We start from the raw sequence: 131,136 nt of genomic DNA, 5'->3' as shown, positions 1-131,136 counted from the left end.
AAGGATGTTAGATACATGGAAGTAGGTTATAGAAATGTATTTGATAGAATTAGAGAATTATTACCACTACATATTTTTTCGGGGTTGAGGGTTGGTGGTTTAGTGCACTATTCTGAAGACATTCAAGATAAAAGTTAAACTTGAGCTAAATCAACGTGACAAGGTGAAAGTAGTGCGTTTTTATTCCTTGCGCCATGAATAGTCACATTGTTATCGCAATGTTTCCAGTAGTAGTGACAAACTGCAGCCACTGGGGGGCACAAGACACAAAGCTAACACACAACCTAAACCAAAGTTTGCCCGTCTGTGAAACATCTAGTACCCCGTGAGTACCTACATACTCACCCCTCGTCTTCCCCCTCCATTTCCCATCCAGAACTAACTACTGGACAGAAAAAAACTGGTTCGAAAATGGTTATGTGGACAGGATTTATATAAGTCTGTATTCATCTGTCTCTGACCACTGTCCTCACACAAGCATTATGCATGTAAGTATAGATTTGCATTGAGTGGGCCTGAAGCTGGAGGCCAGCTGGTGTGAGATGGGCGAAAGCGATAGTGCCAGAGGCCCCTGCTCCTTTTCAGTGTTCAAATTACATCTCAACCTCAATCTGAACCTGATGTGACGACTAGGCCCTTCCCTAACATGAGCCGAGGTAGAATAGTTGTATAGAGAACCTTGTAGCCTTCACACTCTAACTTAGTGACCTGTACAGGCGGTTTACTTGTTCATCAAGCTGCCTTACACTACAGAAACAGGAGACAGGTCCCTGTCCCTATGGGCTGTTCTGGCTCGGACCGGGCTTATTTGTCAAAGGCTTAAATACTTACCTAACTAACCTCGTCCCCAGGCTCAATTGCTACCAGAGAGAGAGCGAGAGAGAGAGACAGCTGGTGGACGAGATGAATTACACTGATGCTGCCTGAGACATATACATTGCATTCACAAAACTTGTTAGGTTACAGCCTTATTCTAAAATGGATTGAATAGTTTTTCCCCTCATCAATCTACGCACAATACCCCATAATGACAAACCAAAAACAGGTTTTAAGACATTATTGCACATTAATAATAATAAATCAAATGGAAATATCACATTTACTTAAGTATTCAGACCCTTTACTCAGTACTTCGTTGAGACACCTTTGGCAGCGATTACAGCCTTGAGTCCAATCAATTGAATTTACCTCAGGTGGACTCCAACCAGTTGTAGAAACAGCTCAATAAAGGAGGATCAATGAAAACAGGATGTACCTGAGTCTCATAGGCAAAGGTTCAAATAAATATGTAAATCAATATTTTTTTTATTATTATTGTAAAAACCTGTTTTTACTTTGTCGTTGTGAGGTATTGTGTGTAGATTGATAAGAAAAAAACATATAAGGCTGTATGTTACAGAATAAGAATAAGGCTGTAAGGTAACAAAATGTGGAAAAGTGAAGGGGTCTGAATACTCTCCGAATGCAATGTAGATAGATCTATACGTAGTTCAGCTCAGATGTACTGGGAAATATATGACTTCCAAGAAATATATGACTTCCAGCCCCAGTGTGAAGATTTCATAAATCACGAGAAGGCAATGCATGCTTTATTAGAACTGTGTGTGTATAGCACCGGATAATCAACAGCTGCCTCTCGGAAGCTGCTAATCAACACCTGCCCCTCAGAACCTGCTAGTCAACAGCTGGCCCTCAGAACCTGCTAATCAACAGCTGGCCCTCAGAACCTGCTAATCAACAGCTGCCTCTCAGAACCTGCTAATCAACAGCTGCCTCTCAGAACCTGCTAATCAACAGCTGCCTCTCAGAACCTGCTAGTCAACAGCTGCCTCTCAGAACCTGCTAGTCAACAGCTGGCCCTCAGAACCTGCTAATCAACAGCTGGCCCTCAGAACCTGCTAATCAACAGCTGCCCCTCAGAACCTGCTAGTCAACAGCTGCCTCTCAGAACCTGCTAATCAACAGCTGGCCCTCAGAACCTGCTAATCAACAGCTGCCTCTCAGAACCTGCTAGTCAACAGCTGCCTCTCAGAAGCTGCTAATCAACACCTGCGCCTCAGAACCTGCCCCTCAGAACCTGCCCCTCAGAACCTGCTAGTCAACAGCTGCCCCTCAGAACCTGCTAATCAACACCTGCCCCTCAGAACCTGCTAATCAACACCTGCCCCTCAGAACCTGCTAATCAACAGCTGGCCCTCGGAACCTGCTAATCAACAGCTGCCCCTCAGAACCTGCCCTTCAGAACATGCTAATCAACAGCTGCCTCTCAGAACCTGCTAGTCAACAGCTGAAGGGATGTAAAGTGAGCGATTTGACCTCCAGGGGGAAGATTTCACTTAAATCAAGACAAGGAAATCTATGCTTTTCAGAAGTGTCTAAGACCTGCCTATCAAAACAGAAGTGCTTAAAATGAGTGACTAAAGAATAGAACAGTACGCTAATTAGTTGAGCTAGTGGGGTCGCGACCAGGGTCTGCCATTTTCAATGGCGAGCCTGGAGCAATTAGGGGTAAGTGCCTTGCTCAAGGGCACATCGGCAGATGTTTCACCTTGTCGGCTCGAGGATTCGAACCCATAACCTTTCGATTAGGGGCATAGACAGAGGAAACACGCACACACACACTCATGGGTCACGTCATCACAACATCTGAATTTCACACCTTTTCCATTCTGGGTTTGTGGCCTCTTCTAAGAAACCTAATAAAGTAGTCCTACTTTATTCTTCCTGAGCTGTGGTTGATATTGTATTATATGAGCTAGAATTGTCTGTCAGATGTTCTCTGTACAGACAAACAGAGGATGTGGGTGTTATCCTTTTTTCCTTGTGTGTGTTGATGTATGTGTGTGTGTGTGTGTGTGTGTGTGTGTGTGTGTGTGTGTGTGTGTGTGTGTGTGTGTGTGTGTGTGCGTGTGCGTGTGTGTGTGTGCGTGTGTGTGTGTGTTTTACACACCTGCTCTGGCGAGGCTAGGGAGACAGTTCTGTGCGCCCATGCTTGTGTGTACCGACGTTGATGCGCTGGCATGGTTGCTAAGGTCGATCACCGAGGGCAAGGCTTGTGACATGATTGACGTCTGGTGCTGGGACTGTGATTGGTACTGGTTGGGGTGGGTGGAGGCGGCGAGTTCAGAGGGGAGGCCGTTTTCCGACAGGAACTCGTCCAGATCCATGTACTCCAGCTGGAAGTTGTCTCCATCGTAGGGGAGAGTCTTGTTCCACAGCGTGGGCCCCAGGAAGGCTGACTGGGGGGCACTCCTCTCCTCATCCAACTTCTTCTCCTTCTCTTGCTCCTTCTCAAATCCTAAAGAGAACATGGGGGGGGGGTCACAGTAAGTACCAAGACACCAAAAAAACAACGCTCATCTATACATACAATTGTAGCGCTTTACTTCAAGGTACAGAAATTAGATTACAGAAAGAGTCAAATAAAGTGCTGCACAGTCGTATGGCTTGTATGCTAGTATTGAAAGTGCTATGCTATTATTGAAAGTGCTATGCTAGTATTGAAAGTGCTATGCTAGTATTGAAAGTGCTATGCTAGTATTGAAAGTGCTATGCTAGTATTTAAAGTGCTATGCTAGTATTGAAAGTGCTATGCTATTATTGAAAGTGCTATGCTAGTATTTAAAGTGCTATGCTAGTATTGAAAGTGCTATGCTAGTATTGAAAGTGCTATGCTAGTATTGAAAGTGCTATGCTAGTATTTAAAGTGCTATGCTAGTATTGAAAGTGCTATGCTAGTATTTAAAGTGCTATGCTAGTATTGAAAGTGCTATGCTAGTATTGAAAGTGCTATGCTAGTATTGAAAGTGCTATGCTAGTATTTAAAGTGCTATGCTAGTATTTAAAGTGCTATGCTAGTATTGAAAGTGCTATGCTAGTATTTAAAGTGCTATGCTAGTATTTAAAGTGCTATGCTAGTATTGAAAGTGCTATGCTAGTATTGAAAATGCAGCATCTATTTATTGCATCTGTTATTTGGGAGACTAAAGTATCCTCTATGGTTTGCAGCAGCTCATCTTCAGGGTTAACGGGTTTGGATAACTGGTTATGAGGAGCAAAAAAAGCTGAAATTCGGAAGTGAAACCTGCTTTGATAACGTTACTTCAATAACAATATCTATTGCTACATCACTACCTCTCAAATGATCATACTTTCAATCAATCAATCCATTGCATCAACATACATCACTGATCACTGGGCTAGCTATATAATTCAATACATTAATGTAGGAATAATAAGGAGAAGTGTGGTAGTTAATTGCTAGCTAATGAATTTGTCAAGTGTTGTCAGGTGACTAATATCAGAAAACATAGCTACTGTAGGCCTACTAGTGGAGCCGGTTTGGGCACATACAGACAGGCACACACGTATATAGTAACCTTATATGAACTATATCCATATGCCTGTATTTCGATAGGTGAGGACGCTGAAGCAAATCATTATCAATTTGATCGAAGATTTCTAAAATTAATGTTGGCGATAGGCCTTTAGAGAATAGTTCAAAATGCATTATTAACGCTATCTATCTGGAGCAAAGCGAGTCCATAGATACTAGTAGATTTTCCAATAAACTATTCAATATATAAATAAATAAATAAATAATGTAAATAAATAAAATCTCTATAAGTCTCTATAAAATTAAAAACAATTTAAAGTTTGAGATAAGTAATTATACATTCTAGAATAGAAAGGAATAGAATAGAAGAGCGTAAAACAAATATAGGCTATTTTTACCTTCATGTTGTGGTTCATGTTGTTGGAGGAGGAGGGGTAGTTTCATGGGGTTCTCCAGTAGAGACTTCAATACCCAGTGATTCGACATAGGTAGAAACCTTGGATTCCCCGGGAGATGTCTGGACACTATTTTATCCATCTCGCCTCCCTTCAGCTGTCAAAAAAAATCACTTAACTTGCTCCTGGTGGGCTAATACAAAATCCAAAACGTTCAACTGTATCAAAAAAAAAAAATCGAAATCACAGATCGATTTCGACCTCAACAACTGCCGATATAAAACCCAGTGGGAAAAGCTGGTTCCAGTGACACCTGCTATTCCAATAGCTCTGTAGTCTACAGTAGAAGGCAGAGATAGCCTAGTCCCGTTCACCCATTCATACCATGTGAAAACCGAGATATGTGACGTCAAACCCTGAGATACCGCCCATTTTATCTCTCTCTCTATTGCTCTCTCTCTCTCTCGTGTGTGTGTGTGTTTGTGTGTGTCTGTGTGTGTGTATGTGTGTGTGTGTGTGTGTGTGTGTGTGTGTGTGTGTGTGTGTGTGTGTGTGTGTGTGTGTGTGTGTGTGTGTGTGTGTGTGTGTGTGAGTGAGACACTGACAAGTCAAGACACCTTTAGTCCCCTAGCTATTAGGATATTTTATTGACGGAAGGAGGAATATAGCCTATCAACAACACTGTTTCTATATAGCCCTTGCGTTTCCAGACTAATTCGTATGGAGGTTACCTACTAGATTAGAATAGACCTAGTACTAGGCCCTACAGACTATAATTTCTCGAATTTAAATCCTGTCAAGGAGAGTTCAGAGAAACCGGCAAAGTAGGGCTATTTATCACATGCATGTGCGCAGAGAGTAATATTCCGAATAGCATAATATCTGAGTTTGTGTGTGCACTATAATTACATTATGTAGGCCTACATTGGCCGTTGTTCAAAATAGGTACAAGGTGCGTCTGTTTTGAACCCACTGTTCTCAACATGAGAAGCGCGTCCTCATATGTGAAACACGTGACAAATTACACCAAAGTTGGGCAACCGTTTTTTCCCGACATATACATACATAGATGGACTAATTGCACAATGAGGTAAATGGAAATCGCTGTAGTCATGTTCCAAGCGAGGAGCTATGAGAACACTTTTTTTTTGTGAGAGTGATTTTTTGATAGAGTGCTTTTTCGTCTGTCGTGCATTGAGCGCACGGACCAAACCCCTTCACCCTTAGCCTAGAAAAGGGTGGATGGAATGACGGGTCACGTTAGTGGGCGCGGTTGACCTACTTTTGTCCAATAGCGGAGCGAGATATCCTGCGCTCGCTGCTCACCACCTCCTAGGGCCTAGGCGGTTCTCACATTTAACCTCATGTGCTTTCAGCGGGGTGAAAACAACTCAATCTAACACACAGCAGCCTACTGGGAAGAAAACGCTCCTGTACTCTTTGTACAAATGAAACAAGCCGTTTAGGCCTACAAAGTGAACAACTGCAGGATCTTCATCCACCCGAGTCCTGCCTTCTGCTGCCAAAATGCAGACAGTCACTCATAAAAACAAGACAAAAACACCTCTTTCAGAAAGCCAATGGTCTTTGATTGATTCTGATCCCCTCCTGTCCCTGAAATTGCAATATTAATTGGTTAATCGTATTATTAATTGCTCTATAATTTGATTCAACCTGCACTTGATTTTATGTAGCCTACTTTTGCCCTTGATTGTCCTGAAAGGCCTCTATCAATTAATGTATTATTATTATTTTTTTATTAAAAAAAAATGTAACCTTTATTTAACTAGGCAAGTCAGTTAAGAACAAATTCTTATTTACAATGACGGCCTATCGCTATAGAAACTCAATGTAGTATTTTATTTACGAAATAAGGCCAGAGGGGGTGTGGTATATGGCCAATATATTATTGTTAAAGGGTGTTATTAAGCACGACACAAAGCGGAGTGCCTGGATACAGCTCTTAGCCGTGGTATATTGGCCATTTACCACAAACCCCCAAGGCGCCTTATTGCTATTAAAAACTGGTTACCAATGTAATTAGAGCAGTTCAAATACATGTTTTGTCATACCCGTGGTATACGGTCTGATATACCATGGCTGTCAGCCAATCAGCATTCAGGACTTCAACCATCAAGTTTATAATCTTGTTTATACCATGGCCTTGTTGAATACTCCTTTCTGATTGGCTTGATGGGCATTCAAGAGTGTGCATTATTTCCCTGTAATGCACAGTATATATGCAGGTTGAATTCAATGGCTGTAGTTAATTTTTACATGTTTTGTTTGAGATGGTTTTGAAAGCAGTCGAATTTAACATATTATGGGTACTGTTGAATTTGATTTTCATAAACTAGGAAGTCTGTTTGTTTGGTTACCATGGCTACCATGGTTACTACTAGTACTGTAGCTATCTAGTAACCTTGCTAGCCACTTGAGTGGATGTTGAACACCTTTCTACTGGCAAATGAACACATATTTCTAGTGGCAAATTATAGCTATAGAATAAAAGGGATAATCAACTTAGTCAGTTCCACTCCGGCAGCGTGTTGTGGAACACACCTTCCACTTCATTCTTTATTTTCCATAGAACGCATAGCGCCCCTCATTGACTATCCCTTTATTTTTTGTTTATATGAGAATATAAAGTAGTAAGCTCTTGCCACTCTCATATCCACTAGCAGTCAAAAGTTTGGACACACCTACCCATTCAAGGGTTTTTCTTTAGTTCTACTATTTTCTACATTGTAGCATAATAGTGAAGACATCAAAACTATGAAATAACACACATGGAATCATGTAGTAACCAAAAAAGTGTTACACAAATCAAAAAATATATTTTTAATTTGAGATTCTTCAAAGTAGCTACCCCTGTGGAAGCTATAGTCCTTTGTCTGCCTATGTCTGGAAAAAGTGACATTAGAGACAATGTTAGCTCACACAAATACGTTAAACAAATCTCTATTTTCCTCTCCTAAACTCTAAACTCTGTTGACATCCTTGACAACAGAGGTTGCTAAAGCATATGTTGTGACAACCTTTGCAAGAGAAAAGTAGGACATTGCTTAGCCACACCTGCTCCCCTGGGCTAAAACACTTCCAGACATGTGCACATAGGATCCAACAGTGCTAACGATGTTTGTGCATGATGTCAATTAAATGTCTCTGAAGGAGTCAGTGACACTTGCTTGCTTACAGTGTGTGATGAGTGATGTTGCATAAAATATATAGACCTATGCTAAAAAAAAATAACATTTTGGCTACAGATGCAGTTGTATGCAGTTGGATGTATTAGGGATTTAGGTCGATTCTTTTGCGGGGGGTTGGGGGGTCATTTTGAGCACCTTCCCCTTACAAAGATCTATGCACAGCCCTGAACACTTGAAAAAGTGAGTGGGTTAGTCACTGCATGTACAATATTCTCCTGAGCGCTGGCACACAAAAGTAAAGTTGTCAGATTTTAGCTTTAGGCAGGCTAGAAATCATCTCAGACAGAAAGGGATCTGTTTGCAGTATTCACATGACTTTGTTTTAATCAAACATGAGATATTGCAACTCAGAACAATGGAATTAGAACTATTACGAATATCCTCTTTAACCTGAAGGTAATTATAGTATATCTTCCTTACACACACTCCAATCCAATATCGTGTGTGCGTGTGTGTTTGTACCAATAACAGATTGAAAATGCGATTAGCATGACCAGCAGTGACCTAAATTAGCCAGTGTGTTATGTACTGTAAGATCTTGAGCCTACTTTGCCCAACACACACACACACACACACACACACACACACACACACACACACACACACACACACACACACACACACACACACACACACACACACACACCTGGCTGAAGGCCACTGCTCACACAAGTTAGGGTTGCCAAGATTCAGTTGTATTAAAACTACTGTACCTTGACCTTTTCTGCCTCTGATGAAATTGTTTGATCTTTACCTTCTTTCACTACTTTGCGTGGTTAATCTTTCCTTAACAGAGACTATGTCAAGAAAATTAGAATGTTGTGAAAGTAGCTGTCTGGAAACAGCAGCTGTCTGGCTCTGAATGCATCCCCAATTGCACCCAATTCCCTATATTGTAACGTCTCTCGTCAGAATGAGGATCGGACCAAAGAGCAGCGGGGTAAGTGTTCATGATAATTTATTACTCAAAACACTCAAACAAAATAACAAAGAGAAAAACGAACAGTTCTGTAAGGCAAATCAACTATACAGAAAACAACTACCCACAAAACACAGATGGGGAAAAAGGCTGCCTAAGTATGATTCCCAATCAGAGACAATTATAGACGGCTGCCTCTGATTGAGAACCACACTCGGCCAAAAACAAAGAAATAGCAAACATAGAAATAAAGAAACTAGAATTCCCACCCTAGTCACACCCTGGCCTAACCAAAATATAGAATAAAAGCCTCTCTATGGCCAGGGCTTGACATATATAGGAACTACTATAGTGCACTACTTGGGCCCTGGTCAAAAGTAGTGCACTATAAAGGGAATAGGGTGCAATCTGGAACGTAACACTGACTCTCGTTTTTAGTAATTCTAATTTACCAATTCGAGGAGTCAGCCAGTCAGTCACTTCCTGTTGAACACGGAACGAGGGAGAGCTCGTTTTGGTGTTTTGGAAAGTTTGTTGTTTTGAAAGTCTATTGAAACTCTTTTGAGTTTCGATTCCGCAACACCGGTTGGCTTCAGTTGCTGGGACTGCTACTATCTGTCCAGTGATGCTGCCTACCAAGGCCGGTTCTGAGTAGCTGTTTGGCATACCAGCTAGCCTAGCTGCTAGCTAACTAGCTGCCTATCAAGCTAGCAGGGTTTTCTTGAGGGCTTGAACGCAGCCCATGATGAGGTTAGCCATTGTGGCTGGGAAGCGGATTGTCCCAAGCAGATGTTACAAGAACAAGAAAATAGCTTCAAGTGTTCAAATATTGGTGGAGTCAGTTAATAAAAGAATAGACGACCTGACCAGAGAGGCCCAGAACATGAAGAACAGTTTGCAGTTCTCCCAGGGTCCGAATGATGAGTTTAAACAGGAGAACGGCAAGATGACAGAAATCTGTAAGTCATTGAGACAGGACATCAGTTCTGTTTGTGAATCCCTGATAACAATGACAGAGAAATCACATTATCTCGAGGGACAATCAAGGCAGAACAACATTGTTGTAGATGGATTTGCAGAATCCACAAGAGACCTGAATGAAGTCTGAGGACAAAGTGAGGGAAATGATCTCGGAGAAACTGAAGATGGACCACAGGAAGATTAAGGTGGAGCGTGCCCACACCGGGACAGGTAACAGGCCCTGGCCAATAGTAGGTTCCTGAGGTTCAAGGACAAGGTAGCTGTTCTGGAAAGAGCCGAGAACTTGAGAGGAACGTACATCTTTCTCAACAAGGACTATTCTGAAGCTGTGCACCAGAAGAGGAATGAACTTATCCCAGCCATGAAAGCTGCCATAGTGTGTGGGGACATTGCTTGCATCCGCTATGACAGGCTCTTTGCCCACCCTCCCTCCCAAAAGCCTGGAAGGGATGAGAGAGCCAAGCCTATGGGTTGAAGCTTCAACCCTGCAGCACACACACACACACGCACACACACACACACACACACACACACACACACACACACACACACACACACACCAATTGATTAATGGACTGCTGAGGGTTTATCTTTTTGTCTCTTGCTTTGTTTGCTCTTTTCGATATTATGTTTATCTCTGATAAGCTACTCAGGAAAGGGCTGAAATTAGCCCATATTAATATATGTAGCCTTCGAAATAAGGTTCATGAAATCAATAACTTGCTAACATCAGAGAACATTCATATATTAACCATGTCTGAGACTGACTTCGATAATTATTTTGATGATATAAGCAGTAGCAATCCAAGGATATAACATCTATAGAAGAGACAGACATACTTAAGGGGGAGGTGTTGCTGTATATATTCAGAGCCATACCACTGTAATGCTTAGAGAAGATCTTATGTCAAGTGTTATTGAAGTGTTTTGGTTGCAGGTTCACCTGACACACCTAAATCCTTTTCTTTTGGGGTGTTGCTTTAGGCCACCGAGTGCTAACAGTCAGTATGTAAATACTACGTGTGAAATGTTTGATAGTGAATGTGATGTAAACTGAGAGGACTACTTTCTTAGGGACCTGAATATTGACTGGTTTTATTCAAGCTGTCCGCTCAAGAGAAAGCTTCTCACTGTAACCAGTGCCTGTAACCTGGTTCAGGTTATTAATCATCCTACCAGTGTGTTTACAAACATTACAAGAACAAGATCATCCACATGTATTGATCTCCTGTTAACTAATACTGTAGAACTTTGTTCTAAAGCTGTATATGTACCCATTGGATGCAGTGATCACAATATAGTGGCTATATCCAGGAAAGCCAAAGTTCCAAATGCTGGGCCTAAAATAGTGTATAAGAGACCATACATTTTGCTGTGACTCTCATGTGAACGATGTCAAAAATATTTGTTGGTCTGATGTGATTTATAAGGAGCATCCAGACACTGCACTTGTTTTATAAAATTGCTTCTTACAATTATTGATAAACATGCACCTGTTAAGAAACGGACTGTTAGAACTGTTAAGGCTCCATGGGTAAATGAGGAATTGAAAAACTGTATGGTTGAAAGAGATGGGGCAAAAGGAGTGGCTAATAAGTCTGGCTGGCTGACTTAGTGCAAATGGAGATATGATGTGACTAAACTCAACAAAAAGAAGAAGAAACTGTATTATGAAAACAAGATCAATGATATAAAGAATGATGGAAACAATTTTGGAGTACTTTAAATGAAATTATGGGCAGAAAGACAAATTCCATCTTTCATCGAATCAGATGGCTTATTCATCACAAAACCAGTTGTTGTTGCTAATTATTTTAATGATTACTTCATTGGCAAAGTGGGCAAACTTAGGCAGGAAATGCCAACAGTGAACAGTGAGCCATCATATTCATGAATAAAAACGAATAATGAAAGAAAAGCATTGTAAGTTTGAATTTTGTAAAGTTAGTGTGGAAGAGGTGGGAAAATGATTGTTATCGATCAATAATGACAAACCTCCTGGCATTGATAACTTAGATGGAAAGTTACTTAGTATGGTAGCTGACTATATAGCCACTCTTATTTGTCATATCTTTAATCTGAGGCGAGAAAAAAATATTTATCCTCAGGCCTGGAGGGAAGCCAGAGTCATTCCGCTACCCAAGAGTGGTAAAGAGGCCTTTACTGCAGACCTATCCGCTTGCTGTCAGCTCTTAGCAAACTGTTTGAAAAAATGGTGTATACAATTACAAATACAATGCTATTTCTGTCACGGCCGTCGTAAGAAGTGGACCAAAGTGCAGCGTGGTGAGTGTTTCCTTTTTATTTTAATAAAACGTCTCTCTAAGGTCAGGGCGTGACAATGTCTCTGTAAACAAATTAACAGACTTTCAGCATGATTATAGATAAGAGCACTCAACATGTACCGCACTGACACAAATGACTGATGATTGGTTGAAAGAAATTGATAATAAGAAGATTGTGGGAGCTGTACTGTTAGACTTCAGTGCAGCATTGGATATTATTGACCATAACCTGTTGTTGAAAAAACGTATGTGTTATGGCTCTTCAACCTCTGCCATATCATGGATTCAGATCTATCTAAAATAACTCAGAGGGTTTTCTTTATTGGAAGCTTCTTTAATGTCAAACATGTAAGGTGTGGTGTACCGCAGGGCAGCTTTCTAGGCCCTCTACTCTTTTCTGTTTTTACCAATGACATCCCACTGGCATTAAACAAAGCATGTGTGTCCATGTATGCTAATGATTCAACCATATACACATCAGCAACCACAGCTAATGAAGTCACTAAAACCCTTAAGAAGGGTTCTTCATTGTAATCAGAGTGCTAATATTAATACTATGCATGCTGAAAGTTGAGGAAAAACTCTTCTTGTTTTTATAAGAAACAGTTATGTATTGGAAATTCCAAATTGTTTGCATAGTCAACTTAGACACAGCACTGACACACACACTTACCTCACCAGACATGCCACCAGGGGTCTTTTCACAGTCCCTAGGGCCAGAACAAATTCAAGGAAATGTACAGTATTATACAGAGTCAATTACTCAAGCGTACAGAAAAATCTTTTTTCCATCTTATATAGCACAAGTGAACAGCAAACCTGGTTTCAAAAAACGAATAAAGCAACAACTCACGGCACAACGCCTCTCCCCATGTGACCTACTTGTTTGTCTGTACTGACATGTATGTGTAACTGATAGACACACTAAATGTTCATGTTTTTAAATGTACTGTACGTAAATTGTAAAGTATTTTTTGTCTGTAATGTATTTTTCATTAGGTGTTGGACCCCAGTAAGACTAGCTGTCGCCATTGGCATCGGGCTAATGGTGATCCTATCAAATCAAATCAAATGAGCCAGTCCATCAGCCAGTCCGTCAGCCAGCCAGTCAGCCAGTTAGCCAGTCAGTCACCCAGTCAGTCAGTCAGTCAGTCAGTCACCCAGTCAGTCAATCAGTCACCCAGTCAGTCAGTCAGTCAGTCACCCAGTGACCCAGTCACCCAGTCAGTCAGTCACCCAGTCACCCAGTCCGTCACCCAGTCAGTCAGTCAGTCAGTCACCCAGTCAGTCAGTCCGTCACCCAGTCAGTCAGTCAGTCAGTCACCCAGTCAGTCACCCAGTCAGTCAGTCAGTCAGTCACCCAGTCAGTCAATCAGTCACCCAGTCAGTCAGTCAGTCAGTCACCCAGTGACCCAGTCACCCAGTCAGTCAGTCACCCAGTCACCCAGTCCGTCACCCAGTCAGTCAGTCAGTCAGTCACCCAGTCAGTCAGTCCGTCACCCAGTCAGTCAGTCAGTCAGTCAGTCACCCAGTCAGTCACCCAGTCAGTCAGTCAGTCTGTCACCCAGTCAGCCAGCCAGTCATTCAGTCAGTCACCCACCCAGTCAGTCAGTCACCCAGTCAGTCAGTCCGTCACCCAGTCAGTCACCCACCCAGTCAGTCAGTCACCCAGTCAGTCAGTCCGTCACCCAGTCAGTCACCCACCCAGTCAGTCAGTCACCCAGTCAGTCAATCCGTCACCCAGTCAGCCAGCCAGTCATTCAGTCAGTCACCCACCCAGTCAGTCAGTCACCCAGTCAGTCAGTCCGTCACCCAGTCAGTCACCCACCCAGTCAGTCAGTCACCCAGTCAGTCAGTCCGTCACCCAGTCAGTCACCCACCCAGTCAGTCAGTCACCCAGTCAGTCAATCCGTCACCCAGTCAGTCAGTCAGTCAGTCAGTCTGTCACCCAGTCAGTCAGTCAGTCAGTCAGTCACCCAGTCAGTCACCCAGTCAGTCAGTCAGTCAGTCACCCAGTCAGTCAGTCAGTCTGTCACCCAGTCAGCCAGCCAGTCATTCAGTCAGTCACCCAGTCAGTCACCCAGTCAGTCCGTCACCCTGTCAGTCAGTCAGTCACCCAGTCAGTCACCCAGTCAGTCACCCACCCAGTCAGTCAGTCACCCAGTCAGTCAGTCAGTCACCCAGTCAGTGGGTGTGTTCGAGCAGATCACTTTTGTCAAGACTTGATCAACATTTGTCACCACCTTACATGTGATCCAAATGTTTAACATAAATAAATGAAATATCTAATTTTAGACAATATAGCTAATGTATTTATTTAGATGTTACTGTAATGTTGTGTCCCATGTTATAGCCTACAATTAGTCTTGTCTGTAATATTGTTGTCACAAACAAATTCAAATGTGCTTATTGTCTATGAAGTGTGAATAAAATGTAATACAAATTGTTGACTAGACCTGGGTTTTTCTACACTGGCAATTTTAGGGACTTGTTCTGTGTCCCTTCATGAGCAAGAACCCCAGACATGTCGGGGGTCAATACCAAGTGCATTTGACAGCTTGGCATATTGTTTACCCATTAACTTATGTGAACTGATTTACATGTATTGTCTAATCTTTTTCGTCATGTGATTGAATCAAATTCTGTTCCTGGGGCGGCAGCGTAGCCTAGTGGTTAGAGTGTTGGCCTAGTTAACCGAAAGGTTGCAAGATCGAATCCCTGAGCTGACAAGGTAAAAATATTTTGTTCTGCCCCTGAACAAGGCAGTTAACCCACTGTTCCTAGGCTGTCATTGAAAATAAGAATTTGTTCTTAACTGACTTGCCTAGTTAAATAAAAGTTTAAAAAATATATATATGTTCATCATGCTTACTGACAAAAGCAACATACAGGTTGAGAATGAGATAAATACACTGCAGACAGTAAGAATCTTTGTGGACTTCATTTAATCACATCTCTTACAATTCCATGTTGCACAAACACAAATAATAATAACAATGGCAGCAAAGCATATCCAATATACTGCAAAAACACCTCTATGTTCTCATTCTAGTAGCCTATGGTGTATTTGACAATAAAACATTTATATTTTACTGAACCATCACACAAATACAAAACAAGTCTTGTGAATGTTATAAAGAGATTGGGCTGGTATCTAATGTCCTTATCGTCAGGATATTCATTCCTTGGACAATGTTGATCGTGTTCATCTTTGTGTAGGAGAAGTGGAATTTCGATAGCATCCACTTCATTGGCAATAGCAAAGGTGAACGTCATGTCTGACATTGTTGCGCTTCCTAGAAACAGCAGAAGTTGGCCGACTTGCTGTCAGTGCATATGTACCTCTCCCGACTTTACTCGCTGGCTTCCATCTACAGACGGCTACTTTCGGCTTAACACTCAAACGTGCCCAGTCAGCCAGTCAGCTAGTCAGCCAGCCAGCCAGCCAGCCAGTCAGTCAGTAGCTGGAACACTGTCGCTATGGAACACTGTCACTACACTACACAAAAAAGTGCTATCTAGAAAATAAAGGGTTATTTGGCTGTCCCCATAGGAGAACCCTTTGAAGAACCATTTTTGGTTCCAAGTAGAACCCTTTTAGGTTCCATGTAGAACCCTTTCCACAGAGGCTTCTACCTGGAACCAAAAAGGGTTCTCTACGAGGACAGCCAAAGAACCCTTTTGGAACCCTTTTCTCTTAAGAGTGTATGGAACACTGTCACTATGGAACTATGGAGCTGTGGAGAGACGGTATCAACATCGCTGATACTGCTCGTCATCACGGCTCTATGGAACACAGAACTTTGAACGAGAGAGAGAGAACGAGAAAGAGAGAGTGTGTGTGGGTGTGTGTGTGTGTGTGTCATGTGATTGGTGTTTCCAGAGGAAGGGGATATATTTAACCACACATGCTAGAGAGGGAAAATCAATACTCCCAGCCTGGGGCACGGTCGATATTGGCTATGGACACACACACACAACACACACATGTTTGTTTTACCATCTCTTTGGGGACCAAACAATTGATTCCCATTCAAAATCCTATTTACGCTAACCCCTAGCTTTAGCCCTAACTCTTAACCTAACCCAAAAATGTCCCTTGTTTTAGTATCCTTGTGAGGACTTCATACATACTTAGTATAACATATAATATTATGCAAAACACTGGTAATGGTTGGTTAGACATGAACACAACACACTTGACATGTTGTATTAGGCTGCATTTACACAGGCAGCACAATGATGATCTTTCGCCCAATTATCGGCAAAAGATCTGATCTGATTAGTCAAAAGACGCAAAAGTGGCAAAAGATCAGAATTGGACTGCCTGTGTAAACGCAGCCTTTTATACATTTGAAATACTGTTTGATTGATCTCTTAATGGAGGGAGCAGCGCTACAGGACACAGAACAGACATGTCATCAATGTATTTTGGATAAAAATAGCAACACTGGGCTCAACTAGTGAGTAAATCAAATGCTGCAGGCTAAAGAGCAGGTTAACTAACAGCAAATAGGATGATGTTCGATAACTACCCTTGCTATTGCATGCTTTCATTCCATAACTCTTTTAAAACCTGTTAAGGATATGGCAGACATATGCCCCCTTTGGAGAGATTGGGTACCCCTAGTAAACTGAAAAAAAAATCTGTCAAAAATTGCTAATATATGCAAATAAATTACTAATTATTATTGGATAGAAAACACTCTAAAGATTCTAAAACCGTTGGAATTATGTCTGTAAGTATAGCAGAACTCACAGGGCAGGCATTCTTCCAAACTAGTTTTTGTGGCCATGAAAGTTGGAGCAACTTTGACGTCATGGCCCCCACCCTTCCCAACCAGTTATGATTCTGGGGAGACTTTCTATCTCTTCCGCTAGATGTCCTCTTTCAGTAGAGCTTTGAATCGTTCAAATCCCGCGAGACCCTATGGGAGTGAAATTAGTGCGTGCCACGAGAAAATAGGCTGTGCATAGGGGCGCGAATTGGTCCCAGCCATTCCTTTGTTCCAGCACTCAAGAGAAGGGCAGACGATGGCCGATTGAATTGAAGTTTGTTTTGTGTGTCTAAAACATCATAAAGCTTGCTTCTGCACTTAGTTTGACCTGTTTAGTCGACATATAATATGTAATTTTGAAGTTTTGATGCGCAACTTTTCCGGACCAGAGGACGTTTTGGGTGCATTTCAGCTGATGTTATTAGCAGTAGCTAATACAAAGACGCAAGACTTGAAACCAAACTATGTATTGGGTAAGTATGAAGCCTTCCAGAACATTCTGAACGAAGACCATCGAAGGTAAGGGAATATTTATGCTTAAATCTGTGTTTCTGTTGACTCCAACATTACGTAGAAATGTAGCTTGGAACTGAGCGCCGTCTCAGCATATTGAATAGTGTGCGATTTCTGTAACGTTAAAAATAAATCTAACAAAGCGGTTGCATAAAGAAGCAGTGTATCTTTCTAAATATATGTAGAACATGTATATTTAGTCAAAGTTTATGATGTCTATTTACGTTATCTTGCCGCGCTACCTAGATTTCCTGCGGGCATTTTTGAGTAATTTCTGAAAGTGAACTCACTGTAAATGGACATTTATGGATATAAATGGCATATTATTGAAAAAAAAAAATGTACTGTGTAACATGTCATATTACTGTCATCTGATGAAGATTTTCAAAAGGTTAGTGAAAGATTTATTTTTTAATCCTGCGTTTGTTGATTGCATGTTTTGGCTATTCAAATGAGCTGTGTCTGGTGGTGGTTTTACATATATATGTGCTATGTTTTCGCCGTAAAACATTTTAGAAATCTGACTTGCTGGCTAGATGAACAAGGTTTATCTTTCATTTGAGCTATTGGACTTGTTAATGTGTGGAGGTTAAATATTTTTAAGAATATTTTTGCGTTCCATGCGCCACCGTTTCAGCTGAACGTGGGAGGGTTGATTCCCAATTGGGAACCAATATCGTAGACAGGTTAAAAACATAATGTGTTACATTATTACAACCTAAAGACACCTGGCAACAATCTGTCCAACTCTTATCTGACCAATGGACAAGATGCAAGCCAACTCTTCTTCTCAATCCTTTGCCTCTCCGCCATAACAGTTCTGGTGAAGGAAGTGAAAAGTAAAAATATAGCATGTTAGGCCGAGCTTTCAGCAGTAGATTCTGGTATATTTTGACTCAGAAGACAATTCCGATTTCGGAATGTGGACCTCTCGGAATGGCATTCCAAGGTGCAGCTCAGGGAGCAAACAGAAAAACTGGAGTTTCCTCCAACCTGTTTTGCTTCGGAAAATAAAATTAGACATTGTGAAGCTGGCTTCTAAGGTTGAAAAATACGGAGGGTTGTGAAATTGTTTGTAAAGACTTATGTGGAAGTTGATAGAGAGATGAAGAGAGAGAGAGGGCTTGGTCACTGTTCCTCATAGAGGTAATAGAAATAAATAGCAGCACACACATAGAATAGAGAAGGAGGAGAGGCAACTCCAGTAACTCTTGAGAAACCCACAGCGATATAATAAGAGTCATGAATCAACTCCATCGAACCGGGAAGCTAGCCTTGTGCAATTCATTTTAACACAATTAATTAACTGTCTATACACTGCTCAGCCCAATTACGGATAGGTTTTAATGTAAAAAAATATATATAAAGTTTAAACTGCATATTCACCAGAACAGCTAACGTACACTGCCATTTAATGAAACATTATGTGTAGCTACTTATATGATTTTAAAGACAGTATTTTGTTGGGGCTCCTAAAGGGTTTCAGGTAGTTGTCTCTGTATCCACCTCTAGGGTTCTACTGAATCTCTATTTGTAGAGGAAGACTGGTGTTGTTTCACCAATGCCTGGTGTTTTTTCTTCTCTTGGGGAAGAGCAACGCGACAGAACGTTCAGATAGAAATGTTATATACAGAGCTGCCTGCGAGGCCTCTCTATTATCCAACTCCAAGACATACAATATCTAGTCTATTCAATACACGTTTATCTGAAGATTCTGCAATGTTATATCCTTTGGAACTGTCCCAGGTCTAAGTCTTGGTGTGGTCGGGGTTGGGGGTGGCTGTGTTGTCTTCCTGTCCATCGGCTGATACCTCCCCCTCTCTCTCGGACAGCCCCAACCCCAGAGCCAGGCTGCAGGTCACCGGATGGGTCCACGATGTCGTCTGCGTCACATGACTGGTACGAGACAAAAAAAAGACAGAGCAACACATCACTCTCAGGTCCTCACCCCTGAACCCCTGATCCCCCTTCAATTGAATGGATCAACTTCCTTAACGTTTATGTGCTTCTAACCCTAAATTACCAGAACATGTGGTCACCTCATTACTTACTAGCCTTTCATTTAGTCATCAAGCACAAAACAACACACTCAGGGATTCCCTGCACATATTTCATTTAGTCATCAACAACAATAAGACACACCCTGGGACTCCCTGCACATATTTCATTCAGTCATCAACAACAATAAGACACACCCTGGGACTCCCTGCACATCTTTAATTTACTCGACAGCCAGCATGGCTAAGACTGCGTGTAAGACTGCGATCAAAGCAGATATGTTGGGTTGAGTCTATTCTGTGGTTTACAGGAGTCGCCGCTCAACGGCAGCCTTTGACTGTTTTTGTCCGTATAGTCGGAAGTACTGGAAGTTTTAATTAATGGAATAGAAAAAGGGATGTGGGACTTTGTGGAAACTTGGCACAACATTGAGAGGTCGGTTCTGTAAGCGTGGGGCTCAGTGGCGGACTGGCAGATGATGTGGGCTTGTTGGTGTAACTGAGTCAGGCAACTCCAATACCTTGACTTTGTTGCCCTTAAGCCATTTTGCCACAACGTTGGAAGTATGGCTTGGGGTCATTGTCCATTTGGAAGACTCATTTGCAACCAAGCTTTAACTTCCTGACTGATGTCTTGAGATGTTTCTTTAATATATCCACAGAATTTTCCTCCCTCATGACGCCATCTATTTTGTGAAGTGCACCAGATCCTCTTGCAGCAAAGAACACCCACAACATGATGCTGCCACCCCCATGCTTCACGGTTGGGACGGTGTTCTCGGCTTGCAAGCCTCCCCCTTTTTCCTCCAAACATAACCGCTCCAGGGTTATGACCTTATAAACAAGCCCACATCATCTGCCAGTCCACCACTGAGCCCCACACTTACAGAACCAGACCTTCCGACTACAAAGACAAAAACAGTCAAAGGCTGCCATTGACTTACTTGATGAAGTATTTGACTCCTTCTGCAGTGTAGGCCTCTTCCCATCCATATGGAAGATCTAGAAAAAGAGAGAAAGAGACAGAGAGCGACAGAGAGAGAGAGAGAGAGAGAGAGAAATAACCTGACACTCTCAGCACACAGGGGTACAAATACCTACCTGGAGGTGACAGTATTTCCTCCCAAATATGACACATCTATGACAAAACAACCAACAAAAATGGGTCACAACTCCTGCAGCTCTGTCGTACGCTGGGTCTGTACATAGTCAATGGTAGGCTTCGAGGGGACTCCTATGGTAGTTACACCTACAGCTCATTGTTTGGCAGTAGTACTGTAGATTACTTCATCACTGACCTCAACCCAGAGTCTCTCAGAGCATTCACAGTCAGTCCACTGACTCCCCTATCAGATCATAGCAAAATCACAATCTACCTGAACCGAGCAATACTCAATCATGAGGCATCAAAGCCAAAGGAACTGCACAATATTATGAAATACTATAGATGGAAGGAAAGTAGTGCAAAGCTGAAAAGTCAAATATCCTGTTTAGGCTTTCTACTGCCATAGTTACACCTTCACTATTACAGTGAAATGTTTTGTCCAGGAAGGTGTCTAAAAGGGATTGAATTTGTTGTTGCCAATATGTTTTTTGGTAAGTTTATGCTATCAAATCAACATAGTTAAAGCAGACAACCTATGAAAATTAACAAAAATGACAAATAGTTTGAAGAAGAATGCAAAAACCTAGGAACGAAATTGAGAAACCTATCCAACCAAAAACATTGAGATCCAGAAAACCTGAGCCTACGCCTTCACTAAGGTGAATCACTAAAACAATACAGAAATACACTACGGAAAAAGAAGGAACAGCACGTCAGAATCAGCTCAATTTAACTGAAGAATCCATAGAATCAAACCACTTCTGGGAAAATTGGAACACACTGAACAAACAACAACACGAAGTGTTGTCTATACAAAACTGAGATGTGTGGATAAACCTTTTTAGCTCTAAAACAAATAACAAACAGCAAAAACATATACATGATCAATTACAAATCTAAAAATCAGCAATTAAAGACTTAAAGAACCCATTGGATTCTCCAATTACATTGAATGAACTACAGGATGAAATACAAATCCTCCAACCCAACAAGGCATGTGGTGTTGATGGTATACTATATGAAATGATCAAATATACAGAACAAAAACTCCAATTGGCTATACTTAAACTCTTTAATATCATCTTCAGCTCTGGCATCTTCCCCAATATTTGGAACCAAGGACTGATAACCCTAATCCACAAAAGTGGAGACAAATTTGACCCCAATAACTATTAAAGCAACATCTCAAGACATCAGTCAGGAAGTTAAAGCTTGGTTGCAAATGGGTCTTCCACATGGACAATGACCCCAAGCATACTTCCAAAGTTGTGGCAAAATGGCTTAAGGACAACAAAGTCAAGGTATTGGAGTTGTCTGACTCAGTTACACCAGCTCTGTCTGGAGGAATGGGCCAAAATACACCCAACTTATTGTGGGAAGCTTGTGGAAGGCTACCCGAAACGTTTGACCCAAGTTAAACAATTTAAAGGCAATGTTACCAAATACTAATTGAGTGTATGTAAACTTCTGACCCACTGGGAATGTGATGAAAGAAATAAAAGCTGAAATAAATCATTCTCGCTACTAATAATCTGACATTTCACATTCTTAAAATAAAGTGGTGATCCTAACTGACCTAAGACAAGTCATTTTTACTGGGATTAAATGTCAGGAATTGTGAAAAACTGAGTTTAAATATATTTGGCTACGGTGTATGTAAACTTCCGACATCAACTGTATCAATGAATTGGCGCGGGCACTAGAACAGTCTGCAGCACCCAGCCTCACCCTACAAGAATCTCACACGTCTACTGTTTGCTGATGATCTGGTGCTTCTATCCCCAACCAAGGAGGGCCTACAGCAGCACCTAGATCTTTTGCACAGATTCTGTCAGACCTGGGCCATGATTGGTAAATTTCAGTTAGACTAAAATAATGGTGTTCCAAAAAAGGTCCAGTTGTCAGGACCACAAATACAAATTCCATCTAGACACCGTTGCCCTACGGCACGCAAAAAACTATACATACCTCGGCCTAAACATCAGCGCCACAGGTAACTTCCACAAAGTTGTGAATGATCTAAGAGACAAGGCAAAAAAAGCCTTCTATGCAATCAAAAGGAACATAAAATTTGACATACCAATTAGGATCTGGCTAAAAATACTGTGTTGGTCCGCTTACCAACCAATAATTCACAAAATGGGACAAACACCAAATTGAGACTCTGCATGCAGAATTCTGCAAAAATATCCTACAGTAGGCGTACAATGTAAAACGCCAAATAACGTATGCAGAGCAGAATTAGGCCGATACTCGCTAACTATAAAAATCCAGGAAAGTGCTGTCATATTCTAGAACCCTCTAAAAGGAAGTGATTCCCAAACCTTCCATAACAAAGCCATCACCTACAGAAAGATGAAGAAGAGTGCCCTAAGCAAGCTGGTCCTGGGGAAATGTTCACATACACAAACAGACCCCACAGAGCCCCAGGACAGCAACACAATTAGACCCAACCAAATCATGAGAAAACAAAAAGATAATTACTTGACACATTGAAAATAATTAACAAAAAAACAGAGCAAACTAGAATGCTGTTTGGCCCTAAACAGACTGTCACCGTGGCAGAATACCTGACCACTGTGACTGACCCTAAACAGAGACTGTCACTGTGGCAGAATACCTGGCCACTGTGAGTAACCCAAAATTAAGGAAGCTTTGACTGTGTACAGACTCAGTGAGCATACCCTGCTATTGAGAAAGGTTGCCATAGGCAGACCTGGCTCTCAAGAGAAGACAGGATATGTGCACACTGCCCACATAATGAGGTGGAAACTGAGCTGCACTTCCTAACCTCCTGCCAAATGTATGACCATATAAGAGACACATATTTCTCCTCAGATTACACAGACCCACAAAGAAAAACAAATCAAATTTTGATGAACTCCCATATATATATTGGGTGAAATACCACAGTTGGCAATCACATCAGCAAGATGTGTGACCTGGTGCCACAAAAAAAGGGCAACTAGTGAAGAACAAGCTTCGCTGTAAATACAACTCATATTTAGGTTGATTTATTTTTTCCTTTTTTTCCCCTTTAACTATTTGCACATCGTTACAACACTGTATATAGACATATGACATTTGAAATGTATTTTTCTTCTGGAACTTGTGTGAGTGTAATATTTACTGTTCACTTTTTACTGTTTATTTCACTTTTGTTTATCCAATGTAAACATACAGTACGAGTCAACATTTTTGACACACCTCACACTCATTACAGGGTTTTTCTTTATTTGTATTATTTTCTACATTGTAGAATAATAGTGAAGACATCAAAATTACAAAATAATACATATGGAATCATGTAGTAACCAAAAAAAAGAGTTAAACAAATCAAAACATATTTTATATTTGAGATTTTTCAAAGTAGCCACCCTTTGCCTTGATGACAGGCATACTCTTGGTTTTTTTGGTTACACTTTTTTGGTTACTACATGATTCCATATGTGTTATTTCATAGTTTTGATGTCTTCACTATTATTGTCATGTATTGTCATGTGTCTTTCTGTCCTTTCCTTTCACCCTGTCTCCCTCTGCTGGTCGTATTAGGTTACCTTTTCTCCCCCGCTTTCCCCCAGCTGTTCCTTGTCTCCTCTTGACTACCTCGTCACCCCTTCTCCCACCTGTTCCCCTTTTCCCTCTGATTAGTCCCCTATATCTCTCTCTGTTTTTGTTCCTGTCCTTGTCGGATTCTTGTTTGTTGTGTTTCATGCCTGAGCCAGACTATCGTCATGTTTGCTGTAACCTTGTCCTGTCCTGTCGGAATCTGCCGGTCTATCTGAGCCTACCTATGTTTGGTTATTAAAGAAGCTCTGTTTAAGTTAGTTTGCTTTTGGGTCCTCATTCACTCACCGTAACAGAAGAATCCGACCAAGAATGGACCCAGCGACTTCGGATCCTCTCCACTCAGCCGTCGAGATCCAGGGAGCGATGCTAGGCAGACACGAGCAGGAATTGTCTGCTGCTCGACATGCCGTTGAGACCCTGGCCACCCAAGTCTCCAACCTCACAGAACAGGTTCACCATCTCCGCCTCGATCCACCGGCCACTTCCAGGGCTTTCGAATCTCCGGAGCCCAGAATCAATAACCCGCCGTGTTACTCTGGGGAGCCCACTGAATGCCGCTCGTTCCTCACCCAGTGTGATATTGTGTTTTCTCTCCAGCCCAACACTTACTCCAGGAGCACTGCTCGTGTCGCCTACGTCATATCTCTCCTTATTGGACGGGCTCGTGAGTGGGGCACGGCAATCTGGGAGGCAAGGGCTGAGTGTACTAACCAGTATCAGGACTTTAAGGAGGAGATGATACGGGTTTTTGATCGATCTGTTTTTGGGGAGGAGGCTTCCAGGGCCCTGTCTTCCCTATGTCAAGGTAATCGATCCATAACAGACTACTCTATTGAGTTTCGCACTCTTGCTGCCTCCAGTGGCTGGAACGAGCCGGCTTTGCTCGCTCGTTTTCTGGAGGGTCTCCGCGCAGAGGTAAAGGATGAGATTCTCTCCCGGGAGGTCCCTTCCAGCGTGGATTCCCTGATTGAACTCGCTATTCGCATTGAGCGACGGGTTGATCTTCGTCACCGAGCTCGTGGAAAGGAGCTCGCGTTCTCCGTTGCCCCCCTCTCCGCATCACTACCATCTTCCTCTGCCGGCTCGGGAGCTGAGCCTATGCAGCTGGGAGGTATCCGCATCTCGACTAAGGAGAGGGAACGGAGAATCACCAACCGCCTCTGTCTCTATTGCGGTTCTGCTGGTCATTTTGTCACTTCATGTCGAGTAAAAGCCAGAGCTCATCAGTAAGCGGAGGGCTACTGGTGAGCGCTACTACTCCTGTCTCTCCTTCAAGATCCTGCACTACCTTGTCGGTCCATCTACGCTGGACCGGTTCGTCAGCTTCCTGCAGTGCCTTAATAGACTCTGGGGCGGAGGGCTGTTTTATGGACGAGACCTGGGCTCGGGAACATGACATTCCTCTCAGACAGTTAAGGGAGTCCACGGCCTTGTTCGCCCTGGATGGTAGTCCTCTCCCCAGGATTCAGCGTGAGACGCTACCTTTAACCCTCACTGTTTCTGGTAATCATAGCGAAACCATTTCTTTTTTGATTTTTCGTTCACCTTTTACACCTGTTGTTTTGGGCCATCCCTGGCTAGTTTGTCATAATCCTTCCATTAATTGGTCTAGTAATTCTATCCTCTCCTGGAACGTCTCTTGTCATGTGAAATGTTTAATGTCTGCTATCCCTCCTGTTTCCTCTGTCTCTTCTTCACAGGAGGAGCCTGGTGATTTGACAGGGGTGCCGGAGGAATATCACGATCTGCGCACGGTGTTCAGTCGGTCCAGGGCCACCTCTCTTCCTCCACACCGGTCGTATGATTGTAGTATTGATCTCCTTCCGGGAACCACTCCCCCCCGGGGTAGGCTATACTCTCTGTCGGCTCCCGAACGTAAGGCTCTCGAGGATTATTTGTCTGTAGCTCTTGACGCCGGTACCATAGTCCCCTCCTCCTCTCCCGCCGGAGCGGGGTTTTTTTTTGTCAAGAAGAAGGACGGGTCTCTGCGCCCCTGCATAGATTATCGAGGGCTGAATGACATAACAGTTAAGAATCGTTATCCGCTTCCTCTTATGTCTTCAGCCTTCGAGATCCTGCAGGGAGCCAGGTTTTTCACTAAGTTGGACCTTCGTAACGCTTACCATCTCGTGCGCATCAGGGAGGGGGACGAGTGGAAGACGGCGTTTAACACTCCGTTAGGGCACTTTGAATACCGGGTTCTTCCTTTCGGCCTCGCTAACGCTCCAGCTGTCTTTCAGGCATTAGTCAATGATGTCCTGAGAGACATGCTGAACATCTTTGTTTTCGTTTACCTTGACGATATCCTGATTTTTTCACCGTCACTCCAGATTCATCTTCAGCACGTTCGACGTGTCCTCCAGCGCCTTTTAGAGAATTGTCTTTTTGTGAAGGCTGAGAAGTGCACTTTTCATGCCTCCTCCGTCACATTTCTCGGTTCTGTTATTTCCGCTGAAGGCATTAAGATGGATCCCGCTAAGGTCCAAGCTGTCATTGATTGGCCCGCCCCTAAGTCACGCGTCGAGCTGCAGCGCTTTCTCGGCTTCGCAAACTTCTATCGTCGTTTCATCCGTAATTTCGGTCACGTGGCAGCTCCTCTCACAGCCCTTACTTCTGTCAAGACGTGCTTTAAGTGGTCCGTTTCCGCCCAGGGAGCTTTTGATCTCCTCAAGAATCGTTTTACATCCGCTCCTATCCTTGTTACACCTGACGTCTCTAGACAGTTCGTTGTCGAGGTTGACGCGTCAGAGGTGGGCGTGGGAGCCATTCTTTCTCAGCGCTCCCTCTCTGACGACAAGGTCCACCCATGCGCGTATTTTTCTCATCGCCTGTCGCCGTCGGAACGTAACTATGATGTGGGAAACCGCGAACTGCTCGCCATCCGGTTAGCCCTAGGCGAATGGCGACAGTGGTTGGAGGGGGCGACCGTTCCTTTTGTTGTTTGGACTGACCATAGGAACCTTGAGTACATCCGTTCTGCCAAACGACTTAATGCGCGTCAGGCGCGTTGGGCGCTGTTTTTCGCTCGTTTCGAGTTCGTGATTTCTTATCGTCCGGGCTCTAAGAACACCAAGCCTGATGCTTTATCTCGTCTCTTCAGTTCTTCAGTAGCCTCCACTGACCCCGAGGGGATTCTCCCTGAGGGGCGTGTTGTCGGGTTGACTGTCTGGGGAATTGAGAGGCAGGTAAAGCAAGCGCTCACTCACACTCCGTCGCCGCGCGCTTGTCCTAGGAACCTTCTTTTCGTTCCCGTTCCTACTCGTCTGGCCGTTCTTCAGTGGGCTCACTCTGCCAAGTTAGCCGGCCACCCTGGCGTTCGGGGTACGCTTGCTTCCATTCGCCAGCGTTTTTGGTGGCCCACCCGGGAGCATGACACGCGTCGTTTCGTGGCTGCTTGTTCGGTCTGCGCGCAGACTAAGTCCGGTAACTCCCCTCCTGCCGGCCGTCTCAGGCCGCTTCCCATTCCCTCTCGACCGTGGTCTCACATCGCCTTAGATTTTGTCACCGGACTGCCTTCGTCAGCGGGGAAGACTGTTATTCTTACGGTTGTCGATAGGTTCTCTAAGGCGGCTCATTTCATTCCCCTTGCTAAGCTTCCTTCTGCTAAAGAGACGGCACAAATCATCATCGAGAATGTTTTCAGAATTCATGGCCTTCCGTCAGACGTCGTTTCGGACAGAGGTCCGCAATTCACGTCTCAATTTTGGAGGGAGTTTTGCCGTTTGATTGGGGCTTCCGTCAGTCTCTCTTCCGGCTTTCACCCCCAGTCTAACGGTCAAGCAGAACGGGCCAATCAGACTATTGGTCGCATCTTACGCAGTCTTTCTTTTCGCAACCCTGCGTCTTGGTCAGAACAGCTCCCCTGGGCAGAATACGCCCACAACTCGCTTCCTTCGTCTGCGACCGGGCTATCTCCTTTTCAGAGTAGCCTCGGGTACCAGCCTCCGCTGTTCTCATCTCAGTTCGCCGAGTCCAGCGTCCCCTCCGCTCAGGCTTTTGTCCAACGTTGCGAGCGCACCTGGAAGAGGGTCAGGTCTGCACTTTGCCGTTATAGGACGCAGACTGTGAGGGCTGCTAATAAGCGTAGAACTAAGAGTCCTAGATATTGTCGCGGTCAGAGAGTTTGGCTCTCCACTCAGAACCTTCCCCTTAAGACGGCTTCTCGCAAGTTGACCCCGCGGTTCATTGGTCCGTTCCGTATTTCTCGGGTCATTAATCCTGTCGCAGTTCGACTTCTTCTTCCGCGATACCTTCGTCGCGTCCACCCGGTCTTCCATGTCTCCTGTATTAAGCCCGTTCTTCGCGCCCCCGCTCGTCTTCCCCCCCCCCCCCCCCATCCTTGTCGAGGGCGCACCCATCTACAGGGTCCGCAGGATTTTGGACATGCGTCCTCGGGGCCGTGGTCACCAGTACCTCGTTGATTGGGAGGGGTACGGTCCTGAGGAGAGGAGTTGGGTTCCCTCTCGGGACGTGCTGGACCGTGCGCTGATCGAGGATTTCCTCCGTTGCCGCCAGGTTTCCTCCTCGAGTGCGCCAGGAGGCGCTCGGTGAGTGGGGGGGTACTGTCATGTATTGTCATGTGTCTTTCTGTCCTTTCCTTTCACCCTGTCTCCCTCTGCTGGTCGTATTAGGTTACCTTTTCTCCCCCGCTTTCCCCCAGCTGTTCCTTGTCTCCTCTTGACTACCTCGTCACCCCTTCTCCCACCTGTTCCCCTTTTCCCTCTGATTAGTCCCCTATATCTCTCTCTGTTTTTGTTCCTGTCCTTGTCGGATTCTTGTTTGTTGTGTTTCATGCCTGAGCCAGACTATCGTCATGTTTGCTGTAACCTTGTCCTGTCCTGTCGGAATCTGCCGGTCTATCTGAGCCTACCTATGTTTGGTTATTAAAGAAGCTCTGTTTAAGTTAGTTTGCTTTTGGGTCCTCATTCACTCACCGTAACAATTATTCTACAACGTAGAAAATAGTAAAAAAGAAAGAAAAACCCTTGAATGAGTAGGTGTTCTAAAACTTTTGACTGGTAGTGTATATAAATATGTTCAAATGCCTCTCCTCTGAAGTAGTGACGTCCGTAATATGCCCAGCTCTTGGAAAAAAGTCACAAATATGTGTGTGTGTTTTTGGTTTTACAATCCTTGTGGGGACCAGAAGTCCTCCAGGACTAGTAAAACAAGGAAAATTCTGACAAGTAGGGACATTTTGGCGGTCCCCACAAAGAAAAATGCTATTTTAGGCTTAGGGGTTAGGTTTAGGGGTTAGGTTTAGGGTTAGGGAAAATAGGATTTTAGTCCACACGAGGACAGTCAAACTTTTGTCCTTTGTGTTGTTGTCTGTGCCCAATAATGTTTGTCCCATGTTTTGTGCTGCTGCCATGTTGTGTTGCTACCATGTTGTTGTTATATTATGTTGCTACCATGTTGTGTTGTCATGTGTTTCTGCCATGATATGTTGTTGTCTTAGGTCTCTCTTTATGTAGTGTTGTGGTGTCTCTCTTGTTGTTATGTGTTTTGTCCAATATATAAACTCAGCAAAAAAAAGAAACCTCCTCTCACTGTCAACTGAGTTTATTTTCAGCAAACTTAACATGTGTAAATATTTATATGAACATAACAAGATTCAACAACTGAGACATAAACTGAACAAGTTCCACAGACATGTGACTAACAGAAATGGAATAATGTGTCCCTGAACAAAGGGGGGATCAAAATCAAAAGTAACAGTCAGTATCTGGTGTGGCCACCAGCTGCATTAAGTACTGCAGTGCATCTCCTCCTCATGGACTGCATCTCCTCCTCATGGACTGCATCAGATTAGATTGGCTAGTTCTTGCTGTGAGATGTTACCCCACTCTTCCACCAAGGCACCTGCAAGTTCCCAGACATTTCTGCGGGGAATGACCTTAGCCCTCAGCCTCCAATCCAGCAGGTCGCAGACGTGGTCAATGGGATTGAGAGCCGGGATCTTCGCTGGCCATAGCAGAACACTGACATTCCTGACTTTCAGGAAATCATGCACAGAACGAGCAGTATGGCTGGTGGCATTGTCATGCTGGAGGGTCATGTCAGGATGAGCCTGTGGGAAGGGTACCACATGAGGGAGGAGGATGTCTTCCCTGTAACGCACAGCGTTGAGAATGCCTGCAATGACAACAAGCTCAGTACGATGATGCTGTGACACATCGCCCCAGACCATGACGGACCATCCGTCGTTCTGCCCCTGAACAGGCAGTTAACCCACTGTTCCCAGGCCGTCATTGAAAATAAGAATTTGTTCTTAACTGACTTGCCTGGTTAAATAAAGGTAAAATAAAAAAAATTCAAAAAAAAATCCACCTCCAAATTGATCCCGCTCCAGAGTACAGGCCTCTGTGTAATGCTCATTCCTTCGACAATAATCACCCCTGGTGAGACAAAACCGCGACTTGTCAGTGAAGCACTTTTTGCCAGTCCTGTCTGGTCCAGCAACGGTGGGTTTGTGCCCATAGGCGATGTTGTTTCCGGAGATGTCTGGTGAGGACCTGCCTTACAACAGGCCTACAAGCCCTCAGTCCAGCCTCTCTCAGCCTATTGCGGACAGTCTGAGCACTGATGGAGGGATTGTGCATTCCTGGTGTAACTCGGGCAGTTATTGTTGCCATCCTGTACCTGTCCCGCAGGTGTGATGTTCGGATGTACCGATCCTGTGTAGGTTTGTTACACATGGTCTGCCACTGTGTGAACAATCAGCTGTCCGTCCTGTCTCCCTGTAGCGCTATCTTAGGCGTCTCACAGTACGGACATTGCAATTTATTGCCCTGGTCACATCTGCAGTCCTAATGCCTCCTTGCAGCATGCCTAAGGCACGTTCACACAGATGAGCAGGGACCCTGGGCATCTTTCTTTTGTTGTTTTTCAGAGTCAGTAGAAAGGCCTCTTTAGTGTCCTTAGTTTTCATAACTGTGACCTTAATTGCCTACCGTCTGTAAGCTGTTAGTGTCTTAACAACCGTTCCACAGGTGCATGTTCATTAATTGTTTATGGTTCATTGAACAACCATGGGAAACAGTGTTTAAATCTTTACAATTAGGATCTGTGAAGTTATTTGGATTTTTACAAATTATCTTTGAAAGACAGGGTCCTGAAAAAAGGGACGTTTCTTTTTATGCTGAGTTTATATATATTTTTTAATCCCAGGCCGTCATCAGAAATAAGAATTTGTTCTTAACTGACATTCCTAGTTAAATAAAGGTTAAATAAATAAATAGCGTGACCGAGGAGGGCAGGGGATGCTGACGTTTTCATCATTCTCGTCCGGTGATGCCAAGTGTGTGTGTATTCTAGCTTATTATGTGTGACAGCTGTTCATATTCTTCTGGAGCAGCACATTAGTCAGGCCCATGCTGGGCCATGCCACCTGTGGAGGGTTAGCCAGGGTTAGCCAGAGCACGGTGAGCCACGTGAGACCACAGTGACACCAGGGTGGTGGAGGAGAGGAACTATGTAGGGCTGAAGCAGAGAGAAAGGGATGGCAATTAGGCCTAGCTGATTGGGGATTGGTAAACTGAGGAGGGGAAGGAGTGAAGTTGGAGCAGGGGGCAGAGGGACTGGGGATTGGTAAACTGAGGAGGGGAAGGAGTGAAGTTGGAGCAGGGGGCAGAGGGACTGGGGATTGGTAAACTGAGGAGGGGAAGGAGTGAAGTTGGAGCAGGGGGCAGAGGGACTGGGGATTGGTAAGGGGAGGAGGGGAAGGAGTGAAGTTGGAGCAGGGGGCAGAGGGACAGGGGATTGGTAAACCGAGGAGGGGAAGGAGTGAAGTTGGAGCAGGGGGCAGAGGGACTGGGGATTGGTAAGGGGAGCCAGAAGGGTTATTAGCTGTAATATTGAATTAAGCATTCAATGAATTATGAATTTACAGACACTTTGATTCTATCTACACACACCACAATTAACTCATTGGTCTGACCCTAGCACAATGATGCTCCATTGATAATTTCCCCTCCCTCATTTCCCTGTCCACCTATCTCTCCCTCTCCCCTTTATTTTATATCTGAATCTCCCTCTATATGATGTCCTTGCGGGGATTGTTGTAAGCAGCTTAAAACGCTTTATTTAATGCTTTTTATTTATCAGAAACACTCGGTTGAATTCAGTCCACTGCCCCAGGATGTGGGGAAAAGGACAAATTGAGGAACAAAGCTGGCATTGAGCCCTCTGTGGTTCACATGGTAAGACCCCTTCTCACTTCTCTCTCCGAGGCCAGGGCTAGGACTCAGTCTCTATTCACGAGGGACTCACGTTAGAACCAGATACAGAACCAGAAAGCCTTGGAAGTATTTCTGAAATATACACTGTGTAATGTTCCAAACTGATTATTTGGCATGTCAAGCCAAGTTCAATCAGTTCAAATCAATTCAGATCAGTTCAAGATCATTGGATACTTTATTTTCTGTGACTGATGTGTTCACTAAAACCTGAGACCAAACTGCTTATCCCCGGGCCCCGCCTGTCAACATTTAATTAACAGAGTGAAACCCAGTCTGTGAAATGGATCACTAATATACACATTGTACATTGAGGGACACAAAGAGATTTTCTGACCGATATCATGTTTTTCTGTTTCCGAGGGTGTGAACTATCGTTGGTGCCAAATATGTGCATTGTGTTTATTGTGCCATGTACAGCGATTGCGATACTTACTGTAAAATAACACTTTTTGTTCACAGTAAGCGGGACAGGATGATATTTTCGTGAAAGGTCGACTGTAACCATAGAATCAGAACTAATAGATCCACTGGATTTCTCACAATCCAGACACCGTTGCAGGTGTAGAACACAGAACACAGCACTGAATTCTGAGTGAGGATGTCAGAAGCATCAATTGATCGAACATTCCAAGTGGTACATCCAACATGGCCACCGGTGTACCCACATATGGAATGTTGTTTGGAATATACATTCTACTTGTCCAACTCTATACCCCTAACCCCTTTGGGTGGCCCCTGTGTCAAGAGACCGCAGACACTGTTACAGGTTTCAAGACGATCCATTTTCTTCAAAAGTGTGAAAATCTAGTTCCATCTACGTAAACTAGTTGCAAAGACAGGCAGATCCAGCTCAAAGTTATGCAAGCATAGCTAGTAGTTACCGAATGTCATTTTTGGTGAGTGTGGACATTTACAAATGAAAGTGACCAAGAGAAATTGTGTAAATGAACAAATTGTTGGTGCACGCTTTTCTGAAGGAAGAGCAGCATGTGTACAGGGAGCAGAGGGGAGAAGAACAGAGGAGAAAAAAGACCCTAGTAGGAAGCACAGGGAAAACATGGCAGCTGTACAGATAACTCATCCAAAGCTCTTTGACTTCTGGCAGAAAATCATTAAAAGATATCTGATGGCAAACATTTAGTTGTGAATTGCATACAAGTTTAACTTCATCACCTCATGTACGCTTCACAACAGAGACTAGATATAGAATGCTATGGACACACCAGGTCACTTTCTGGGGTACTACGATAAGCTTCATAATTTAAACTAATAAGGTCATCTTTATTATACAATAATAGGATATGTGATATTGTTAATGGTTTGCCTAAATGGTGGAACTTGGTGAAATAACGTTCAGAGAATCCATTTTTTTGCAATTTGGTGAAATAATTAGTTTTTAAGTGTATGTTTCCTAAGGATCAATGTAGCGCAAGTGTAAAAATTATCCTAAAATGGGATTATACATTGATCAACTTTTAAACCAGCATTACTTCCATTATTCATCCAAGTACAGTATATGGTATGCCATTTTGAAGCACTGTCTGTATTTTTATCCAATGTATTTAAAAAAAACACTCACATTTTGGAACAAAAGACAGAAAAGAGAGGGTTTTGGTATTTGGTTTATTTGCCAAAGCAGCAGATATTCTTCCTGGGCTCACAAAAAACACAAAATACATCAAGTAACCAAATACTGATAGATTGATAGACAAGGACAGTCACATACATTTAAAATACAACGATATACAAACAATGCAACTAAAGAATGTGTGTGTAGATTGTGTGTGTGTTAGAGTGTGATAGTGTGTCTGTGTCATTTCACAGTCTCTATTGTGCCATGGGATGTTATTTTATCAACTTCTGAAGGGATTTTTGCTGTATGCCTGAGTAATTGGAGATGGGAGTTCAATTCGATCATGGCTCTGTATAATATGGTGTGTTGCTGTGAATTCGTTTTGGACTTGGGGACTGTGAAGAGACCCCTGGTGGCATGTCTGGGTGTCTGAGCTGTACGTTATTTGATTATGTAGACAATTAAATGTTCATCACAGTAATATTTCTCATAAAAACTAGAAGGAAAGCAGTTTATTTCTCATCAACCGTCAACCAGGAACGACTGGCATGCAAGTTCTGTGTGTGCAGTTAAGGGCAAGGCGTGCTGCTCGGTTTTGCATGCTGCACTTGACCATATTAACGGACAGTAATCAAGATGGGACAAGACCAGAGACCTAACAACTAGTACAGTCCCCATCTTTACCACAATTTTGTCAATATGGGGCGGTAGGGTAGCCTAGTGGTTAGAGCATTGGACTAGTAACCGAAAGGTTGCAAGTTTGAATCCCCGAGCTGACAAGGTACAAATCTGTCGTTCTGCCCCTGAATAAGAATTTGTTCTTAACTGACTTGCCTAGTTAAATAAAGGTAAAATATGACTTGCCATGATAATTGACCATCCAGTGGCATACCTAGGAGTTTAGCTTCCTCAACTTACTCAATGGTCACACCCTTTAAGCACAACTCCAGTCGAGGTTTAGATCTTAGAGAATGTTTGGAACCAAATACAACAGTGTATATTACTAATCACCCAGTTACTGACTGTAACTTCTTATTTAGAATTTCAGTGAGCTCACTGGCTTTGGGTGCTGACATGTAGAGTGTGGAATCATCTGCATACATAGTTGTTCTAGCTTTGTGTAAGACCAGTGGAAAACTTGTAAAATATAGAGAAGAGTAATGGCCCAAGGCAACTGCTCTGAGGAACACCACACTGTACATATCTGATGTGAGAGAAGCTTCCATTGAAAAACACTCTCCGGGTTCTATTAGATAAATAACAATCTCACCATGTAATGGCAGCTGATGAGTTTTTTCAATAACAATTTATAATCACATAAAAGGCTGGATTGAAATTTAACAATACAGCTCCAACTATCATCTTATTATCCATTTATTTTAACCAATCATCTGTCATCTTACTTAGTGCAGTACAAGTTGAGTGCCCTTCTCTGTATGCGTGCTGAAACTCAATGGTTACCTTCCTTGTTATCCTAAAAATAGCATTGTATTTGGTCAAACACAATTCTCTCAATCAGTTTACTAAGAACATGTAGCAAACTGATTGGACGGGTGTTAGAGCCAGCAAAGAGTGCTTTACTATTTTTAGGCAGTCGAATAACTTTAGCTTCCTTCCACTCCTGTGGACACATATACTCCTTTAGTCTTTGGATAGAGATAGGGGTGGCAATACAATCTGCTACTATTCTCAGTAGTTTCCCATCAAGGTTGTCTATACCTGGTGGCTTATCTTTATTGATAAATAACAATCGTTTTTCCACCTCTCCCACGCCGACTTGGCCAAATTCAAAACAGTAGTTTCTCTTTCATTATTACACTGAACAAAAATATCAACACAACATGTAAAGTGTTTATCCCATGTTTCATGAGCTGAAATAAAAGATCCAGAAATGTTCCATATGCATAAAAAGCTTATTTCTCTCAAATTTTGTGCACAAATTTGTTTGCATATGTTTTTGAGCATTTCTCCTTTGCCAAGATAATCCATCCCCCTGACCGGTGTGGCATATCAACAAGCTGATTAAACAGTATGATCATTACACAGGTGCACCCTGGAGACAATAACAGGCCACTCTAAAATGTTCCGTTTTATTACAACACAATGCCACAGATGTCTCAGATGTCTCGCAGGAATGTCCATCAGAGCAGTTGACAGATAATGTAACGTTCTCTACCATAAGCTGCCTCCAACGCCGTTTTAGAGAATTTGGCAGTTTTGTCCAACCGGCCTCACAACCGCAGACAACATGTATGGCGCCGTGTGGGCGAGCGGTTTGATGATGTCATCATTGTGAACCGAGTGCTCCCTGGTAGGAGTGGGGTTATGGCATGTCACCAATTGAGCATGTTTGGGATGCTCTGGATTGACGTGTACGACAGCGCGTTCCAGTTCCCGCAAATATCCAGCAACTTCACACAGCAATTGAAGAGGAGTGGAACAACATTCCACAGGCCACAATCAACGACCTGATCAACTCTATGTGAATAAGATGTGTCGCCCTGCATGAGGCAAATGGTCGCCACACCAGATCCTGACTGGTTTTCTGATACACACCCCTACCTTTTTTTGTAAGGTATCTGTGACCAACAGATGCATATCTGTATTCCCAGTCATGTGAAATCCATAGATTAGGACCTAATTTATTTATTTCAATTGACTGATTTGTTCATATGAACTGTGACTTTGAAATTGTTGCATTTATATTGTTGTTCAGTATTGATATTTTATGCAAAAATAGGATGGTTCACTGTTTAATGTTATCATTTCACTCCTGAGATTTTCAACTTTACTAGTGAAATAGACATTGAAATGATTGGCAATGTCAAAAGGTTTTGCTATGAACGAGCCATCAACGTCAATGAACGATGTAGATGAATTGGGTTTCCTGCCCATGATATAATTTAAGGTAATCAAAAATATTTTTCCATTTTGTTTTATGTCATTTATCTTGGTTTGGTAATATACACTAAGTTTACTTTTTCCACACCGACCAGGTGAATCCAGGTGAAAGCTATGATCCCTTATTGTCACCTGTTAAATCCACTTCAATCAGTGTAGATGAAGGGCAGGAGACAGATTAAAGAAGGATTTTTAAGCCTTTAAACAATTGAGACATGGATTGTGTATGTGTGCTATTCAGAGGGTGAATGGGCAAGACAAAATATTGAAGTGCCTTTGAATGGGGTATGGTTGTAGGTGCCAGGTGCACTGTTTTGAATTTGTCAAGAATTGCATTGCCATGTTTTTCACACTCAACAGTTTCCTGCGTGTACCAAGAATGGGAAAGGGGGATACTTAGTCAGTACAAATGAATGCACTCAACTGAAATGTTTATTCTGCATTAAACCCAACCCCTTCGAATCAGAGAGGTGTGGGGGGGGGGGGGGGGGGGGGGGGCTGCCTTAAATCGACATCCACATCATCGGGACCCAGGGAACAGTGGGTTAACTGCCTTGCTCAGGGGCAGAAATACTTTTTTTTACCTTGTCAGCTCGGGGATTTGATCCAGCAACCTTTCGGTTACTGGCACAACGCTCGAGTAGTCCACCACCAAAAGGACATCCAGACAACTTTATACAACTGTGGGAAGCATTGGAGTCAACATGGGCCAGCATCCCTATGGAACGCTTTTGACACCTTGTAGAGTCCACACCCCAACAAAATGTGGCTGTTCTGAAGGCAAGAGGGGATGCAACTTAATAGTAGGAAGATCTTCCTTCTTTAATTCAGTTTAATTTCTTCTTCTTTTAGTTAAGTTTAGTAACAAAACTTCTGTGGTGGAAATTGATTTATCATAATTAATTCATCACTACCGGTGGCTCGCACATGTGACTGACCAATACCTCACGAGGCCCTCTCTCTCTCTCTCTCTCCAAGTTGAGACTTGAAACAGACACCTCGGTTGTTCCCATAACAACATTCTGGGCGTACTGCCAAGGTGAGGAACAGTGATAGTGAGGATTCCTCCATACACGATCAGTCAGTCACCTGCATGAACCTTTCGAATTAGTTATTAGAAAGTAGCACGATACATAAACATAATATTTCCGTCTCACTCTTCTCAATTTACAGTATGTCAACCAATCAGCTGTATTTTGCACAATTTTTTTTTACCTTACAATTTTTTAAATTCATCATCAATCCATGGGGCTCTAACAGTCCTCAAAGTGACTTTATTAACAGGTGTCTGCTTGGCAACAATTGGTATTAATAATTGTACAAATACGTCTAATGCTGCATCTGGATTCACTTCCTCATACACATCAGACCAACATGTCTTTTTTACATCTTCAACAAGAGTCATGAGGAAACATTTTGTATGATCTCTTATGAAATACTTTAGGCCCAAACTTTGGTACTTTGGCTTATTAAATCAAATTGTATTGGTCACATACACATGTTTAGCAGATGTTATTGTGGGTGTAGCAAAATGCTTGTGTTTCTAGCTCCAACAGTGCAGTAATATCTAACAATTTACAATAATACACACAAGTCTAAAAGTAAAAGAACGGAATTAAGAAATATATAAAAATATTAGGACGAGCAATGTCAGAGTGGCATACTGTAGACTGAAATACAGTAGAATAGAATACAGTATATACATAGATGAGTAAAGCAAAAATATGTTAACATTATTAAAGTGACTAGTGTTCCACTATTAAACTGGCCAGTGATTTCAAGTCTATGTACTCGATATAGGGCAGCAGCCTCTAAAGGTGCAGGATTACGTAACCGGTTGGAAGCCACCTAGTGATGGCTATTTAACAATATGATGGCCTTGATGCACCTGTACTGACCTCACCTCGGGTGGTTGTTGTCCTTGATAATTTTTTTGGCCTTCCTGTGACATCAGGTGCTGTAGGTGTCCTGGAGGGCACGTAGTTTGCCCCCGGTGATGCATTGGGCAGACCAACCCACCCTCTGGAGAGCCCTGCAGTTGTGGGCGGTGCAGTTGCCATACCAGGCGGTGATAAAGCCTGATAGGATGCACTCTATCGTGCATCTGTAAAGGTTTGTGAGGGTTTTAGGTGCCAAGCCAAATGTCTTCTGCCTCCTGAGGTTGAAGTGGCGCTGTAGTGCCTTCTTCACCCCATTATTTGTGTGGGTGGACCACTTCAGATCATCAGTGATGTGTATGCCGAGGAACTTGAAGCTTTCCACCTTCTCCACTGCGGTCCCATCGATATGGATAGGGGAGTGCTCCCTCTGCGGTTTCCTGAATTTCACAATCAGCTCCTTTGTTTTCTTGACGTTGAGTGAGAGGCTAAGTGACTATGCATAGATAATACACAGTAGCAGTGGAAACACAAAGGGGGTTCAGCAGTGTTATGGTTTGGGGGAAGAAGCTGTTAAGGAGCCTTTTGGTCCAAGACTTGGTGCTCCAATACCACTTGCCATGCAGTAGCAGAGAAAACAGTCTATGACTTGGGTGACTGCCTAGTATATAGGTCCTGGCTGACTACTGTTGTGTCGTCTGCAAACTGGATGATTGAGTTGGAGGTGTGCGAGGCCATACAGTCATGGGTGAACAGGGAGTACAGGAGGGGGCTGAGCACGCACCCTTGTGGGGCCAATATGTTGAGGATCAGCTTTCTTGGGAACAGGGACAATGGTGGCCATCTTGAAGCATGTGGGGACAGCAGACTGGGATAGGGAGAGATTGAATATGTCTGTAAACACTCCTGCCAGCTGGTCCGCGTATGCTCTGAGGACGCGGCTAGGGATGCCGTCTGGGCCGGCAGCCTTGCGAGGGTTAACACGTTTAAATGTCTAACTCACTTTGGCCACAGAGAAAGAGAGCCCAGAGTCCTTGGTAGCGACCCGTGTTGGTGGCACTGTGTTATTCTCAAAGTGGGCGAAGAAGGTGTTTAGCTTGTCCGGAAGCAAGACGTCGGTGTCCACGATGTGCTGGTTTTCCCTTTGTAGTCCGTGATTGTCTGTAGACCCTGCCACATACGTCTCGTGTCAGAGCCATTGAATTGCGACTCCATTTTGTCTCTATACACTTCCTGATTAACTCAGTCACCGTATCAGTGTATTCGTCAATGTTTCTCTCAGAGGCTACCCAGAACATATCACAATCCGTGTGATCAAAACAATCTTGAAGCATGGATTCCGATTGGTCAGACCAGCATTGAATAGTCCTTTGTACGGGTACTTGAGTTTCTGCTTATAGGAAGGGAGGAGCAAAATGGACCCGTGATCAGATTTGCCGAAGGAAAGGTGGGGGAGGGCCTTGTAGGCATTTATCGAAAAGCTGAGTAGCAGTGGTCTAATGTTCTCTTAGAGCGAGTGCTACAGTCAATGTGTTGGTAGAACTTCGGTAGCGTTTTCCTCAAATTTGCTTTGTTATAATCCTCAGCTACAATAAATGCGGCCTCAGGAAATGTGGTTTCCAGTTTGCACAAAGTCCAGTGTAGTTCTTTGAGGGCCGCCGTGAGGGAATATACATGACTTTAACTGAAGATAATTATCTTGGGAGGTAATACGGTTGGATTTCGATTGTGAGGTATTCTAGGTCGGTAGAACAAAAGGACTTGTGTTTCTGTATGTTATCACAATCAGACTATGAGTAGTTAATCATAAAACATACACCTCCGTCTTTCCGGAGAGTTCTTTATTCCTGTCTGCGCAATGTACTGAGAACCCAGCTGGCTGTATGGACGAAGACAGTATATCCCAAGAGAGACATGTTTATGTGAAACATAGTATGTTACAATCCCTGACATCTCTCTGAAAGGAGATTTTCGCCCTGAGCTCGTCTACTTTATTATCCAGAGACTGAACATTATCGAGTAATATACTCTGAAGCGGTGGGTGGTGTGAAAGCCTCCTGAGTTGGACTAGAAGTCCACTCCGAGTACCTCTTCTCCGCCGGCGTTGTTTTGGATCCGCCTCTGGAAACAGTTCAATTGCCCTGGGTGGTACGAACAAAGGATCCAAATTGGGAAAGTCATATTCCTGGTCGCAATGCTGGTGAGTTACCACCACTCTGATATCCAAAAGTTATTTCCGGCTGTATGTAATAATGCAAAAACATTCCTGGGCTAATAATGTAAGAAATAACACAAAAAAATACAAAATACTGCAAAGATGCTTAGGAGCTAGAAGCTGAGTTGCCCTATCTGTCGGCGTCATCTTAAACAATATTGCCACAATGTTATGGTCATTACAGCCAATGGGAACTGATATTGCTTTGGAGCAAAGCTCTGCAGCATTAGTGGAGATATGATAAATACAAGTCGATGTCACAGATACAACACTATTGGTGTCCACTCTAGTTGGTTGAGTGATAACCTGGGTCATGTTACAGGCATTAGTCAGAGTTAGAAGCTTCCTCTTGAGAGGACAGATAGTTGCTAACCAGTCAGGTCACCCAGAAAATAGACCTCTTTTAACATCACACACATTATCAAGCATTGCACACATATTAAACATATACTGACTGTTAGCACTTGGGGGCCTATAGCAGTCCCCCAGAAAAAGAGGCTTTGATGAGACAGGTGAATTTGCAACCACAACACTTCAACAACATTTGACAAGAGATCCTCTCTCATCTTTAAAGGAATACACGTCTCTGAACATATACAGACACCTCCCCCATAGGCATTCCTGTATTTTCTGTAGATAGTATATACTTGTATTGCTACTGCTGTAATATCAAAGGAATTATCTAAGTGAGTTTCAGAGATGGGCTGTATATGAATGTTATCCGATGTTAGCAAGTCATTGATTTCATTAATTATTTCTATGGCTACATATTAATGGGGGCTATTCTTCACCCTTTCCTGGGTAGCTCATTGGAGATTGAGATAATATGGAGAAAAACAAGATCATTGTTTGGCTAATAGAGTGGGCCAATCAGGCACTTGTGAGTGTCAGTTGGTGTGTGAGTGTGTGATGTTGGGCTGAAGCTTGGCTCTCTCGCTCATGCTGCTTGTCCACACAACACACACACAGTCTTTCTCTACTTTCTTGTTGTGTTGCCAAGAAAAAAGGTTGAAAAAGGTAATTACAATATTTTAGCTAACAGAGGGGGGAGTAGAGGAGAGACAGAGGGCCTAAAACATAAAGCCTTGTGTTTAGTTGTTATAAGAGTATTTAATTCTGACTATAACAGAGGTACCATGGACTGTATTAAACGGGTGCAGCAGGATCTAACATCGGAGTGTGTAAAGTTAACCTTCAAGTGCTTAATTGTAAATATGTCTGTGTTAGGATGCAGCTCTGTGACACAAAAGACGTAAAGCTGCCATGTGCCAACTCAACCACAGCTTTCACTCACAGCTTAGAGACAGAAACCATGCCGTAAATGACACCCTATGGCCTATATAGTGCACTCACTACTACTAGTCTGGTCAAATGTAGGGCAATATATAGTGAATAAGGTGTGATTTGGGACACACAGACTGGGGATGGACTAGCAGCAGGGTGGTAATACCAGTAATACCAACACAAAGCAGGAATTGTCCGACCTTAATGCTTGAACTGTACTGTGTACAGTATTTGTATTCATATTTCCTGGGTGACAGACAGGATTAGTGAATGAGTATCTATGGATTTGAATGATGTTTCATTCTCTCTGGCTATATCCAAAATGGCACCCTATTCCCTTATTAGTCCACTACTCTTTACCGGAGCCCTATGAGCCCTATGAGTAGTGCACAAAGTAGGGAATAGAGAGCAATTTGGGACACAAGCAGAGAGAATGACATACTCTGTCTGCCTCCTGCCTTTTCTGCTGAATGCAGACTGGGGTTAGGATTTGGTGTGTAAATACACTGATGGGGGTGACCCAAACACACACACACACACACACACACACATACAGTATGTAAGTATGTTTGACTACAGGGAGACAGGGAGTGGTTGTGGCTGGCATGCAAACATTCATCATGACTACTAACCACCGCAGGAGATGGAGTAACACTGCAGCGCACAGTGGACTTTCTTCATTGGCTGGTGATATCCAATACACCTATACATGAACTAGTCAACAAAGCTAATTCAACATCAAATGTGACAGACAGGGAGATAGGTGATTGACTACTACACTACTAACCAACCAGCATAGCATCAGAAAGAACCAACGCGTATTGTCTGGGATGCTACAGGACAGTCCAAAGGAGTGTCTGCAAAGCCAAATTGAACCCCAACCCTGAAATATATCACATGATATCATTAATAACAGATAGTAAAATCAAATCAAATTGAACCCTAACCCTGAAATATATCACATGATATCATTAATAACAGATAGTAAAATCAAATCAAATTGAACCCTAACCCTGAAATATATCACATGATATCATTAATAACAGATAGTAAAATCAAATCAAATTGTATTTGTCACGTGCTTCGTAAACAACATGTGTAGACTAATAGTGAACCCATTTAGAGGAAGGACTTACTGAAGTTTATTATGTACTACTTCACAATATGTTTTTTTCAACATACTGCATAGCCTAACCTTTAACCAAAGGTATACAAGGCAAATATACAGTCTCTACAGGGCCTTCAGAATGTAAACCTTTACTCTTTACAAATGTTGTTGTGTTACAGCCTGACTTTAAAATGGATTAAATGTAGATTGTTTCTCACTGGCCTACAAACAATGCTCCATAATTTAACATTTTAACAAATTCATTAAAAATGGAATGATGAAATGTCTTGCGTTTAAGAAGTATTTGTTTTGGCAACGCCTTAATAAGTTCAGGATTAAACAGTTGCTAAACAAGTCACATAATAAGTTACATGGACTCACTCTGTGTGCAATAACAGTGTTTATCATGACTTTTCAATGACTCACCTCTGTACCCCACACATACAATTATCTGTAAGTGTATGTAAGGTCCCTCAGTCGAGCAATGATTCAACCACATACACCTAGGAGAGTTTTCCAATGCCTTGCAAAGGAGGGCACCAATTGGTAGATGGGTAACAATAAATAAGCAGACATTGAATATGCCTTTGAGCATGGCGAAGTTATGCTTTCCCAAATTGTTCCTTTATGATCTAGTCAGGTCATTACATTGGTGTCAGAAGTGATCGGACCTCAGGCTCGAAGGTCGAGGGTTCGAGACCTGCTCCCTGCTGTTTCATTACATTGGTGTCAGAAGGGATCGGACCTCAGGCTCGAAGGTCGAGGGTTCGAGACCTGCTCCCTGCTGTTTCATTACATTGGTGTCAGAAGGGATCGAACCTCAGGCTCGAAGGTCGAGGGTTCGAGACCTGCTCCCTGCTGTTTCATTACATTGGTGTCAGAAGGGATCACACCTCAGGCTCGAAGGTCGAGGGTTCGAGACCTGCTCCCTGCTGTTTCATTACATTGGTGTCAGAAGGGATCGAACCTCAGGCTCGAAGGTCGAGGGTTCGAGACCTGCTCCCTGCTGTTTCATTACATTGGTGTCAGAAGGGATCGGACCTTGCATCCACAACAGTGCGTGGGCTTGGCCGGTGAGCGCGTTCCTGTAAGACGTAGAGTCGCTAGCTAGCACGAGGACGCGCTCTTTGAAAGGAGGGAGTAGTGTAACGACCCTGGGTTTATAAGCGCGGATATCGACTCTGCCGCACGAGCATGCTTTTGCGGCACAGTCGATAGCGCACCGGACATCGGGCTCGAAGGTCGAGGTCTCTGATATCCAATAGCTTTTCCCGGCTGTATGTAATAACACTTACGGTTTTCTGGTTTCCTAAGGACTTGAAGCGAAGCTGCCATCTCTGTCGGCGCTATCTTGTTAATGTCCAATGGCCGATGAGCACAGATGCGTTTTATTTATATGTTTCGTCATAGTTTCTCTTCATATGACAAGGCTTGAAAAGGATTTGGCAGTAGATTGTCGTCTTGATTCACGATGACTGCTAGCTTGCCAGCTAGATTTTGAAAGTATGATGTTGACATCATCAGTCCAATCAAAGCTACGGTAGATATGTGATTTGACGTAATTTTATCTGTGGCACTTCTAATGTAACTCTATGGCAGCACACAGGGTACTTGAATTTTCTAACTCTCCCTGTAGATTTTGCAGTGATGTGGTTGTCCCCATGAGTGACAGAACACTGAACCAATCACAGTGCAACTAGAGAACATTACCAACCCCTACGCTCCATATTTTCCACTGGCTGCCCCACCGCCACAGAAAGCACCGAGCTAGACTGCAACACCTGCATTTTGGAGCTGCCTCACTCAAGAAAGCAAAAAAAGAGACCATGTTTGTATGAGGCTTTATTAACTCAATGATTATTTTGTTTACATTGTTTGCAAATGAGTATGTGACACGTAATTAATGCCAAAATATGCAAAAAACAGGTGGGGCAACGCTCTTAGACTTACCCAGAAAGACTCACAGCTGTCATCACTGCCAAAGGTGATTGCAACATGTATCGACTCAGTAAATACTTATGTAAACAAGATATGTATTTAATTTTCAATAAATTTGCAAAAAAGTCTAAAAACATTATTTCACTTTGTCATTAGGGGGTATTGTGTGTAGATGGGTGAGAAAAACATATTTAATCCATTAAGAATTCAGGCTGTAACACAACAAAATGTGGAATAAGTCAAGGGGTATGAATACTTTCTGAAGGCACTTTACATTTACAACCATCATTAAAAATCATTTCTGCAGTTAAACATGTTTTAATACCAAACGTATTCTATAAAATATATTGTAATCTTCAAAAATTCAAATGTTAAATGAAATTGTTAAATATTTTGAATGCTTTCGCCTGTGGAATGATCAGAAAGGGTTGTTTGTTGTGATTTGATATAATCAGTCATGATCAGAATAAGGCAAATTCACTTAACGGGATCAGATTTTTATTTTATTTTGACAGTTTTTAAAGCAAAGGAAATGGTTGAATAACAGTATTATAAATATAAAATGTAACATGTAACAATGCTAAATCAATGTGATTGACTAAGTGTTTGATTAGTAGGGTTGTAAAATTCCAGAAACTTCCCTGGTTTTCCAGGATGCCTGGTTGGAGTATTCTGGATTTCATGCTTTTTTCCCAGATTCCGGGAATCCTCCAACCAGGATTTTGGGAAAACTAGGGAATTTTTATTAAAGTTCCAGGAATTTTTCAATCCTACTGATTAGTTACAAAGAGGGAGTTAGATATGAGTGTCCACCTGCACACTGTGTTTGGAATAGCAACATTTACATGTTTGTCATATAGCAGACGCACTTATCCAGAGCGACTTACAGGCAGACAGATTTTCCACCTAATCGGCTCAGGGATTCAAACCAGCGCCCTTTCGGTTACTGGCCCAACGCTCTTAAGCACTAGGCTACTTGCCAACCTATGTAGCTAATAGCGGAATGCCATTGAGCCCCCATAATGTATTGCACTTTACAGTTGTGTACTGTTATATAGAATTCCAAGAGCTAACTAAACATTTGTCTGTAAATATACATCAATTATTAACAGTTTACATAGGTTTTATGACACCTCAGGCTAACTGTGGGTGCTATTACCCTAAACCCCAACCACCCCTTTATAGCAGACAGCAAGTGTTCTGTAGAAAACATTTATTGCTGAGGATACGATATACAGTATAAACAATACTGTACATAAACAAGGACTTTGTATAAAGTGTATGATGTGGTGGTCCTGTATTCTTTAGCGGGTATAGAGCAGGGGTACTCAACTCTGACCCTACGAGATCCGGAGCCTCCTGGTTTTCTGTTCTACCTGATAATTAATTGCACCCACCTGGTGTCCCAGGTCTAAATCAGTCCCTGATTGTTTCTTTCTAATGAAAAAAATGCAGTGGAACTGGTTTGGAGGTCAGGAGTTGAGTTTGAGCAGCATAGATTGAAGAGCTTGCAACGCCAGGATTGTGGGTTCGACTCCTGAGGACACTCACACGTACAAAATGTATACAAACATGACTAAGTCGCATTGGATAAAGCTGTCTGCTAAATGGTATATATTATTATTATTATATTATGTAAGTTTGATGTAAGTATGACGCAAGTCTAAGAAAGGTTCCTAGAACTGAATAGACAGGATGAGGACTCTTTAAATTCCAAGTCAAGTCCATTCAATTACAACCTTTGCGCAAACAAAAGAGTGTGATTAGGTTGTGTGTGTGTGTGTGTGTGTGTGTGTGTGTGTGTGTGTGTGTGTGTGTGTGTGTGTGTGTGTGTGTGTGTGTGTGTGTGTGTGTGTGTGTGTGTGTGTGTGTGTGTGTGTGTGTTGAGAAGTGGTAGGTAAGTAGGTCAATCCAATATTAGTGACCCAAAATGTGTGTGTGTTTGTCCACTCAGAAAGATCACCTGGTTGAAATGTAAGGTAAGATGGTTTTCCTCAGCAGTACACAACCAAGCAACACTGAACCCAGTGAAAATGACTACGTATGACACACGTACACAAACACACACGTACACAAACATGCACACACAAACACGCACACACACACACACAAACACGCACACACACGTACACAAACACACACACACGTGCACACAAACACACACACGTGCACACAAACACACACACGCACGCACGCACGTACACAAACACACACACACGTACACAAACACACACACACGTACGTACACACACACGTACGTACACAAACACACACACACACACACACACACACACACACACACACACACACACACACACACATGTACATAAACAAACACTCCCTTAGATAAACATCTGTTGTTTTTGTAATGCTAGATCTATTGAAAATCTTGAGCCTTGCTGTCCTACGGGGAACACAACCACATCAGGGCTCATCCTTTTCGTCAACTGGAAACTGGATGGAAATAAGAAATGGAGTCGTTTCTTTATATGTGCCTAAATGTCCTGTTATCTACCGTACTTTGGTTTTTGTTTATGTATACATGTGTGTACAGACGACCTAATGTATAATAATGATACCAATAATGTATAGATAGTATTGTGTATTACAGATGAGCAAATTAAAATACTGTACCATGTTTGACAATGGCCGCTTTCAGTGTCTTCAACTGAGTGGTCCACAGTGTGGTTATTACAATTGGTATTTTGTATTGTCAACTATACTATATCATTGTGGAGTGACACTTTAACACATTTTTCTAACTGATACTTTGGGTCGTCTGTTATTGGATTGACCTACTTATCTAATCCCTCCTTAACACACAAGTTTACATAACACACCAACGATCACAATATATTTGACAAATGATCCAATGTTCTCTTAGAAGTCATCGAAAAACCACCGTTCTTCTCACAGGACCTTCTTTTGTTTCACAGAATCACTTGATATTATTACCAGCCTCAGAAGTGTAAAGTAACAGTCTGGCAGCCTTTAATCCTACCATACCTTTTCTAGTTCTCTAATCCTACAGGACCTTTTCTAGTTCTCCTCTAATCCTACCATACCTTTTCTAGTTCTCCTCTAATCCTACCATATATTTTCTAGTTCTCTAATCCTACCATACCTTTTCTAGTTCTCTAATCCTACAGGACCTTTTCTAGTTCTCCTCTAATCCTACCATACCTTTTCTAGTTCTCTAATCCTACCATACCTTTTATAGTTCTCTAATCCTACCATACCTTTTCTAGTTCTCTAATCCTACAGGACCTTTTCTAGTTCTCCTCTAATCCTACCATACCTTTTATGGTTCTCTAATCCTACCATACCTTTTATAGTTCTCTAATCCTACAGGACCTTTTCTAGTTCTCCTCTAATCCTACCATACCTTTTCTAGTTCTCTAATCCTGCCATACATTTTCTAGTTCTCCAACACTGACTCATATTATCAAGGACAGTACATTTTAATTTTTTGTATCTGACATTCATCTATGATTACCAAAAATGAAAACAGAAAGAGAGAAAGCCTACATCCCAAAATGGCACCCTATTCCATATTTAGTGCACTACTTTTGACCAGGGCCCATAGGGCTGAGTTGACACACCCCAGAGTCACAATGACGCGTCCGCCTCAGGTGAGAGCATAGAGATAGTTAGAGGATGAAACATTGTATCTGTCTCATTATGGCGTCTATGAGAGCATGGGAAGCACCATTGAGGCCAATCTCCATTTCTTCTTCTTCTGCTACTACTTCTATGAGTTGGTAAACAAACTGAAAGGGTGCATACTGCCACCTGGAGTTTGTTGTTTGAACAGGTATAAAGCCAAGATTGACAATTTACTGCCACCTGCAGTAAATTGTTTTCTCACGGGTATAATTCATTGGCTGATCCCTCCTGATGAACTGGATGGAATTATGTGATCCTTCCTAAACCCATAGGAAGTCCCAACCAGTTGACTACTTCAAAATGGTTATGTCCTCACAATGGCACTGCCCATGCTAAAACAGAATTTTGGGCACTAGAATCCTCTATCTATCTCTATGGGTGAGATTTAGATCACCTGGTTGATTGGCTGCTTCACCTCTGACTGGGAAAGGTCAAGAGGGGTCAGGGGTCAGGAGAAAGTTTTGTTGGATCAGACAAGGTTAAACTAGAGAGGAGACCGTGACCTCGGAGGTCAGTACTTCTCACCAGAGGCATCGATACAGAGAGTTGGGCCAATGTGGTTTCTGTCTGAACATTCCGAAAGCGCCACTTTCTCCTCCATAGCCGTTGCTAAGTGATAATTTATGGTTACGCATTGTGCTGTTTATTTGTGAAAGGTTTTGAAAACTATGAAGATGTCCAGTGAAAGCTGATGTGCAATTTGTTGACACCACAATACCGACTTGGATACACATTGTTCCGAATGGTAATCAGTAAAAATGTCTTAAATTCGCTGCTCTGTTTTGCTTGTTTTAGTCGGTAATTTCAGAGGGAACTATCGGAGGCACTCTCGTATTGTTACATCGCCAACATTTCAAGAATGAAGGTGCTAACATGGCATCCATTCTGAAACCGTAGTCTCTTAATATATGGCTCTACCTCCAAATGAGCTTCATTGCCATACAACACTTCTTACGTGGCCTCCAACTGCTCTTAAACGCTAGTAAAACCAAAGACATGCTTTTCAACCATTCGCTGCCCGCACCCGCACGCCTGACCAGCATCACCACCCTGGATGGTTCCGACCTAGAATATGTGGACATCTATAAGTACCTAGGTGTCTGGCTAGACTTTAAACTCTCCTTCCAGACTCATATCAAACATCTCCAATCTAAAATCAAATCTAGAGTCGGCATTCTATTCTGCAACAAAGCCTCCTTCACTCACGCCGCCAAACTTACCCTAGTAAAACTGACTTTCCTACCGATCCTCGACATCGGCGATGTCATCTACAAAATAGCTTCCAATACTCTACTCAGCAAACTGGATGCAGTTTATCACAGTGCCATCCGTTTTGTTACTAAAGCACCTTATACCACCCACCACTGCGACCTGTATGCTCTAGTCGGCTGGCCCTCGATACATATTCTTCGCCAGACCCACTGGCTCCAGGTCATCTACAAGTCCATGCTAGGTAAAGCTCCATCTTATCTCAGTTCACTGGTCACGATGGCAACACCCACCCGTAGCACGCGCTTCAGCAGGTGTATCTCACTGATCATCCCTAAAGCCAACACCTCATTTGGCCGCCTTTCGTTCCAGTTCTCTGCTGCCTGTGACTGGGACGAATTGAAAAGAATCGCTGAAGTTGGAGACTTTAATCTCCCTCACCAACTTCAAACATCTGCTATCTGAGCAGCTAACCGATCGCTGCAGCTGTACATAGTCTATCGGTAAATAGCCCACCCAATTTACCTACCTCATCCCCATACTGTTTATATTTATTTACTTTTCTGCTCTTTTGCACACCAGTATCTCTACCTGTACATGACCATCTGATAATTTATCACTCCAGTGTTTATCTGCAAAATTGTAATTATTCGCCTACCTCCTCATGCCTTTTGCACACAATGTTTATAGACTCTTTTTTTCTACTGTGTTATTGACTTGTTAATTGTTTACTCCATGTGTAACTCTGTGTTGTCTGCTCACACTGCTATGCTTTATCTTGGCCAGGTCGCAGTTGTAAATGAGAACTTGTTCTCAACTAGCCTACCTGGTTAAATAAAGGTGAAATACATTTTTTTTTTAAATAAATAAATAAAAACTTCTCACCCTGCTCACAACCTGACACCAATTAGAACTGAATTGAACAATCGGAAACAGTTTGCTCCCATATGGCTCCTGGTCCAGATGCTGAATATTGTAATTCCTGAAGAATCTTGTTAGTAATGACGACATCAGTATCTAACCCCTCTTCCTCTCAATCATCTTCTTCGCTTCTGTTTTCGTTCCCCGTGGAGTTATTATGTCCCGATGTGGAAGGTTTTCCCCCTTTTGATGTACTTGGCTTTCTCCCATCCCACTACATTCAGGGCTACAGTATGGTTAGCGACTGACTTGATCAGGTGCATGTATGAGGATGTTTTTTGTATTGACTACGGTCTTATTGTACATTTCTAGATACACTGGTACAATTCTGAAAACAATTATTTGATTCAAAACACAAATCTATAGGAAGTCGAACATTGCGAACATCATCAACACTACATTTCATGTTGAATGAAAGATCATTCTGTCCGTCCACTAGACGATGACTACAGAGAAAACACGAGTAACTACGGAACAATTAGTCTCTGGTTCATTCAACTCCACTGGACACAGAGACTGAACTTCTCAAAGTAGCTTAGCTGCTTTACGGTCTCATTCTGTTGTCTGATCCTTAGGTACAAGGATGTCCATCATTTTCTTACAGGCCACTCAACTAAAAGATGGCCATTGAGACGTGTATAGTAACTACAAAGATGGCTTGGTGTCTGTTATCCGGTTGGTTTTGGTTGGCTTAGTAACTAGATTGTTTGAGGTCTGTTGAGCTGGTTGATTTTGGTTAGCTTAGTAGCTATGGACATAATTTGGTTGGTTTGGTGTCTGTTATCCAGTTGGTTTTTGGTTGGTTTCAGAACTATGGAGGTGATTCGGTGTCTGTTGAGCTGATTGGAATTGCATGCTAGACCAGGGATAGAGACGACATGCAGGCATGCAGTGAGTCGAGATGATAGATCACTTACACTCCACCTCCAGAATGGCGCTAACAGTCCGTGTGAGTTCTTTAGCCTCCGCGGTTAGTGTGGCGGCTGTCCACTGGGACTTCTTCCCCGCCCGGGCTCCCAAGGGCTGAGAGGAGGCTCCAGCCTTCACGTCACCGGAGCTGCAGAGACACACACAGGTATAGAGTTAAACTTTCAAGTTGACATGTATTTTTACACTGTTTTAAGCATGGCTGTATTTGTCAATCTAGCAAGGGGGCAATATTTAGATTTTTTTTCATTGGCAAGATTAGCAAACTTAGGCACAGTGGTGGAAAAAGTACCCAAATGTGATACTTGAGTAAAAGTATAGATACCTTAATAGAAAGTTACTCTCGTAAAAGTTAAAGTCACCAAGTAAAATACTACTTAAGTAAAAGTATAAAAGTATTTGGTTCTAAGTATCAAATTACATGTAATTGCTGAAATGTACTTAAGTATCAAAAGTAAAAGTCTAAATGATTTCAAATTCCATATATTAAGCAAACCAGACGGCACCATTTTCTTTCGGATTGCCAGGGTCACACTCCAAAACTCAGATTATGCATAGACGCCCCACAAGACCTCAACTGGCAGCTTCATTAAATAGTATCGGCAAAACACCAGTCTCAACGTCAACAGTGAAGAGGCGACTCCGGGATGCTGGCCTTCTAGGCAGAGTTCCTCTGTCCAGTGTCTGTGTTATTTTCCCCATCTTAATCTTTTCTTTTTATTGACAAGTCTGAGAGATGGCTTTTTCTTTGCAACTCTGCCTAGAAGGCCACCATCCCGGAGTCGTTAGACTCAATGCATCTTTAGATTATTTTAAAAGGGAATAGTTTCACCATATTAAAATGAGAGTTCAGACAACGTAACAGAGTGGACCTTACCATGAAGGGCAGATGTAAATGAATTACTGATCACATTAAATAAATAACAATCTTCAGAAATGACTGTCAATGCAACAAAAATAACTAAGGCTTTACAATGATGGTTCAACTTGGAGTAATGTTGGGATTGAGTGGGTTAAAATCTTCCTAGAAGTGACAGCTTTGACAGAGGGACATTTTGGTACTTCAGCCTTTATTCATATAAAACATCTGATTGATTGAATTCTCCATCTAGTCTATAGTAAAGATCACTTCATTTAATATAACAGGCTTTTATTGGTGCACAATTTCTACTTGAAATATCAAAAGGGACCAAAAAGGAACTCATTTCGTGGAATGACTCAGAAACCATGTGGGACCCTTCACAACTGTTAATTATCATTCAGCTGAGTCTGATGCTTGATTCAGAGCTCTACTCCATCCTGTTGGATAAGTAGCAGACGAGAGGAGAACTCTACTAAATGGGTTCTGCTGTCTACAGGGTCCCTCATTACACACCTACCCACCGATATGGGTCCTGCAGAGGTGCCTGGGTCAAACGCACACATACACAGATAGATGAAGACACACACAGGAGTAAGCACACAGACACACACAGGAGTAGGCACACAGACACACATACACAGATAGATGAAGACACACACAGGAGTAGGCACACAGACACACACACACGGATAGATGAAGACACACACAGGAGTAGGCACACAGACACACACACACACGGATAGATGAAGACACACACAGGAGTAGGCACACAGCCACACACAGGAGTAGGCACACAGCCACACACAGGAGTAGGCACACAGCCACACACAGGAGTAGGCACACAGACACACACAGGAGTAGACACACACAGGAGTAGGCACACAGCCACACACAGGAGTAGGCACACAGCCACACACAGGAGTAGGCACACAGACACACACAGGAGTAGGCACACAGACACACACAGGAGTAGACACACAGACACACACAGGAGTAGACACACAGACACACACAGGAGTAGGCACACAGACACACACAGGAGTAGACACACACAGGAGTAGACACACACAGGAGTAGACACACACAGGAGCAGGCATACAGACACACACAGGAGTAGACACACAGACACACACAGGAGTAGGCACACAGACACACACAGGAGTAGGCACACAGACACACACAGGAGTAGACACACACAGGAGTAGACACACACAGGAGTAGACACACACAGGAGCAGGCACACAGACACACACAGGAGTAGACACACAGACACACACAGGAGTAGACACACAGACACACACAGGAGTAGACACACAGACACACACAGGAGTAGGCACACAGACACACACAGGAGTAGACACACACAGGAGTAGACACACACAGGAGTAGACACACACAGGAGTAGACACACACAGGAGCAGGCATACAGACACACACAGGAGTAGGCACACAGACACACACAGGAGTAGACACACACAGGAGTAGACACACACAGGAGTAGACACACACAGGAGCAGGCACACAGACACACACAGGAGCAGGCATACAGACACACACAGGAGTAGACACACACAGGAGTAGGCACACAGCCACACACAGGAGTAGACACACAGACACACACACACGGATAGATGAAGACACACACAGGAGTAGACACACACAGGAGTAGACACACACAGGAGCAGGCATACAGACACACACAGGAGTAGACACACACAGGAGTAGGCACACAGCCACACACAGGAGCAGACACACAGACACACACAGGAGTAGACACACACAGGAGTAGACACACACAGGAGCAGGCATACAGACACACACACACGGATAGATGAAGACACACACAGGAGTAGACACACACAGGAGCAGGCACACAGACACACACAGGAGCAGACACACAGACACACACAGGAGTAGACACACACAGGAGTAGACACACACAGGAGTAGACACACACAGGAGTAGACACACACAGGAGCAGGCATACAGACACACACACACGGATAGATGAAGACACACACAGGAGTAGACACACACAGGAGCAGGCACACACAGGAGCAGGCACACAGACACACACACACGGATAGATAAAGACACACACAGGAGTAGACACACACAGGAGCAGGCACACACAGGAGCAGGCACACAGACACACACACACGGATAGATGAAGACACACACAGGAGTAGACACACACAGGAGCAGGCACACACAGGAGCAGGCACACAGACACACACACACGGATAGATGAAGACACACACAGGAGTAGGCACACAGACACACACAGGAGTAGACACACACAGGAGTAGACACACACAGGAGCAGACACACACAGGAGTAGACACACACAGGAGCAGACACACACAGGAGTAGACACACACAGGAGCAGACACACACAGGAGTAGACACACACAGGAGCAGACACACAGACACACAGGGATAGATGAAGACACGCATAAACACAAAGGAAAGCTGCAGGAGATCTTAGATTGGAGATTGGAATTTGTTAGAGACTGCTAGACACACACACACTCACTCCCGCACACACTCCCGCACACACACGCGAAGAGAAGTTACAGGAGGTCTTACATACTGGGTCTTTATAGACACACAGTTTAGTAAAACTGATGGGATTATATAGAATAACATGCTGTCTCATTAACTGAAAAGGTTCAGGAAAAATGGTCTGTTAAAAAATTTAAAAAAAAGCTTTTATGCTTGTCTTTACAATTAGGAGTAAATAGACTTGGTCAGAGATCTGCTGTCTGCCAACTGTTGCTACTAGCAACAAGTTAAATGTCATATTTTTGTGCATCACTCGCTGCAATCTAATGTCACCATAACCCATTAACGGTTTCCTGTATACAATGAATGAATGAGATGCTCAGAAAGACAGCCGGCTTTTGAAAGGGAAAGGACGGAGGCAGACATTTTTATTAATGTTCACTCTATTCCTACTGAGCACCATAGACATTCTTACCTGAAGCTCTTCACAGGTCCTTGATTTTCAATGAGGAAGTCTTGGACATTCTGACCGGGAAGGAATGACAAGATTAGTATTATTTGTGAGTTGGCAGCTGTCTCCAATACTCTATTTCCTATATGGTGTGCTACTTTTGACCAGGGCCCATACATAGGGCCCAAGCATAGGGCCCAAGCATAGGGCCCAAGCATAGGGCCCATGCATAGGGCCCATACATAGGGCCCATACATGGCTCTTGTCAAAATTAGGGCACTATAAAGAGAATAGGGTGCCATTTGGGACACATACGATGAGACCACATTTCTGAACACCACAAGCCTATTTATCAGATCTGGGAATAAATACTATTTAAGATATTTCAATGACATTCACATGCATTTCAAAGTAAGTACTTGATGTTTTTTATTTTGATATTTATTTTCAAATACAGTTGGAAATTATTGGTATGTATTTAAAAAATACTCAAAGACACAGACACATTTTCTTTTTCAAATAAAAATAGAGCATCCTTAGATGTCATTTTAAGGCCGCAAAATGTGAAGACTGCAAGGGGTGTGTAAACTTTCACTAGGCACTGTACCTCCACGAAGTTGAGCAGTTTACCCATGGACACCTCAAAACCCTTTTTGGCCTCCTCGTTCTTCCTTAGTTGACACTCCAGAACGGCCACTCTCTTCTTCAGTTCCTCTGTCTCATCCTATCAGAAAGGACAACAACACAGAGATCAGGTCGTCAGCTTGCCTACATCTGGATGAGTTTTCAAGTTGAAAGATTGGCTGTATTTTCAGTAGGGCTGTCATAGCTACTCAGTTAATTTTTTGTATTTTAGTGCACAATTATTTTATTTTATCGTGACTAATCGCATTGTCTGGAAGTGTAGAAAATACACTGAAAACAAGTTGACATTGAGGTTAATGAAAGCGTGCTTTATCAATTTACCTGATTTTTTTATCTGTTACTTTGGACAAAATCAAGTTGTCAATATTCTTGTAATGCTTTTTGTATAAAGAATCTTAAATTACAGCTCAATTTGAGCAAATTCTGAATTTGCGATTAATCTTGATGAACCACAGCAAATCCTGCTATGAACACAATAAAACATGTTTTTTTACAGCCCTAATTTTCAATAGTGACATTTTCAATAAAGTGTCATTCATTGATGATAGTTTATTATTTTTTATAAACTATTGCAAACTAATCTATTGACTTTTCTGTGACTGCTTAAAGTGTGATACTACTTTGTTTGTTTATAAACACTTTTCCATTGACGTACTATACTACTGTATGTACTCTGAGTGCCAAAAGAGTGACTGGTGATGTAATCATGGTCCAGGTACTGGTCGCTAGCCAGATCAGTACAAATAACCTGACAACATTAAATGAACGTCACTGAGCTTCAACATCAATACATTAATGATGCAGCAGGAGCAGCTCTGGTCCTGAATAATACAAGTCAAATGCTGACCCACTTTTACTGAACAGGACAGAGAGAAAACCTGGAGTGGTTTCACGTACATGAGGATTGGAGATCTGGAGGGGACTCACACAGTAAGGAAGGGTGGGGAGTGACAGGAGAGAAAGGAAAAGCAAGGAGAGGAGATGATGTTAAGAATGAGGGAGAAGTTTGAACTTATTTTACTCACACAGGGAAGCAGGGAATCCTAGCAGGTAAAGGGGAAAACCAGGAGCTTTGCTTAGCACAGCACAGGGGCGAGGGAGGGACCTGGAAGATGGCGCCGACAGACATGGCAGCTTAGCTTCCAGTTTCTTAGCAACTTTGCAGAATTTAGTTTTTTTGTATGTACATTATAAGGCCAGAACTTTTTTGTTATTACATACAGCCGGAAAAAAACTTTTAGATATCGGAGCTACAGTAATTCACCAGCACTACGAACAGAAAAACAACTTTCCCGAATTGGATCTTTTGTTCGTACCCCCCAGATTATTGAACTCAGAGGCCGCTTCAAGACGCCACTGGCGGAAAAGAGGTATTCAGAATTGACTTCAAGTCCGACTCAGGAGGCGTACACACCATCCACAGCTTCCGAGTATTTTACTCGCTAATGTTCAGTCCTTGGACAATAAAGTACAAGAGCTCAGGGCGAGGGTTTCCTTCCAGAGAGACATCAGGGACTGTAACATTCTCTGTTTCACGGAATCATGGCTCTCTCCGGATATACTCTCCCCGTCCATACAGCCAACTGGGTTCTCAGTACATCACACAGACAGGAATAAAGAACTCTCCGGGAAGAAGAAAGGCGAGGGTGCATGTTTCATGATTAACAACTCATGGTGTGATTGTGATAACGTACAGGAACAGAAGTCCTTTTGATCAGGCGACCTAGAATATCTCACAAACAAATGTCGACCAAATTACCTCCCAAAATAATTATCTTCAGTTATAGTCACAGCCGTGTATATTCCCCTTCAAGTCGATACCACGACGGCCCTCAAGGAACTACATTGGACTTTGTGCAAACTGGAAACCACATATCCCGAGGCAGTATTTATTGTAGCTCAGGATCATAACAAAGCAAATTTGAGGAAAACGCTACCGAAGTTTTATCAACACATTGGTTGTAGTACTCATGCTACAAAAAATCTCGACCATTGTTACTCTCCCTTCCGGGATGGCTACAAGGCCCTCCCTTCGGCAAATCAGATCACGACTACATTCTGCTTCTCCCTTGCTATAGGCAAGGGAGAATAACATTAACGTTAACGTATACACGGACACGGTGACTGAGTTCATCAAGGAAGTGCAGAGGGAATGTTGTTCCCACTGTGACTATTAAAACCCAAACCAATGGGTTTGATGGCAGCATTCGCGCAAAACTGAAAGCGTAAACCACCTCATTTAACGGCAAGGTGACTGGGAATTTGGTAGAATACAAACAATTCAATGGCTCAGGCACGAACAATTGAAGTAGGAAGTTTACATACACCTTAGCCAAATACATTTAAACTCAGTTTTTCATAATTCCCTGTTTTAGGTCAGTTAGGATCACCACTTTATTTTAAGAATGTGAAATCTCAGAATAATAGTTGAGAGAATGATTTGATTCAGCTTTTATTTCTTTCATCACATTCCCAGTGGGTCAGAAGTTTACATACACTCAATTAGTATTTGCTAGCATTGCCTTTAAATTGTTTAACTTGGGTCAAACGTTTCGGGTAGCCTTCCACAAGCTTCCCACAATAAGTTGGGTGAATTTTGGCCCATTCCTCCTGACAGAGCTGGTGTAACTGAGTCAGGTTTGTAGGCCTCCTTGCTCGCACACGCTTTTTCAGTTCTGCCCACAAATTTTCTATAGGATTGAGGTCAGGGCTTTGAGATGGCCACTCTAATACCTTGACTTTGTTGTCCTTAAGCCATTTTACCACAACTTTGGAAGTATGCTTGGGGTCATTGTCCATTTGGAAGACCCATTTGCAACCAAGCTTTAACTTCCTGATGGATGTCTTGATGTTACTTCAATATATCCTCATGATGCCATCTATTTTGTGGAGTGCACCAGTCCCTCCTGCAGCAAAGCACCCCCACAACATGATTCTGCCACCCCCATGCTTCATGGTTGGGATGGTGTTGTTCGGCTTGCAAGCATCCCCCTTTTTCCTCCAAACATAACGATGGTCATTATGGCCAAACTGAAAGGCCGCTCATTTTTGTTTCATCAGACCAGAGGACATTTCTCCAAAAAGTACGATCTTTGTCACCATGTGCAGTAGCAAACTGTAGTATGGCTTTTTTATGGCTGTTTTGGAGCAGTGGCTTCTTCCTTGCTGAGAAGCCTTTCAGGTTATGTCGATATAGGACTCGTTTTATTGTGGATATAGATACGTTTGTACCTGTTTCCTCCAGCATCTTCACAAGGTCCTTTGCTGTTGTTCTGGGATTGATTTGCACTTTTCACACCAAAGTACGGTCATATCTAGGAGACAGAACGTGTCTACTTCCTGAGCGGTATGACAGCTGTGTGGTCCCATGGTGTTTATACTTGCGTACTATTGTTTGTACAGATGAATGTGGTACCTTCAGGCGTTTGAAAATTGCTCCCAAGGATGAACCAGACTTGTGGAAGTCTACAAAAAAAATTCTGAGGTGTTGGTTGATTTCTTTTGATTTTCCCATGATGTCAAGCAAAGAGGCACTGAGTTTGAAGGTAGGCCTTGAAATACATCCACAGGTACACCTCAAATTGACTCAAATGATGTCAATTAGCCTATCAGAAGCTTCTGAAGTCATGACATACTTTTCTGGAATTTTCCAAGACGTTTATAGGCACAGTCAACTTAGTGTATGTAAACTTCTGACCCAGTGGAATTGTGAAACAGTGAATTATATGTGAAATAATCTGTCTGTAAACAATTGTTGGAAGAATTACTTGTGTCATGCGCAAAGTAGTTGTCCTAACCGACTTGCCAAAACTATAGTTTGTTAACAAGAAATTTGTGGAGTGGTTGAAAAAAGAGTTTTAATGATTCCAACCTAAGAGTATGGAAACTTCCGACTTCAACTGTATGTGGCAGGGTCTACAGACAATCCCGGATTACAAAGGGAAAACCAGCCTCATCGCAGACATTAATGTCTTGCTTCTGGACAAGCTAAACATCTTCCTTGCCCGCTTTGAGGATAACACATTCCCACCGTCATGGTCCGCTCCCAAGGACTGTGGGCTCTCGTTCTCCGTGGCCGACGTGAGTAAGACATTTAAGTGTGTTAACCCTCACAAGACTGCAGGTCTAGACGGTATCCCTAGCCGCGTCTTCAAAGCATGCACAGACCATCTGGCTGGAGTGTTTACGGACATATTCAATCTCCCCCTATCTTAGTCTGAAGGCACCCACTTGCTTCAAGATCCCCACCCTTCTTCCTGTACCCAAGAAAGCAAAGGTAACTGAACTAAATGACTATCGACCCGTAGCACTCACTTCTGTCATCATGAAGTGCTTTGAGAGGCTTGTTAAGGATCATATCACCTCCACCTTACCTGACACCATAGCTGCACCTCAATTTGCATACCGCCCCGATAGATCCACAGATGATGCAATCGCCATTGCACCTCACACTGCCCTATCCCATCTGGACAAGAGGAATACACCATAGTACCCTCCAAGCTCATCATTAAGCTCAGGACCCTGGTTCTGAACCCCACCCTGTGCAACTGGGTCCTGGACTTCCTGATGGGCCGCCCCCAGGTGCTGAAGGTAGGAAACAACACCTCCACTGCGCTGATCCACAACACAAGGGCCCCACAAGAGTGTGTTCTCCTGGAGCGGACTTTACCTAGCAGCACTGGGGAGGGGAGGAACCTGGAGCGGACTTTACCTAGCAGCAGAGGGGAGAGGGAGGAACCTGGAGCGGACTTTACCTAGAAGCACTGGGGAGAGGGAAGAACCTGGAGCGGACTTTACCTAGCAGCACTGGGGAGATGGAGGAACCTGGAGCGGACTTTACCTAGCAGCAGAGGGGAGAGGGAGGAACCTGGAGCGGACTTTACCTAGCAGCACTGGGGAGAGGGAAGAACCTGGAGCGGACTTTACCTAGCAGCACTGGGGAGATGGAGGAACCTGGAGCGGACTTTACCTAGCAGCACTGGGGAGAGGGAGGAACCTGGAGCGGACTTTACCTCGCAGCAGAGGGGAGAGGGAAGAACCTGGAGCGGACTTTACCTAGCAGCAGAGGGGAGAGGGAGGAACCTGGAGCGGACTTTACCTAGCAGCAGAGGGGAGGGGAGGAACCTGGAACGGACTTTACCTAGCAGCAGAGGGGAGAGGGAGGAACCTGGAGCGGACTTTACCTAGCAGCACTGGGGAGAAGAGTAACCTGGAACGGACTTTACCTAGCAGCACAGGGGAGGGAGGGACCTGGAACAGACTTTACCTAGCAGCAGAGGGGAGAGGGAGGGACCTGGAGCGGACTTTACCTAGCAGCACTGGGGAGAGGGAGGAACCTGGAGCGGACTTTACCTAGCAGCACTGGGGAGAGGGAGGAACCTGGAGCGATGGGGCAGTAGCTCACGGGTCTGCGTACACACAACCGCAGTCAGTTAGCCTAGTAAGCAAAACATTGTAGCGGCCTCCCTCTCAACAGCGAAGAGAAAAACGTTTTAGAGTTAATTTCCTGCAATTCTACACATTTTGCCATGGGGCATTGAGGAAATGTTGCAGTTTTGGAGCTAGTTGCACCTTGTGTGTTCTACTATTCTAACTCTCAACAGCAGTTTTTGGAAATGGATCTGCGGGCCTACAAAAGGGGAGCCGCGGGCCGCTTGTTCCTCATCCCTGCCTTAAACCAAGTTAATAATACGTGTGGTTGAGTCGTTGCGGACATCTTGCTTCTGGACAAACTAAACACCTTCTTTGCCCACTTTGAGGATAACCCAGAGCCACCGACATATTGCGCTCCCAAGGACTGTGGGCTCTCGTTCTCCGTGGCCGCCGACGTCAGTAAGACATTTAAGCGTGCATGTGATACATGTTATTAATACATGCTCCCGACGTCAGTAAGACATTTAAGCGTGCATGTGATACATGTTAATAATACATGCGGTCGAGGAGTAGACTGTTATTCATTCCAACAGGGGAATGTAGTCTGTTAGCTCAGACTGGGCACAGGTTTAATAGGCCCCACACACAAACGGACGGACAGTGAAGTCTGTTACCTCAGACTGGGTTTATAGGTCCTGCAACACACTAAAAAAAGGAAAAGGAGAATGACATGAAAAGGAGAGAGAGAAGGAAAGACAGTACCAGAAGAGAGCAACAAAAAAACATCTTCGCCAGGAGGTCATAGCACTGTGTAGGATATTGGCTCAGGTCTACAGTAGTGCACTAAATGAACAATAATAGCACTGTGTAGGGTATTGGCTCTGGTCTACAGTAGTGCACTACATGAACAATAATAGCACTGTGTAGGGTATTGGCTCAGGTCTACAGTAGTGCACTACATGAACAATAATAGCACTGTCTAGGGTATTGGCTCTGGTCTACAGTAGTGGACTACATGAACAATAATAGCACTGTCTAGGGTATTGGCTCTGGTCTACAGTAGTGCACTAAATGAACAATAATAGCACTGTGTAGGGTATTGGCTCTGGTCTACAGTAGTGCACTACATGAACAATAATAGCACTGTGTAGGGTATTGGCTCTGGTCTACAGTAGTGGACTACATGAACAATAATAGCACTGTCTAGGGTATTGGCTCTGGTCTACAGTAGTGGACTACATGAACAATAATAGCACTGTGTAGGGTATTGGCTCTGGTCTACAGTAGTGCACTACATGAACAATAATAGCACTGTGTAGGGTATTGGCTCTGGTCTACAGTAGTGCACTGCTGTATCTAGAGATTAAAGGGTATGATTTGAGACTCAGTCTGTGTTACCTGCACCAGGCTGGACTGGCCGGGCTGCTCTGTCCTCTGGGTCTGGAGCTCAGCTATCTCAGCCTCCAGGAGATGGATCACCTCCTCATAATCCATCTCCATCCCCCTGGCCTGCTTCTGGGCTGCCTCAGACAGGTGGATCCTGCTCCGCAGTGCACGGCTCTCCTCAACTCCAGACTTGACCTCCTACCATCGACAGGAGAGGACAGTTAAACAGGAACAGGGGTACAGGAGTTCCGGGAGGTGGACTTGTTGCCTTGAGTCCAGAGTGGACCAACTTAAACTTAAATCATATGTTTGACATCTTAAATGATCGTGGCCCAGGTTACATGAAAAACCACATTGATATGGTCTTATAACCAATACCAGAGCTGGTGTTATGTCTAGTAAAATCCCAAGAGTAAACAGTACTGCGAGGAGCACGTTTTCCATACAGGCATTTGTCTATGGAATAGCCTTCCCTTGGAGATCAAGCAAATAAAAATAGCTTTAAAAAGCAGGCAAAGTTTTTCATTTTAGACAAGGTTGTCTAAGAAAGAGAAACCACTCCAGTGCCCCTACTGCTGGCCAGGTGTATTTATTTAAAGGATCGGTGTGATGTGCAATGAATTGATTGTTTTAATGTGAAATGAATATGGTTGATTTTTAAGGTTAGGGAGAAGTGCTGTGAATAGTGACACATTTTTTAGGACGTCAATATAAATGTATGTATTTATGGTTGTTCGTAATTTTGTCTTCTATTTGAGTCATTATATGTGTCATTGTTTTTACCATCGAGAACACCTTTAGAAACAAACGTCTTAATTAATACTTTCAAGTGATATCCTCTGGGTCCACATTGTACATTTTGTTGTATATGTCTGTGTCCCAAAATAAATTAAATTCAATAGGCAAAGGTTCAGTGCATGTTGAAATTGTGAGGGAACATTTTACTGCTTGAATTAACGAACGAAAGGAGGAAGGAAGGAAGGAAGGAAGGAATGAATGAACGAAAGAAAGAATGAACAACAATGAAAAAGCAGGATGCTACATTATTTTCTCGGTTTGAATGGTACTTTGCTTCAAAACAATTATTCACTTCTTCCCGAGGATTTTAGCTGTCTGGTCATTCATTGATGGAGGATAAGTGTTCTGAGGTCATTCTCACAAGCTAGAGACAACTCGCTAGAGTAGAGAACGAGCTAGAATAGAGACAACGCGCTAGAGTAGAGTAGAGACAACACACTGGAGTAGAGACAACGAACTAGAGTAGAGACAACTCACTAGCTACAGTAGAGACAACGGACTAGAGTAGAGACAACTCACTAGCTACAGTAGAGACAACGGACTAGAGTAGAGACAACGCACTGGAGTAGAGACAACGCACTAGAGTAGAGACAACGCACTAGAGTAGAGACAACGCACTAGAGTAGAGACAATTCACTAGCTACAACAGAGACAACGGACTAGAGTAGAGACAACTCACTAGCTACAGTAGAGACAACGAACTAGAGTAGAGACAACGCACTGGAGTAGAGACGACGCACTAGAGTAGAGACAACACACTAGAGTAGAGACAACACACTAGAGTAGAGACAATGAACTAGAGTAGAGACAACGCACTAGAGTAGAGACAATGCACTGGAGTAGAGACCACGGACTAGAGTAGAGACAACGCACTGGAGTAGAGACAACGTACTAGAGTAGAGACAACTCACTAGCTACAGTAGAGACAACAGACTAGAGTAGAGACAACTCACTAGCTACAGTAGAGACAGCGAACTAGAGTAGAGACAACGCACTGGAGTAGAGACAACGAACTAGAGTAGAGACAACGCACTAGAGTAGAGACAACGCACTAGAGTAGAGACAACGCACTGGAGTAGAGACAACGCACTGGAGTAGAGACAACGCACTAGAGTAGAGACAACGCACTAGAGTAGAGACAACTCACTAGCTACAGTAGAGACAGCGAACTAGAGTAGAGACAACGCACTGGAGTAGAGACAACGAACTAGAGTAGAGACAACGCACTAGAGTAGAGACAACGCACTAGAGTAGAGACAACGCACTGGAGTAGAGACAACGCACTGGAGTAGAGACAACGCACTAGAGTAGAGACAACGCACTAGAGTAGAGACAACACACTAGAGTAGAGATAACACACTAGAGTAGAGACAACGCACTAGAGTAGAGACAACGCACTGGAGTAGAGACAACGGACTAGAGTAGAGACAACGCACTGGAGTAGAGACAACGCACTAGTTTTTCTGACCACGTAACCTGGCCTGGAAAACTCCTGGCCGTACCTGATACCATGATAATATGGTAGATAAGTGACATTGAAGGCTGTGGCCCATTTTTACTTCTGTTACCATCTACACAAGCTGTCATCTGTTATTAAGGTGCAGCTCATACTTTTAACAAAAAAACATTTGGTGACGATTACTTCCGGCCTCTGAAGACCTAAAAAAACATCCTGTTTCGTGTTTCTAGTGGCATAACATGCATTGGTCAGTGAGTTTGAAACCTATTTTACAGAACCCCTGTGCTACCCCCTACCTGGTGTTCCATTATCCATCAGTAAGTCAGTAGAAACAGGTCAAGGATGTAGCAGTCTAGTCATAACTCACATGGACATAAACAACAATTTTGACAACACATTTTCTGGGGTAATTTCTGATCTCTGCTGATGGATAAAAATAAATATCTCCCCTGGTGTATCTCTCTCTCTCTCTCTCTCTCACACACACACACGCACACACACGCACACACACGCACACTCCAGACTAACTGTTCCTGTTGTTTCCGGTTAGAATACTGGGAATTCTATCAATTCTGAGAACCGACGTTCCGAGAAGAGGAGAGAGAGAGAGAGAGAGAGAGAGAGAGGGATAAGACTTAAGCTGGGATAGATCACAGCACACGGGAAAGACATGAAAAGTAGAGAAAGCCCTCCATAACGTATCAGTATAAATATGTAAACTACCATTCAAAAATTTGGGGTCAAATAGAAAAGATCTTGCTTTTGGAAGAAAAACACATTTTAGGTCCATTAAATTAACATCAAATTAAACAGAAATACAGTGTAGACATTGTTAATGTTGTAAATGACTATTGTAGCTGGAAATGGCAGATTTTTTTATGGAATATCTACATAGGTGTACAGAGGCCCATTATCAGCAACTATCACTCCTGTGTTCCAATGGGACGTCGTGTTAGCTAATCCACGTTTATAATTTTAAAAGGCTAATTGATCATAAGAAAACCCTTTTGCAATTATGTTAGCAGAGATGAAAACTGTTGTCCTGATTAAAGAAGCAATAAAACTGGCGTTCTTTAGACTAGTTGAGTATCTGGAGCATCAGCATTTGTGGGTTCAATTACAGGCTCAAAATGGCCAGAAACAAATAACTGTAGAAGGCCAGCATCCCAGAGTCGCCTCTTCACTGTTGACGTTGAGACTGGTGTTTTGTGGGTACTATTTCATGAAGCTGCCAGTTGAGGACTTGTGAGGCATCTGTCTCTCAAACTAGACACTCTAATGTATTTGTCCTCTTGCTCAGTTGTGCACCGGGGCCTCCCACTCCCCTTTCTATTCTGGTTACAGCCAGTTTACGCTGTTTTGTGAAGGGAGAAGGACACAGCACTGTACGACATCTTCAGTTTCTTGGCAATTTCTCGCATGGAATAGCCTTCATTTCTCAGAACAAGAATAGACTGAGGAGTTTCAGAGGAAAGTTATTAGAGAGAGAGAGAGAGAGAGAGAGAGAGAGAGAGAGATTTAGAGTTGGATCAACTTTTGTCAGTAACATATACAGGATGCTACCCTCTACAACATAACCTTCACTTCAAATCAAAACTCAAAACCTACAACCTGATTTTGGACGGAATTACATAATCCCCTGGAAGGCTTACAACTACAAAATACTTTTTATTCCAACGCTATACAGCAAATGCTCTGGAAAACAACAGAAACCTGAAAACACCATCCAACCTGGAACTACGTAAGTTTAGTAATGTTTAGTCTGAAGCTATATTTTATTTCCAAAAGCCAAGAAGAAAAACGCATTACATTACTTCATAATGACTGAATGCTAAATTAAAGCTGCCAAGCTTGATACAACTTCAATTAGCACTGACGTGTCAAGTGAGAGGTGTCAAATCCATTTAGCCCAACAATGGCAGGAGAGTTGCACAGTCTACTCCAACCAAATGGAGAGGCCTTAGAAGCTGCCTCCTGCTGTTCATAGGTAATTAAAATACAGTACCCTGGGTATGTAAAGAATGATAAGGCAAGAAAAGATCACAAAATGAAGCTCCTTATGGAAAGTCAAGAGACACTTTTTGCTGACTATTATAAAAATGGGAACATCAGCAACCTCCTCTTCTACACAAACCATCCCCTGGCAGGGCACAGTGCTATATTAGCACACTACCCCTCTGTTAAGAGAGGGGGTGTTGACGAGGGGTGGAAACTCAGGATACTAGACAACGAGGACTCTGAGTCAGCCAATATACATCTCTATAAGTCTGGAACAGTAATGGTACAAGTGAACCCCAAACAGTTTCAGCTGGACTTTCACCTACTCAAAGAATTAGCCCAGCAGGAGAAGCTCTCCCTTGAGAAAGATACACCCCCCCCCCCCCCGAGTGGGTCAGACCAGGCCTCTTTATTATAGAACCCCACAGACGAGCAACCCCAAGCAACCCCACAGACGAGCTATACATACATTGGCCTAAACATTAGCGCCACAGGTAACTTCCACAAAGTTGTGAACGATCTGAGAGACAAGGCAAGAAGGGCATTCTATGCCATCAAAAGGAATATCAAATTTGACATACCAATTAGGATCTGGCTAAAAATACTTGAATCATTAATAGAACCCATTGCCCTTTATAGTTGTGAGGTCTGGGGTCCACTCACCAACCAATAATTCAAAAAATGGGACAAACACCAAATTGAGACTCTGCATGTAGAATTCTGAAAAAATATCCTCTGTGTACAACGTAAAACACCAAATAATGCATGTCGAGCAGAATTAGGCCGATACCCGCTAATTATCAAAACTGGTTGACCTTCTTTTTTTTTACTATGACTTTGTAATGTCTTTATTCTTTTGGAGCTTCTGTGAGTGTAATGTTTACTGTTCATTTTTATTGTTTATTTCACTTTTGTATATTATCTACTTCACTTGCTTTGGCAATGTTAACATATGTTTCCCATGCCAATAAAGCCCCTTGAATTGAATTGAGAGAGAGGTAGAGACGTAGAGAGGTAGAGACATGGGAGGAGAAAGCAAGAGAAGTATGTGTATGAGTCCATGTATGAGTGTGTGTGCCCCAATGTCCATGGCAAATACTAATCTTGGTGACCTTGGACACTAATGACAAATTGTAATGTTTCCCATTTCTTCATCTCTCCATCTTCATCTCCCCTTCCCCCCTCAGCTCTACAAAATAACCCTAATCAAGTCATACCAGTTGGCAATATAACCCTTCACAAAGAGAAACAGCAGGACTCTCCCCTGGCTCAATTCAATACTTCCACTCTGTATGCATATTTCATACATTTTTCTTGTAAATAATTGATTTTATTTATCCGCTTGTGTAATGTTTTCTGTGTACTGTCTGGGGTGACCAACCTGGACTCAGGGGTAGACTTAACATAGTAAACTTAAATCTTTCTCCCTCCCTTTAGTATGATAGGATTAGGGGTTAAGGTTAGTGGAAGGGTTACCCAGCTAGCACATATTTTTGGTTTGGACCTTGGTGAGTGTGTTGTTGTCCTACGGTTATTTTGCATACAACCTTCCCACAACGTTCTGGGAATGGTGCAGGACACCCAGCTAGCACATAATGTTCCGAGAACCATATGTTTCTTAAGTGGGAATTTCAGAAGTTTAGCATAAAGAAAACGTTCAGGGATCCATAGTAAAACGTTCTCAGACGCTCCATGAAACCTAAAAATGTTAAGTTCCCAGAACAGGCGAAAATGTTACTTCCATTCTCAGAACGTTTAAAACAGTCTTACCAGTCAGGAAACGTATGTCTTTGTTCCCAGAACCAATGGCAAACCAAAAACATATGTTCCCACAACTTCCAAGGAACCAAATGTGCTAGCTGGGAAAACTTAGGGTTAGGGGTTAGGGTTAAGATTAGGCGAAGGGTTAGCTGACATGCTAAGTAGCTGCAGAGCAGCTAAAATGTAGCAAGTAGTTGCAAAGTTGCTACTAACTAGCTAAAAAGATCTGTGATGCGATTCGAACACGCAACCTTTGGGTTGTTATACGCCCACCCATCCTCCCCGACCAACCTCCCTCCTGTTTGAGTGTCACAGATTTAAATTGACCATGTTACTTCGACTCTTTGAGGCCAGGCTGGGGTGACAGCAGGAGTTTAGTTATGTGAAGCTGCTGAGCAGTGGTGGAAAAAGTACCCAAATCTCATACTGGAGAAAAGTAAAGATACCTAATAACAGAAAAGGGCTCAAGTAAAAGTGAAAGTCACCCAGGAAAATACTATTTGAGTAAAAAGTCTAAAAATATTTAGTTATACTTAAGTATCAAAACTAAAACTATAAATAGTTTCAAATTCATTGTATTAAGCAACCCAGACAGCACCATTTTCTTACAGATATCATGGGGACAACATTTACAAATCAAGCATGTGTGTTTAGTGAGTCAGCCAGATCAGAGGCAGTTGGTATGACCAGGGATGTTCTCTTAAGTGCGTGAATTGGACCATTTTCCGGTCTTGCTAAGCATTCAAAGTGTAAGGAGCACTTTTGGGGTGTCAGGGAAAATGTATGGGGTAAAAAGTACATTGTTTTCTTTAAATTACAAGTTGTCAAAATGATAAATAGTACAGATAGACCCCCAAAATGACTTAATTAGTACTTTAAACAATGTTTAGTTAAGTACTTTACACCACTGCTGCTGAGCCTGTAGCTGTGGAGTCTGCAGGGGATCACTATAGAGAGCTCTTCAATGTAGCATCCCAAATGGCACCCTATTCCCTATATAGTGCACTACTTTTGACCCTATGAAGTTCACTACTTTTTTGAATAGGGTGCCATTTGGATGGGCCCTGGTGAAAAGTAGTGCAATATAAAGGGAATAGGGTGCCATTTGGGATGCAGATAAATATGATCTAGAAAGAGAACATGACTGATGCAAAATAATCAGAAAACCAATGAGGCCCGTTATCTACTTCCCCAGAGTCAGATAAACGTATTTATGTCTCTGTGTCCAGTATGAAGGACTGGACACAGGTGGTGAGAGTAGGCAACAACACATCCGCCACGGTGACCCTCAACACGAGGGCCCCTGTTCACCCACGACTGCGTTGCCGCACACGACTCCAACACCATCATTAAGTTTGCAGACGACACGACAGTGGTAGGCCTGATCACCGACAATGATGAGACAGCCTAAAGGGAGGAGGTCAGAGAACTGGCATTGTGGTGCCAAGTCAACAACCTCTCCCTCAACGTCAGCAAGACAAATGAGCTGATTGCGGACTACAGGAAACGAAGGGCTGAGCACGCCAGCATCCACATCGACAGGGCATGTCGAGAGCTTCAAGTTCCTCTGTGTCAACATCACTAAGGAATTATCATGGACCGCACAGCACACACCAACACAGTCGTGAAGAAGGCACGACAACATCTTCCCCCTCAGGAGACTGAAAAGATTTGTCACAGGCCCCACAGGCCCTAAGATCCTCAAAAAGTTCTACAGCATTGAGAGCATCTTGACTGGCTGCATCACTACCTGGTATGGCAACTGCTTGGCATCTAACCGCAATGCGCTAAAAAGGGTAATGCGTACGGCCCAGTACATCACTCACTGGGGCCGAGCTCCAAGGCGGTGTGAGAGAAAGTAGCCACCTAAGTCATAAACTGTTTCTCTGCTACCGCATGGCAAGAGGTACCGATGAACCAAATATGGAACCAACAAGACTGCTAATTAGTTATTTAAATAGTTAACCAATCCAGAGTATCTGGCAAATCAGTTAAGAACATTAAGAACAAATTCTTATTTTCAATGACAGCCTAAGAACAGTGGGTTAACTGGGCAGAACAACAGATTTTTACCTTGCCAGCTCGGGGATTTGATCTTGCGAACCTTTCGGTTTCAAGTCCAGCGCTCTAACCACTAGGCTACTTGCCGCCCCTGCATTGACTCTTTCGATTCATCACATATGTTGCTGTTACTGTTTATTAGGAGAGTGATGGAGTGCTGCATCAGATGACCTGGCCTCAACCCAATTGAGATGATTTGGGATGAGTTGAACTGCAGAGTGAAGGGAAAGCAGCCAACAAGTGCTCAGCATATGTGGGAACTCCTTCAAGACTATCGGAAAAGCACTCCTCATGAAGCTAGTTGAGAGAATGCCAAGAGTGTGCAAAGCTGCCATCAAGGCAAAGGGTGGCTACTTTGAAGAATCTCAAATATAAAATATATTTTAATTTGTTTAACACTTTTTTGGTTACTACATGATTCCCTACGTGTTATTACATAGTTTTGATGTCTTCACTATTATTCGAAATGTAGAAAATAGTACAAATTAAGAAAAACCCTTGAATGACTAGGTGTGTCCAAACTTTTGACTGGTACTGTATATATATATATATATATATATATATATATTTTTTTTTTTAAATGCCTCGTGCCCCAGCACGTTGACTCGGTACTGGGACCTCATGTATACAGCCAAGTTATTGTTACGCTTGGTGTATTTATTCCTCATGTTATGCTTTTTCAATTATGTATCTTTTTTCTCTCTCTGCATTGTTGGAAGTAAGTTTTTCACTGTTAGTCTACACCTGTTGTTTGCAAAGCATGTGACAATTTCTTTTGACTATACATGACCATACCAACCCAGTGTAGTGTACGTAGAAGGTTAAATAGTTACACTGCTGAATACACAGACGAAGCTAGAGTTTACAGTTACTCGCACACAGCTAAACCTGTTTGTGTGTGTGTGTGTGCATGTGTGTGTGTGTACGTGCATTGTCTCTGTGTGTGTGTGTGTGTGTGTGTGTGTGTGTGTGTGTGTGTGTGTGTGTGTGTGTGTGTGTGTGTGTGTGTGTGTGTGTGTGTGTGTGTGTGTGTGTGTGCATGTGGCGCCTGCATTTGTATGTGCTTGTGTGTTTGTTACAGTAGAGCTTTAACCTGAAAGCCAGGGACTGGCTACATAAAGTGCTTTCAGGAAAGTATTCACACCCCTTGACTTTTTCCACATGTTGTTGTTTTACAGCCTGAATTTAATATGTATTAAATTGAGATGTTGTGTCACTGGCCTTCACACCACATAATGTCAAAGTGGAAAGATGTTTTTAGAATTTTTAACAAATTAATAAAAAAATGAAATGCTGAAATGTTTTGAGTCAACAAGTAAACCCCTTTGTTATGGTAAGCCTAAATACGTTTAGGAGTAAAAGTCTGCTAAACAAGTCACATAAGTTGCATGGACTAATAGTGTTTAACATGAATTTCAAAAACAGATTCAACCACAGACCAGGGAGGTTTTAAATGCCTCGCGAAGAAGGGGACCTATTGGTAGATGGAGTAAAAAAAGCAGGCATTGAATATTCCCTTTGAGCATGGTGAGGTTAATAATTACACTTTGGATGGTGTATCAATACACCCAGTCACTACGAAGATACAGGCGTCATAACTAACTGAGTTGCCAGAGAGGAAGGAAACCGTTCAGGGATTTCACCATGAGGCAAATGGTGACTTTAAAACAGTTACAGAGTTTAATGGCTAAGATCGGAGAAAATGGAGGATTGATCAACAACATTGTAGTTACTCCACAATACTAACCTAAATGAGAATAAAAAGAAAGCCTGTACATAATAAAAATATTCCAAAACATGCATCCTATTTGCTATAAGGCACTAAAACAGCAAAAACATTGACTTTATGTCCTGAATACAAAGTGTTATGTTTGGGGCAAATCCAACACATCACAGAGAACCACTCTTCATATTTTCAAGCATGGTGGTGGTTGCATTCTGTTATGGGTATGCTTGTCATTGGCAAGGACTAGGGAGTTTTTTAAAAATAAAAATAATTGGAATAGAGCTAATCACAAGCAAAATCCTAGAGGAAAACCTGGTTTAGTCTGCTTTCCACCTTTCAGCAGGAGTTGCTTACCTAGACGACATTGAATCTTCCTTAGTGGCCGAGTTACAGTTTTGACTTAAATCTGCTTGAAAATCTAAAGGCAATACTTGAAAATGGCTGTCTAGCAATGATCAACAAGCATCTTGACAGAGCTTGAAGAATTTAAAAAATAATCATGTGCAAATATTGTAAAAATCCAGGTGTGCAAAGCTCTTAGAGATTTACCTAGAAAATGTCACAATTGTAATCACTGCCAAAGGTGATTCTAACATGTATTGACTTCAGGATGTGGTCATACCTGGTGGAAGAGAGAGGTGAGCACCGGAACATCCTGTCCTGCCTCTCTACTGCATCTTTATGTAATACATGTATCACTAGCCACTTTAACTGTGCCACTTTATTTACATACTCATCTCATATGTATATACTGCACTCAATACCATCTACTGTATCTTGCCTATGTCGCTCTGTACCATCACTCATTCATATATCTTTATGTACATATTCTTTATCCCCTTACACTTGTGTCTATAAGGTAGTAGTTTTGGAATTGTTAGCTAGATTACTTGTTGGTTATTACTGCATTGTCGTAACTAGAAGCACAAGCATTTCGCTACACTCGCATTAACATCTGCTAACCATGTGTATGTGACAAATAAAATTTGATTTGATTTGATTTGACTGTCCATATCCTTATCCTGGAACATCCTGAGTATTGACTCAGGGGGTTGAATACTTATCTAATCAATATATATTAGTGTATTCATTATTTATTGATTTATTCCACTTTGACTTTATTTTTTCCACTTAGAGCATTTTCTGTAGATTTTTCACACAAAAAATGACAATTACATCCATTTTAATCCCACCTTGTAACAGAACAACATTTTGGAAAAGTCAAGTAGTGTGAATACTTTATGAAGGCATTGCATGCAGTCATGGTCGTGACAAACATGCAGTAAAGAAGGAAGTATATGAAAGAAAGAAAGAAAGATGTTACCATCCCGGTTCCTGATGGACATATTAATATTGCCTGTGGATAAATGTGGATATTGATCTGTGCTCTTTACGCAACACTTGTATCAGAATATGCATCTCAAATGGCACCCTATTCCCTATATAGTGCACTACTCTGGTCCAGTTGTCCATCATAGGGAATAAGGTACCATTTGGGACGCATCCAGAGTGTGTGGGAGACCGACCCGTAGAGGAGTGGAGGTGAGGCCAAGTGTGCTGTGTCTATGACTCACAGTACAGAGAGGGTGTATTTCTTTATTTTACTTAGGGTCCACCCTCTTCTGTGTTCCCTGGAGTCTCGCACTTCATACAGTGAGTTTGTCCACTGTTCTGTCTGTTTCTCCCGCCTACACACGGTACTGTAAGTGCTGCTACTACAGGATGTGCTAAACCCAGTGCTCTCAACAAGCTCAGAGTACGCTTCCAAAATGATACCCTATTCCCTATATACAGTAGTGCACTACTTTTGAACAGAGCCCTGGTCAAAGAAGTGCACTACTTTTGAACAGAGCCCTGGTCAAATAAGTGCACTACTTTTGAACAGAGCCCTGGTCAAAGAAGTGCACTACTTTTGAACAGAGCCCTGGTCAAATAAGTGCACTACTTTTGAACAGAGCCCTGGTCAAAGAAGTGCACTACTTTTGAACAGAGCCCTGGTCAAATAAGTGCACTACTTTTGAACAGAGCCCTGGTCAAAGAAGTGCACTACTTTTGAACAGAGCCCTGGTCAAAGAAGTGCACTACTTTTGAACAGAGCCCTGGTCAAATAAGTGCACTACTTTTGAACAGAGCCCTGGTCAAATAAGTGCACTACTTTTGAACAGAGCCCTGGTCAAATAAGTGCACTACTTTTGAACAGAGCCCTGGTCAAATAAGTGCACTACTTTTGAACAGAGCCCTGGTCAAAGAAGTGCACTACTTTTGAACAGAGCCCTGGTCAAAGAAGTGCACTATAACCCGGAATAGTGTGTAATTTGGGAAGTGTACTCAGAGGATGCTTGGGGATGATGGCATACGTCAAAGGGACCGTGACTGCTCTAGTAGCACTAAGGTTGATTAACCACTTAGTGATGTGGTTCAAGGAGTTTATAATGAGTGGTCTGTTTGTTTCAGTATGGGATACTCATGTGGTTTGGTGTATGTAGTATTGGATACTCATGTGGTTTGGTGTATGTAGTATTGGATACTCATGTGGTTTGGTGTATGTAGTATTGGATACTCATGTGGTTTGGTGTATGTAGTATTGGATACTCATGTGGTTTGGTGTATGTAGTATTGGATACTCATGTGGTTTGGTGTATGTAGTATTGGACACTCATGTGGTTTGGTGTATGTAGTATTGGATACTCATGGGCTTTTTTTGTGGTATGTGAAAATAGAATGTGGTATATGTGAAATTTCCAAATTGTAGTTAAAGCTTTACATGCGTAGTCATTTTGGCTTTTCATCGAGTAGAATTCGCTGCACACTATAGAGAAGGGGAATCTTCTTTCCAAACCCGTGTGTGTTTGACAACAGCTTATAATCAGATAGGGAGACTCGCTTTACCAAAAATGAACAAATGCTGGGATCAACACAATTGCGCATTACACAACTCATTGTTAGTATGGTTGAGCTAGTACGTTTATATTTGTTGCTTATTGAATGCAGTTTTACTGAACAATATGTTCTAGATAGTATGTGGTACGATTAGTACACAGTGTGGCTTTTTACTAAGTAGTAGACAAGACACAGCCATTCACAAGACAATCCTGTTATTGTATTACTGTATGAATTCCATAGGCTAAGACCAGGAAAAGACATTTGCTTGCTCAATATAAGCTGGGAACTAAGGATACATTTTGAAGATATAGTGCTTGTATGCTACCACTTCCCGACTGGTCGTTAATAAAGCTTGAGTTGGACTGTGGCTCGTTCTCTGTATCTTTATAACCATCAAGATTCTTCATTTTTTAAAATTATTATTGCTGGACCTAAAATTAAAAAAAAAAAAACACCAGCAAATCAAGCTCCAAGTGATTAACTTTTTTTTTTTTTTTATCTGTTCCAAAGTGTAATTTAAATGCATTCCAGGTGACTACCTCATGAATCTGGTTGAGAAAATGCCAAGAGTGTGCAAAGTTGTCAACAAGACAACTGGCTACTTCGAAGAATCTCAAATATATTTTGATTTGTGTAACACTTTTTTGGTTACTACATGATTCCATATGTATTATTTTGTAATTTTGATGTCTTCACCATTATTCTACAATGTAGAAAATAATACAAATAAAGAAAAACCCTGGAATGAGTAGGTGTGTCAAAACGTTTTTCACTTGTACAGTATGCACTTTAAATGTGCTTGTGCAGAACTCCCTCTGGTGAATGGGGAAACATCTATGCAACCCCCCCCCCCCCCCCCCCCCCCCCCCCCAGATAAACCGTACTAACACACCTGTTTGACATTGTTCAGCTCTCCCTGCATCTGCAGTTGAAGTCTCTCGGACTCTGCCAACTGCTCCTGAAGAATGTAGAGACACGGCAACAAAAAATAACATAAATTGTCTATATACTGTATATGCTCATGTATTCACGTTTCTGTTTTCTGACCTACTAATGTTTGATGTCTCGAACTCTGGCAATATGTACCTGTAGTTTCTTGATTTCTCTCAGAGCCTCGATGTGGTCTTTCCTCAGTCTCTCCATCTCCTCTAGGTCATCAGAGTCAGACAGTGAAGACTGATAGATAGACAGACGGTCAGCTTTAATGCATACAAAAACACACTACTATACTACACATATTACACCTTCAAGCAGAGCATCAACAGGGCAACATTCATAACCACTGCATGTCAAGTTTACTACAGCAAACATTAACGCTACAACAGACAAACACTCTTTGGGGCAGTTTCCCAGACACAGATTAGGTTTAGTCCTATTTAGTCCTAGGACTACAAAGCACTTTTAATAATGGAGACTCTCAATTGAGCTTCCCTTTTTAGTCCAGGACCAGGTTTAACATGTGTCCGGGAAAACGCCCCTTTGATTTAGCATGCAGATGTAAGATCTTAATTTGATCACCCTGTTGCAAGAGAAATGCCGAGAAATGTAATGCAATGCAGGACATTTAAAACATGTAGTAGTGTATTTGAGGTTTAAAAAGGCTTCTGAAGTTCGTAATTTCCACTTTGAAATTTCTGACTTGATTTTCCCTTACGTAAAATGTATCAACCCCTTACAAAAATGTCCACATGATAATTCACATTCCTGTTATTTTATTTTCCTGCTGTAGCAATTTGGGTCAAAGTAAGATCCTACAACTGTAAGACATAGATCTGCAAATTATTTTCAAAATCATCATACCTATATCAAATTTCACAGTCTGACGTGCACGTAAACATCTACAGTACATTAGATTTTATGTATTTACACAGGAAACCCATTGAGGTTGGAGTGTGCAGATTTAATATATCCTACCCGTGTATTGGTGGGTGACTCTAGGAGGCTGGAGAGGTCTTCTGACACAAACTTTAACCTCTGACCTCCCACCTCTGACTCCTCAAACTGTAGCTTGAACAGCTCCCGCGTCAGCGTCTCAAAGTCTGTACACAGAGAGGCAACGTGTTTTTTATAATCACAATCTATAAATACAGTGCATTCGGAAAGTATTCAGACCCCAGACTTTTTCCACATTGTTACATTACAGCCTTATTCTAAAATGGACTAAATAAATGTTTTCCTCATTAAATCTACACACAATACCCCATAATGACAAAGCGAAAACAGGTTTTTAGGAATTTTTGCAAATTTATTTCAAATAAAAATATATATATTTTTTTTAAGTATTCAGGCCATTTGTTATGCGACTTGAAATTGAGCTCCGGTGCATCCTGTTTCCATTGATCATCCTTGAGATGTTTCTACAACTTGATTGGAGTCCACCTGTTGTAAATTCAATTGATGGGACATGATTTGGAAAGGCACACATCCGTCTATATAAGTTCCCACAGTTGACAGTACACGTCAGAGCAAAATCCAAGCCACGAGGTCGAAGGAATTGTCCGTAGAGCTCCGAAACAGGATTGTGTTGAGGCACAGATCTGGGGAAAGGTACCAAAACATTTCTGTAGCATTGAATGACCCCAAGAACACAGTGGCCTCCATCATTCTTAAATTGAAGAAGGTGAAATCCCTGAGCGGTGTCCTTCCTCTGCAGCAATTGAGTTAGGAAGGACACCTGTATATGTGTAGTGACGGGGTGTATTCATACACCATCCTAAATGTCATTAATAACTTCACCATGCTCAAAGGGATATTCAATGCCTGCTTTTTTTACCCATCTACACTACCGGTCAAAAGTTTTAGAACATCTACACTTTAGCTCAGTGCGAACGTTGCCTAATCCATGGCTTCTGGTTGGGGAATGTACGTACAGTCACTGTGGGGACGACGTCCTCGATGCACTTATTGATAAAGCCAGTGACTGATGTGGTGTACTCCTCAATGCCATCGGAAGAATCCCGGAACATATTCCAGTCTGTACCAGCAAAACAGCTCTGTAGTTTAGCATCTGCTTTATCTGACCACTTTTTCAATCGACCGAGTCACTGGTGCTTCCTGCTTTAATTTTTGCTTGTAAGCAGGAATCAGGGGGATGGAATTATGGTCAGAATTGCCAAATGGAGGGCGAGGGAGAGCTTTGTACGCGTCTATATGTGTGGAGTAAAGGTGGTCTAGAATGTTTTCCCTCTGGTTGCACATTTAACATGCTGATAAATCAGTTCTCTTTCATTTCTAAGTTTCCCTGCATTAATGTCCCCGGGCCACAAGGATGAATGTTTTCCTGTTTGCTTTTGGCGGTATACAGCTCATTGAGTGCAGTTTAGTGCCAGCATCGGTCTGTGGTGGTATGTAGACAGCTATGAAAAATACAGCTAAAGGGCCTCCCGGGTGGTGCAGCTGTACTGCAGCGCCAGCTGTGCCACCAGAGACTCTAGGTTCGCTAACCGGCCGCAACCGGGAGATCCGTGGGGCGATGCACAATTGGCCTAGTGTCGTCCAGGTTAGGGAGGGGTTGGCCAGTAGGGATATCCTTGTCTCATCGCACACCAGCGACTCCTGTGGCGGGCCGGGCGCAGTGCACGCTAACCAAGGTGGCCAGGTGAACGGTGTTTCCTCCAACACATTGGTGCGGCTGGCTTCCAGGTTGGATGCGCGCTGTGTTAAGAAGCAGTGCGGCTCGGTTGGGTTGTGTGTCGGAGGACGCATGACTTTCGACCTTCGTCTCTCCCGAGCCCGTACAGGAGTTGTAGCGATGAGTTCAAGATAGTAGCTACTAAACAATTGGATACCATGAAATTGGGGAGAAAACAAGGTAAAATTCAAACAAAAAAGTGTAAGTGTAACTGCTAAACTGCTTTCTGACTGTACACCGTGTTGTGCAGTGAATAGAATAGAGTTTTTAGAAAGTAGACGGAAAGAAAGATTGGTTAGAGAGAACGAGATCACTAAAGTCAATGCTTTGATCTCATTGGATGTTAATACAGTATATATATATATTTTTTACTCTATTCTATGTTAGCGTTCATTCATAGGCTAGGTTGTAGAGACCTCATGATGGGTGCAGGGAAAACTTGAGCTGGGTGAATGTCATATGAATGTAATGGCTCACGAGCCATGCTCATACGTAAAATAAATAATTCTCCCTCGTCTTAAAGGGCACCGACCACTGAAAGAAGTTAGCTATCATCTAACATGTTCAGGGACTGCATGATAGATATGTTGATGTGCAACATGTCAAAATAGGGTCCAGAATGATCAGATATAATTTTGGCCCATTAGAGATTAATTTGCCTACATGTTTTTGTGCATATTGGCCTAGGCCTAGGCTATTTGCTACATAATTTAGGCCTACCACCTGTGAAAGTTAGAACTCAAAACACACTAGCTAGATTACTCACTCTAAATATGATATTGTTGCTAGATAGAAATGCGATTGATCTAACAGTAAATGTAATGTCCTACAAATATATAGGCTCTTGATATAGGCTATTCACCGCAAATGGTGCTCTCGGCTCCGTTCTGTTAGCGTATTATCTCAATTATATCCTCCATTTTTAAAGTGGTGTTACATCCTCTATATTGATAGTTGAGAAATAATTGTCATACTCACATAAATATGAAACTCTCCTCTTTTTTTAACAACAGCAACAGTAGTTGTTTTAAAAACTCTCTTTCCCGGAATTACATTTCAAAATGATGCTCAACTGTCACTATGCTTGTGCTTATCAAGATGTATCTCAAGATGATGCTCAACTGTCACTATGCTTGTGCTTATCAAGATGTATCTCAAGATGATGCTCAACTGTCACTATGCTTGTGCTTATCAGAATGTTTCTCAAAATGATGCTCAACTGTCACTATGCTTGTGCTTATCAAGATGTATCTCAAGATGATGCTCAACTGTCACTATGCTTGTGCTTATCAGAATGTTTCTCAAAATGATGCTCAACTGTCACTATGCTTGTGCTTATCAGAATGTTTCTCAAAATGATGCTCAACTGTCACTATGCTTGTGCTTATCAGAATGTTTCTCAAAATGATGCTCAACTGTCACTATGCTTGTGCTTATCAAGATGTATCTCAAAATGATGCTCAACTGTCACTATGCTTGTGCTTATCAGAATGTTTCTCAAAATGATGCTCAACTGTCACTATGCTTGTGCTTATCAGAATGTATCTCAAAATGATGCTCAACTGTCACTATGCTTGTGCTTATCAGAATGTATCTCAAAATGATGCTCAACTGTCACTATGCTTGTGCTTATCAGAATGTATCTCAAAATGATGCTCAACTGTCACTATGCTTGTGCTTATCAGAATGTATCTCAAAATGATGCTCAACTGTCACTATGCTTGTGCTTATCAGAATGTATCTCAAAATGATGCTCAACTGTCACTATGCTTGTGCTTATCAAGATGTATCTCAAGATGATGCTCAACTGTCACTATGCTTGTGCTTATCAGAATGTATCTCAAAATGATGCTCAACTGTCACTATGCTTGTGCTTATCAGAATGTATCTCAAAATGATGCTCAACTGTCACTATGCTTGTGCTTATCAGAATGTATCTCAAAATGATGCTCAACTGTCACTATGCTTGTGCTTATCAGAATGTATCTCAAAATGATGCTCAACTGTCACTATGCTTGTGCTTATCAGAATGTATCTCAAAATGATGCTCAACTGTCACTATGCTTGTGCTTATCAGAATGTATCTCAAAATGATGCTCAACTGTCACTATGCTTGTGCTTATCAGAATGTATCTCAAAATGATGCTCAACTGTCACTATGCTTGTGCTTATCAGAATGTATCTCAAAATGATGCTCAACTGTCACTATGCTTGTGCTTATCAGAATGTATCTCAAGATGATGCTCAACTGTCACTATGCTTGTGCTTATCAGAATGCATCACTCCCTTCACTCCGTGTGCAAAGGGGAGAGAGGGAATGAGAGCCAGCACTGAAACAGGGACAGAGCAGATACTTTCATTGCAGGAAGCACCCTAATGCACATTACTGTTGACCAAATAATGGTTTTAGAACTAGAAAATCTGCAGGAACGCTGTGAAGCCAAATCACCAACATAAGTAAAATTATTTTGGTAAGAGGGCAATTTTGGTTTCGGTCATTTCCGTTTCTCGTACCATCTCTAGATAGTTTTGTTGTCTATCAAATTGTCTTCTTTTTTTTTTTGCCATGGTGACAGAGGCACAACATAACAGAAACATTGTAGCCATGTCTGTCGTATTCTAAAATACCTTTGAAAACTGAATGTTAAGGCCTTTAAATCAGATAAATTAATAAAATATTTGTAAAGACATTTCAAGGATGTCCTGTGAATGTGTTTGGGATAAGTATCAGCCATCAGGGTTAAACGTACATTGTCTTGCCCTGGAGGCAGAACTAAGCGGTTTCCACTAGATGGGCGGGCTGCAAAGTCAAAAGGGTCAGGTAAGGTTATGGGGGAAGTGTAGTCTTACCAGCGTAGGCCACTGTCAGAGCAGGGTTAGAGTTAGGGTAAGGTTATGGGGAAGTGTAGTCTTACCTGCGTAGGCCACTGTCAGAGCAGGATTAGAGTTAGCGTCAGGGTCAGGTAAGGTTATGGGGAAGTGTAGTCTTACCTGCGTAGGCCACTGTCCCAGCAGGGTCTGTTTGTAGTCTGGCCCTCAACGTCTGTCTCTGTGCCTCTGTAGGATTCAGTCCCAATGCATCCAGAGCCTGGCAACACACACAGAGTTACACACACACACACCATACCCTTAAATATGACCACACACACAGACTAGTAAACCACATACACACCTAGCGTGACTAAGCATGCTGGATGTGAATACTGCCTATCAATATTGCCATGATGTCGTGGGAGAATGATTGGAGCAGCTCGGACAGCGCACAGTGAACACACTGAACACACACGTTGGCTGTACGGTGCAGTGTAATCAGGCCAGAGCACATGACAGGCCAGCAGCAGTAATAGCTTATTGAGCAGTGTCTCTGCAGGGATGAGGCAACGTCAACACAATCAATACACTGCAATGACCCTAATGTCAAACCACATCCGTACAGTACATACACACACAATTATAAACATTCCCATACACATACACTAATTCTTAGACACATACATTAAACACTGATAAACACACACTCTTCCACATCCACACGCCCACACTGACCTGCTCCAGCCTCTCCAGTTTGAGGCGACAGATGGAGCTGAGGGAGCACTTCCTTTGTGGTACGAGACTGCTGACTGGCTGCCATACAGTGGAGGATTCTGGGTAGAGGGAGACGGACAGGTAACCAAGTGAACCAGTAACTGGGTATAATAACGCATAACGTTGTTGTTGTTGTTTGTGACAAATGTATTACATTTATTGCATATACATGTGGAAAAAGAAAAGCTTATAAAATGGAGGAGGAGAGAGAGAAAGAGAGAGAGGGGGCAGAGGCAGAGGGAGAGAGAGGGAGAGGCAAAGAGAGAGGCAGAGGCAAAGAGAGAGGCAAAGAGAGAGAGAGGCAAAGAGAGAGGGAGAGGCAAAGAGAGAGGGAGAGGCAGAGAGAGAGGCAGAGGCAGAGAGAGAGAGAGAGATTTGCAGAGCAAGAAAGAAAGAGAGATTTGTCAAATTCTGAGACAAATCAGAATTGAAGGTATGTTACACATATTATTTGGGAACAATCCCACTTTATGGGAACAATCCCACTTTATGGGAACATTCCCACTTTATGGGAACAATCCCACTTTATGGGAACATTCCCACTTTATGGGAACAATCCCACTTTATGGGAACATTCCCACTTTATGGGAACATTCCCACTTTATGGGAACAATCCCACTTTATGGGAACATTCCCACTTTATGGGAACATTCCCACTTTATGGGAACAATCCCACTTTATGCACAAGTCTGTTACACAAGCACATCTAAATGCAGCCCTTTGTCATTTAAGACAGGTCTGGTCAGAGTGAGAACAGGTGAGCTGTAAACAGACAGGTTCTGGAGAGAGATAATTAGAGATGAAAAAAAAAACAGGAAGGAACAGTGGAGGGAAATGATTGTGATGGGCGGCTTGGCTTCACTGCAGCCTTCCACACACAAAAAAATCCATCTGTTCAAAAATCCACCAAGTTCACGACAAGAGGGTAGACAGAGGCAGTCCTCTGACAGACAGATGCAGTCCTCTGACAGACAGATGCAGTCCTCTGACAGACAGATGCAGTCCTCTGACAGACAGATACAGTCCTCTGACAGACAGATGCAGTCCTCTGACAGACAGATACAGATACAGTCCTCTGACAGACAGATACAGTCCTCTGACAGACAGATGCAGTCCTCTGACAGACAGATACAGATACAGTCCTCTGACAGACAGATGCAGTCCTCTGACAGACAGATACAGTCCTCTGACAGGCAGATACAGTCCTCTGACAGACAGATACAGTCCTCTGACAGACAGATACAGTCCTCTGACAGACAGATACAGTCCTCTGACAGACAGATACAGTCCTCTGACAGATACAGTCCTCTGACAGACAGATACAGTCCTCTGACAGACAGATACAGTCCTCTGACAGACAGATACAGTCCTCTGACAGACAGATACAGTCCTCTGACAGACAGATACAGTCCTCTGACAGATACAGTCCTCTGACAGACAGATACAGTCCTCTGACAGACAGATACAGTCCTCTGACAGACAGATACAGTCCTCTGACAGACAGATACAGTCCTCTGACAGACAGATACAGTCCTCTGACAGACAGATACAGTCCTCTGACAGACAGATACAGTCCTCTGACAGACAGATACAGTCCTCTGACAGATACAGTCCTCTGACAGACAGATACAGTCCTCTGACAGACAGATACAGTCCTCTGACAGATACAGTCCTCTGACAGACAGATACAGTCCTCTGACAGACAGATACAGTCCTCTGACAGACAGATACAGTCCTCTGACAGACAGATACAGTCCTCTGACAGATACAGTCCTCTGACAGACAGATACAGTCCTCTGACAGACAGATACAGTCCTCTGACAGACAGATACAGTCCTCTGACAGACAGATACAGTCCTCTGACAGACAGATACAGTCCTCTGACAGACAGATACAGTCCTCTGACAGATACAGTCCTCTGACAGACAGATACAGTCCTCTGACAGACAGATACAGTCCTCTGACAGACAGATACAGTCCTCTGACAGACAGATACAGTCCTCGGTAGCTCTGTAGGTAGAGCATGGTGCTTGCAGTGCAAGTATAGTGGGTTAAATTCCTGGAACCACCCGTATGTAAAATGGATGCAAGCATGACTGTAACTCTGGATGAAAGCGTTTGCTAAATGGCCTATTATTGTTATTACAAATTGAAATTTTGAAAGTGGCGAATTAGTAGTTCAGGTACTTAGTGTAGCTAAGGCAGGTAGTTAACGTATGCAAAACAGTTTTAGGTTTTGCTCACAAACGCAGTAAACGTGTAGAAGTAAATGTAGTAAACAGGTAAATGCAGTAAACAGGTAAATGTAGTAAACAGGTAATTGTAGTAAACAGGTAAATGTAGTAAACAGGTAAATGTAGTAAACAGGTAAATGTAGTAAACAGGTAATTGTAGTAAACAGGTAAATGTAGTAAACAGGTAAATGTAGTAAACAGGTAAATGCAGTAAACAGGTAAATGTAGTAAACAGGTAAATGTAGTAAACAGGTAAATGTAGTAAACAGGTAAATGTAGTAAACAGGTAAATGTAGTAAACAGGTAAATGCAGTAAACAGGTAAATGCAGTAAACAGGTAATTGTAGTAAACAGGTAAATGTAGTAAACAGGTAAATGTAGTAAACAGGTAAATGTAGTAAACAGGTAAATGTAGTAAACAGGTAAATGTAGTAAACAGGTAAATGTAGTAAACAGGTAAATGTAGTAAACAGGTAAATGTAGTAAACAGATAAATGCAGTAAACAGGTAAATGTAGTAAACAGATAAATGTAGTAAACAGGTAAATGCAGTAAACAGGTAAATGCAGTAAACAGGTAATTGTAGTAAACAGGTAAATGTAGTAAACAGGTAAATGTAGTAAACAGGTAAATGTAGTAAACAGGTAAATGTAGTAAACAGGTAAATGTAGTAAACAGGTAAATGTAGTAAACAGGTAAATGTAGTAAACAGGTAAATGCAGTAAACAGGTAAATGTAGTAAACAGGTAAATGCAGTAAACAGGTAATTGTAGTAAACAGGTAAATGTAGTAAACAGGTAAATGTAGTAAACAGGTAAATGTAGTAAACAGGTAAATGTAGTAAACAGGTAAATGCAGTAAACAGGTAAATGTAGTAAACAGGTAAATGTAGTAAACAGGTAAATGTAGTAAACAGGTAAATGTAGTAAACAGGTAAATGTAGTAAACAGGTAAATGTAGTAAACAGGTAAATGTAGTAAACAGGTAAATGTAGTAAACAGGTAATTGTAGTAAACAGGTAAATGTAGTAAACAGGTAAATGTAGTAAACAGGTAAATGTAGTAAACAGGTAAATGTAGTAAACAGGTAAATGCAGTAAACAGGTAAATGTAGTAAACAGGTAAATGTAGTAAACAGGTAAATGTAGTAAACAGGTAAATGTAGTAAACGTGTGCACAGGAGTCATATCTGATTATACTGCTGCACCACCTGAACATGAACATGTTGGGCAACATTTGAAGGAAGCCTATGTGCTAATTATTCACACCTCTGTGTCAACTGATCATTAGCATGTTGAGCAACACAGAACATCCAGCCTCCAGACAACACCATTCATCATCATTCCAAAGCGCTCTGAAGAACATTTTTCTGACAAGGGATTCCATCCGGAAGATGACAACATGTTATTGGGACGGAGGCGGACAGAATGTCTTGTTTTTGATCACATCAGATCCAAGCATCTCCCACCTGCCTAATTTCCTCCTTCCAAGCTGCATGCCACATCACTACAGCCTCCTCTATACTAATCTGAGCTCAGGTTCCCAAATGGCTCCATACTCCCTATATAGTGCATTACTTTTGACCAGGGCCCTTACGGCCTACCATAGACCAGGGTTTCCCAAACTCGGTCCAGGAATACCAACAGACCTTACAGTGAAATGCTTACTTAAGCCCCTAACCAACAATGCATTTTTTTTTAAATACGGATAAGAATAAGAGATAAAAATAACAAGTAATTAAAGATCAGCAGTAAAAAAAGAACAATATATACAGGGGGTACCGGTACAGAGTCAATGTGGAGGTTATATACAGGGGGGGGTACCGGTACAGAGTCAATGTGGAGGTTATATACAGGGGGGGGTACCGGTACAGAGTCAATGTGCAGGGGCACCGGTTAGTTGATGTAGTATGTACATGTAGGTACAGTTTGCCTGTACTCACAGACTGAGTTTATGACATGGCTCTGTCCTCTGGAGAGAAATAAGGGCTAAAAAGGCACAAGCTCGTTTAACTAGTATCTCTTCTTTCCGACCTGCTGTGATCTGTTTCCACGTAGATTCCACCTAAAGGTATGCGTCCCAAAATGGCACCGTATTCCATGTATATAGTACACTACTTTAAACCAGAGGCCAATTGGCCCTGATCAAAAGAAGTGCACTACATAGGAATTGGGGTGACATTTGTGATGCATTCTAATTGTAGGTGTATCCGAGGGCAGGACTGGAACATGTCCTAAAGCGATTGGACACGATGTTCAGAAATGTACATCAACAACAACTCACTAAAGCACTTTCTGGTCCGGCTGTTTTCAGAAATGTCAGTGTAGTTATATTAGCCCAGAGGCCAAGGTGAAGGTGAGACAGAGTGGGGAAGAAGAATGAGAGAGAGGCTGAGAGAGAGAGATAGAGGCTGAGAGAGAGAGAGAGAGAGAGGCTGAGAGAGAGAAAAAAATGAGAGGGGGAAAGAGAGGAAAAACCGAGACAGAGATACAGAGATATAGAGAAATAGACAGGTTTCTCACCAGGCTTGGCGTCTGCGGTGCTGGGACTCTGAGGAGGGGAGGAGACACACGTCTGTTCTGTCCTCATTCGCACCTGCAGGACACAACCACACCACCACATTACCACCACAACATACAACCAATGTTCCCTATAATTGTTTTAGGCTCTGGGCAAATTTCAGGTCTGATGAGTGCAAACTTGAATGTTTTGAAAATTCGGTGTAATTCCCATCAAGCCGTTTACTGTGAACACTGAGACTGTACCCGCTTTAAGTTGCAGGACATTAACCTGTTTATCCACTTGTCCTTCAGACAACGAGGTGACTGAAATTGTTGTTGACTTGTTTGATACAAAAAAAAACACTTTACAAAATAAAATGCATTATTATTCCCATACCATTACTACAGAGAATCAGACAAATTATGCTACAGTCTGCCTATAGGTTACTTAATAACTCACTAACTAGCAAAGAATATGAACAAAATGTGCACATGCCTACATGCAGCTCTCGCTTTGATCTCAAAACAAGTGCATCTACTCACGATCGCTCATACTGTAAACACAGTCCAGTTCAAAGTAAATGACACAGATCCATGTTTGGCAATGGTCAATTTGTATTTACAATAGGCCTACTGCAGCTCTGATTGTTTATGCCACACCGGTCTGTGTAGAGTACGGGCTGAGTAATGCGTGCCAATGCAATAGAATCCTACTCCGATGCTTTCTGCCTACAACAAAATCTCTTGCATAGTTAGTTTTGTTTCGGTATGTTGCATTGAAAGTGGCTAATATTGCGTTGATTCGATCACAATTGCCACAGTAAAGGGAAACATTGATACTGTTAACAGGGAAAACTCTAGAACAGTAGTCACCAACCTTTTCTGAGTCAAGATCACTTAGAGTCAACCTGACTTGAAACTCAGCAAAAAAATAAACGTCCTCTCACTGCGTTTATTTTCAGCGAACTTAACATGTGTAAATATTTGTATGAACATAACAAGATTCAACAACTGACACATAAACTGTACAAGTTCCACAGACATGTGACTAACATAAATTGAATAATGTGTCCCTGAACAAAGGGGGGGGGGGGGTAAAAATCAAAAGTAACTGTCAGTATCTGGTGTGGCCACCAGCTGCATTAAGTACTGCAGTGCATCTCCTCCTCATGGACTGCACCAGATTTGCCAGTTCTTGCTTTGAGATGTTACCCCACTCTTCCACCAAGGCACCTACAAGTTCCCGGACATTTCTGGGGGGAATGGCCCTAGCCCTCACCCTCTGATCCAACAGGTCCCAGACGTGCTCAATGGGATTGAGATCCGGGCTTTTTCCTGGCCATGGCAGAACACTGACATTCCTGTCTTGCAAGAAATCACACACAGGAGGAGCAGTAGGGCTGGTGGCATTGTCATGCTGGAGGGTCATGTCAGGATGAGCCTACAGGAAGGGTACCACATGAGGGAGGAGAATGTCTTCCCTGTAACGCACAGCGTTGAGATTGCCTGCAATGTCAACAAGCTCAGTCTGATGATGCTGTGACACACCGCCCCAGACCATGACGGATCCTCCACCTCCAAATCGATCCCACTCCAGAGTACAGGCCTCGGTGTAACACTCATTCCTTCGTTGATGAACGCGAATCCGACCATCACCCCTGGTGAGACAAAACCGCGACTTGTCAGTGAAGAGCACTTTTTGCCAGTCCTGTCTGGTCCAGCGACGGTGGGTTTGTGCCCGTAGGCAACGTTGTTTCCAGTGATGTCTGGTGAGGACCTGCCTGACAACAGGCTTACTAGCCCTCAGTCCAGCCTCTCTCAGCCTATTGCGGACAGTCTGAGCACTGATGGAGGGATTGTGCATTCCTGGTTAAACTCGGGCAGTTGTTGTTGCCATCCTGTACCTGTCCCGCAGGTGTGATATTTGGATGTACCGATCATGTGCAGGTGTTGTTACACGTGGTCTGCCACTGCGAGGGCGATCAGCTGTCCGTCCTGTCTCCCTGTAGTGCTGTCTTAGGCGTCTCACAGTACGGACATTGCAATTTATTGCCCTGGCCACAGCTGCAGTCCTGATGCATCCTTGCAGCATGTCTAAGGCACATTCACACAGATGAGCAGGGACCCTGGGCATCTTTCGTTTGGTGTTTTTCAGAGTCAGTAGAAAGGCCTCTTTAGTGCCCTAAGTTTTCAGAACTGCGACCTTAATTGCCTACGGTCTGTAAGCTGTCAGTGTCTTAATGACTGTTCCACAGGTGCATGTTCATTAATTGTTTATGGTTCATTGAAGAAGCATTGGAAACAGTGTTTAAACCCTTTACAATGAAGATCTGTGAAGATATTTGGATTTGTATTAATTATTTTTGAAAGACAGGGTCCTGAAAAAAGGATGTTTCTTTTTATGCTGAGTTTACAACATAACCAATTTAAAACATTACTGTAGCAATCAGGTTTGTGCTGTAAGCTATAGGCACAACACATTATCTCCGCATATTGGTTTTGCTTGACTCGCCCTGCCAATGCATATTTTTACAATAGTATTTCTACATTTGAGGTAGGCTATATGATTACACTGGTAATAGAACCGTTGTTGTATTGTGAGGCACAGCTGAGTGAGCATACATTTAAATAATTAACTTTTTATTTATTTTACTGGGCTGATGGTGCCTGCATGTGATGGCCAGTCTCAGTAGGGAGAGAGCAGCAGACTGAGGGTCAACTTCTCAACATCCCTCCGCTCTCCCTTTCCTCCGCTGACCAAAAAGGGACTTCCAGCTGATGGCGAATCTCGAGTCGTACCGCATGATTTCTGCCTCAGGCACAAATTCATGTTGTTACTCCTATGAACAGAGAAAGTTCAATATTCCTGGATATTAAAAAAGACCCAAGCTGCTAATAATAACGCAAGCCTATAGAGACACTTTCCTACTCATTCATTACTGCTGCAGTGCTTGTGGCTCTGAGTGGAAATAGGAAGAACGTGCATTTTATGGGTGCTAAAAGTGTTGAATACAAAGTGTTGACAGGGCTGAGTAAGAACTTAAACATGAACTCACTCCAGCTCTTTGCTGTATTTGTTGACCGTCTCTCTCTAGTCATCGTTTTAAACGTTTTGAAATCTCACCGTATCAACTCTGTAGCTATCTTTTATGCCTGCAACATTACTGCAGACAGTGATCTGAGTCATCCGATTGGCCAGCGGTAGGCCTATAGTGCACTTTTTTTGTACAACAAAATTTGTACCTTCAAACAAATGAAAAAGAAGTTCAAAATGGCAACAGTTGGTCTATCCCGCGCACGGCAGCTGAATCGGGTGCACCTACTGCCAACAGCCCGAGACAAATAACAATAGGAACACAAGGCTTTATCATTGTTTTTTTTTACTGAAATGTTTGGCGATCGACTAGGAAAGCCTTGGAGATCGACAAGTTAATCGGGATCGACCGGTTGGTGACCACTGCTCTATAAAGTTGAGTGAAGTTCAATCTCCTAATTCTCACTGTGGCGTACGCGTGCAGCTTAGAGGGAACATTACACACAACACCACATCCTACAACCACACCAACTATTAATACCATAAGGAGGAATAACCATATTCACAGAAAACCCTGTGGGGGTGTGTATGTGCGCGTGTGCATTTGTCCCTGCGTTAAAGTCCCAAACCTGGCTGAGGTTGACAGAAGGCAGGGTCTCGCTGGCGGGGTTGAGGGTGGAGGTGATCTTGGGCACCACCAGGGGAGCTCCAGGGAGGGCTGCAGGGAGCGTGGTTCTCCTGTGCTGGAGCAGTGACCGAGGGGGAGGCAGGGCCCCCAGTACAGCCAGGGTCCCTCTCCTGGTGGGGGGCACTGAGGAGGCTCCACTGGCTGCGCCCTGTGGGGTGAAAGGACCCTGGGGGCCACTGCTGGAGGAAGCAGAACTGGTGGAAGTCCTGTGTCTCATAAACGCTATCTCCACCGTAGGGTCTGGTCTGGAGAAGGACAGACAGAAGGGAGAATTGAGAATGGATTGGACTACTTTGAATGTAGGTAATAGATTGCATCCCAAATGGCACCCTATTCCCTATATAGTGCACTATTTTTTGACATGGGCCCATAGGGATCAAGTCAAAGGTCGTGCACTATTGAATAGGCTGCCATTTGAATGCACTATACGTTATAGTTGACACGATTCCCTCAGAGATTGTTCTGGACACATTACAGTAAAGATGGATGTGTTTACTCTTCTACTACTGTCTGTTTATACAGGAACCTTGAAAACAAGATGGTGGACCTCAGGAGGTTTATCCTGTCAGTACATATTCAAGTGAAGTCATGAAGGTGCGCCCCCACCTGAGTTTGGTGCGTGTCAGGATACTTCTAGCCTCCTCATAAGTCACTCCGATTAACGACTCCTTATTAATCGATACCAGCTGGTCTCCTGGCTGTAGTCTACCGTCCTGTCATATGAAACACAAACTACATCAAGGGTGAAGGGTCATGGTTTCATTGTAATATGATAACAATATGGTCAATATCAGTTAAATACAGGTAGAGAATATCTTTAGGGCATTAAATACAGAGAATATCTTTAGGGCATTAGGATATAGTTATTGTATTAGTTTAATACAGGTAGAGAATGCAGTGCCTTGCAAAAGTATTCATCCCCCTTGGCGTTTTTCCAATTTTGTTGCATTACAACCTGTAATTTAAATGGATTTTTATTTGTATTTCATGTAATGGACAAACACAAAACAGTCCAAATTGGTGAAGTGAAATGAAACAAATTACTTGTTTCAAAAACATAAAAAACATAGTTGTAGTTATTTTATGCCTTAACTAACATCTCACACTTGATTATGTATTCACACAAAACCCCTGTGTAACCCCTGATTCCCCCAGTATCAGAAGGTAAACATAGTGACAAGTCACCCTCTGGCAGTCTCCTCCGGGCACTATTTCCTGAATCAACACCATTGGTCCCTCGGCTCGGTTAGCTCCGCCCTTGATGATGAGGCCCAGGCCTGTTCCTTTTGAGATGCATATCAACTGAATGATGCTGTCACTAGGGAGAGAGAGAGAGAGAGAGACACAATGAGGTGGAAACTGAGCTGCACTTCCTAACCTCCTGACAAATGTGTGAGCATGTTAGAGACCTATTTCCCTCAGATTAAACAAACCCAATTTTGATAAACTCCCATATCTACTGGGTGAAATACCAGTGTGCCATCACAGCAGCAAGAATTGTGAACTGTTGCCACAAGAAAAGGTCAACCAGTGAAGAACAAACATCAATGTAAATACAACCCATATTTATGTTTATTTATTTTTCCCTTTTGTACTTTAATTATTTGCACATAATATGACATTTGAAATGTTTTTAATGCAAGTGTAATGTTTACTGTTCATTTTTATTGTTAATTTCACTTTTGTTTATTATCTACTTCACTTGCTTTGGCAATGTTCACATATGTTTCCCATGCCAATAAAGCCCTTAAATTGAAATTGAAATTGAGACAGAGACAGAGACAGAGAGAGAGAGAGAGAGAGAGAGAGAGAGAGAGAGAGAGAAATAATCAGAAAGACACTGTCGGGAGGTGGCAGAGATGAGAGACAATAGTTCAGACTAACACACCGACTGTGGTCATGACTAAATAAAATAACAGAAATAGGACAGCACTCCGGTAAATCAACTTAAATTTAGCCCTTCTTCAGCATTCCAGGCAATGACAATCAATGTCACAACAACCTCACAGGTGGGCATAATTCTAAAATACCCAATCAGTATCAACCCAATCAAGAGATCCCAGCAGAGAGGGCTGTGGGGGAAACATGACCATCTAATAAAGATACATAGACAATCAAAACAATTACATTGTGATGTCATTACCAAAGTGTTTGGCCTATTGATAACACTACAAACAACAAGAAAAATAACATTCCTCATTAAGGCCTGCTGGGGCAAGAGTTCCCAACCGTCTATCCTATATGTCTGTCTTTGGAGAAGTCATTTACCCCCCCATCTCCTCCGCTACGTGGCGCCTTCACCAATTCAATGCCTATACAACGTAAGGCACTTAGTTCATGACTATGGCTTTTGAAATGCCCGGCAACAGGTGATTTTTCCTTGCGGTTGCCAACGGAGCTCTTATGCTCACATATCCTCGTCTTAAGTTCACGTTTGGTCTGACCCACATAACAGGAACACATAAGGATATACAACACATTTTGTGTTACATGGTATTCCACCTGGAACCTTTATCATCTCACCTGAATGGGGATGGACAAGAGAGTTCCCTCTGATCATAGCAGGGATATTGCCTTCAGGAATGATATTCATGAAAAACTGTTTTTTTCTTAGGCAAATCTGACCTTACTAAACAATCCTGTAAATTTGAGGGTCTCATAGGAAAACTCTCTTATCCACCTCGTGGGGATTCAAACGCTTTACCAAACCTGGGGTCACTGTGTAATATGTGATTAATACAAAGTGGCCACCCTTTGCCTTGTTGACAGCTTTCCACACTCTTGGCATTCCCTCAAACAGCTTCACCTAGAATGCTTTTCCAACAGTCTTGAAGGAGTTCCCACATATGCTGAGCACTTGTTGGCTGCTTTTCCTTCACTCTGTGGTCCAACTCATCCCAAACCATCTCAATTGGGTTGAGGTTGGGTGATTGTGGAGGCCAGGTCATCTGATGCAGCAATCCATCACTCTCCTTCTTGGTTAAATAGACATTACACAGCCTGGAGGTGTGTTGGGTCATTGTCCTGTTGAAAAACAAATTATATTCCCACTAAGCACAAACCAAATGGGATGGCGTATCGCTGCAGAATGCTGTGGTAGCCATGCTGGTTACGTGTGCCTTGAATTCTAAATAAATCACTGACAGTGTCACCAGCAAAGCACCCCCACATCATCAAACCTCCTCCTCCATGCTTCACGGTGGGAACCACACATGCGGAGATCATCCGTTCATCTACTGTACGGCTCACAAAGACACGGCGGTTGGAACCAAAAATCTCAAATTTGGACTTGTCAGACCAAAGGACAGATTTCCACCGGTATAATGTCCATTGCTTGTGTTTCTTGGCCAAAGCAAGTCTCTTCTTATGAAGGCCTGATTCACTCTGAACAGTTGATGTTGAGATGTGTCTGTTACTTGAACTCCGTGGAGCATTATTTTGGGCTGCAATCGGAGATGCAGTTAACTCTAATGAACTTATCCTCTGCAGCAGAGGTAACTCTGGGTATTCCTTTACTGTGGCGGTCCTCATGAGAGCCAGTTTCATCATAGTGCTTGATGGTTTTTGCGACTACGCTTGAAGCAACTTTCAAAGTTCTTGAAATGTTCTGTATTGACTGACCTTCATGTCTTAAAGTAATGATGGACTGTCGTTTCTCTTTGCTTATTTGAGCTGTTCTTGCCATAATATGGACTTGGTCTTCTACCAAATAGGGCTATCTTCTGTATACGACTCCTACTTTGTCACAACACAACTGATTGGCTTCAAACACGTTAAGGAAAGAAATTCCACAAATTAACTTTTAACAAGGCACACCTGTTAATTGAAATGAATTCCAGGGGGATACCTCATGAAGCTGGTTGAGAGAATTCCAAGAGTGTGCAAAGCTGTCATTAAGGCAAAGGCTGGCTACTTTGAAGAATCTAAAAATATATTTACTAGATATTTACTACTACATTTACTATTACTACTACATTTACTATAATTCCATGTGTTATTTAGTAGTAGTTCTGATGTCTTCATTATTATTCTACAATGAAGAAAATAAAAATATAGAAAAAACCTAGAATGAGTAGGTGTGTCAAAACAAATGTGCAGGAGTTGGCTATATGGTGAACTATTTTTTAATAATGGTTTATGATAACTGCTGAAATGAAGAAAAGTATTTATATCTGTTTTCTATAAGCCATTGTGATCTTAATGACAGGTAATGACATCATAATGACAGGTAATGGCATCATAATGACATAATGACAGGTAATGGCATCATAATGACATAATGTAGTTGTATTGTGTGTCTACATACAGTTTCTTTATTTGATTGTGGGGTATTGCCTACGGCCCAGTACATCACTGGGGCTAAGCTGCTTGCCATCCAGGATCTCTATACCAGGCGGTGTCAGAGGAAGGCCCTAAAAGTTGTCAAAGACTCCAGCCACCCAAGTCATAGACTGTTCTCTCTGCAACCGCATGGCTAGCGGTACTGGAGCGCCAAGTCTAGGACCAAAAGGCTTCTAAACAGATTTTACCCCCAAGCCATAAGACTCCTGAACAGGTAATCAAATGGCTACCCAGACTATTTGCATTGAGTCCTGCCACCCCCCACCCACCAACCCCTCTGCTGCTACTTTCTGTTTATCATATATACATAGTAACTTTAACAATACCTACATGTACAGGTGAAGTCGGAAGTTTACATTGTTCAAGTTCAAACAGGTGCCATTAATACAGGTAACGAGTGGAGGACAGAGGAGCCTCTTAAAGAAGAAGTTACAGGTCTGTGAGAGCCAGAAATCTTGCTTGTTTGTAGGTGACCAAATACTTATTTTCCACCATAATTTGCAAATAAATTCATAAAAAAATCCTACAATGTGATTTTCTGGATTTTTTTTCTCATTTTGTCTGTCATAGTTGAAGTGTGCCTATGATGAAAATTACAGGCCTCTCATCTTTTTAAGTGGGAGAACTTGCACAATTGGTGGCTGACTAAATACGTTTTTGCCCCACTGTACACACACACACACACACACACACACACACACACACACACACAGGCAATCCCTCAACTGTCAATTTCAGAATGTCACTTACTTGAAGACGGGCTGTGTAGGGGCTGTGTTGGGGTTTGACGTATAGGGGGGCCCAGTGGTATAGGGAGGTCCTGTGACCCCCTCTTTAGGACTGAAGAGCTGGCTGGTGGGACTGGTAGATCTGGAGGAGGAAGAGGAGGAGGCTGTGTCTGTCTTGCCTCCTGGAGAGAAAGAGATAATTATTATTCTAAAATCAACACCCCAATTAGAATTTGGACCAAAATAATTGACAGCGTAATCCCACCAATAGGAAGTGAGGTTTGGGGGCCCCTCTTCAAACTGGACATCCAATTGAAGCCCTACATGCAGAATTATGTTGTAAAATTTTACAAGACCAAAGAAATACACCAACTAATGCATGCAGGTCAGAATTAGGGATTCCCAGCGGTAATGAAATATACAAAAATATATAATTAAAATTGTGTCTAGGGTTGCAAAGGGTTGGTAACTTTCCGCTAAATTTACAGAAATGTTACATGGGCAGGTAAGCCCGGGAATTTGGGGAATTTTACATCGATTTTTGTGGGATACACATAAGGCAATTCTAGGTCTTGTGGCATATTTTGGTTAAACTATCCCCAATTCAATGTAACTGCAACCACAGTGCATGTGCAGTGCACTCTGAAGATCTTGCACACTAAATGAGATGCTATTGAGCCCACACTACTACACTGTCTGAGCCAAGGACTACAAGCTTTCTGGTAAGTTTTGATTAAAAAAATATATTTTATATGTATTTAACTAGGAAAGTCAGTTAAGAACAAATTATTATTTTCAATGATGGCCTAGGAACAGTGGGTTAACTGCCTTGTTCAGGGGCAGAACGACAATACCTGGTGGGGTGAATATATTTTATATGACATACATTATTTTTTGTTAGCTAGTAAATAGTAGCCTACAGCAAAGTGTGTTTAAATCATTTCTAACTTGTTAACAATTTCTGCTCGTTAGTTTTTGCTACCGTGTGGGTTTTAGCTTGCTTGAGCTTGCTAATTGAGGAGTGTTAATTCACCTGTTTCCATACATGTTTCATTTTAAGACATGAGTCTTACAAAGGAGTTGTTTAATCTCATTGCTTAACAATTTATCTGTACATGGAATTGTATTTCGTTTTTTTTTTTTACTCATTTCTTTCTAATCTTTACAGGAGATATTTCACTGCAGCTAATGTAGAAGGAAAATCTGTTTACATTTGCAAATACTGTGCCAAATCATATGTGAAGAATGCAACAAAGATGCAGAATCATCTGGCCAAGTGCATAAAGTTCCCTCGGCGCTCACAACAAGCAACCTCTGACATAAGTCCCTCTAATTCTATTCAAGGTGAAAATGATGAATCAGACACCTCATCGATAGCAACAGCTCATGGTCCTCCTGGGATCAGAAGTATTTTTGACTCAATGGAGGAACGTAGTCAGAGAAATGCTGAGGAATGTCATGCTCGAGCTGTGTATGCAACTGGTTCACCTCTGATGCTCACAGGCAATGTGTATTGGAAAAGATTTCTGAATATTCTTCACCCAGCATACACCCCTCCAACCACACATGCTTTATCTATTCATTTGCTGGATGCATAGTTCAAGTGAAGTTCAAGCAAATCATAGAGAAAGCAGATTGTATTGCAATCATCTCTGATGGGTGGTCGAACCTTCGTGGGCAAGGAATAATTCACTACATCATCTCCACCCCTCAACCAATATTCTACAAGAGCACAGCCACAAGGGACAACATACACACTGATCTCTACATTGCAGATGAGCTGAAGGCAGTCAATGACCTTGGACCACAGAAGGTATTTGTACTGGTGACAGACAATGCTGCGAACATGAAGGCTGCTTGGTCTAAAGTGGAGGAGTCCTACCCTCACATCACACCCATTGGCTGTGCTGCTCATGCATTGAATCTGCTCCTCAAGGACATCATGGCACTGAAAACAATGGATACACTCTACAAGAGAGCCAAGGAAATGGTTAGGTACGGGAAGGGTCATCAAGCAATAGCAGCAAGCTACCTCACCAAGCAAAGTGAGAAGAATAAGAGCACCACATTGAAGCTGCCCAGCAACACCAGTTGGGGTGGTATTGTCTTCATGTTTGACAGTCTCCTGGAGGGGAAGGAGTCTCTCCAAGAAATGGCCATATCACAGTCTGCCGATATGGACAGCCCCATCAAGAGGATCCTCCTGGATGATGTATTCTGGAAGAGAGTGGTAAGCAGCCTGAAACTCCTGAAACATATAGCAGTAGCCATTGCACGGATTGAGGGAGACAATGCCATCCTGTCTGATGTTCAGACTCTGCTTGAATATGTAAGAGAAGAAATCCATACTGCCCTGCCCCCTTCACTGTCGCTCCAAGCAGAGGAAACTGCAGTGCTGAAATACATCAATAAGCGTGAAGACTTCTACCTGAAGCCCATACACGCATACATGTAGGACCCCAAGTATGCTGGCAAGAGCATCCTGTCTGTGTCTGGTGCAGAGATCAACAAGGCCTATGGTGTAATCACTACTGTCTCGCCACCTTGGCCTGGATGAGGTTAAGGTTCTTGGCAGTCTGGCGAAGTACACTTCCAAGCATGGGCTTTGGGATGGAGACGCAATATGGCAGTTGTGCCAACATATCTCATCAGCCACCTGGTGGAAGGGACTTCGTGCATCTGAGGCTATTTCCCCTGTTGCTTCCATCATCCTCCAAATCCCACCAACATCATCCGCCTCAGAGCGCAACTGGTCCTTGTTTGGGAACACACACACCAAAGCACGCAACAGGCTGACCAATACAAGGGTTGAAAAATGGGTGGCGATCCAGGCAAATTTGAGGCTTTTTGAGTCTGACAACGAGCCATCTTCAACAAGGTTGGAACATGACAGTGAAGATGAGGCCTCAGAGTCTGACGTTCAAGAGGTGGACATTGAGGAGGTCCAGGGAGAAGACATGGAAGCCTGAGAGGAAGACAACCAAAGCTTTAGTTTCCTGACTATCATTTTACAGATGCATGTTGAAAACATTTTTGGGAGATGTGATGGATCATTGGGGGATCATTCAATATTCCCTTTTGTTGTTCAGTGAAATCATCCCATGTGAAGAGTCAACTCATTGAATTAAAGTTAAATTCGTAACTAAATTGCTTTTTATTTCTATTGGAAGGATTTAATAATTTGCAATTATGTTATATGTTAATTATAACTTATGATGAGGTAAAAGGTTTATGTTTCTGTCTCCATATGATATGGTAAATATATCCAATGCAAAAAACATCTACATTCAAATGGTATTAATATTAATTTGCATATATTCCCATTAATTCCCATATATTCCCATTAATTCCCACGGAAAGTTTCCACCACTGAATGTGCAACCCTAATTGTGGCTATACTTGAAATGAATTCTCCATTTTAAAAGCACTTCAAACCCAAGAGCTGAGTCCAGAAACGAGGCCTCTCAGTCAGCTGGTGTTGGACCTAACCAACCAAGCAGACACCAGCACTGCTTCAAAAGAAATCATTCAAATAAATAAAATTGTGACCCAATCAAAGGACTCCTATTTACAACATTGGAAAAAACGAAACAAAATCCAAAAGCCGACTAAATTGCTATCTGGCCCTAAACAGAGAATATGAATTGGCTGATCATCTCTACTCTGTCAGAGATACGAAGCGGAGACATATCCTTACCAAGTACAGGCTGAGTGACCAACAATTGGCAATAGAAACCAGCAGACATAAAGACATGGCTACCCAAAGAGGAGCGTGTAGGTGGTCACTTCGCGACAAGGGAGGTAGAGATAGAAATCACACTTTCTCCTTTACTGTGAGAAATATTACTCAACAACAGATAAATTGTTTGCAGAAATTACTACATTTATTCCAAGTTTTATGTTATTAAACCCAGAGGAAAAACAAAAAAAGACTTATGGGTGAAAGAGCAATGGCTCCTTTTGTAGATAAAATATTTATTTGCCTGCCATAGCCTGACAATGAATGATAATAAGCAGTAACTTACTTATTATTAGTATTATTGTTATTACTATTAATATCATTGAATATTATTCCAATAATATGGGTGATGGTAACAGTTGTAGTTTAATGATGGTGGTGATGGTGGTAGTAGAAGTAATGATTATGGTAGTTGCAGTGCTCATGTAATGTTGAGGATGACAGTTATAACTTCATTATAGTTTTAGTAGGTAGAGATATTACAGGTAGAAATGCTTCAAGTGGTAATGGTAGTAGGAGGGATCGTTGTAGTATTAGTGTTATTGACACCGGAGGGGATGGCTGGCGGTTTACGGGCTGTGCTATTTAAAAATATTTGTTTTTTTTGCTCTCCGTTAGAGACTATCCTACCAACGGGACATAAAAAAAACTTGAATATCTTATGTTTCACCGAGTCGTGGCTGAACGACGACACGTGTAATACACAGTTGGCTGGGTTTTCCGTGCATCGGCAGGACAGAGCAGCTACGTCTGGTGAGACAAGGGGTGGGGGTATGTATCTATTTGTCAATGACAGCTGGTGCATGATGTATTTTAAACAGGAAAACAAGACTTTTAAACAGGTCAACACTCATAAGGCCGCGGGGCCAGACGGATTACCAGGATGTGTACTCAGAACTAGTGTCTTCACTGACATTTTCAAACTCTCCCTTATTGAGTCTGTAATACCTACATGTTTCAAGCAGACCACCATAGTCACTGTGCCCAAGAAAGCGAAGGCAACCTGCCTAAAACACTACAGCCCCGTGGAACTCACGTCGGTAGCCATGAAGTGCATTGAAAGGCTGGTCATGGCTCACATTAACACCATCATCCCGGAATCCCTAGACCCACTCCGATTCGCATATTGCCCCAACAGATCCACAGATGACGCAATCTCAATTGCACTCCACACTGCCCTTTCCCACCTGGACAAAAGGAACACCTATGCGAGAATGCTGTTCATTGACTACAGCTCAGCGTTCAACAGTGCCCACAAAGCTCATCACTAAGATAAGGACTCTGGGAGTAAACACCTCCCTCTGCAACTGGATCCTGGACTTCCTGATGGGCCGCCCCCAGCTGGTAAGGGTAGGTAACAACATCTGCCAGGCTGATCCTCAACACAGGGGCCCCTCGGTGGTGCATGCATAGTTCCCTCCTGTACTCCCTGTTCACCCACGACTGCGTGGCCAAGCACGACTGCAACACCATCATTAAGTTTGCCGACAACACAACAGATGTAGGTCTGATCACCAACAACTATGAGACAGCCTATAAGGAGGAGGTCATAGACCTGGCAGTGTGGTGCCAGGACAACAATGTGAGCAAGACAATCGAGCTGATCGTGGGCTACAGGGAAAGGAGGGCCGAACGCCCCATCGACGGGGCTGTAGTGGAGCGGGTCGAGAGTTCCTTCCTCTATCATTATTTACTAGCAATTTATATTATTATTATTATTATTATATACATTATTTTATTACAATGTATATTGGCAATATTGACGCAATGTTTTTCATGCCAATAAAGCAGCTTGAATTTGAATGTGAGAAAGGGAATATGGATGTGAATTAGAAGAGGTGTGAAAGGGAATATGGATGTGAATTAGAAGAGGTGTGAAAGGGAATATGGATGTGAATTAGAAGAGGTGTGAAAGGGAATATGGATGTGAATTAGAAGAGGTGTGAAAGGGAATATGGATGCGAATTAGGAGGGGTGTGAAAGGGAATATGGATGAGAATTAGGAGGGGTGTGAAAAGGAATATGGATGAGAATTAGGAAGGGTGTGAAAAGGAATATGGATGAGAATTAGGAGGGGTGTGAAAAGGAATTTGGATGAGAATTAGGAAGGGTGTAATAGGGAATATGGAGGAGAATTAGGAGGGGTGTGCTAGCGAATATGGATGAGAATTAGGAAGGGTGTGAAAGGGAAATTAGGAAGACAATGGTTAATAGACTATAGTGTTAGCTACATGCAGTTGAGGAGGGGAAGGGGGGATAACCAGGTCCTACGTCAAGTGGGTGAGTTACAAATTGTACCCTATTCCCTATATAGGGCCCATGTCAAACGTAGTGCACTAAATAGGGAATAGGATGCCATTTGGGACTCAAAAGGTCCTAGGTACAGAAACTCACCTGTAGAGAGCTGTGTAGGGGAGACCCTCCCTGAGCTTCCTTTAAAACTGCTGTGGGAGCCATACTTATTCATCAACTCAATGAACTCCCGCCTAGAGGACAGACAGACAGACAGACAGACAGACAGAGTCAACTTCCTCAGAGAAACAGTACAGTAGAGCTCTGTCTCCCTCCCATGGTCACACACAGACATTGATTCCAAGTGACATCTGACAGGAGCAGACCCATTAAAAGTGTCTTCTTTGTTAGTAGTTGAGATTAGGATTATTTGAGCTAGATCAGGGTGCTAATCCGGTTTAATCTCGAGGTAAAGAGTCTACTGTGTTATGTGTTCAGGTAAAAAGTCCTAAGTATGTCTTAGAAAAAAGGATTGACCTCTTGGCCCCAACTGTCTGGTCTGGGAATCAGTCTGACATTTATAGGGTTAGGGTTATACTGTACAGTGGGCTCCAAAAGTATTGGGACAATTATGTTTTTTTGTGATTTTAGTTCTCTACTCCAGCATTTTGGATTTGAAATAATATAATGACGATGAGGTTAACGTGCAGACTGACAGCTTTAATTTGAGGGTATTTTCATGCATGTCGGGTGAAGGGTTTAGAATTGACAGCACTGTAGAGGAGCAAAAGTATTGGGACAAATTCCCTTGCATATTAAAGTAGTAAAAAGTTAGGTATTTGGTCCCATATTCATAACACATCAAGTTTGTGACTCTACAAATTGGTTAAATGCCTTTGCTGTTTGTTTTGGTTGCGTTTCAGATGATTTTGTGCCCAATAGAAATGAATGGTAAATAATGTAATGTGTCATTTTTGAGTCATTTTTATTGGGAATAAGAATAGAATATATTTCTAAATATATTTCTACATTAGGATGCTGGATGCTACCATGTCTACGGATAACCCTAAAAAAATTGTGAATAATGATGAGTGAGAAAGTTAGACGCACAAATATCATATTCCCCAAAAATGCTAACCTCCTCTATTATTGTATTGGTGAGAGGTTAGCATGTCTTGGTGGTATGATATAAAATGCTAACTTCCCCAGTTATTGTATTGGTGAGAGGTTAGCATGTCTTGGGGGTATGATATAAAATGCTAACTTCCCCAGTTATTGTAATGGTGAGAGGTTAGCATGTCTTGAGGACCTGATATTTGTGCATTTATAACTTTCTCACTCATCATTATCCACGATTCATTCAGGATTATCCGTAATCATGGTAGCATCCACATGAATGTAGAAGTGTTTAGAAACATATTCTATACTTATTCCCAATAAAAATGACTCCAAAATTACACACTACATTTTATTTACCATTAATTTCTATTGGGCACAAAATACTCTGAAACACAACCAGAACAAACAGCTGATGAAAGACAGATGGACGGACAGACAGTCTTCTTAATATGTCAGCCTGTATCCGTCTGGCTGTCCGTCTGGCTGTCCATCCGTTGAGCCAGTAGTGTGTGACGTGGCTGACAAACAGTGAAAAGCACAGGGGCCAGCAGAGTGCCAGGTCACTTTACGTCAGGCCCGGTGTACAAGACGGGGGTGAGACGTGACAGGAGAGAGAGGACACAGGACAGACGCCTTTCCTCAGCAGTTGGGAGGACTAGAGTCCCAGAGGATATTTGGGAAGTGTTTAAATGTACCCAGTTTTCAAATGAAGCCCTCCCTGATTGGCAGATGAGTGTATACCCTGATTAGAAGTAGCTGTTGCTCATCGGTTGCTCACTTGTGTTCCCTGAGAATGTGGTTTGAATTAAAAAGATGTGTACCTACACACCGAAGAAGGCTTCAAGCTGAAACGTCTCTCTCTAGTTCAGAGCAGCGCTGCTTTCAGATCAAGTCTTGATTTAGTATTTATTAGGATCCCCATTAGGATTAACATAATTAACACAATAACATAACACATCAATACATCACATTAGACATTATTACTCTAATATGTACAATATAAATAACATTTACAATATAAAATGTACAATACTACAATATTACTGTGTGTGTGTGTGTGTGTGTGTGTGTGTGTGTGTGTGTGTGTGTGTGTGTGTGTGTGTGTGTGTGTGTGTGTGTGTGGTGTGTCTCTTCATAGTCCATGTTATGCCATGAGGTGATTTATCCTACTTTTTCTTTTTACAGATTTTACTGTTCACTTGAGTTACTTGATGTGGAAGAGAGTTCCATGTAGTCATGGCTCTATGCAGTACTGTGTGTTTCCCAGTGTCTGCTCTGGACTTGGGGACTGTGAAGAGACCCCTGGTGGCATGTATTGTGGGGTATGTATGGGTGTCTGATCTGTGTGCTCGTTGTTTGAACAGACAGCTTGGTGCTGTCAACATGTCAATACCTCTCACAAAGACCAGTAGTGATGCAGTCAATCTCCTCTCTTCTTTGAGCCAGGAGAGATTGACATGAATGTCATTGATGTTAGCTCTCTGTGTACATTTAAGGGCCAGCTGTGTTTCTCTGTTCAGGGCCACTGTAATTTGTCCTTCTTTGTGGCACTTGACCATTTGACTGGGCAGTAATCCAGGTGTGATAAAACTAGGGCCTGTAGGACTTGTTGAGTTGATTGTTATGTGAAAAAAGTAGAGCAGCGTTTTATCAAGGACACGGTCTTCTCCCCATCTTGTGCCAGGTCACACTCAAACCAGTGCTCCTGGCACCTACTACTATACCCCGTTCAAAGGCATTTAAATATGTTATCTTTCCCATTCACCATCTGAATGGCACACATACACAATTCATGTCTCAATTGTCTCAAGGCTTAAAAATCATTCTTTAACTTGTCTCCTCTCCTTCATTTACACTAATTAAAGTTCATTTAACAGGTAACATCAATAATGGATCATAGCTTTCATTTGGATTCACCTGGTCAGGCTGTCAGAGAGAGCAGATGTTCCTAGTATTTTGTACACTCAGTGAATACTTTGAAGTATGCTGGAAAATGTGTTGAACGTACGCCATCCACACACAGGGGTTAACTGGGGTTGTGTTACTTCATGTTTCTACCATGACAGACGGCTTCCTGTGCTGACTGAGGTCAGAAGGAAACACCCTCACAGCTATGAATGAGTGTTCTTTCTCTGTCCTCTAATAAGCAGTTTTCTGAAATCTGCACATTTGAACCAGCCAGGCCTCAAACACTGTTACACAACACTCAACCTATCTTCCCTAAAGCTTCCCCAAGGCTCTCTGTTTCTGACACCCTATTCCCTATATAGTGCACTACTTTAGACCAGGACCCTATTCCCTATATAGTGCACTACTTTCGACCAGGACCCTATTCCCTATATAGTGCACTACTTTCGACCAGGGCTCCTGATATACATGATATATAATACAGTATTATTATATTACATTATTAGAATGGGGTCCATTTCGGACACCGCTTCCATTTCTGAGTGAACACAACCCAAAGTCCTTCATGTTCTTACTGTAGTAATCAGTTGTATTTATCAAAAGCAAATCAAGGATTCTTTAACCACTCAGCTCCTAACAGTATGTACCCTTGTTCAGTGACAACAACGTAGTGCACACTACCACACGTAGGCTGCACACAAACGTTCGTAGCCTTTGTCTAATAGCGACGGGGGAATAAATCGATACCGTTTCATATTGCAATATTTGACTCCCAAGTATCGTTTTGGAAATAAATAAATAAATAAAATATGTACAGTTCCAGTCAAACATGTGGGAGAACGCCAAGAGTGTGCAGAGCTGTCATCAAGGCAAAGGGTGGCTACTTTGAAGAGGTCTTCACTATTATTCTACAATGTAGAAAATAGTAAAAAATAAAGAAAAACCCTGGAATGAGTGGGTGTGTGCAAACATTTGACTGGTACTATACAGTATATAATATATAATAATCATATACCAAATCAAACAACACCGAGAATGGCAAAACTTCTGATGAAATACATAAAATACACGTAAAAGGGCAATTCCTCCACTTTTCAACTTCCTAGTCATTATCTGCAGCACCATAACAGGGTCTATATTATGTGAAAACAGCCTATTTTCTATGATCTGTGGTTAAGAAGAGAAGAAGAAAGGTCCTAAAAAATGATTTTCTATGATCTGTGGTTAAAAAGAGAAGAAGAAAGGTCCTAAAAAATGATTTTCTATGATCTGTGGTTAAGAAGAGAAGAAGAAAGGTCCTACAAAATGATTTTCTATGATCTGTGGTTAAGAAGAGAAGAAGAAAGGTCCTAAAAAATGATTTTCTATGATCTGTGGTTAAAAAGAGAAGAAGAAAGGTCCTAAAAAAGGATTTTCTATGATCTGTGGTTAAAAAGAGAAGAAGAAAGGTCCTACAAAATGATTTTCTATGATCTGTGGTTAAAAAGAGAAGAAGAAAGGTCCTACAAAATGATTTTCTATGATCTGTGGTTAAAAAGAGAAGAAGAAAGGTCCTACAAAATGATTTTCTATGATCTGTGGTTAAAAAGAGAAGAAGAAAGGTCCTACAAAATGATTTTCTATGATCTGTGGTTAAAAAGAGAAGAAGAAAGGTCCTACAAAATGATTTTCTATGATCTGTGGTTAAAAAGAGAAGAAGAAAGGTCCTAAAAAAGGATTTTCTATGATCTGTGGTTAAAAAGAGAAGAAGAAAGGTCCTACAAAATGATTTTCTATGATCTGTGGTTAAAAAGAGAAGAAGAAAGGTCCTACAAAATGATTTTCTATGATCTGTGGTTAAAAAGAGAAGAAGAAAGGTCATACAAAATTATTTTATATGATCTGTGGTTAAAAAGAGAAGAAGAAAGGTCCTACAAAATGATTTTCTATGATCTGTGGTTAAAAAGAGAAGAAGAAAGGTCCTAAAAAATGATTTTCTATGATCTGTGGTTAAAAAGAGAAGAAGAAAGGTCCTACAAAATGATTTTCTATGATCTGTGGTTAAAAAGAGAAGAAGAAAGGTCCTACAAAATGATTTTCTATGATCTGTGGTTAAAAAGAGAAGAAGAAAGGTCCTACAAAATGATTTTCTATGATCTGTGGTTAAAAAGAGAAGAAGAAAGGTCCTACAAAATGATTTTCTATGATCTGTGGTTAAAAAGAGAAGAAGAAAGGTCCTACAAAATGATTTTCTATGATCTGTGGTTAAAAAGAGAAGAAGAAAGGTCCTACAAAATGATTTTCTATGATCTGTGGTTAAAAAGAGAAGAAGAAAGGTCCTAAAAAAGGATTTTCTATGATCTGTGGTTAAAAAGAGAAGAAGAAAGGTCCTACAAAATGATTTTCTATGATCTGTGGTTAAAAAGAGAAGAAGAAAGGTCCTACAAAATGATTTTCTATGATCTGTGGTTAAAAAGAGAAGAAGAAAGGTCATACAAAATTATTTTATATGATCTGTGGTTAAAAAGAGAAGAAGAAAGGTCCTACAAAATGATTTTCTATGATCTGTGGTTAAAAAGAGAAGAAGAAAGGTCCTAAAAAATGATTTTCTATGATCTGTGGTTAAAAAGAGAAGAAGAAAGGTCCTACAAAATGATTTTCTATGATCTGTGGTTAAAAAGAGAAGAAGAAAGGTCCTACAAAATGATTTTCTATGATCTGTGGTTAAAAAGAGAAGAAGAAAGGTCCTACAAAATTATTTTATATGATCTGTGGTTAAAAAGAGAAGAAGAAAGGTCCTAAAAAATGATTTTCTATGATCTGTGGTTAAAAAGAGAAGAAGAAAGGTCCTACAAAATGATTTTCTATGATCTGTGGTTAAAAAGAGAAGAAGAAAGGTCCTACAAAATGATTTTCTATGATCTGTGGTTAAAAAGAGAAGAAGAAAGGTCCTACAAAATGATTTTCTATGATCTGTGGTTAAAAAGAGAAGAAAGGTCCTAAAAAATGATTTTCTATGATCTGTGGTTAAGAAGAGAAGAAGAAAGGTCCTACAAAATGATTTTCTATGATCTGTGGTTAAAAAGAGAAGAAGAAAGGTCCTAAAAAATGTGACCTGACAGGTTAGGATTAAAAGGTAAAAAGAAAAACAGTGATTTTCAAAACCGGCAATGAGTTTCTAGCCAGAGAAAATGTATCTTCTCTCTCCCCACAACACCGCAAACATCAGTGTTTGAAAATCACTGTTTTTAAAGTATCGTCATCGGGCAGAATTTGTTTTACTTTACATTTTTTTTCTATTTTCTATAAAGCGCTGTTTGTTATCACATATGTAGACTCTGGTATTGTGCTGGAGATGAGAGTCTCTGAAAAGTGGTGGAATTTCCTTTTAAATAAAGTCAGGCTTGGCTACCTGCTTTCATCGTCCCTGGCAACCATCAGAGACATGTGATTGGAGGCTGACGCTGACCGGAGGATATCCACCGCCCTATAGGACCACAGGAGAGAGGAGAGCAGTTTTAACACTACACCCGGGTTCAGGAAATTATATGTCACAAATGGCACCCTATTCCCTTTATAGTGCACTACTTTTGACCAGGGCCCATAGGGAATAGGGTGCACTACTTATGTCCAGGGCCCATAGGGAATAGGGTGCACTACTTTAGACCAGGGCCCATAGGGAATAGGGTGCACTACTTATGACCAGGGCCCATAGGGAATAGGGTGCACTACTTTAGACCAGGGCCCATAGGGGATAGGGTGCACTACTTTAGACCAGGGCCCATAGCGAATAGGGTGCACTACTTTAGACCAGGGCCCATAGGGGATAGGGTGCACTACTTTAGACCAGGGCCCATAAGGAATAGGGTGCACTACTTATGAACAGGGCCCATAGGGAATAGGGTGCAGTACTTATGACCAGGGCCCATAAGGAATAGGGTGCACTACTTTAGACCAGGGCCCATAGGGGATAGGGTGCACTACTTATGACCAGGGCCCATAGCGAATAGGGTGCACTACTTTAGACCAGGGCCCATAGCGAATAGGGTGCACTACTTTAGACCAGGGCCCATAGGGAATAGGGTGCACTACTTATGACCAGGGCCCATAGCGAATAGGGTGCACTACTTTAGACCAGGGCCCATAGCGAATAGGGTGCACTACTTTAGACCAGGGCCCATAGGGGATAGGGTGCACTACTTTAGACCAGGGCCCATAGGGGATAGGGTGCACTACTTATGACCAGGGCTCATAGCGAATAGGGTGCACTACTTTAGACCAGGGCCCATAGGGGATAGGGTGCACTACTTTTGACCAGGGCCCATAGGGGATAGGGTGCCATTTGAGATACACAGAAAATGGTGATGGAACTGGCATAACACCTTCAGTCATCGTCACCTCTAGAGGTCGACCTCTAGTCACCTCTATGTAGAAAACTGTTTGTTTTTTAATTCAATGTGTGGCATTCAAGTATTACTCCTGAGTTGAAACACAAACACCAATGTAACATACTTTGCATAGCATCATTCACATGGCTAACGAATGATTAACAAACAACTAAACTCACATGACCTAATTATGTCCTAGTCTACCACTGTGCACCAATGACCTACCTCTCGTTGGTTACTCCTCCTAAACTCATATTATTGACTTCCAAAATGAGGTCGCCCGTTCTAAGCCTCCCTGGAACACACAAATACACAGAGACAGAGAGAGATAACGAGAGAGAGAACGAGAGACAGTGAAAGAGAGAGAGAGAACGAGAGAGAATGAAAGAGAGAGAGTGAAAGACGGCGAGAGAGAGAGAGAGAGACGGCGAGAGAGAGACAGCGAGAGAGAGAGAGTGAAAGAGACAGCGAGAGAGTGAAAGAGACGGCGAGCAAGAGAGAGTGAAAGACGGCGAGAGAGAGAGAGTGAAAGAGACGGCGAGAGAGAGAGAGTGAAAGAGACGGCGAGAGAGAGAGAGGGAAAGAGAAAGCGAGAGAGAGTGAGAGAGAGTGAAAGAGACGGAGAGAGAGAGAGAGAGAGAGAACGAGAGAGAATGAAAGAGTGAAAGAGACAGCGAGAGAGAGAGAGTGAAAGAGACGGCGAGAGAGAGAGAAAGAGAAAGCGAGAGAGAGCGAGAGCGAGAAAGAGAAAGCGAGAGAGAGCGAGAGAGAGAGAGAGAAAGAGTGAAAGAGACGGCGAGAGAGAGAGAGAGAGAAAGAGAAAGCGAGCGAGAGAGAAAAAGCGAGAGAGAGCGAGAGAGAGAGAGAGAGAAAGAGACAGCGAGAGAGAGAGAGAGTTAAAGAGACAGAGAGACAGCGAGAGAGAGGGAAAGAGAGCAAGAGAGAATAAAAGAGAGAGTGCGAGCGAGAGAATGAGAGAATGAAAGAGACAGCGAGAGAGAGAATGAGAGAAAGTGACAGCGAGAGAGAGAATGAGAGAAAGAGACAGCGAGAGAGAGAGAGTGAAAGAGACAGAGAGCGAGAGCGAGGGAAAGAGAGCGAAAGAGGGAAAGAGAGCGAGAGAGGAAAATAAAGAGAAGAAAAAGAGAGCATTTTGCCATCATCATCTGTAATAGAGGTTATTTATCAACATACTAAATTAGCCAAAAACAACAACAATCAGAAAGTAACGTACCATCCTGAGCAGCCAGCCCTCCCGGTAACACCCGCTTGATGAAGATCCCAAACTCCTCACGTGTCTGCTCTCTGTAGCCACCGATGATCTTCACCCCTGGATGAGGAACAAGAGACAAAAGCAACACCTTATATGAACCCCAGTAGATAAAGGTTATAGGGGAAATCTATTAAGCAGAAAACACATTTTAGAGCAATTGAGAGGTGCAGTATCGGAGCTGCCACTATTTAGGATGTTGCGGTGCGTTAGCTCACTGCACAGCTCTTTTTGCGGAGGGAAATGTCGCCCTTCGACTTGCTATAATAATCATTCGTTACTAGGGCCAAGAGTTTTTCCTTGACTACATAATCTGACCAGGGAAACCTCTGGGCCCCAGTTATAGCTGATTAAAACATATATAGACTATAGCTACATCCATTCATAATGCATATTACATTAGAGGTCAAGATGTATACTGACCCAGTCCTTTCTTGCAGTCGCAGAACTCCAGTCTCTCAATGGCCCGGTTGATGCCGTGAGGCCCCATGACGGTCCTGGAACACACAAATACCTTCTCGGTCACGTCACCCCAACGTTTACCCATTTAACTAATAAATATTATTTTAAACCCTCGTGGATGGAAAGGAAAGAAGGCTCATGACGGATAGAGGAAGAGAATGGAAGAGATAAAGGAAGATAGAAAGAGACCTCTCACAGCCACATGGTTCATCGGATGAGCTTTCATCTCCGGTCTCAAGATGTAATTGAATCATTGTCCAAAGGATTTCGTTAGAATAGGTTCCCAGAGCCACACCAATATGTTCCATAACCAGCTGTGGACTGGCTTTACAGACGAGTTGAAATGTGTCAGGAGCCGCCGCGAGTGAGTGTAGGGCGTGTGGTCTACGGAGCCACCAAAGTGTCTGGCAAGTGTGTGAGGCGAGTGTGTGGTCTACGGAGCCACCAAAGTGTCTGGCAAGTGTGAGGCGAGTGTGTGAGGCGAGTGTGTGTGTAGGGAGTGTGTGGTCTACGGAGCCACCAAAGTGTCTGGCGAGTGTGTGAGGCGAGTGTGTGAGGCGAGTGTGGTATTCCAGAGCGGCTGCAGGTGTGTGTGGAGAGTTTGTGTCGGTGCGTTCTGAGTATATGTGGGGTCAGAAGCAGCCGCCAGACACAAACTGACAGGGTTTCAGCATCAGGGGAAAAACAAAAACACACCGTCTCATCTCTTCACAGGGACTTTGACTGGCAGCATCACATCAGCTCAGGCTGTCCAGACCAATCTCCCTATGAGCCATTCACAGCATTAAAATGCTTCATATGACAGTAATAACCAAGGACTTACCCAATCTGAAAAGAAGATTTGTTGTTGAGAATTAATGCCATTATGCTGGACGTGAACATTGTATGAGGACGGTCAAAAGGTTTTCCAGGCCACATCATGTGATCAGGAGAAACTCTTGGCCTTAATTGTGTGTGTGTGTGTGTGTGTGTGTGTGTGTGTGGTGTGTGGTGTGTGTGTGTGTATTTGTGTGGTGTGTGTGTGTGGTGTGTGTGTGGGTGTGTGTGGGTGTGTGGTGTGTGTGTGGGTGTGTGTGTGTGTAGTGTGTGTGGTGTGTGTGTGTGTGTAGTGTGTGTGGTGTGTGTGTGTGTGTGTGTGTGTGTGTGTGTGTGTGTGTGTGTGTGTGTGTGTGTGTGTGTGTCGTGTGTGTGTGTGTGTGTGTGTGTTGCATGCTGCGTCACCGATGGGAGTAAATGGTTTACAGCAGCAAAGAGCTTTTAGATCTTTTCAATTATGAAAAAAAGTAATTACAGTCTAAACAGGTGCATTAGGTATTGGAAAACACTGCTGCCAATCTGCAGACCTGGGAGGACAGGACAGGGCTGGGAGGTAATCCTCTGGACAAACAGACAGATACAGGAAGAAACAGAGGACATAGCGTTGGGTTCAAACTAGGGCATTGGATGACTACAGTCAATACAATTCATTTCAAATGTAGTGTACGCACATCCAATAACTTGCAAGTGCTGTGTATAAAAATACACAGTACTTATACCCAAACACTGATACCCAAACACTGATACATGCTCTGGCACAATAAACTACGGGAGCATTATATTTGACAGTCAATACAACAGTACATCTGTGGTCCAGACAGTGTGGCTACATGCTGTTTACGTTCTCCATGTACTGCGGTTCCAACTATTGTCTTGACTTGAAAGCTTTCAGAAGACTTCCTATCAGATGAGCATTCATTGGGGCTTTCTTTTTCCAACAGCTGCTTGACCTCTGCGTTTAACCTATTGCCCTTCAGCTTGTGCTATGTACCCAGCACCTGTTCCGTATATTTGGCGGCCAGACCTTTCACTAATTTGTGCTTTACTTGGATGACATTGGTCATGAAAAGAAACCACTTTTTTTTACACCACAGGTACTGTACCAGAATCAAGATCCACGAACTTATAGGTTGTTGTGTTCATCAAATATCTCTTGTATATCTGTATTGTGTCTGGACTTTCATTAAATGTGAAGACTGTATTTTATTGAATCAATGCTCTATGTGCAATTGAATTATGCGATTAAACTAATCATGTAACTTTAAATAACTAGGAAGTTGGGGCACCACGTAAAAATGTAATTTACAGTGCATTGCGAAAGTATTCGGCCCCCTTGAACTTTGCGACCTTTTGCCACATTTCAGGCTTCAAACATAAAGATATAAAACTGTATTGTTTTGTGAAGAATCAACAACAAGTGGGACACAATCATGAAGTGGAACAACATTTATTGGATATTTCAAACTTTTTTAACAAATCAAAAACTGAAAAATTGGGCGTGCAAAATTATTCAGCCCCTTTACTTTCAGTGCAGCAAACTCTCTCCAGAAGTTCAGTGAGGATCTCTGAATGATCCAATGTTGACCTAAATGACTAATGATGATAAATACAATCCACCTGTGTGTAATCAAGTCTCCGTATAAATGCACCTGCACTGTGATAGTCTCAGAGGTCCGTTAAAAGCGCAGAGAGCATCATGAAGAACAAGGAACACACCAGGCAGGTCCGAGATACTGTTGTGAAGAAGTTTAAAGCCGGATTTGGATACAAAGAGATTTCCCAAGCTTTAAACACCCCAAGGAGCACTGTGCAAGCGATAATATTGAAATGGAAGGAGTATCAGACCACTGCAAATCTACCAAGACCTGGCCGTCCCTCTAAACTTTCAGCTCATACAAGGAGAAGACTGATCAGAGATGCAGCCAAGAGGCCCATGATCACTCTGGATGAACTGCAGAGATCTACAGCTGAGGTGGGAGACTCTGTCCAATGATCCAAAACATAAAGCAAAATCTACAATGGAATGGTTCAAAAATAAACATATCCAGGTGTTAGAATGGCCAAGTCAAAGTCCAGACCTGAATCCAATCGAGAATCTGTGGAAAGAACTGAAAACTGCTGTTAACAAATGCTCTCCATCCAACCTCACTGAGCTCGAGCTGTTTTGCAAGGAGGAATGGGAAAAAATTTCAGTCTCTCAATGTGCAAAACTGATAGACATACCCAAAGCGACTTACAGCTGTAATCGCAGCAAAAGGTGGCGCTACAAAGTATTAACTTAAGGGGGCTGAATAATTTTGCACGCCCAATTTTTCAGTTTTTTATTTGTTAAAAAAGTTTGAAATATCCAATAAATGTCGTTCCACTTCATGATTGTGTCCCACTTGTTGTTGATTCTTCACAAAAAAATACAGTTTTATATCTTTATGTTTGAAGCCTGAAATGTGGCGAAAGGTCGCAAAGTTCAAGGGGGCCGAATACTTTCGCAAGGCACTGTATATAGTGTCAAACTCCCAAATATAACTCTTCAGATATTTTCATATCTAATCAAAACAGTCGCTCATTAATGAATTATTATTATTAATTCATCAGTTCATTACTGAATGTCGCAAACACTTGGATATCTGTACGAATCCTAGCCTAAATCATGAATCGGCGATATATAAATTGGCTTAATTATTTATTTACTAAGTAACTAAATAATCACACAGAATTACATGAACAAACAGTAGACATTTGGGTTACTACATAATGCAAAGAAAAAGTTCCTAGCTGACGATACCGATATGAAGGCTTGGTAGACAAAGGAAAGGGGTGGGGACTGAGAAAGAGTGGGAAAGACAAAATGGATTCACTACACACAGTTGATAATTATATTAATTGAAATGCTAATAATTTACACATGAACGGCCGCTCATTCGAGAATAATTGCAATGTATATATTTATGCCTGTATGTCGTTGTTGTCTTCTCTGTTGGAATCGCCGGTCCGTCTGCTGGAGAGTCAGATCATCAGAGAGTCTTTGGTTAACTTTCCCAGAAGTCACAATGTCCTTTGTGGTTGTAGCTTTCTCCGCGGCTCTGGATAGTGTCTGTTGTAATGGATACGTCAGGTCTACAGATGGTCATTGCATAGAATAGATGCTTCCACAGTTCTCGCTATTCTTGTACTAGATTTACGTAATTTCCAGCTGCAGCTTAGTAATTATACATCTAAGGTTTGCTCTTATTCTTTAGTGATCGATAGTCTCAGAGTTTAACAATTTCCAGCCGAGTAGTCACAACTACAGCTGTATGGTCTCCGCGGCCTATAGAATTGTAGCCATTCCAACGTGAGACATTCTCTGACTTAATATACATTTTGAAGGAAGTGGGTTTTATACTCTGTGGAAGAAGGGGTGGTTCTATAATGCCTAATGTGATGTCTGGGCTCACAAGGGTGTGACCATTGACTAGTTAACACTTTATAACTAAACAAGTATCTCCTATAGAAGGACAACATGACATTACATCTTCTCACAAATAGTTTCATATTCAATCATATATCTTACACAACATTCAAATAGAAAACTAATAACTGAGAAATGTACACATCCAAAGCTACCGTTATTCTGTGCTACTGTCCTTCCTGATGTCCCAAAATAAAACACCTTCGACAGGATTGTACCTTAAATACCCACGGACCATTCCCACATTCTCAAAAATATAAATATTGTTTAATCCTCCAATATGGGGGAATTAGGAGTTGTCATGATTGGCCTGCTTTGGTTAGGTTACCGTGGACCACAATCCTACGGAGAGATCTCTCACACCCACCAGAGGGGAAGAGATCGAGAGGTATGGAGATGGGGGCAAAATTCCTTTGTTCTCTCACTATGGTGAACCGGCCTCAGAACATTAACAAGCAATAAATGGACTTTGGGACAATAGGTTTCGTCAGCCACAATGGTGGAAATGGCAATAGATGGAATATGAAAATGAATGGGGCGGCAGGTAGCTTAGTGGTTAGAATGTAGGGGTGGCAGGTAGCCTAGTGGTTAGAATGTAGGGCTGGCAGGTAGCCTAGTGGTTAGAATGTAGGGGTGGCAGGTAGCCTAGTGGTTAGAATGTAGGGGTGGCAGGTAGCCTAGTGGTTAGAGCGTTGGGACAGTAACCGAAAGGTTAGATTGAATCCCCGAGCTGACAAGGTAAAAATCTGTCATTCTACACCTGTTGCACTGTTCCTAGGCCATCATTGTAATTAAGAATTTGTCCTTAACTGACTTGCCTAGTTAAATATAAAATTAATGTTATTTTTGTTGTGATATTAAAAGTTAAAGGACAATGTTATAACAAATACATTGTAACTTTAAGAGTTTTCCTAGTATGTGCCTGATGTTTGCATATTGTAGGTTGTGTGGAAAATGTCCAGATCAAAGAGAATGTTTTTCTAAAGATGAAATGTGAAGTTATTTGTCTAAATTGGATCTGAGTAAAATCCTCATAACTTGGTACGCCCAGAGAACTGCCCTAAAGGCGAAAATGCCCATTCCTGACCCGAGGGTATAAAACCTGTGAGTTAAGAATTAACATATAGCCTAGACTGTGTGTTTGTGTATCTTATATTAGCATTTGTAGCTTGTTTGCAAATAAATAATCAACTCAATTGGTGTGGGGGGGATTTATTTGGCGAGACTCGGGTTTGAGCAGATTCCTGGATTATGCGACGTTCAGAATGAGACTGAGAATGGACTAATTAGCGACTGTTATAAAATCGATATTCTGATATTCTTTTGAGTTAATTTGGGAAATAGAAACTCAATAAAGCTAAAAACTTTCCCATGGTGCCACAGGTTAATAATTGCCTTATTCATTTAATCATGTAATTATAAACCGTTAATCAATCGACGAGCAACACATTAATCAATACATCACGACAGAGTTGAACAAAGAGAAGCTCTTTGTTCCATAGGTTTCTTTCCTCTCTCTTTCTTCTTGACCAGGGGGAAGAGAGTCTCTGCCAGGAATTTATGACTTGTTGTTAAGTCTTAACACTTGGTGGGAGAAAGAGAGTGAGAGAGAGCGAGAGGGGGAAGCCATGATATACACACCAAAGGGCCATATGACATCTGCTACATGTGCTGACTATTCAAAACATGAACTGGTCTATAAAAAAAATATGTAAAAAAATATCACCTGGTCAGACCATTACTCCAGTTCCAGTTGTCTGATAGGTACTGTTTGGCGTAGCACAGAGAATTTTTGACCAACCTTAACTTGGTGATACTTCCTCAAAGTTCATGTCTAGTTTCAGGGGGTTTGTTTGAATTTAGAAAACGCGCCATTATTAAATGTAATTAATTTTTTGCTCCATGAAGTAATCCGACCATTTGTACGACGCCATCTTGTCTATTTAAAATCTTCCCTCATTATTGAGACAGGTGGGTGTCATGCTCAAAGTGCTGCATGTCATGATGATGTCTCAATCAACGAGAGAAGAAATAGACAAGATGGCGTCGTACACATTGTCGGATTACTTCATTAAGCAAAAAACGTATTTCATTTCATAACGGAGCATTAGACAACTAGACATGGACGTTTAGAAGACATCGGTTGTCTTGCAAGTCGAGAATTGAGGAAGTATCACCAAGTTAAGGTTGGTTGAAAATTCTCTGTGCTACGCCAAACAGTACCTAACCTGTAACGGCTAATGTAGCGTCACTTTTGCCTGTTACAAACTGCTAGATAATAAATGCCTTGTCATAGCAGACCTACCCACATTTGCTATCCTATAGCTTTCATCATCCAAGACCTTGTCAGTTTATGGACCGATTTAGAGTTGTGGAATGCTTTTACAACAGATCCCTGCTTAACTAAAGCATGTGCATAAATCTTTCATTGATGTCAATGGGAAAATGATATATAAGTACTCAGAAGTTGATGGAGTGTCGGCATGTTCGTCTCTGCCCTGCTCATGACCCTGGAAGTAGCAGAGGAAAAGGGTTCAGCTAGAGGTTAACACTCCAGATTTAGGAAGAGCTGACCTGGTTTCCTGAGTTTCCGTCAGCGGCAGCAACTGATTGGCTGAATACCCAGAGCACCAGGTGGTTGGTGTTGTCAACAAAGCAGCATGACAGAAATATGATGACAAGTTTTCGAACTTCAGGTAGTTTATTTGAGAAGATATATAAAGCGATCTGTGAATTTGAACAACAGCATAACTATACCTATTTCCATCTTGCGTGTCAAAAAACCGAATGACTACTGCTGTACATGCTGCCATTGTTTGGAACAGATTAGATTGTGCTAGAACGAGCAGCCAGCTCATGAACAAAACGAGTGCACCAGAGAGAATGGTCATCACTACTTACCACAGCTACAGAGTCAGAAACCCGTCCTATTTCTACAATTTATTCTTCTTAAAATCTGTATAACACTATGGCTGTGGTAACTAGTGGAAACCAGGGAGAACGCAACAAGCATGCAGATGCAATAAGTGAAAGCATGATCTAACTGGGGATAGCTAGCTAACATATTGTCACAAAGCATGATCTAACTGGGGATAGCTAGCTAACACATTGTCACAAAGCATGATCTTCTAGCCAGGTAACTTTCATTCTGAAATAACTTCATATTTCTGAGTTAATCAGATATTAGTTTAGAAAGAGTTGAAATTGGCATGGAAAGGGGGATACCTAGTCAGTTGTACAACTGAATGCATTCCATTGAAATGTGTCTTCCGCATTTAACCAAAGCCCTCTGAATCAGAGCTAATTATTTATCAAAGGTAGACATGCACATTTGAGCGCCTCAAGGAGGTCCATTTACTTTGTGCTGTTATGATTTATGCTGCAGTTCGCCCTGATAGAAAATACCTGGTAAAACAATCCAAGCAATGTTCACGGAGGCCTGGAGCTGCTGTTGACAGTCACTGAGGGGCAAAGTAACTGAACAGATTGTTTTGAACAATATATTTTTTCAAACAGGAAAATGTACACATTTACTGCACTTTCATTAGCATTTAAAACACAATCCAATCATTTCTATATAATCTATATTTTTCTTTAAATAAAAATATATTCAATTTTTTTTTGTTTTACCCATCGCATATTATTAATTTTGACCAATTACAAGTGGGACTCCGTCCCTAACACCGTAATAGGCATGCCACCTCTGGTTTCCGTTCATGAAGGAATAGAGGGAAGAGGTATTTTCTATGGCTCGTCTCTGCCCTGCTCATGACCCTGGAAGTAGCAGAGGAAAAGGGTTCAACAAGAGGTTAACACTCCAGCTTTAGGAAGAGCTGACCTGGTTTCCTAAGGTTCCTCTCTCTGTCTCTCCTCCCTCATTTCCCCTCCCATATTGTCCTCGTTTCCTCCGTCCTCTACTCTTCCCCATCCCCGTTCACAACAAAAGCCCACATTTCTAAATTTAGCCCAGGAGATTACACTAACCAAGAGACAAATGGCCAAGACAGACTCCGAAGGCTCATAGTAAGATCACTAAACAGCTGTTCCTGTAGCCTACAAAAGGACTATAATGCATTCACCCATATTTGTTTTATATAGCCTACAGTGTCACATACACACTGTTTAACCCTTAACAATCAATAAACACTACAATGGACATTGTAGTGAGTGAGTCATTGTACACTAAAAAAAAAAGTTCTTAAATGGTTCTTCCTCAGCTCTTAATGTTCCTTGCCCGATAAATAACCTTTTGAGTTAACTGTGAGGTTCTTGAGTGGCATCTACAGTTCTTCAGAATTCCTAAAGGTTTTTGTATGTAGTGAAGCCTGCAGATGTGTACCTTTCATAGCACACAGCAAATTGGATAATCCTATAGTTTTTACGGTAATTTATTAGCAGCCTGTGAGTTACTGTAAAAAATAAAATATATATAAATATATAAATTAAGTACAGTATGTTAACGTAAATTGTAAACATAACAGTAATTTACTGTTAAATCAAAGTTTATTCTGAATTTACAGTAACATACTATACTTTTTTTTGGAGTAATTCATGTAATTTACTGTTAAATCAAAGTTTATTCTGAATTTACAGTAACATACTATACTTTTTTTTGGAGTAATTCATGTAATTTACTGCCATAAGAACAACAGGATTTTTTTGTTTTCCAGTGTATGAGTTTCAGGCCACTGTATGAGGGTACAACTAGGCCCTCAAAACAAGGCATTATGAAATATGCATTGTATTTTTTTTTAAATTACATTTTAATTACAACATATTCACTTAGGATCTCACTTGGTAAAGGCAAAAGGACTGGAAATTAAAGAATGCAACAACCACAGTCATGGGTGGTACTGGTAACTCTAGAATTCACTCCAAACGCACCCTGGGAAATATGCAAATAAGCTTAAAACCCTACAGCAGGGCTATTCAATTCCAGTCCTGGAGGATTTTTGTATGGTTCTTCGGACACTAAAATAGTTCCCCTATGGCATTGCTCTCAACAACCCTATTTCGTCCTTTATTTATAAGAATGTAGTGAGTTACTTGCAGAGTATCGACGGTTAGAACAAACATGTAACTGATCACTTAATACGGGCTAATCTGTCTTCCCTTCGTCCTCCTGCTGTGACAGGACTGGCCAGGAGCGGTCACAGGGCTCCAGCTGCTATAGGCCATTTATAAACCTCCATCTATAGGATACACTTCCATCTCCAACTCTACATATGTAGTGTGGCTAAACTCGTACATTACAGCACTGCAAAGAACAGTCAAGTAAACATACACATGAAGGCTTCCTTGTTGCTTCCCCTGCACAAGTCTCTGAGCAACACACACACACACACACACACACACACACGCACGCACCTCCTCCTACTGTAAGGCTCAGAGGTGAAAGGAAGTATAATTTTAGATGCAACAAAATGTAATTTACTGTACATATTTTCACCCTTCAATTTAAGAAAATGACTTAAAAAGAGAAACTAGATTAAGAGTGAAGAGGGTGATTAAGCAAATAGAAGGAAAACAAATTAAAAGAGGGACATACCAGTATAGCAGAGATAGCCCATCGAATCGTTCTGCCTCCTTAGGCAGTAGTGCCATCGCACAGAAAGAGAGACTGAATCACTTTCTCAAACACACACAGACAGGGAGATAAAAACACCCCCCCACACAGACACACACACACAAATATTACGGAGCCATGGGAGATGAGAGCAGTCAGTTGTTTGGAGAGAGATGAGACACTAGCAGTTTAAACAGTTGGGAGAGAGAGATTGAAATCCGCCTCGTCAGAGAGAGAACACGCCTGCCTATCTTTACCACTAATCCCTCCTGATACACGTCCATCACGCACTGCCTGCGCCTCACCTCTCTTTCCACTGTCGCCTGGAGTCAGGGAGACACACACCACACAATCTAAGAAACATACCCACAGTCACACACCCACACCCACACACTCAAACTGACGACGTACCTCTTTCCAATCAGCAATCAGGACGAGACAGAGGGACTGAGAGGGAGAACAGAAAAACAGATAGGTCAAAGTACACATCCATGCAATTACAGCTATTAGGAAGAGAAAGATGGGCAGCACTTTATTTAGATACCCCCGTTCTCCCCAATTAAAGGTGCAACCTCCTGTGCTTAACCCTTACCCCAACCCCAACCCTTACCCTAACCCTTACCCCAACCCTAACCCCAACCCTTACCCTAACCCCAACCCTAACCCCAATCCTAACCCTTAACCCTTAACCCTTACCCCAACCCTAACCCTTACCCTAACCCTTACCCCAACCCCAACCCTTACCCTAACCCTTACCCCAACCCTAACCCTAACCCTTACCCCAACCCTAACCCCAACCCTTACCCTAACCCTAACCCCAACCCTAACCGTTAACCCTTACCCCAACCCTAACCCTTACCCTTACCCTAACCCTTACCCTAACCCTTACCCTTACCCTTAACCCTTACCCCAACCCCAACCCTTACCCTAACCCTTACCCCAACCCTAACCCCAACCCTTACCCTAACCCTTACCCCAACCCTAACCCTTACCCTTACCCTAACCCTAACCCCAACCCTTACCCTAACCCTTACCCTAACCCTAACCCCAACCCCAACCCTTACCCTTACCCTTACCCCAACCCCAACCCTAACCCTTACCCCAACCCTAACCCCAACCCTTACCCTAACCCTTACCCTAACCCCAACCCCAACCCTAACCCTTACCCCAACCCTAACCCCAACCCTTACCCTAACCCCAACCCTAACCCCAACCCTAACCCCAACCCAACCCTTACCCCAACCCTAACCCCAACCCCAACCCTAACCCTAACCCTAACCCTAACCCCAACCCTAACCCTAACCCCAACCCTAACCCCAACCCTAACCCCAACCCCAACCCTAACCCTAACCCTAACCCCAACCCTAACCCTAACCCTTACCCTTAACCCTTACCCTAACCCCAGGGCCGGCACTTGCCTTCACATGATTACCGGAATTCATGGAGGCACCACCCTGTTATAGTTTACTAGTTTATTTTAAGTCTGGGGTTTATTCATTAGTCAGATTCCATTGCAAAATGTTTTGTCTGTTGCAAAATGTTTTGTCTGTTGCAAAATGTCTTGTTAATTGCAAAATGTTTTGCAAAAGAAAATGGTTTGCTCTGTTTGCTTCTGTTGGGTTCCTGGAGTAAACTTAACAAAACAGGGTGGGACCATAGAGATAGATAGAGGACACATCTGTTTTAATTTGTGCCATTATAGTGTCTATGATCATCATGGATAGCGCCATTGACACCATCTCTATTTTAAAGTCTTCTTCTTCACGATTTGCTGATCCCTCCTGATGACTTGGTTGGACATGAAGTTGAATGAATGAATACATTAAAATGGTGGAAGCCCTCAATGGCACTGCTGCCCATGCTAAACTGGCCTTTTGGCCACTAGTGGCCTCTATCATTCTGTATGGGAGGGACCTACCTGAATTTGTCAAATAGAAACTCTGGTTTTCATTGCAAAACTTTCAGTTTGGAGTAAATTGTTTCCATTGCTAAATGTTTTGTAACAGAATCCGACTAATGAATACACCTCAGGTCAACAGTCAACTTCCCACACATTTTCTCTGAATATTTCTACAAGCAAAGGCAATACAGATTTAATATATGAGGGCTATGGCGATAATTACAATTCCTTCCTTGAGAAATCTTTTAGTCCCAGGAACCCCTCTGCCACATCCACAATAATGTCCATCTTCCAACACCATAGAGTCCTCAAGAGTACCACGGCCCTGACTTTGGCAACCACATTCTCTTCCGCCCTGGTCAGAGCACTCCAAATATGTAGCTTCATGCTTTCCAACACAGTTGGAACACGTCACAGCTTCTTCATAACATTCACCATGACCTCCTTTCCCACAACTTCAACCTCTCAGATTCCTCCACCTGTAGACACTTTGTACATGTCCAAATATTCTACACCGTTTACACTGCAACGGTCTGGGAAAAAAAATCTGTTCTCGTGTCATCTACGCCTCTGAGTGAGTGAGTATCTCTTCTACCTTCTATAACCGGATCTGTCAGCAGCCTAGCCAACTACACACGCACACACTCTCTCTCACACAAACACACACTTCATCCAATTAGTTGTGTAAATAAGTAAAGAGATAGGGGGACTGAAAGTAGTATATTGCAAGGCAGAGAATAAATCAATGAGCATACATTTATCAGTATGCCATCAGTAACCTGATTTCAGATGTGTCCATATAAACAAGATTATTAGGGAAATCGTTATTGCAACTCATGTAAACGTTATCGAACTATTATATTAATCTGACTGTTGTGTCGGCGAACAATGAACTAAAAAGAATCATGAGTCTACAAAGCCATTTCTTCACCATAGGGGCATATTGGAGCTGTCAAATATGACTGAAACGTATAAAACTGTGCCTCAAACAATGTGCAATTGTGATTGCTAGTAGGCGTACAAATAAGATTATTAATTAATATATTTGAAACGAAGTCTAGTTGTGGGCCGCAACCGGACAAGATTGTGAACGACTCTGCGGAATCCAACTGCTTGACTGCCGCGAGGGCTATTTGCCTAGTAGGCTATCCTTCGCGAACTGCTGCAGCCACCCGAACGATTCGTTCTCGGGTGTTGAGAGCAGAGGCAGGCTGTGTATGTTTTGGTTCTATAAAACTGTGTCCATCGATAACATTCAATAATCAATTTATTCTTACACAATGCATTCATTTATCCATTATTTCCATTCTCTATGCTTCCTGCAACATTATCTATTTTTCTGCGCGTACATGATACTGTTGGTGGTCAAGGCACGTCTCTGGAGTAGCTGAACCCAATCGTGTCCAACTGCAGCCCTCAATTCGGGGCATTCCTGCATATGGGCATTCTTGCATGGACATTCAATTGCTATGGCACTTTTTAATGCTAAGGTTACAAACATATATTATGATAAATATAATTTAAACTTGTATCACATTATGGTAAATGGTGATTGTAAAAGCTACAATTGTAATGGCTTTGCAGATAAGAAAAGACAAATCAGTATTTACCTGGCTAAAAGACAAGGAATAGAATATCTATTGTTTACAGGAAACTCATTCAACAATTTTAGATAAAGTTGTGTGGAAAAAAGGACTGGGGGAGGCAAAATATACTTCTCCCATGGGCAAAGAAACTCAAAAGAGGTGATGATATTAATTAACAATCATTTTAATCCAAATGTGCAAACAGATCCACAAGGTAGATGAATGATTTTAAATGTGTTATTGGACCTTAAACAGATATGACTCAATCTATACGGTCCAAATAAGGCTGATACATGCTTCTTAGAAAATGTATCAAACCTACAAGCAATACAAGACTCTATTATTATGGTGGAAGTTTATAATATGGTTTTAAATACCTCAATGGACCGTAAAGGAAAATCACCAAATCTTAAGGAAATCACAAATGTCATGGATATATTAGAAGTAGTGGATATATGTTGGCATCAATATCCTGACCTAGTGAGATATACATGGAGGAGGTTTAATATCCTGACCTAGTGAGATATACATGGAGGAGGTTTAATATCCTGACCTAGTGAGATATACATGGAGGAGGTTTAATATCCTGACCTAGTGAGATATACATGGAGGAGGTTTAATATCCTGATCTAGTGAGATATACAGTGGGTCAAAAAAGTATTTAGTCAGCCACCAATTGTGCAAGTTCTCCCACTTAAAAAGATGAGAGAGGCCTGTAATTTTCATCATAGGTACACTTCAACTATGACAGACAAAATGAGAAAAACATCCAGAAAAATCACATTGTAGGATTTTTAATGAATTTATTTGCAAATTATGGTGAAAAATAAGTATTTGGTCACCTACAAACAAGCAAGATTTCTGGCTCTCACAGACCTGTAACTTCTTCTTTAAGAGGCTCCTCTGTCCTCCACTCGTTACCTGTATTAATGGCACCTGTTTGAACTTGTTATCAGTATAAAAGACACCTGTCCACAACCTCAAACAGTCACACTCCAAACTCCACTATGGCCAAGACCAAAGAGCTGTCAAAGGACACCAGAAACAAAATTGTAGACCTGCACCAGGCTGGGAAGACTGAATCTGCAATAGGTAAGCAGATTGGTTTGAAGAAATCAACTGTGGGAGCAAATAGTAGGAAATGGAAGACATACAAGACCACTGATAATCTCCCTCGATCTGGGGCAAGATCTCACCCCGTGGGGTCAAAATGATCACAAGAACGGTGAGCAAAAATCCCAGAACCACACGGGGGGACGTAGTGAATGACCTGCAGAGAGCTGGGACCAAAGTAAAGCCTACCATCAGTAACACACTACGCCGCCAGGGACTCAAATCCTGCAGTGCCAGACGTGTCCCCCTGCTTAAGCCAGTACATGTCCAGGCCCGTCTGAAGTTTGCTAGAGAGCATTTGGATGATCCAGAAGAAGATTGGGAGAATGTCATATGGTCAGATGAAACCAAAATATAACTTTTTGGTAAAAACTCAACTCGTCGTGTTTGGAGGACAAAGAATGCTGAGTTACATCCAAAGAACACCATACCTACTGTGAAGCATGGGGGTGGAAACATCATGCTTTGGGGCTGTTTTTCTGCAAAGGGACCAGGACGACTGATCCGTGTAAAGGAAAGAATGAATGGGGCCATGTATCGTGAGATTTTGAGTGAAAACCTCCTTCCATCAGCAAGGGCATTGAAGATGAAACGTGGCTTGGTCTTTCAGCATGACAATGATCCCAAACACACCGCCCGGGCAACAAAGGAGTGGCTTCGTAAGAAGCATTTCAAGGTCCTGGAGTGGCCTAGCCAGTCTCCAGGTCTCAACCCCATAGAAAATCTTTGGAGGGAGTTGAAAGTCCGTGTTGCCCAGCAACAGCCCCAAAACATCACTGCTCTAGAGGAGATCTGCGTGGAGGAATGGGCCAAAATACCAGCAACAATGTGTGAAAACCTTGGGAAGACTTACAAAAAACGTTTGACCATTGCCAACAAAGGGTATTAAACAAAGTATTGAGATAAACTTTTGTTATTGACCAAATACTTATTTTCCACCATAATTTGCAAATAATTTCATTCAAATTCCTACAATGTGATTTTCTGGATTTCTTTTCTCATTTTGTCTGTCATAGTTGAAGTGTACCTATGATGAAAATTACAGGCCTCTCATCTTTTTAAGTGAGAGAACTTAAACAATTGGTGGCTGACTAAATACTTTTTTGCCCCACTGTACATGGAGGAGGTTTAATATCCTGACCTAGTGAGATATACATGGAGGAGGTTTAATATCCTGACCTAGTGAGATATACATGGAGGAGGTTTAATATCCTGACCTAGTGAGATATACATGGAGGAGGTTTAATATCCTGACCTAGTGAGATATACATGGAGGAGGTTTAATATCCTGACCTAGTGAGATATACATGGAGGAGGTTTAATATCCTGACCTAGTGAGATATACATGGAGGTTTAATATCCTGACCTAATGAGATATACATGGAGGAGGTTTAATATCCTGACCTAGTGAGATATACATGGAGGAGGTTTAATATCCTGACCTAGTGAGATATACATGGAGGAGGTTTAATATCCTGACCTAGTGAGATATACATGGAGGAGGTTTAATAGCCTGACCTAGTGAGATATACATGGAGGAGGTTTAATATCCTGACCTAGTGAGATATACATGGAGGAGGTTTAATATCCTGACCTAGTGATATATACATGGAGGAGGTTTAATATCCTGACCTAGTGAGATATACATGGAGGAGGTTTAATATCCTGACCTAGTGAGATATACATGGAGGAGGTTTAATATCCTGACCTAATGAGATATACATGGAGGAGGTTTAATATCCTGACCTAGTGAGATATACATGGAGGAGGTTTAATATCCTGACCTAGTGAGATATACATGGAGGAGGTTTAATATCCTGACCTAGTGAGATATACATGGAGGAGGTTTAATATCCTGACCTAGTGAGATATACATGGAGGAGGTTTAATATCCTGACCTAGTGAGATATACATGGAGGAGGTTTAATATCCTGACCTAGTGAGATATACATGGAGGAGGTTTAATATCCTGACCTAGTGAGATATACATGGAGGTTTAATATCCTGACCTAATGAGATATACATGGAGGAGGTTTAATATCCTGACCTAGTGAGATATACATGGAGGAGGTTTAATATCCTGACCTACTGAGATATACATGGAGGAGGTTTAATATCCTGACCTAGTGAGATATACATGGAGGAGGTTTAATATCCTGACCTAATGAGATATACATGGAGGAGGTTTAATATCCTGACCTAGTGAGATATACATGGAGGAGGTTTAATATCCTGACCTACTGAGATATACATGGAGGAGGTTTAATATCCTGACCTAGTGAGATATACATGGAGGAGGTTTAATATCCTGACCTAGTGAGATATACATGGAGGAGGTTTAATATCCTGACCTAGTGAGATATACATGGAGGAGGTTTAATATCCTGACCTAGTGAGATATACATGGAGGAGGTTTAATATCCTGACCTAGTGAGATATACATGGAGGAGGTTTAATATCCTGACCTAGTGAGATATACATGGAGGAGGTTTAATATCCTGACCTAGTGAGATATACATGGAGGAGGTTTAATATCCTGACCTAGTGAGATATACATGGAGGAGGTTTAATATCCTGACCTAGTGAGATATACATGGAGGTTTAATATCCTGACCTAATGAGATATACATGGAGGAGGTTTAATATCCTGACCTAGTGAGATATACATGGAGGAGGTGGTTCCATGTATATCTCATGGTTCCCTCAATGAACTGTAGCTCCCCAGTGCCGGCAGCACTCATGCAGCCCCAGACCGTGACACTCCCACCACCATGCTTGACTGTAGGCAAGACACACTTGTCTTTGTACTCCTCACCTGGTTGCCGCCACACACGCTTGACACCATCTGAACCAAATAAGTTTATCTTGGTCTCATCAGACCACAGGACATGGTTCCAGTAATCCATGTCCTTAGCCTGCTTGTCTTCAGCAAACTGTTTGCGGGCTTTCTTGTGCATCATATTTAGAAGAGGCTTCCTTCTAGGACAACAGCCATGCAGACCAATTTGATGCAGTGTACGGCGTATGGTCTGAGCACTGACAGGCTGACCCCCCACCCCTTCAACCTCTGCAGCAATGCTGGCAGCACTCATACGTCTATTTCCCAAAGACAACCTCTGGATATGACGCTGAGCACGTGCACTCAACTTCTTTGGTCGTCCATGGCGAGGTCTGTTCTGAGTGGAACCTGTCCAGTTAAACCGCTGTATGGTCTTGCCACCAGCTCAGTTTCAGGGTCTTGGCAATCTTCTTATAGCCCAGGACATCTTTATGTAGAGCAACAATGCTTTTTTTCAGATCATCAGAGAGTTCTTTGCCATGAGGTGCCATGTTGAACTTCCAGTGACCAGTCAGTATGAGGGAGTGTGAGAAAGATGACACCAAATTTAACACACCTGCTCCCCATTCACCCCTGAGACCTTGTAACACGAACAAGTCACATGACACCGAGGAGGGAAAATGGCTAATTTGGCCCAATTTGGACATTTTCACTTAGGGGTGTACTCACTTTTGTTGCCAGTGGTTTACACATTAATGTCTGTGTGTTGAGTTATTTTGAGGGGACAGCAAATTGACACTGTTATACAAGCTGTACACTCACTACTTTACATTGTATCAAAGTGTCATTTCTTCAGTGTTGTCACATGAAAAGATATACTCAAATATTTACAAAAATGTGAGGGGTGTACTCACTTTTCTGATATACTGTATATCCAATGCAAAAAAACATCTACATTTAAATGGCATTCATATTAATTCCCATATATTCCCGTTAATTCCCATATATTCCCATTAATTCCCATATATTCCCGTTAATTCCCATATATTCCTGTTAATTCCCATATATTCCTGTTAATTCCCATATATTCCCGTTAATTCCCATATATTCCCATTAATTCCCATATATTCCCGTTAATTCCCATATATTCCTGTTAATTCCCATATATTCCTGTTAATTCCCATATTTTCCTGTTAATTCCCATATATTCCTGTTAATTCCCATATTTTCCTGTTAATTCCCATATATTCCCATTAATTCCCATATATTCCCATTAATTCCCATATATTCCCGTTAATTCCCATATATTCCTGTTAATTCCCATATATTCCTGTTAATTCCCATATGTTCCTGTTAATTCCCATATATTCCTGTTAATTCCCATATTTTCCTGTTAATTCCCATATATTCCCATTAATTCCCATATATTCCCATTAATTCCCATATATTCCTGTTAATTCCCATATATGCCTGTTAATTCCCATATATTCCTGTTAATTCCCATATATTCCTGTTAATTCCCATATATTCCTGTTAATTCCCATATATTCCTGTTAATTCCCATATATTCCTGTTAATTATATCGGAAAGTTTCCACCTCTGAATATTCCCCAAAATGTGCAACCCTAGTTCAGACACATGATTTCTGCCTACAACAGCTGTATGATCAGCAGAGGCATTCAGGGCAGTTCGAGGGACATATATTAGGGTACTTACATTGTGTCTACCAATAACCATTTGCTCTATCTAGCATTATCATGACTCAGCGACACAATGGTAGAGATTAACTGAGCTGGGCTTGGGTCATTGACAAGTCATTGTCGCAACACAGCCTTATAATACTGTGAAAGGATCCAGAAACCCAAGTGATCTGGGTGGGTCCCATCCTCTTTATAAAACGAGTCGTGTTTCCAAAAGGTTTTGAAATTGTCAACAAAAGCTATACCCATTTGAGCTGCAATAATCACGTAGCCAGTTTTGAAGAGAAAGAATCCTGCTAAAGCGTTCAATGCCGCGATTCAGAGAGGGCACAGGGCCAGATATGATGACTATTTTATTAGTGTCTAGCAGAGAGTCAATCAGCTCTTTGAAATCCAGTTTCAACTGTTCAGAGCTGCCCTTCATAATGCCATTGAAACCCACATGGACTACACTAGAATCAATGTCCATGTCCTGGCATAGATTTTTAAGAGCAGCGTGCCCAGTGCACCACTTGGCTTGAGAGATGTGGAGTGTT

At 42.3% G+C, this 131,136-nt stretch overlaps 2 protein-coding genes across 2 annotated transcripts in view; both read right to left on the bottom strand.

Annotated features, from left to right (window-relative positions):
• The window catches only part of LOC110499435 (hepatic leukemia factor), a 10,952-nt gene extending 5,816 nt beyond the window's left edge, over nucleotides 1–5,136 (bottom strand). The window contains exons 1-2 of the mRNA XM_036956295.1: nucleotides 4,735–5,136; nucleotides 2,951–3,298 (exon numbers count right to left, since the gene is read on the bottom strand). Coding sequence (XP_036812190.1) covers nucleotides 2,951–3,298; nucleotides 4,735–4,873 — 487 coding nt within the window. The 5' untranslated portion in view covers nucleotides 4,874–5,136. The remainder of the gene's footprint in view (nucleotides 1–2,950; nucleotides 3,299–4,734) is intronic.
• Nucleotides 5,137–18,109: 12,973 nt separating this feature from the next.
• Nucleotides 18,110–121,810, bottom strand: LOC110499434 (syntaxin-binding protein 4). Its single transcript, XM_036956294.1, has 22 exons — nucleotides 121,505–121,810; nucleotides 111,654–111,727; nucleotides 111,195–111,290; nucleotides 110,186–110,255; nucleotides 108,985–109,059; nucleotides 102,729–102,820; nucleotides 96,618–96,777; nucleotides 92,712–92,844; nucleotides 92,133–92,239; nucleotides 91,468–91,771; nucleotides 87,826–87,898; nucleotides 83,033–83,130; nucleotides 82,478–82,574; nucleotides 77,770–77,894; nucleotides 76,942–77,031; nucleotides 76,748–76,813; nucleotides 63,182–63,367; nucleotides 56,373–56,489; nucleotides 55,790–55,839; nucleotides 51,938–52,077; nucleotides 20,358–20,415; nucleotides 18,110–19,312 (listed from the first exon to the last, which is right to left on the bottom strand). The coding sequence occupies exons 1-22, from the start codon at nucleotides 121,558–121,560 to the stop codon at nucleotides 19,165–19,167; spliced, it is 2,415 nt and encodes an 804-aa protein (XP_036812189.1). The 5' UTR covers nucleotides 121,561–121,810; the 3' UTR covers nucleotides 18,110–19,164.
• Between the last annotated feature and the right edge of the window lie 9,326 nt (nucleotides 121,811–131,136).

This window comes from Oncorhynchus mykiss, chromosome 20 (assembly GCF_013265735.2).
Source record: "Oncorhynchus mykiss isolate Arlee chromosome 20, USDA_OmykA_1.1, whole genome shotgun sequence".
In the NCBI taxonomy this organism is placed as follows: Eukaryota; Metazoa; Chordata; class Actinopteri; order Salmoniformes; family Salmonidae; genus Oncorhynchus; species Oncorhynchus mykiss.
Note: the sequence above shows the minus strand (reverse complement) of the source record. Positions and strands in the feature narration are given on the sequence as shown.

Excerpts from the sequence above, each read along its gene's own strand:
- LOC110499434 (XM_036956294.1), bottom strand. The coding sequence starts at position 121,560 with ATGGCACTACTGCCTAAGGAGGCAGAACGATTCGATGGGCTATCTCTG. Across the intron at positions 87,899-91,467 it reads CTTCTGTCAACCTCAGCCAG|GTGCGAATGAGGACAGAACA; the intron begins GTTTGGGACTTT and ends TGTGTCCTGCAG. Across the intron at positions 63,368-76,747 it reads AGCTGAACAATGTCAAACAG|GAGGTCAAGTCTGGAGTTGA; the intron begins GTGTGTTAGTAC and ends TGTCGATGGTAG.